Source organism: Apis laboriosa, unplaced genomic scaffold (genome assembly GCF_014066325.1).
Source record: "Apis laboriosa isolate Shangri-la unplaced genomic scaffold, ASM1406632v1 scaffold23_cov150, whole genome shotgun sequence".
Lineage (NCBI taxonomy): Eukaryota > Metazoa > Arthropoda > Insecta > Hymenoptera > Apidae > Apis > Apis laboriosa.
In genome coordinates, this window is record NW_025222452.1 from 1,215,761 (window position 1) to 1,359,939 (window position 144,179).

The window sequence follows — 144,179 nt, forward strand, 5'->3', positions numbered from 1 at the left end:
ACTAGCCACGAAAAGTTTCAATGTACAAGAGCTGTCAATTAAATGACAGCCGGCCAGGCCTCGTTAGCTCGCCTCCTCTCCATCCGAGAGACCGTAATCGTAATTGTGAATCATAAATTTTCGATAAAAAAAATATAATCCTTGAATTTCTCCTCCACGTGGTGGATATATATATATATATATATATATATGCAATTGCTCGGGAAAATATTTGTTTTCGAATCGAACAACAACGCTTGCTCGAACCTTCCTTCTTCTCGTGGACGTGGTAAATTCTTCGAAATTATTGTTGGTATCGTGTCCGTGCGAACGGATGATGAATGGACGGTGGTGGTTTCCGCCGTTAGATACTTGGAAGCCGAGTTACAAACGATCGTTTTCTATCCAGCCCACGCGACCAATCGACGAACGGAATCTTTACGAAAATAAATATCTGCTTTGTATTAATCGTTGTTGATATCTTTCACGGGGTTAATAATTATCATCCAATAGAATAATATTTCTTCTCGAAAAATTCTTCGTTATCCTTTGTTTTCACTCTCAACTGGGGCCAGTAATGCGTTACGACGACGTTCTGTGAAGCATTAGAAGATCGAAGTCAAAACGAGTAAAAGAGTCGATGGAAGTTTACTTGTTTACGAGCAATTTTACAACTGTATCTCTTTCGAAGATGTTATATCACTCGATACGATATATCGATCAAAAGTTTTTCTTAAAAATAAAAAATAATAAGATTTTATAAAAATACATATATTAAATATTTATTCGTGTGTATCAAATCGAAGTTGAAAAAGATTAAAAAGAAGAAAAAAGTACGGTTTTCGAAGATTGGAATTCTCATCGGATGATCCCTTTAAGCGATGAAAATATTTCTTGAAAATTTCCTACTCCATCGATCCGTCAAAAAACTGTCAAGTTTCTCTATTTTCTTGGAATAAAATAATATAAAGATATGTATTTAAATACAATTAAATATCTCTTTATTAACGATTTCAATGATGTTTTTCTTAAACTTTTCTCGAAAATATCAAAAAAAAAATATAAAAAAAAACATATGGATGATAGAATCTTTTCCAACCGACTGAAAGATTTTCACGAGTTCGAGTTTCTTTCCCCTTAATCCTTTCTCGCTTGAAACGAGTTCCAATGGATTTTGCACAAGTCGATTTCACGTTTCGAGAGAGAGAGAGAGAGAGAGAGAGAGAGAGAGAGAGAGAGAGAGAGAGAGAGAAAAGAAAGCTCGTCCGTGGAAATCGAGCCAGCAACGAGCGAATCTCTTTTTTCTCTCCCCTCCTCCCCCCCTCCCTCGTGGAACAGGAGCGAGCGAGAGCGTGAAACGAGACACGCACAAAGTTTGAAACGAGCGGTGTCTATTAATAGCGCCAGGGTTGATGAAATAAAAAGGCAGAAGCGTAGGTGGGCGTGAGAACGCGTGGTCGTTGGAAGGTCCTCCCCGATTATTGCGTTGGAAACAGACGACGAATTCGCGATCGAATGTTGCGCAATCACCACCACCACCATCATCGTAGGATGGATCTTCCATCGATGATTAACGACACCACACCGTGCAGCACCTCTTGGCTCGAGCCAAGGAGAGAGAGAGAGAGAGAGATATCTTCTCAAGTTTGTCGATCGAACCGTGGTCCGATTTACATAATCGTGCAAACTCGTGCCAACGAACGCGTGTGTCGCGAAGATTTATGGATTGTTTCGCGTAGTTTGATCCTCGCGAGAGGAGCGAGTTGGATTTCGTTGGATTTTGAATGGAAGAGAGGGAGAAGGAGAAGGAGAAGAAGAAGAAGAAAAAGAAAAAAAGTCTTCCTTTCTGCGATAACAACGAAAGAAATTCGATCTCTCGCGTCACGAGGGAAGCGAAGTTTGGGAGAAAAAAAACGTGCAAAAAAGAGAAAATGAAGCAAACGTTCGGCAACCGAGCCAACAACTCTTCTAATCTCTCGCGTTTTTGCCCGCGTATTCGGGAACCGACAATCTTATACCTCGCGTGTATATATAGTTACGAATAGAGTTGCCTCGATAATTTATCGTTTAGAACAATATTGTACAATAATTGAAAATAATTGTACCTAAAAAGTGGACGGATCGACTCCAATAACATATAAAGTAATTTTAATCCTCTGCTGCATGAATTTTTATGACGAATTAAAAAAAATTATATATGGTTAAAAATGAGCGTCATGAAATAAATAATAAAATTTTATTATTAGAAAATGTTATTTATTCCATTTTATGACTGTTCCTCTACAGGAACTTTATACATATGCATTATACATAAAATATTGACGGGTGCGTCGTATGTACGTATTTTGCACTTATGCGAAAGCACACATGAAATTTATTCTGCTTCCAGGGCTTCGAACAAAAGCTACGTGATTCCAAAACTCCGTTTCATTCGATAGATTATCTCGAAATCGATATTATCTCGCGTTACTTCAAATGCGTCAATCGAATAAACTTCGATCTGGAAACAATTCGGTAATTTTATCGATTATCGGGGAAAAAGAGGGGGCGAAGAAGGAGACGGTTTCGAGGAGTTAGTAGCACGCGAGATTTTATTCGATCTGGCAGAGGCGCGCGGGAAATTTGGCAACAGGCTCGGATATTTGCGCGCGAAACAAAAATCGCCCCGTGTGCACAATGTAGAGCGCGGCGCGTAGTAGTAGTAAATAATTTTCCAAAATCGCCCGCTCCGCACGTATATATATATATATATATATATATATATATATATATATATATATATCTCGTGAAAGAGATATAAATAAATATACGAACACGGCCCCGAGAACGTATTTCCGAGAACGTGGCCGTCTTAGACCGCGTGTAAAGGAATGCGTTCTAGAACGCATGAAAGGGCACGAGCATTTTATTACTTGTTCCATTATTGTTTCGAAATAATTCAAGCGCGAACGATCGCGATTAAAACGAGTCAACGACAGCATAGATTCGTTGGGGAGGAGTCGACATTCAATTGGGAAGAAAAGGACGAACAAGATTCGTACGGACACGCTCGAAGAGAAGAAAAGAGAGGGAAAACGAGAGAATATTTTTTCTGAAACGAAAATTAAGGAGGAGAGATTATTCGAAATTTCAAAGTTGCAAGAAATAGGAAAGAGAAAGAGAGAGAGAGATTGCGGTGAGACGATTAGTCACGCGTTTGGCAAAGGTGGTATCGCGGACGAGAGAAAAGGCGGTCAACGATTCGACGGAGGGCTACTTGGCACTGTGCGCCGCCCGTTTGGATCAACAGGAAGCGGCACAACCGTGGTGACGTATCCAGGGATTTCCTTCTCCTCTCCACGGATAAAACGATTCGCGCACGCTGAAACACCCGGAAGCCAGTCTTTACACGCGATCTAATTATACGGGGGAGGGGATTGCCCCGTGAAAATGGGTCAATTCGAGTCGTAATACGAGAGAATAGAAGGAGGAGAAGGAAGAGGAAGTCAAAGTTGAGAAGTAAAAAGATAATAAAATCCGATTGATCCGTTTAAATTTATTCTTGTCCAATCCGGTACAAAGCGTCTTTATCTTTTGTTTGTGCACTTACGACGCGTGGTTGGGAATGGTCACGTTCTACAATAGCGCCAACGACTTTCGAAATGGCAGCTTTTTCCCCTGAAAACACTTGCGCGTAGAAAATACGCCGATTCCAAGAATCTTGCTTTAGAAGTTTATTATGCTTTTCGCTAACGTTCCTCGTTCGCGCTCCGTTACGCGATGAATTTTATAACGCGTTCCCCGATTAAAACGATATCGCGCGAGATTTCGTGATGTATAAAAAAAAAAAAAAACGAGTCTCGATCTCGAGAGAGAAACAAGGAAAAGTCGAAAATATGTGTAAACGAAATCCAATCGCCGAGAACGAGTTTTTCTTTTTTTTAAATCGCGCGTAATAAAACGTTTCTTTTTTTTTTTATTTTTTTTTTTTTTTTCGTAGCGAAATTTTTGCGTCCCGAAAAAATTTTCGCCGCTCGACGATTTCGACGTCGGTTGCACAACGACGTTGAAGCGTTGTTGTTGTTGTTGGAGAAAGAGAGAAAAGAAAAAAGAGACGAGGAACGAATAAATTGCCGATTGCGCAACCTTTGTCGTTATCGCTGGATTTTACGCGTGAAAATTTATTCACAATGGTGTGCAATTAAACTTAACGATCGAAATTCCTGACCCGAACGAGCCGAAACGTTTCCTTTCGATCTTGTTGATCTCGCCACGAATCACTTTTCCATCTTTCGCGCGTAATTATTTCGATCGTAATTCGCCGATCGTAAATCAATCGCCGATCGGATTCGAATTCAATTGAATAAAATTGAAATTCTTTCTTTTTTTCCAATTAAAAAATGAGCTATTCTTGTCTATCTGGAATAATATCGAAAGCCGTATGGAGATAGAAATATTGAAGAAAGATTGCACAATCGCGACAATCGTGCAATCTTTTTCTCTATCGAAAACACGTCGCCGTTATTCTTTTAATAATCGAGTTTTGCGGTCGAAACGGACATCTTTTTTCTCCATCTTCTTCTCCTTTTTTCAACGATTCCAAAGAGAGACCGCTATTAATTATACCGGATACCATTCTCGAGATAATTGTTTTTTTCTCTCTCTTTTCTACAATTATACATATATGGTTTCGAGCGTTTTTTCAAACGAATACGTTATATCACTCGTTCTCCCCTCTCCTTTCCCTTATTCAAGTCCACGAGTCCGTAACACGAATAATAATTACATGAATAATAATTTCCAATTCTAACCTATATCGTCTCGCGTCGAGTTGTGCGACCGATTGTGTTTCATTGACACCGCCCACGTGCCCAACTCGTTCACAGAAAGCAGCTTTCACCTTATTTGTTCCAGGCGAAGAAAAAAAACACTTAAATAACAGTAACAATAATAATAATAATAATAATAACAAACACCGAGTCGATAATCGAGTTAACCAATTTTCAAATTTTAAATCTTCCACGATCCCTCCCTTATCGACGTAACTTCGAATCGTTCGATCGAAATGTATATATATATATATATTTCAATTCAGATCCAGAGTTGGTAAACGAAGTTGGAAAGTAGGAAAGCACGCGGTAAAGTTTACTCGCGACGACGGGTACGATCTCGCGGAGGTTTGGAGCGGAGCCAAAACACCACCGTGTGTTCCTCTCTACGTCCGCTGGACCAGTTTTCTTTATCCGGCTTTTGCACCGCAAACAGATTTCGAAACGACCGGTTCTCCTTCCACGAAAACGAAACGCCCGTTTTCGGCGGCGGCGGCGGCAGCGGCGACGACAAAAATAAAGCGGCACCCGCGATATCCTTGCGAACTTTACGATCCTGTAACGGACGCACGCACACGCGCACGCGCACATACTGTCCGCCATTTTCGATGAAGGTATATAACGTGGATTGGGCAGAGGGCCTCGAAGCGAAGCGTCTTCCTCGCGTTCTCGTCACACGTGACGAAAGAAAGAGAAGTAATTTTTACATCGGCTTGCGAAACTCGTCGCGAATTATCGTTTCGCAACGATAATCGACGTAAGTAATGTTGTTAAGATAAGAAAAGTAGCTCGCAATCGTTAATTAATTTCCCGAATCAAATATTTATTATTGTTACTATTATTATGTTACGAAATAGGATCAGGTGGAAAATAAAGGATCGTTTACAACGGAAGGAAAGAAAAAACAAAGAAAAGAAGCTGGAAAGCTGGTTACAATTTAGTGTATCTCTAATCCAAGTGTCATCTCTTATGTTCATATAACCTATTATTTACATAAGTCGTGGATAAAATAAACATCGATTCTTTTTTCTTCTTTTTTTTGCGCGTGCATTTACTGCAAACGTGCGAGATAAATTATCGCGCGTTTTCGTGATTCGATATTCCGTTTCTTAATCACAATTTTGCGGAAAAGTTTCTTTCAAGAAACTGAAGAAAACCATTTAGAAGCTTGTTTCGATTTGATTAGAAGAACGGAAGAAAGGAGTCCGAAGGAGGCTCCTCAACGACCGTGTTGAGATCCGGATTCTGGATTCTTCTTAACTAACACGTGTGCGCGACAACAATGCCCGCCACTTTCCGGTTCAACCTCTACGCGGATCTGTTACGTGATTCCCGCAACGCGTCGATCGGCTCGTTTCCTCGAATCGGAAAGTTCCGCTGTTCCGTGAAATTTTTAATCGAGAAATTGTTGGACGGGAAAGCGAGATGTCGAATTAAATTTCATCTCTCTTCTTCTTTTATCCCTGATCGTTTCGAGGAGATTCTCGAAGGTGAATGGATAAATTGTGGGCAAAATAAAACAATTACATCTCTCTGTTGAAAACCGTTAAATTCGTTGCGAAATAGCACAGGAGTTACGTAAGCAAAACCGGTGAATCTGCTTTTTACCAAGTGGAGAGAAAAGTGGGGGAAGATAGACTCGATATTTTGCAAGAGTTTTGTTTGAAGAAGGATGAGATTTTTTGTTTGGGATTCAAAATTGAGATTCTATTATATACATTTATATGTAATAATACAGAGGATATTGACGTATATTCGTAAGATTTCTTTTAAACGTTCATTAATTCTAAAATAAACACAAAATAAAAAAATCTGAATTAAAGTTTATTTATTAAATTATAAAGTAATTTATAAGTTCACGTTAAGTAAACGGAGACAACGATACGCCTTGCTTCTCTCTTCCAACGTAAATTTCAATCGTTTGTAACTTGGTAATCTTTACATTCGTTTCGAAATCTCAAATCTCTTCAAAATCAACTTTGGAAAAATTTTGGAAATTTTATGAAACTCGTATGAGAATCAAAAAGAAATTTTGAGAATTTTCAGAAAAGAAATATGACATTCGATCGATCTAATAACGATTTGATTCGGGATTATCGACATCGATAATAATATAGGTCGTTGAACCTGGAACCACGTCACGCCTCTGAAAGCCCGTTAGATATCTGGATGGTTGGCGAGAGAGACAGGCAGGAGCCATCGGCCAACCTTGATCGCGTATCTGCCATTCAGAGAAACGGTCTACTAGAATCGGCCGAGGTTCGATTCCGGATCGGTAGGCGGCACGTTTTCACCGGCCTTGAACATCAGACGTCCGTCAAACACGGAGAAAAGACGAATAGCCGGGCATAGGGGATCGGGCAAAGTCGAGAAAGGGAACTTGTATACGTAGCCAGGTCACGTTCTACCTTCGTGTACTCGCTGCTTTCCCGCCTATACGCCTATTCCTATGCGCCTTTCCGACCGAGAGAAGCGAGAAGAAACAGTGTCTCGACTTTGCGCCACGATCTCTTTCATCCTCGTTCAACAGAGATCAGTTCCACCGAGATTCGAACACTTTGAAGTGAAAGAATCCAAATCTTGGTTAACACCGACGATTACCGTAACGTATGAACATTTATTTTTACGCGGAAAAATAATTTTGTCTGTGGTGAAGCGAGAGGGAGGAGAATGAGAATATCCTGTAATTTATTTATAGACAATTCGAGCTGCATTAGACAGGAAAAAATATACCGACGATACGTTCTTTCTTATTTTTCAACGAAATTGGTTCTAATCGTAATCGAGTTTAGTTTCTCCTCGTTCGTTTACCATTTTTTTTTTAGGAACTTTAGATTCGTGAATTGGATAATTTTCGTTTCGTTCACAACGTTGTAGATAATGTGCGAGCTATTGACCTTGAAATCACCTCGACAAAATTTTCGTATTTCATCGTGGATGATAATACGTAGACTATTATTGATTTAACTAATGTATATATATATATATATATATATATATATATATATATATATTGTGAAATAACTCGAAATTCAAAAATAAGATAGCGAAAGAAAAATGTAATCGTACAAGCTTAGAAAATATTCCTACGTGCTATCGATTATCTTAATTCTTTTTCCATTTCTCGTATCCGTTCATCCGTATCGCTTGGTTTCAATACCGCGATCATTACCGTAATATCTCATTTCTACGCGCAATAATAATTAATTTTGTCCGATTCCAATAGAGCGGAAACGAAGAATACAACTTTATTCTCGATCGAGATTCTTCGAGATAGTATTCTAATGTAATTTATTTAGACAATTCGAGGTGCATTAGAGTGGAAAAAATAAAAATAAAAATAAAGTAACGACTGATACTAATGTAATATATATATATATCGAGTCTCCAGAGTTTAGTTTCTCTTCGTTCGTTTCACAACGTTGCAAATAACGTGGAGATTCAGCGAGACCTAACCTTGAAATCACTTCGAAAATTCAAAAATACAGAGAGAAGGATGGTAATTCGAACAAGCTTGAGAAACAAAATTTTCGTATTTCACAGATGACAATGTGCGTAGTTTATTAATGGTTTAACTGGATATATTACGAAATAACTCGGAATTCAAAAATAAGATGGAGAAAGAAAACATGTAATCGTTAATTCGTAGAAGGAAAATATTTGGAAAATATTCCTATACGTTATCGATTATCTCGACGTTAATTCTTTTTTTTATTTCTCGCATCCATTCATCCGTATCGCTTGGTTTCAATACCGCGATCGTTACCGTAATATCTCATTTCTACGCGTAATAATAATTAATTTTGCCCGATTCCGAACGAAGAGCGGAAACGAAGGAATAACATCGCGCGCGACAATCCCTCCCAATCTCGAGAAGACTTCTTCGAGGGACGAATGTGAATGTATGTGTATGTGTGTGCAAGAGAGAGAGAGAGAGAAAAGGAAAAGATAAAAAAAAAAAGAGAAAAAAGAAGAAAAAGAAGAGGCACGGCCACGTTTTCCACGTCGCGTATCCTTTGTTCTCCTGTTGTTGCGCGCACGGTGCATCGACGTGCAAACTGCGCAGCGAGCTAATCTCGGGGAAAAGATAAGAGAATCGTGGGAGCGCGAGGAGGACGGGTTGGGGGAGAGGGAGGGGAGGTGGAGGAGGGAGGGGGGAGGGCGGAGGAGGCGGAGCACGTGGCGCGCGATGGCTAGGTCAAACGCGCACAATGCCCGAATAAACCGAAACGCGACAGCCAGCGTGGAAAATACATCGGGTAATTCCGAACTGACAGACGTGCCACCGCGTGCACACGTGCTCCGACCAACACTGTTTTCCTCTCTCCTTCTCCTCCTCCTTCTCCTTCTCGTATCGTATTCCATCGTATTCCGCTTCGAGAGATCGAGGTTACGATTATGAATTTTCCACCTCTCTCTCTCTTTCTTTCTGTTTAAATTACGAAGAGAATCGAAAAGAAAATTTTCGAAGAAGAATTTATAATATTCGCACGGGTTGGAGATCGTTTTATTATTAATTGTTGAAAATTACTGGGGCGTGCACGTGCGCAATCGCGTTTCCGCGCGATTATGTTATTTGACACACGAGCGTTTTTAAAATCGCTTGCGGGAAGGAGATAAAGATGAAGGGACGGAAATCTTTTTTTTTTTTTTTTTCTTTTTTTTTACGGTTTCATGGGTGGTCTCTTCTCGCGTAATCTCTCGATCGGCGTAGTACGGATGCGCCGTACGAAACGAAGCTATATACACGGTTCAAGAAACTTGGCGCGCTATCGGTCGGAGACTTTCTAGGAAAGTGATGGCTTCCGTGTCGAACGAGCGCGACGGTATTCCGCGTTATCGTTCGAAAAGTGGCCATTTATCGTTCCGCCTTAAGGCGATAAGTCTCTTGCGTTTCCTTCGAAAAATTCTTACCTCTCTCTCTCTCTCTCTCTCTCTCTCGGTCGTCGATGTTTGAAAATTGTTTCCGCTTTTATTATTATTATTATTATTATTATTATTATTATTATTATTATTCGAGTAGAAAATAATTTCAAGGATCACTTGGAACATTAGAACAAGAAACGAGAATTGAAAAAGTAACCGAGTTAAAAATTTCGAAATAAAATTACTTTTAAATGATTATCTAATGCTCGAACAATATTTACTCGTAGCTCTATTATAACAGATACACGCTTTTCGTGTAACCTCGGCCTATCACAATTATCTCCAATTATTCATTATATCGTATCGAACGTGATAAAATTATCGAAGCAACTTATAACAAGTAAATTTTATTCGTAACTTCAATTTCACTAAATTTAAATTTTTGCCGAACGGAACGGAAGAGAAGGTGGGAAGGAGGGAACTTTATCGAAAAGTTAATTTATCTCCGTCTAAGAATATTAATTAAAGATAATTTCGGCTCGATCTGTGACGATCACACGTTGCGATCGAAGCGCAGTCTCGAGGCGAGTCGAATGTCGGGTGCGGAGACGGGAGAACGAGAGAGAGAGAGAGAGATGGTCGGATAAGAGAACGTGTGTATATACACACACCGTTCGAGGGTCGTTCGCAGCATTGTGCGCAGCGTGGAGGACTTTCCAGTTAAAACGTGCAAATAAACAGCGGGAGTGGCTCGAATTAAGCACGACTCCCGCAGCGGCCGTGAGGGAAAAGGGGAGCAAAAAAGATGGCGGGCAAAAAGGAGAAGCTCGAAAGGGAGGCGAGAGGGCAACAGGAGCAAGAGGAGCAACAAGAAGAAGGAGAGGGAGAAGGAGAACGGTGCCAGAACCCGGGCAGAAAGAGAAGACGGATGAGTGACACAAGGTGGTTGTGCGCTTACTTTTCTCTAGCGATGGCACCAACCAACAATCCTCCTCCTCATTCTACACACATATTACGCTACCGACAAACTATTAAAATTTTCAAATCTCGATTCGATATATAAATTTACGATCCCTTCCCTCCTCAACTCGAAAGAGAACCGATTCAATCGCGAGAAAACAAACGAATCGACTCGAATCGACTCCGCTTCCTCTCCCTTTTTCTTCTTCGAACGAGGGAGAATGGAATTTAAAATTTTGAAATTTTTGAGATGGAATATTTTTCGAATTTGAAAAATTTTTTTCGAAAAAAAATTTCCGAGCGTCGAGTAGGGATCGTGGCCATCGCTAACTCTCTGTCGGTGCATCCCCCAAGATAAAGTGAAAACAAAGCGGCGTGGGATAATATAACGAAGTGAGCGGAGAGGGCAGCAACACGAAAGAGAGGACAACGAACTTGCCCCGTAATACTTGCTGCGTATATAATCGGCCGATTCTGGGTTAAGCTTGACAGAAGTTGGTGCGCAGAATGTCACGTGCGTGTATTTATCGCGGGAGAAATTGCCAACTTGGTTCACGCTCGTTCAAACACCTTTCGATAAACGAATCATTCTTTTCGAGTTCATTCCTCGAAGGGTGGATTCTTTCTCCCCCTCCACCTTCGATCTTCTTGTCGCGTCCGATTTATTTCATTTTTATCTCTCGAAGAAGTTCTTGCCTTCGGCAAGAAGAATTCGTTATCGCGTTCGGAAATCGATCGAGAAATCATGTTTCTGGAAGATTAATTTTTCTTGGAATTGAATTCTTTTTTTTTTTTTTTAGGAGTGGTAAATTTTTTAAAGACACGATCAAATTTTGATCCATTTAATGTTAAAGAGAAAGTAGAGATAATTTTTATGAATTTAATGAACAAATGTATTCGCATCGTGTTGAAAGTCGATTGAAAAATCATATCTTTTCTAAAATTGAATTTTTTTTTTTAGGAATAGTAAATTTTTTAAAAACACGAAAATTTGGAAATTTTAATCGATTGAAAGGAAAAATAGAAATGATTCTTACGAATCTAATAAATAGATTCGCATCGTGTTAGAAGTCGATCGAGAAATCATATCTTTTCTAAAATTGAATTTTTTTTTAGGAATAGTAAATTTTTTAAAGAAATGATCAAATTTTGAAATTTTGATCCATTGAATGTTTAATTTTTACGAATTTAATAAACAAATGTATTCGCATCGTGTTGGAAGTCGATCGAGAAATGTCATGTCTTTTCTGGAATTGAATTTTTTTTTTAGTAAAATAATAAATTTTTTCAAGAAATGAGATAATTCTTACGAATCTAATAAACAAATTTGCATCATGTTGGAAATCGATCGAGAAATCATGTTTCTGGAATACATTGAATCTTTTTTTTCAGTAATAAATTTTTTAAAGAAACGATAAAATTTGCAAATTTCGATCGACCATTAAAGAGAAAGTTAAAGAGATAATTCTTACGAATCTAACAAACAAACTTCGTGTTTAAACTTGGAAGATTACGCTTATCTACCTTCGAGCAATCCCAAATTCCAGTCACAATTTCCAGAAAAAAATATTTATGATACCTAAGACCACCTTGACTTGTTCAAACAGAGACTAAAAGGAGAAAGCGAATCTTGACAATCGAACGATTACGAATTCCAAATTACGCCACAGAGAGACTCGAAATTCCTTCGCGCGTCAATCAACACGTAAGAGGCGTCGTCGGCCTCTCGCTCGTCTCTCGCACAAAAAGAAAAAAAAAAAATCGATGGGGATTTCCCCATCTGTTGACGCGAAACGAAACGGAACGTCGTTCATACCTCGTCTTTGAAGAGAAGAGAAGAAACAAAGGGTTGAAAGGTGTCACAAAACGAGAGTTGCCGCACGAAACACTAGAACGAGGAAGTGGTTCACACCGGGTGAATATATTCGGCGGTTTTGTATTTTATCTTGCATTCCTTGGCCAGCCGCAGGTCCAGAAGGGTTCGTGTGACCTTGCCTGGTTCCGTGAATAAAGCGGCACGCATTTTTCAGCTTCCATTTATTACCATCTACGAGCATCATAATGTTACGGCTATTTATTTAAACAATTCTGCATTAGAAAAAATACACTGGCTTCTTAATTTTCAACAAGATTCGTTCGTATATATATATATATATACAGGGTGTCTCTTTACAATTTTTTCTAAAAACTTGGAATTCGTAAACGAGAAACTGTATAATTTTCGTTTCAATATCGTAGATAATGTGGAGGTTCAACGATCTATATCAACGACCTTGAAACCACTTTGAATTGAAAAATACAAGAGAAACAAAATTTTCGTATTTCACGGTCTTATAGATGATAATGAGTAGTTTATTTGATATTACATATATTATGGAATAATTTAAAAAATATATATATATATAGGAGAAATATATATAGGAGGAAGAAAAATATAATGATAATTCGAAAAAGCTTATGGAAAATATTCCTATATCGATTAATTATTATTAATTATTAATTATTGTTAATTATTAGTTATATCGATAATTATATCAATTTTTTTTTTTTTTTGTATTTCTCGAATCCATGCGTGGAATTTAAATCTATCGACTCTAATTTTTTTTTTTTTTTTTTAACAAGTTTCGAATGTTTCAAAGCGTGAGATGTACAATGGAGGATAATAGGCTGTAATTATTTTAGAAATGACTTGGAAAAGAGGTACAAAGTCCCTTTCCATTCACTCGTGATCCTTTGTCCGTTTCTCCTTTAACGGCGTTTCGAGCAATTGACACCGTGTCCGACACGCGATAAATCGGGAAGAGGAAAAAAAAAAAAAAAAAAAAAACGTGCATTTCGTCCGTTTCTTTGTTTCCGTTTGCCAGTCGATATATCTAACCACGGCCTTCGAACTATTCCCTTATCGCGAGTCCACCGCTGGCTCCGCATAATCTGGATCTTTGTCAGCGATTCCAAACAAAGCGGTTCGAAATCTCTGTTTGCTCGACCGGCACGCAATTCCTTATCTAACGTAAACTTTGCCTTTCTTTGTTTCACGGGCAGGAACAGAGTGAGAAGGACAGAGAAAGAGAGAGAGAGAGAGAGAGAGAGAAAGAGAGAGGAGTTTCGGTTCCTCGCTTCCTTTTCAACGACGATGATTTCTTTTTGTTTGGAGGAAATTTGTATGGAGGTTTCCATATAAATTTTAATTAACGTAGATAAAATTTATCGTAGAAATTTTTAAATATATAGAAAAATATAATAACGCATCTGGCGTATTCGTTATTTCTGTTTTTTTCGAAGGATCGATAATCCTTTTAGCCAATTAGTCGAGCTATCTTTCGCGGAAAAATATATATATATATATATATATTTATATATATATAACGAGAACTTGTAACGAATTAGTATTTTGAAATTCATCGACGACCGCTATTCGTCCGGGTTAAATACGTCAGTGACGTTCTACGAAATCTATTGGCTCGTTAACCGGTCACGTGATAAATTGGTGCACTGCCAATCGGTGTATTGCTTCGAATCTGGCAAAATGCCATTTGTTTACCGAACGTTTGAACGACTCGATATCGGTTTTTGATTCAAAGTGGCCTGTGTCGCTTATGTCGCGATACCGTCTTCCTTTCTTTCGTTACTTTTTTTTTCTTTTTCTTTTCTGTCTGTCTTTCTTCCTTTCGCCTCATTTATTTTCTTTCTTTCTTTTTTTTTCTTTTTTTCGAAATCCTTTTTTCGATCCCGTCCATCAATTCTTTCGAGACTCATTCGTTTTCATTTCGGCGACACGGTCTCTCGCACTTTCACTTTTCGATTTGGTAAATTACACGTCTATAAATGGTAAAAGGAATTAGTTTTCAATTATTCATATTTATCTTGATTTACATTAACTCGAGAATCCATAGAATATTCATTACTTTTCTCAATATTATTTTGGGCAAGAATGAAATTTTACTTTTAAATATGTCGATTGGAATCTCGATTGTTTTGAAAAGTAACAATTTTCAACAATTACTTTCCTCGAACTGTACAGTCGTATAATCGAAATTCTTTTTTTTTTTTTAAACATCTTGATCCGTATTTCTTTTTATGATTATTAGTTTTTCTTTTTTTAAAACATCTCGCCGCAATAATAGAGAAGGATATAAACGAGATGAGACGCGATTCTTTTTTTTTTCAGACGCATTTTTTTTAGGGCAAGATAGTGATTCGTCACTATCGTTTTTTTATTCGAATCATATGGTCGGTATTGCGCGTATATCTCGGATGCATCGATGAGTATTTTGCAAGCCGCGGAATCCGTGACTCGATTTTCAAAAGAAATATGATCCTTGCCTGCGCGTCCTCGTTACGCGTGCACGTGAAGCGAATGAAACGCATCTCGAACTCTGAAAAGGAATTCCATCCGAATGGAGGCCGGCGTGGAATTAGCATAAGAAAATTGGAAGCCCACTTTCGTATCGTGTATTTCGGGGCACGATGGACGACGGATCGGCATACAAGGGGCGCGGATCCCATTATGCGCCTCCGTCGCCCATTTGCATTCGAATCGATCGTTTCGAAACGTGTCCAACGTTTTCCGGATGTCGCATTTTCATCGATAACAGGCCTCGTTACACCCCGTTTCTTTTCAACATCGAAATTGAAAAAAAAATCCTTCAAAGCATTCAATTCAGTTTTTTAATAAAGCTTCGAATCACCTGCAATTCCGCATCAATGGATGTTGTTTCTATTGTCTATCTTTTTTTTTTTTAAAAATGACGAGATTTTCCGATCGTTCATTCGAGTCAAATTCGATTTTAATGGCTTTGAGATTCATATTCAGATGGATATTGTTTCGATTGTCTGTTGTCTTTTTAGAAAAATTCGATTCTCGTAGCTTTGGAATTTTTGCTTCAATTCGATTGTCTTGGATTGCCTACTGTTTTTTTAAGTTTAAAAAAGATGCGATTTCTCGATAATTTTAATAGCTTTGAAATCCACGTGCACATTCGATAGATATTGTTTCGATCGTTTTCAATTGGCTATCGCTTTTTTAGGTTCAAAAGAGATGAGATTTTTCGATAATTCGAATCAAATTCAGCTTTGAAATTTTGCATCGATTCGATGGATATTGTTTTCGATTGCCTATTGTCTTTTTAAGTTTAAAAAAAGATGAGATTTTTCGATAATAATTCGAGCAGGAAAAATAAGGATTACAACGCGTGGAAATATAAGGCGGATGAACACGAAACTGTGTTTCTCGGAATCGAGACGAAACCCCCCCTCTCGCGTTTAACATCAGCATTTAAGGAAGCGACAATGACGGGAAACTATGCAAAAATTTTCGATTCTTCGATTCTCGGAAGCGATTCTCGAATATAATGCAATAAACGATATTTCACGATGGAGAGGAATAAATTATGCGAGGGGAGGAGGGAGGGAGAGGAAAGAGAAGATTGGAAGGAATCCGAAGCGTTGGACGAGGATAGAGATAGCGTGGTTAATAACATGCATGAAATAACGCAGCTGCGCTATCAAAGATGTCGTTTTGCTCGCCGCCATTACGCCACTAGGTCACTGGTACTGTACGTATTCCATTATTCCTGAGAGAGGAATTATGGTATTATTATCGCGAACTTACACACTGTAACACAACTGTGCCGCGCTTGAGTTTAACGACTAATCCCCAGCCTTTAACTAACAGCTTTCCACCGACGCTATGCCCGATTCAATGTAGATTTCCTTTGTGTCCCATAGCGAGAGATCTAACTATACCTCGTTCCAATCCAACGGATTTTATGTTTGTACTCGCGACTGACGTGAAACGATATACCTCTCCTTTTTCTCGTTTTTCTCGTTCCCCAACCTAACCTAACTTAACCTAATCTAACCTCGACCGACAGTCGACACAGTGTTCGCAATTTATCCTGGGTAAGTAATCGCGAGATTCGCCTGCTATTCGACACAATTTTTAACATTAATTTTTCTCGGTGAGAGGGAGCGGCGGACGTGTAACGCGCTGTAGACGCGCGTGCTCTTTGTTTACCCGCGCATTCCATTGCGCATGCACACACACACATACACAACGCACGCACACGGAGAAGAATCGTGGCGTGCATACATGCGTAGAGGCGTGCGTGCGAATGCATTAGCCGCGAGTTATCTACATCACAAAGCATCGCCGCTTAGTTGCCCTACTTATCCCATGCCTCGACGCTTAATAACTCTGGGGAGCGTCCAGATAACGCGTCACGCCTCACCACCACGTTTTCTTTTCTTCTTCTTCTTCTTCTTCCTCTTCTTTTTCTTTTCCCTCCATTTTTTCCTCAATTTTTTCTCTTTTTTTTTCACCGAAAACGTTCTCGAAAACGTTGCGATTGACCATCTATTTTCATCGCGAAACGAACTTGTTGTTACAATTTAAGATATCGGCCCGAAAGAAGAAACTTGAACTTTTATGATGCGTTATAGGTAAAGCAAAATTACTGTAAAAAAAACGTGCAATAGTGCATAAAGATATATATATATATATATACATATACCATGGATTTTATGATTAATTTTTCACCGTAGCAAGTGGCACGGTTTCACCGTTTCACAAGATAGAAGTGGACTAGCCTAATCCGCAGTTCCTTCCTGATTAAACCGCATCTCGAGCTCTGTATCGAATTGAAAGGTTTTTGCGTTGCTTCTCTCTCTCTCTCTCTCTCTCTCTCTCTCTCTCTCTCTCTCTCTCTCTCTCTCGTTAAAAAGAATTCTTTTATGGATATTATCGATGCATGCAAAACATCTCGAGACGAAACGAGACAGATCTAAACCGATGTAAAACGATCGACGGAAAGAGATATAGAGATTATTCGAATCTCGGATTTATTAATTTAGAAATTGCTCAATTAGTCTAATCGATCCATGCTTCGAATAATTAGTCTCAATTTATCAATCATTATATCGGCAACAATATTGTATATAGCGCAGAAATCCCATAATCGAAATCATCGTGCACATAGATAAGGATATTTTTCCACGACCTCGGCAAACGGTCGATTATTCATCTTCCTATCGCGTGGGAAAGGTTATCTTTCTATAATTCCAAACGACGTATGTACACACTTTCGTACATAAGGAGCGAAAAGTTGGATAGGGGGGGGGAAAGAGGAAACGAGGATCCGTAAAAAACGGAAATGCATTTTTTTTTTCCTATGCAATTATTTGTAAACGCTTGAAAACGCATTGCAACACATGCTAGAACTAATATATATATATATATATTTATATACATATGCACTCGTAAACACGTTTAAATGATCGTTCGACGAAGGAGGAAAGAATTTGCACGAGTTTTAACTATCTAATCTTGAGACACGATTAAGAAGGCAAATGTTAAAACCAGACCGATTTTCCAGTCACAGGTGCGGAATGTTTACGATGATTTTTGTGATCGTAAAAATATCGAAAAAAAGAAAAAGAAAAAAAGAAATTTCCTTCGCATAATTTTTGCGCATAAAAATATAAACAGCGTCGATGCTTATTTTAATTTCGTATTTTTAAACGGCAATATGGATGGATTAAATATGGATTATTTTTCCGTATATCAAGTATACAATAAATTTGCATATATTTAATACGTAGTAAAGACGAGGCATAGCAGTGAATCGAAGGAATAAACAAATATGCGTATAAAAGGTAATAGAGTCAATTTTCTCTGCAAATTGGTTTCTCTTATTATTAGCTCCTTCTCTTCCAACTTATATAATAAATCCATACTACTACATTGTACGTGCAAGCAAGGATCATTACTCTGCTTATCTCTGAAACAGGTTTTCTTCTATCCTCGAGCGCTTTTAATACATACTCCGTGTATCTTCGAAGAAGAAGAAGAAGAAGAAAAAGAAAAAGATATTTCATTTATTTCCACGCAAATATTTATAAAAGTAGATAGATATGTATCAATAATAAATAGATAGATATGTATCAAAAGTATCCTGTTTTTCAAAATTCAAAAAGTTCACTCGTCGATCAACGATCGAATCAGTTCTTTTCCTTCCCGTTCAACTTTTTCATTTTAATGAGAATCGAAAGAAAAAAAAAAAAAGAAAAGCAAAAAAAAAAAAAGAGAAAACGAGCAAACGAAACAAGAGAGGTACCGATAATCTGTTTTAGACGAATATAAATACATAAACGAGCATCGAGATCCAAGGATAAAGAGAGAGTGTATAACGATCAATGGATAAGGAGGCACGGGGAATTCGCGATAATAACGCTGGTTCGAGAATCGTATACGGGTATCTGCGCTCGTCCTCGCATTTTTCACCATCTTAGAGAAGTATGTTGCATCGGTTAAGGAGATCTAGACGCGCAACCTTGCGGGCCGAGAGCGACCTTCGTGTCGAATTATCCATTCGAAGCCGTTTGCCGCGTAATCGAACTCGATGCGGATTAATCGAAGGGGGATCGTATCGATCGATCGATCGGTCGAGGATAGAATCAGAATTCGATAGATGTTCCACTCATGTGCACAGATTCGTTTTAAATCGAGCGGATAATATCGATTACAAATAATACGTGCGTATATTTTGTTAAATCTGAAAAAGAATCGGAAAGACGTGGGAAAAATTACACGAATTAAAATTCGCGCGTGAAATAGAGAGGTTAGGTTAGGTTACGTTCACTTTTCACAAATATTTTGCTAGATCCGAAGAGATGTGGAAATATTTTTCCATTATTCTCTTTGGAAAAAAATGATACGAATTAATATTCACGCTTGATATAGAGAGGTTAGATTAGGTTATATTTTAGCTTTTCAAATATTTTAGATTTGAAAGAGAATCGGAGAGACGTGAAAATATTCCATTATTCTCTTTGGAAAAAATTACACGAATTAAAATTACACGCGTGATATAGAGAGGTTAGGTTAGGCTATGCTCACTTTTCATTCGCTTTGAAAGTTGCGATACTTATACAATCTCGAGGCTCGTTCGTCTCGAAAGATCGACGGAATGGAAAAATAATGGATATTAATCGAAGGAAATTCAGAGACTTGATTATTGTTTTTCTGCGACGGGCACCGTTCTCCAACAAGGTTATTTCTGCCTTCTCGTATTTCAACTCGAAACCGGACTCGTGCCACTAATGAATCGCTGTTCTTTCCCGCGCATTGCATAACCCTGTCTTTTTTTCTTTTTTTTTTTTTTTTATTTTTTTCTTTTACGTTTCATACGCTATCGATTCGCGATCACACGTGCACGCATCTCGCGTCATTTCGATTTATCGCACATAGGTATAACAACGGCAGAATTTTTTTATCTTCCTTTTGAATAGATGAAACCAGTCGTTAATATTTCCAATCTAATCGTCGATCTTCCTCGTTTTCATTCTTACTTATTACGATATTTCATTTCTTTTTTTCTTTTTTTTTTTAGAGGGAGGGGGAGGAGAATTTCTCGACCAATTTATCTTTTCATTATCTTTGGAATGTTTTATTATCGGCTCGGGAGAAGAAATCCGTGTTATTCCACGAGGGAACTATCGGTATAGCGATCGTGTAAATTGAACCATCGCTTTCAACTAGGAATGCGGGGAGAATTGGCTTGACCTACAGTGCACTACAGTTTCATATTTATCGCCAATGTTCACGGCAACGTACCATAAAAGAGCCCCGAGAAATGTGTGCTATTTAGCTCGTCGAATTAACGTTCGCTACGTGCTAAAAATGTGCACAATTTCTCTCGAAATAGGTAAGAAACCGAAGGAGAGATTTTATACGACGTATTTTTTTTTTCTTTATGCAATAATCATAATCATTTTCTTTCCCCTTGATTAACTTTTAAAGTTAAATAGAGAAATCGTATTGCTCGCGAATTCGACGCAAAAAAAAAAAAAAAAAAACTTACCTATGTATCGTTGTCGCGTGAGGTTAGGTTAGGTTAGCCTTACGAAGCACGAAGTCTTAGTAGAATCTTATCCGATAATTTTAAGGCTATTACACGTCTCGCCGTGCAAAGAATTCAAAATATTCTAGAAATTCTCCTACATCCTTTTGTTATTTCAACTTGGGAAGACTTAAAGAAACACCGAACAATCGTATCCAATAATTTTAAAACTATCGTATTTCACCCGGTCACGTTCCAAAACTCATTTGTTTCGGGTTGCAAGTCGATTTATATAGAACGAAATGAGAAATCGTGTCCAATCTTGCGTGCCTACGCGTGAAAGATAATCCAAGTGACACCAACTTTCGAGAATCTCTTCGATATCGAATCGATTCCCGTGTCTTAAATTTATCGACGGAACGCTAGACTCGTCGATAAACTGTACAAGTTGATATATTCGCGTATAATCCTGGTGTAACTATATACATGGTATATAACTATATCGCGGATTGGCAAGCATTCGTGGCTGAAGTGGCGGCCAATTTTGCATACGTTGGTCTTTTTCGATCGAAATACGTACGTATTCGAGCGGATGATACGAGCTCGAGGTTTCCTTCCTTCGCTAACTACTCTTTCCGTCCCGTGCGCACCTGTACACGATATTTCCATTGGAAAAAACAAAACCTCTTTCCTTCGTTGTTCGACTTATCTTCGACGCATTCCAGTGGAGCCAAGGTAAACGGAGAGGAAAAAAAAAAAAAAATAAAAAAAAAGAGAGAGAAAAAAGAAGGAAGAGGAATATCGTTCTTCTGCGAGCACGTATTCGAACAACGTAATCAATATTCTTCTGTTTCCTGCCTTCCCTCGTCTTCCATCGATCGAGATAAAAATCGTAGATGATATAGATCGTGATCCTGTCGTCTGAGAAATCGAATAAAACGAGAGAAAGAGAAAGAGAAAAAGGATTTTTATTTTTATTTTATTATCTCTACTTTATTTCTGCCTTGTACAACATTTTCAACTTTCCTCTCTTCCTTTCGTGGATAAAAAAACGAAATTCTTCTTCGAAGAATGGATGGACAAAAAAAAAAAGAAGAGGCCGTTTTTCCCTTGATTCCTCGCGATCGATACCAGAATCAATCGTGATCGATGAGTTAATTAGAGATCGATGATCAATTAGAGAACGGGGTCGAGCCAGTTACTTCGTGGAAATTATGCCCGCTGGCAAGCATCGCGATTTCATTTGCCTGCTGGCTGGTTAAATAAAAATGTGAGGACACCACGTCGTGACACCACGGCCTTTCTAATTCTACTCCCAATTTCGATTCTCTTCTCTTTCGTTCTCGATCTCTGAGAACGGTTTGTCGTACGTATTGTATTTTTTTTTTTTTTTTTTTTTTTTGGGAAAACTTCGAAATCTGTACTACGTTTCGAAACGTAGCTCGTTATTGTCGATATTTGCCGAATTATTCGAAGAGATTCGAGAAGATTAAGGAACAAGCCCCACTCGAGCCTCGACTCGAAGGCTTTTGAGAGAAGATTCATTGGACAGGCTCCGTAATATTTCATCACCGAAACCATCATCGTACGAAATGAACGACGCCGATTTTTTTCAATCTGACGTTTCGAAAAACTCTTTTAACTTTATGAATGATCGTTGTACGACGCTAAACAGGCTAAACCTGTGATGCAATTATAAATATATATATATATATCTTAAAAATCATTGTCGCATTAGCTCGATCCACGAAATATTTCTCTCGATTAAGTGGATAAAAATAAAAACGTATCAACTCGAGATTACCCGTATCGATATCGATTAATCGCAGGGAGTGTTTATTAAATTCGACTATTGACGGCGAAAAGATCAACACGTCAATAAGTCGATTGGAATCGATACGATGGATCGTGTTTCGCGAGATAACGTTCCGATAACATCGATAACTCTCCGATTATCCTGTTTTTTTTTCAACCGTACAATCACGTTGGCCAGTGCACGAGCCCCGAAAAATTCCTTCAAATTTTTCAATCGATTGTTGTTGTGAAATGTTCGTTGGGGAAACAAAACTCGATCGATTTTAAAAACGATTTTAAAACGATCTCGACGCGTCGAATCTTTCTCGAGTTTGTCCCACGTGTTTACTGCGCAGTGAAAAAACGTCGCGCGAAGGAAGGAAAAAAAACGAGGATAAAAACATTTTTACGCGCTTTATGGTTTGGGTTGGGTTGGGTTGGGTCGGGTCGGGTCGCCTCCCCACTTCTCCCCTCCCCCGATTAAACGCGAAATTTAACTTCAATCAAGAACCAACCATCAACGAAAGGCTGAAACGCAAGACCGATTGCCGTGAATTATTCATGAGCGACGGACGAGCCGCACGATCGTTTTTCATATTCTAAGCGTTTATTTACGAGCCGAGTTTATTCCACGAGGCGAATCGTTCGTCTGGGGCACGGAACCGAGACAATGTTGCGATTGATTCTTAATCGATAACGACGATCTCGGTCGTAAGGTCGTTTCGCCGGCATTATTAATGGCACGTGGCGATAAATCGGCGAGGAATATCGCGAAGAAGAAGAAGAAGAAGAAGAAGAAGAAGAAGAAGAAGAAGAAAAAGAAGAAGAAGAGGAAAAAAAGGAGAAAGAAAAAGAAAAAGAATAACGCGTTAGTTATAATTCATACACGTACGTTTCGTATATACGTTTTTCTCCGCGTCGTGTCGTGGAATATTGTTTAACACCGTTGTTATATCAACGAACGCTTTTACTCGGGTGAAAAGGAGGGAAATAGAGTGCGTTCAAGAGTAGAAACAATATTTGGTTTCTCGTCTACGATATATGTGCATCGCGTCGTTTACATTAAACTATCGAGTTATTTTTATACTCGAGGACGTGGAGCGCTCAACGCGAAACAAAGCCGGTTCGAATCTGGATAACGCAAGGTTTCGCGAAAGAAAAGCGATGGATAGAATGTAGGAAGGAGCAGCTGGTGGTGGTGTGGCCTTGATCGAGCGTCGCGAATCATCGAAAGAAAAATGGAAACCGAGTCGAGAACGATAAGATCTGGGAATCTCGCTCGATAATAAAAAAAACTCGAGAAAGTTATAGTTATTCAAAACGCTGTTTTTTTTTGTTTTTTTACGTTTATTTATTTACTAATTCCATGTTTCTGTGATCCAAATATCATCCGGATGGAAATTTTCTCTGGTATTATTATTAAATATTCGTTAGTTTTCGACTAGAGCGTGCATTCTTCCAAATCTATATATCTATATATCTCTTCGAATTCAATTACACCCAATTCCGCCCACGCAGCCTTCGCTTTCACGCAGCGCTCGTTTATCGCGAGCATCATAAACGCCCGTTTACGCCTGTTAAAACAACGAAATAGTTGATTTTCAACGCGTTGAAACGCGTGAGTGAAAGTTTTTCCACGATCCCTCCGTGATTATCTGTTCTCCGATCTTTGAGTTAATATTTTTATACCTCGTACTGAACGAGAATATATACACTCTATAGAAAAAAAAAAAGAAACATTATTATTATTATTATTATTATTATTATTATTATTATTATTATTATTATTATTATTAACCGATAAAATATATATAATATAATATAATATAGATTTTAAATTTTATTAGCAATTATCCAACTTACGCAACTTTTCCGTTATTTCGCGGAGGATTTACGTATACACGGCTTCCGGGAAACGAATGTTCGATTCGGTTAGACTGCAAAAATTCACCATCTTAATTCCTACCGAGAAACTTGCCCAATTGAGCCAATTAGCCAATTGCGATAATTAACGCGGCGCACCGATGGGACGCGAGTTGAAATTCCGGTTTCTTCTTCGCTTAAAATGCTTATACTACGATCGTATTCGGGATCGTAGTTCATTTTCGATTATACGATTATTGCGTGATCTTTTAAAAATTCGATTCTTTTTCTTTTTTTTTTTTTTTTTTCCTCTTGTTTCGTTTTCGATCAAAATACGAAAATTTTTTAACGGATATTAAATTATATAAAAAAGATATAAGATGTAGGAAAAGGAGGGAGAGAAAAAGAGAAAGAGAAAGAGAGAGAGAGAGAGAGAGAGAGAGAAAGACACGGTTTATGGGCGAAAAAAAAGAGACGCAAAGTTTATGTTTTAATATAGTGAAATTTTATTCTTTTCATCGTATTTCATTCAAAAATAAAATTATTCGTAAAAAAAGATTTCTTCGCTTTCTCGATCGGTAGACAATATATATATATGTATATATATAACATGTACATATGGGTCGCGATATATGTATAAATATATACATACACGCCAATATATTTATACATATATACGTATATATATATATATATAATTCTTTTATAATAATTATTACATATTACAATAGCAATATTTACTCTCGTTTATAGGGTTATATTTAACTCTATATATGCGATGCATTTTATCGCCGCGTCGTCATCATCACCGTACCACTATACTTATTAATTTATTTATTTATATGTCACGTATACATATGTATACGTATAACAATCGAAATGATTTTATACGTATACGTATGGACACTGATTTTTAACGGGGTTATTCTCGCTTACATACTAAATCACATTGTGGTTGTTTTCACCTTTTACTTTCATACGTTCCTTTGTGCCACCGATTTTCTCCGCTCGTCTATATATATATATATATATATTTATATAAAAAAAAAAAAAAAAAAAAANAAAAAAAAAAAAAAAAGGATCTGGCATTATATCTCAGCGCATATTACTTTATTATTCGTTTTATCAAATTTTTCTTCTTTTTCCCTTTATCCTTCTTCACAGTGGAAGATTTCATCGACCACTTGCTTGTTTTTGTGTTTCTTCTACTCTTTCGTACTCCTCGTAATTATCAAGTTAAAATAATAAAAAAAAAAAAAAAATGTTCAACAAAAAAAGAATATACAAGTTCGACAACGTTCCAAATTGTCTTGTATATCGCACAATATATATTTTAATTTATTAGTGTTATATAATCCGGATAGAAGTAGAACGAAAATTCTACCACGTCTATATATATATATATATATATGTATGTATATATATATATTGAAAAATAATTGAAATAACGAATACAAGACAACAAGAATACAAACAAGAATATTTGAAACATTTAATCATTGGTTAATCGATGTAGTTATTGTGTTCTTTTTTTTTTTATTCGTTTTTTCTTTATTATTTTGTGAAAAAGGCACGCTGTTAAGTGATGGCCGATTCGCCCTACTAGACAACTAATTTCTCTCTACTTTCTCGTAATTCTAGCAATGAAAGATCTCGTAAAAAAAAAAAAAAAAAAAAAAAAGGAAAAAAGTGGAAAATCATAGAAACGAATTCTCTTCGTTTCTATTTGTAAAACGTTTTCTACTCTTGATGAAGAAGATTACTTTTGATATAACAGAAAGAAGAAAACGTTTAGAATTTTTAGAACGAGGCTGACCATACCATATCTCTCGTGGAATAAATTAAAAAGAAGAAAAGAAGAAAAAAGAAAAAAAAAAAGATAGAACGAGGCTTTTAAAGCAAGAGAAAACAGAGCACGCTTATCTAATGTGTATTTAAAAAAAAAGAAAATAAATATACATATATGTTAAAAATTGTCAAGTTATGTGCCGAAAGTCAAAGGAGGGGAAGAAAATAGATCGAGAAAAATCGATTTTTAGCGCTTAAGCTTTTCTAAAATTTTTCTCGAAAAATTGAAAAAAAAAAAAAAAGATTGATCAAAGATTGATTTTTGCAAAGTGATTAGTGAAAGACTTACGTGAAATCGAAATTGCAAAAAAAAAAAAAAAAAAAAGAAAAAAGAAAAATAGATTCCTTCCCTTCATTTGAACCCATTCTTCCAATGGTACCCTATATATATATATGTATACATATATTATTATAATACGTGTATCTAAAAATATCGAATAAATTTCTGTTCTTCCATCGAATTGCAATCTCCCGACAACGAATCATTTCCAATTCGTTTATTTCCATTACACTACTTCAATTAAGCCTATCTTCTCGTAATTAAACGAGCTCGCAGCCACGGAGGATCCCAACACGTTTTTCGTCTTCATTGTCATTTCAATTCAAAAAAAAAAAAAAAAAAAAAAACGAGTGATAAAAACTATGGAGTGAGCAATCACGGAGAACGTGTTTCTATTATTTGATCGTAGAATAAATTAAGAGATTCCACCGTGAAAAAAATATATCCATATCATTTTTGAAAATTCAATTTCTTTTAAATATTATCAATTCGAATCTCACTTTTCGACCCCCTCCCTCCTAGTTTTGTGAAACAAAATATCGACAACAAAGAAAAATTTCAAAAAGTTAACAAAACACAAAATCATAATAGAATCAAAACGCTTGATTGCTCGATTATTGCTCCTAAAGAGTTGATCAAATCTGAAAATCTCAAGTCAAGTCGTCAATTTACGATTAATCGTAAAAGTGTTGTGACACTCCGGGAGAAAACTTTTTTTACAACAATTATGTTTGCGTAATGGCACAACGGTAACGCCATGCGATTCTGTTACCACTTGCTTTCTTCGATTGAAAAAAAAAAAAAAAGGAAAAAGAAAAAGAAAAGAAGAGAAAAATACAACTCGAGTATCGACGAGAAGATAATTTTTAAGATATGATAGAAAAAGAAAAGAATTTTTTTTCCCAAGCGTTTCTTCTAAATGCAAGTCCTCGTCAGCACGTGGTAACACAATCGAAACCTACGCACGTATTACATGTCTCTGTTGTTCTTGTTTTATGCGGATCTGCGAGTATCACGCAGCGTGCATAAGTTACGAGGGCATACTGGACAAGACTAGATGCACATATGACGAAACGACTGTTCCAGAGACATGAAAAAAAAAATGTCTTTGGAACCGTGGGGAATATATGCAGTATCCGGCTTAAAAGCTACAAAGAAAGAAAAAGAAAAGAAAAGAAAAGAAAAAAAAAAAAAAAAAAAAAAAAAAAAAAAAAAAAAAAAAAAAAACAAAAAAAAAGAAAAGAGGAAAAGATCGAGAGCCGTTTCACGGAGAGTCGTGTCGTGGGCAAGATTGCACCACGCACACGCAAAATCAAAGAAAAATTCGACAATTTTTCGATAGAAAGCAGGTATTCAAAATATATCGAAACGCGAGAAACGAGGACTTTTAAACGCGATTTCAATGCCAGCATTTCAACTATTTTCAAACGCTAACATTATTTTTTTACAGGTTTAAAAAACAATGATGGTTGTCCGTCGCAAAACATGGTTAAACGTCCGTTTCAAGATTGATTATAATCGTAAAAACGAAATTATCAAGAAGAATTTTATAAGCTCGCATTTATTTGAAAAAAAAAGAAAAGAAAAAAGAGAAACTCGAGAAATATTTTTACAGCACCTTTGAACGACGATATTTCGCCGATTCCTGTGAATACGCACCGTGAAACTTCGATTAACATTATTAGAAAGCACTCGTTTCTTAATTTTTTGGCTCTTCTGCCAAACGCATTCGACACATTCATTTCTCTTAAAATTTTCTTAACCTAATTATTATTCTTATTTTTTCAATTCTTACGCTTATTGTACGCGTATTGTATCTGTACAATAACAGATTTTTTTTTTTTTTTTTTTAATACATCTTGTGAGTACTTCGAATGAAATTCTTTCTTTTGATTATTATTTGAAGAAGAGAAAAACTAAAGAATTATTCTATGTCGAAGAATTAATAAATATTCAATTTGTGAATTTATTATTGTGAAACGATACGATGTATTTACGATTGCAAAAATTGCCATGAAATTCGTCTAAGCGAAAATCCTTCCTAGATTCTTGACATAAATCGAAAAAAAAACTTTTCAAAAAAAATTATTTCTTCGGAAGATTTCATAAATTCTTGCTTATTATATAATAATATATTATATTTGTATTTTTTATAAAATAGAAGAAAAAATTGATAGAAATAGACCTCAAATAATAGCAAAAAAAAAAATTTTTTAATAGAGAAAAAACTCTAAAAAGGATAACGTTAAAAAGAATAAAATACGATAATCAAGCATGAAAAAACAACAAATGAGAATCCAAAGATTCTTTGATCGATTATCAATTTAATTGATTTCTTCCTCTGACGAAAATATAATACAATTAAAAAATTTCTAAAAAAAACAGCTGGAAGATTTGAATCTCCCGCCAGTATTCGAGGTTCTCCAAAATGGCCGCGCTGCCAAGTCCCACCCACTCTCCTTTTACTCTATCCTTTTCCTGCCCTCTTTGTTCTTCACTTCACTTCTCGTAATATATACTCGACGCTATTTCTCTCTATCTCTCTTTTTCTTTCTCCTTCCTTTTCCACCACGGTTCCCACTTTCCCTACAGTCTTTCTATAATCGTCACGCAACGCGTTTCACGTATGCATAAAAAGCAGACACACACAAAGAAACACGCGAGTATACGGATGATTATCTTCTTGTTTTTTTTTAAAATAAAAAAAAAAGCGTCTCTTTATTTTACGTCATCCGGTACATCAAGGCACTCCCTTCTTCTTCTTCTTCTTCTTCTTCTTTTTCTTCTTCTTCTTCTTGTTCTCCTTCTTCTTCTTCTTCTTCTTCTTTTGCATCGTTAAGCACGATCATCACCGTGTCCTCTTTTTCCGAAAACAACAAAAAATCGAAAACGATGTAATCCAAACGACATCGATATTCCATGGTAAAAGCTCCTCGTTTCGGTAACAGAATACAATATGGTCGCATTTGTAAAAGCGACTATAGATACCAGACGAAACAATATACGTCGGAGAGTCCCGCCCGATGCCGTCGGCTCAGAACTGACCTGAAACTGCCATGATCTGACAACCAGAATGCACGTGGTCCATCACCTGCTCCTTTAACCGGCACACGTGCTCTTTCAATCTATGCACCACAGCGCTTAATTCGCTGTTCTCGCCCTTCAGCAATTTAACTTTATCTTCCAGCCTGGAAATACGTTCAAGCTTACGCCTGCGACATTTGGATGCCGCCACGCGATTCCTTTGACGTTTCCTTTCTAACTTGATCCTTTCCTGATTCTCCATATCGATGGGAGACATCGGAGGTGAACTCGATACACTTGGTACCGTTTGGGGTTCATCCTTAATCTGCATTACACCCTGACTCACTGATGATTCTGTACTTTGTACACTGTTCGGCGGCTCCAAAGTTGTATATGTAGCTCCATGAATACTGCCAGGTTCTTGTGAACTATCCGAATGGTGTAACTCGTTCAAAGCATCGACAAAACCTCGAGCGTACAATTCTTGCGCCTCGGTGACTGCTTTCGGGAATAAGATTTGCGTAGGCGTCACTAAATTCGTTACAAGACTATCTTGTTGGGCGATAATGAACTTCTCCAATTCTGGAGAACTCAATTTCAACATGTTCAAATCTGGTGAACTCAAAATTGGAGTAACATTATTTAATGCTGGTGGTATAGGTCCTAATCGCGGTTTTTTCGCTTCAGGTCCTTGTCTCTGACATTCGTTCAGATCTAGCGTAAGATTACGCTTCAATTGACCCATGTTGTTCTCGCGATTCACGGCGCCGTAGACGCTCGTGTCCTCGTAGAACGTTTGCTCCATTGTCGAACTTCGCACCATCGATGCCGCGGGACTCACTGCGTGACGATTGAAAGTTTACAGCTCTGAAAACGAGCCGTGCGCGACTGGGACACTATGTATCGCTAACTCCGTCGCTCAACACACGCGCACACACTCACCGCCACTGGAAAAGCGCGATCGGTCACGTTCGATGATCGATCGTCTCTTTATGTATCTGTACTCGTCTCTTATATTCACTATGCGTCCGCGTTTTCCACCTGAGCACTCTCGTATATCTAGTTTTTCTTTTTTGTCACTCTTCGTTACATAACCATGCGACGGCCGTGTTCAAGAAATTCATCGATGCTACTACAACTTTTTTTTTATCACACTTGCTTGCACGATTAGTCGTCACCAAATGTTGTTCAATTCGCACTCTGGATACGATTCATAAACCACCTATTATGTTTGTAGTAGTCGCCACATGTATTTTAATGGCGTAAGTCGAAATTGAGACGCAAAAGATGTGTATTTTGTTCACTGACTACGCGGTTCGCAAACGCGTCGCGTATAGATGCAAGTCGTGCCTGTCCGTTTTGATTTCAGAGGTCGACGGCGACACGAGGACCGATCTGGATCAACTGTCAACACAACAATGACTCACGACACGCAATCCGATGAACGTGATGTTCTGCGCGTGTGCACCTCTAGAACAGACTGCAATGTACACCGAATGCGGATGTCACTCGGCTGCACAGCACGATGTCTCGACAACTTGTGAACACCCAACTAAACGTACAGCCTTATATCCCGTGACTCATGTCCACTAAAAATAGCTCAGTCGTCACTGAAACGAATGGTGATTGGCTACAGCTAACGTCATCTGTCGTTTACTATTGGTCAGACAATCGGCGCTACTAGGAAATGGCCAACGCATGCGCAATTCGACATTGTTATTCTCGAGGAGGGAGAGTTTGAACGCCGGTACGCGCGTCAAAGACACAACTTTTACTCACTAAAAATTTGCTTTATTTTCGAGACTCGATAATACTATGCACCTTACGATGCATAAACAATGTAAAATGTTATTGAACGAGAAAAATATTGCAATTATAATTCCACGAAAGAAAATTTAATATGCATTTTAAATCTCTCAATGTTATGCTCGTCCATATATATTTTTTTTTAAGTTTCCTAACACTTCCACTCCTACGCGAGTGGGTGTTTTTCACATTCTCGTAGCGCACATTAGAGATCTGCTTGTTTTATATTTCACCTTTTCAAAAATGTTTAATCACTATTTACAAATTTAATGCCTCTTTATTTTTTAAATAATAAATATTTATATAAAACGAAAACGAGAAAGATTATAAAAAAAATTAGTAACTTTGCTGTTTTGTATTTTGATATAGTAACTACACGTAATTATATTTGCATGGATGAACGCTTTAATGCTAACCATCCATTGCATAAACTTATATCAAGCGAACTACAAGTCAATACACTAATTATGATTGTTTCACGCTATCTTGCATTTACCACATAATGCTTATAATTGAGCGAAATGTTCTGCAATCTTAATTAATAATAATTCATTGGAATACTACAATTCAAGATCAATGTTTTCTTAAGTATTCAACTATCGAATTTATTTTCTCGAAGAGGATCACAAATTAAATGATTGTATAATATATGTTATTGAATATATTTTATTCAATCTGAATAATAATTTATTCGTTGTTAGAAAATATTATTTTAACTTATCTGAGTAGATTTTCTTAATTATTTTAAAGTGATCACTTGTTTACAAAAATATGGAAAAAATTGTTTGAATGAATTCTTGAATAAAAAATTAAAAATTAACTAAAATACAAAAAATATTTAAATATAATTCGAAAAAAATATTAATAATTAATGGATTTATATATCTATTGTTTTTTTATTGTTATTTTATTTTGAAAAAAAAATTAAAATAATGTTACATTTAAGATATAAAACTATATTACATTTAAGATTTATCGTATGAAAATTTTAAGATAGCTATTTTTTTTTTTTTTTTAGCACTTTACACAATATTACAACTATATGAATTTGAAAATAGCTTTATAACAAATTATTATATAGGCGTCGAATTTAGATTTTAACACAAAAAGTTCCGCGTGCATACACCCACGCCTTGCAATTGCTACCAGGTAGCGGTTCAATTAAGTTTGTGGCAATTACGTCACTGTGAATTGTTGTAGCTCTTGATGTGGCAGAACTTTATTTATAACTATATTTATCATATCAACTATTAAACCAGATTTTAACTAGTCAAAATAATAATATAAAATTTTAAAAGAATATATTTTGAAAGAACAAAATTAAAAGATATTGTAAAACATAAACAAAGTAGAAAGAAAAGAATAATAATAAGTTAAAATTACTTTATAAAGATCTTATTAGGTTGATAAGCTACCAAATAAAATCACAAATCGGATATCTATTTAAATGAAACAATAGTAAACTTCTTTTATCTTGAAATAAAAACAAAAATAATTAATTTCCATTTGTATACCAGATTTTCTACAACTATATAGGCTAAGAGAAGTTAAATTCATTATATACGTAACACTTCTTGCTCCATATTTGTTCTAACTTTTTTATTTGTCCATCGATGTGACCTTTCTGAACTGTCAATAAATCGATTGTTTTTAAATTATATTAAAATTTAAATTGAAGAATTTTTCAATAACCTTAAAATTTGTATTTTCGATTTCAGTTGTAATACATATTTTAATCATCGATCCTTGACAATTTTATATCTTTATAAAGATAGATATATTATAAAATGTTGCCATGTAATATATTTAATATATTATATTTTATATTTATGTATCTATTATATATTTTTCAAGTTTAAGAAAAAAATTTATAAAAAGTCATATAATCTAAATCTTAAAAATTATTCTAATAAATAAATATTACTTAAAATTAAAAATGGTGTCATGTGATCTTTATGCAAAAAATTAAGGAAATTTCGATTTTACAATAATCATTATTCCACGATTGAACATTAAGAATAAAACAATATTTTCGTTGCTTGTTTTCGAAAGTAAATTAATGGAATAATTAAGAAATTCATATTTTTAAATATTTATTTACTCATTAAAACGTAATTAAGTATACAAAAAAGTACAATATACGAACAATACTACAAGAGGAAGTCAAAATCATCGAAGCTATGACTACGTCAAAGCAAGCCGATTTTATGTGAATAATTAACAATAGCTGTGTATAACAAAACTGTGCGCAACAATGGAAGCAAAATGGTTCGAAGTATTAATTTGTTTTACACTTATAAATGTTTAATAAAATCAATTTCTCTATTTTTTGGAAATTTTTTTTAATAATATTCATTATATGCATTAATAACTTATTTACATAAAAGGGAACGTCGATGTATTTTAAAAACACACTATTGTGTTTTATCAATCATTCCTCGAGTAAAAATGGAAAAATATCATAGCATAATTATTGATTCCTTCGTAATTTTCTGAAATAAAAAACAATTATTTAAAATAATGTAAAATATACAAAATTCTTCATGTTCAATCTCCAATGAAGATAAAATATATTACTCACTTTTTCAAACTAGGTTCATGAAAATTGATTGGAACACGTTTTCTTCTAGGACGACTATAAGAGCTATTGATACTCAAATTACTTTCTGAGTCACTTGAATTAGAGCGAGTAGGTACAGAATTTCTGCATATATAAGAATTTAAATTGTACATAAATATGTACGAAATATTCGAATTTAATATTATTGCAAATAATTCGTAAAATATTTATTATATAAAAAAATTAATTAAAAAAATGCAATATAGTATCTTTTCGTGTATTTTATTATACGTCAAGTTCTATATAATTAAAATTAAAATAAATTAATTATTTTTCCAATATAAATAATTAAAATTTTTTTAAAAGGAATATTAAATTACATTAATTAATTGCATTAAAAAATTGATTGTATTTAAGGAAATAAATATAACTTGTATATATTTATACATTTAGTCAGATTATATCATGTCAGATTAAATCAAAATTATTATATATATAAAATTTTTTTGTTTAATCATTTTTTTTTACAATAATATCTTTCGAATATTGTGTATATATTCATACTGATTTTAATATAATACTTACAAAGATTGACTGGAATTGAGAGACAATATTTCATTTGATTTAACATCAAATTCATCCAATTTTTGCAACACTACTTTAACAGCACTTGGATCTTTCACAAATTTATCTTTCTTTTTCTTTTGACAATTATTTTTCTTTAATAACGATGTCTCAACAAAATCATTACATTGTGTCTGAACTATTTTTACTTTTTTTTGCCTCGAAGATTTGGATTTTTTTTTTAATATAGTCAATTCTTTATCATCATAATCATTATTCGCAAGCAGTGGCAGTTTTACGGTAGACTGGTTAAACTCAGATTCATCTAAAGTATTGTGCGAAACCGATGGAATTGGATAAATCTGGGATATTTGTCGAAGAGTGGTTGTTATTTCTGGTTCTGGTTCAACTGTAATATTTGGTTTTAAAGTAGATTGTTCCAAAACTGGTAATTTTAAATCATTTATGTCGAAATTCATATTACATGGACGTTGCGTATAAATCAAGGTAAAATCATCTTCATCTTCACTTTCAAAATAACCTCTTCTTTGTGTCACAAAATTTTGTAAATTCATTGTAGATGCATTTTGAAATTTATATTCATCATCATTTGCATCTGTCAGTAGCGTTACATTACGAAAAGTATTATTTTCATTCTGTTGAGATATGTCAAATTCATTTTCATCATTCATTTGTTTACTGTTATTAGAGTTATACAGCTGACTTGAATGTGTAATTGACATAGACATAGTTTTTTCTTCATCGAATATATCGCTCGATTCTGTTAAACTTACAATATCTTCATTAGAAATATTTATATTATCAGTCTTATTATTTTTATTAGTCACAGAAGGCACGACTTGAGAATTGTTAAATAACCAACTTGGTCCTTCAAGAGGATCTTCCCAATTTGATGTACAGTTTTTTGTTTCATTAATTTTTTTTTTCTCTTTTAGATCTGTAATATCCAACTCATTATTGCTCTGTTCATCTTTGCTCTCGATTTTTTCATTATTATTTTGTTCGGACTCATTAGAAGAAGACATTTCTTGTATAATTTGTGTTTGAGAATCTTCAAGATTCATATCACAAATATGTTTTGATGTATTAGTTTCTCGATTATTTTGATTTTCTGTTAACTATATATATAACAATTAAAATATAAATTAATATAAAAATAAGTTTTAATCAAAAAAATAAATTTATTAATGACACAAACCATACGAATATTAATGGTATGAGAATTTTGCAATAATTTCGATACGTCATTAAGTTTTACTCTAGGACTTCCTATATGCTCAAAATTTTCAATACTATATCGAGAATTGCTATTTCTCGAACTGTTATTCCTCGAAGTACTATTTCTTGAACTGCTATTTCGCGAACTGCTGTTTCTCGAGTTGCTATTCCTTGACAATCTTGATTTTGATTTTGAGAGCTTTCCTGAAATACTTCCAGAATGTCTACTACTTCTTTCGCTTAATTTTCGTCCATTTTCATCTAAAAGTAAATAAAGTATTTGTTTTAATTTTAAAATCAATGTTTCTATATATTAATCAAAATCCATATTTTAATATTTTTTAATGTATTAAAAAAGCATACCATTATCTTCTGGTGAAGTAACAGTTAATCTTTCAGGCATTCTATATGTGCGACCATTTTTCTACAATATAATATAAAATTATTATAAAATATATTATAAAATATAAAATACAATATAAAATTCTTTTAATAATAAAAAATCATTTATTGTTTTTTAAATTTTATTAAATTTTAAAAAATACTTACACAATTACGTCTTTCAGAAACTCCATTAGGAGGAGACCTTAAACTGCTTCCTTCCTGATTTCTGGGTGGTGTTGTTACTTCTGGTATTATACTTAAGTTTGATGAATTATTAATATATTGCATATTTAGTCTACTTAAATTAATGGTAGGTTTTGTAATGGTGTAACCGCTCACCATAGGTTTCACCACTCCTCTAGTTGGAGATTTTGTTGACAGTCTTTTTATTGATTCTCTTTCTGCAATATACATAATTTTTTTTATTTATTTTAAAATCTAAATAATATAAAATATAATATATAATCTTACTTCCAGCAGAATTAAAAGACATTCTCATATTGGCAACAGAATCTGTAAATTCTTGACAAGATGAAATTGTATTTGTTAAATAGCTAGTCATTGTTACTAGCATTTTAAGCATTTCTTTAGCATTTTTTAGGACATTTGATATAATAGCCTGAAAAATATATTTTTATAAATTTAATTTTAACATATTTATAAAAATAAATATTTTTATGTTTAACATACTTAACTTACATCACGTTTAGTACAAGCTGAACCTAAATTTTGCACTTCAGCAATTAAAGCAACATTTTGAGAAAATAATAATTGACATTCATGCTTTTCTCTAGATAATGCTTTCGCTAATGAATTATTGTTCATTTTTAATTGTTTACATACTGTAACAATTAAATTTTGTTATATATCAAAGATATCATGATATCTATAAAGAATTTTCCAAAACTTACATGGTTTATAAGACCTAGTTTCACGATAATTAGTTAAAAAATGCCTTCTTTTACTTAACACTCTCTTCTGTGGTTTTTTAACTTTCCGATGTTTTAATATTTGAGGCATTTTCCATTTATAGTTTGGTCTTCTAAAATAAAAAAATACCAAAAAAATACTCTTAAAAAAGTAATAAGTGAAATTTCACATTATCTTACATATTTTTGACCATTTGTTATAATCAGACATATAATATTACTTCTTTTTTTAAATAAAGAAATAAAAACAAAAAATTATATTTTCTAATTATTTTAAATTAAATAAAATATTTAAGAAATAAGAATTTGAAATCAAAAATATTAAATTATATCTCAAATTATGGGTTATTAAACACACACAATATTTTATATACTAATTTATTTATTCCAATACAAGTAATAATATGAGACAAATTAAAAGATACGGGCAATAAATTTCTGAATTCTGAAATTGTATAAAACACAAAAGTTAGTGCTAAAATTAACGAAACCGCGTAATTTTGATACATACCTGTCTAAACAACAAAACTTTTCAAGTTTCCCTATTTATAAACACTTTATTAATAATATTATTTCTTTTTACAACTTTATTATAGTCATAAATTATTTAGCAATTTTTTAAAATAATATAATCACATCACAAATTTGATATCGAGAGAAGCAATATATTTCCGCCATTGTGAAAGTACGAATCTCACAACGGCGGGATTAACTCATTGATTAGAAGTAAAATATTATTTATTTATTTTTAAATTTTGTATAAAAATAAAATATGTATTACTATAAGGATTTATTTCAATTTTTTTTACATTTTTTTAACTAATTAATATTTAAATTTAATTCAATATATAAATAAGAAGTATTTTTACACCCATTTATAGAAATTCAACAACTTGTAAACATATTTTTTATTAAACATTGTTTTTTTAAAACAATGTATATAATAGAATGGATTTTAATTTACAAATGTATGAACTATCATCATGAAAAAATTGATTAATAGATTTTGAAGCGATAACTTGAAAATAATTTTGTTAATTAATAAATAATTTTTAATAATATTATAATTAATTGATCAATTTCTGCTAATTGAAATTAAATATTATAATCTTCATAAAATTTTTAATTATTAAAATTTTATCTACTAAATAGTATCTTAAATTATTAAATAAAATTTCATCCATCAATTCTATTTTAATCCATAAAAAAATTATCAATTTAAAAAATTAAAAACACATGATCTTTTTTTAATTTCTAATAATTTTAATTTCAAATTATATAAACTATAGTTAATGACAATTTATTATTCATATCTTTTATTATATTTTAAATATATCGAATGAACTATAGCGGAAAGTAATACTTGTGCTCTGTCCACGTCAGTATATAACTGTTGTAACGTAACCTCAAAATTTATAATCCGGTATTTGATCTTGCCAATGAGCAAGATATTTGCGTACATGTCAATTTTATACATTGTATAACATAAACAAGGTATTTTTAATAATCTTTAAAATTTATTATCATTTTTGTGATTTATAATATAATACAGTATAATTAAATGTAATAATATGTATATATCATTTTTCTTATATATTTTAAATATATAATTACATATATGTGCATCTATGTGTTGTAGAATATTGCAACATGAATTGGACATTGTGCCTTTTTATAATCGGATGTTTTTGTTGTAAATATTTATATGCTCAACAACAAAGAATTCCACCAGGTGTATCACCCCAACATTATCAACAAGTAAGTTTTTTTCTTCAAATAATCAAACATATGGTTACTATTATGTTGAAGCTTAATACAAACATTCTGTCATTTAATGTTCAAAAATATAATATCTTTAAATTGCATGAAAATATATTTTTTTATTTATTATTTCATTTATTAAATCAATTTATATTTTATTTATTTTAGCCTCAATTTCAACAAGTACATCAGGTACCACAACAAATTCCTCAACAACAGGTACATTCATATAATAATGAAAAAAAATTTAATAGTTTTTATTTTCTTTTAATTTCTTAATTATTAATTATTAATAAATATAATATATAATATTAAATATGATATATTTTTGAATCAACACTAAATTATTAATAAAATAATTATATATTAAATTTATAAAGTTCCAGCAAATGCCAGGACAGGTACCTATGCAACAAGTTCCTGTTCAACAAGTACCTGTACAACAACAGCACATTCCAACTCATCAGGTACCAATTCAACAAGAACATGGACAAGCAATACTCAATGCTGCTAATATAGTGCATGAAAAAGCGTATGTTACATATATTTAGAATCATTATTATTAATCACTTAAACTTTAGTAATTATTAAAAATTTTACAGTCATATTGCAGAACACATGGAAGTTCCAATAGATACTAGTAAAATGACAGAACAAGAACTACAGTTTCATTATTTTAAAATGCATGATGCAGATAATAACAATAAGTTAGATGGTTGTGAACTTATAAAGTCCTTAATACATTGGCATGGTATGTATTAATCAATTATTAATTATTAAATTATTAACTTTATGGAGAATATAATAAATACTTTATATGTAGAACAAGAGAAGAAAGAAGTAGGTGGAGTCAATACTGGACCAAAATTATTTAAGGATGAGGAATTGGTTACTTTAATAGATCCAATACTATCTTTGGACGATACAAATAATGATGGATATATTGATTATCCTGAATTTATACAAGCACAGAAAAATGCAGGAGCTACTGGTCGACAGTAATTGCATTCAATAATACAATGTTTAATATTATTAAATAATTTTTTTATTTCATTTTAAACAAACATACAGTCCCTCTTATAAACATTATCATAATTTTCACTTGTTGTCATTGCAGTATCAATAATGATACAATCTTCTATTTTTTTATATTATAATTGAAATTATTTCTATTCTGTTAATATTTTTCAATTGTACAATATTCATATCTAAGTAAATATTATTTTTTTTATATACAAATTGAACTATTAATTAAAATTACTATTCAGACATACTGAATATAATAAATAAAAATAATTTATAATTAATATATTATAAATTAAAAATAATTGATTTTTTAATAAAACAAGACTGTCTTTTTTACTGAAAAATGATTATTTTGTTTGATAAAAATTATATATTTTGAAAGATTAATTATTAATTTTAAAATTATAATGTAAAAGAATTTTAAGAATTATTTTCTTTAATAAATGCAAAATTTTTTCAATTTACTAGCTAGCTGATTATTTTAATATTATTGAAAATAATTATAATATAATAGGAAAAATGTTAGTAATTTAAGTTCTTTCATTTTTTTTTTTTAATATTATAATATTATTTTATACACATTATTGAATTTAGTTAAGGTAAATAATATTACAGTACTTAAAAATATGATTATTTGAAAATTTTAGACGCATATAGAATTATAATAATATAGTAATTTTTATATTTGCATTATATCTAATAATAGATTAATTGAATTTATGTGTATATATACATGTATTCCTTTTTAGAAATACAAGAAAATTCAAATGAGAACATTTTTATAGAGATAAAAAATTAAATTAAAATATAAAAAGCAACAAAATAACAATTTTTTTAGAATAGATAATTATTATAATCTTGAAAACATTGATTTTATTATTGAGAATAGTTATGTACCTTATGTATTATATGGCTGTAAAAGTTATGTATAAATATAATTTTGTTACAAGTTGTTAGTTCTGTTTTTTCAAATATATTATCTTAAATTTCCATAGACAAAATTTTATTATTAAATTCTTTAAAATTTTTTCATATTATGAAAGTATTTTATATCAGAAATTATTCTATTTGATAATTTTTAATTTTTTCTTGTATTGTCAATATTTTCAAAAAACAAAACTTATTATATAATCAATATCAAATTAGAATAAAGAACTTTGATGAATATAAGTTATTTGATTAAAAATTTATTTCATGAAATATTTTAATATTTTTCTTGTAAATATAACATAAATTTAACAAAATATATAGAAATTTTACAATTAATAAATTTTACATATTAATAAATTTAATACAATTATTTTTACATAAAATATATTGCACATCAAAAAAAGCAAAAAAGATTTCATAAGTATAAAGTACAAACAAATATTTTCAATTTGTTTAAAAATCAAAGTGTTAAAATAAAACGTGTTTTATTATATAATTATTTAAAACAATATAAAAATATCACTAAACTTCTTCGTCTAAAAAAATTCATACTCACTTAAAGATACATTCCATTTACTAAATAATCCGCATCATAGGCATATGGTCCATGTCGTCTTCCACGTCTTCGAACAACTCGCAATCGACAAGCAATTAACGTAGCTGTAATAGCTATTATTGTAAGTCCTAAAGCCAAAGATATAACTGCTCCCCTAGGTTTTAGAACTTCATTTTCATTTGCTTTTAAATATTCTGCTATTAAGGTATTTTTCCCATGTTCTTTAATATGATCTTTTATAACCATTATATTTTTATGTTCTAAAATATATATATGTAAATTAATTGTTTATAATAAAATTTTGAAGTAGAAATAATTAATCAAAAAACATACCTTTTGGCTCTTTTGGTTGAATATGATTAAATTTTGGCGTTTCATCTTTTAATGTATTTTGTTTATTATTTTGATTAATTTCTTTTTCATGTAGTACATGTTTATCTTCTTGTTGATAAATTTTGTTATTATCTTTATTTTTTGAAACATCTTTTTGTTCATGTGATGTCTAAGATCATAATATTTTATTTTATTTATTTATTTATGTATTATATTATTATGTATGATTTTATTACGATAAATTTTAAAATCATAAAATCAAAAAAATTTAAAATCATAATAATACATACATCACAAGGAGGTGTTGTTGTAATAATAACACTTTTTTCTATTTCAAATATTTGCTTCTGTTGCACACTTGATATTGAAGATGAAGATGGATAAACTTGATTATTTTGCCATCTGCCTCTATTCGAGGATGGAAAATGTGATATATATGGATGTTTTATATCTGAATAGATGCCACTAAATAATTTAAAATAATTAAAAAATTATTTAATTTAAAAAAATTAAATATAAATACTTAATATTTTTATAATTTCTTAATATCTTTTAATAATTATTAAAAGTTTTAATTAGATATTTATTTAAATATCTATTTTTTATTTAACTTTTTTTTAAGTTTTTACTTTTTATTTAAATATATATTATTCAATTAGGTATATATTAGATATATTACCTGTCTATTTCTTTTTCCCCTATTATACCCGATCCTTTATGATTAAATATATGCGATTGATCTTCTACAAATAAAATACTTTAATAATTCCATTTTATTCAATAAAATAATCATTACTTACGTTCATAAGGATTTGAATTTCCTTGTTCATGAAACGAATTATAAATGTCTTTGTTTTGATCATACATAGATTGATAATCCCATGCATATCCTGGTGCAGCAAAACCTTTATGTATTTGAGGTACTTCCATTCGTTGAACTGAATATAAAAGAGGCTGTTGTGGAATCATTCTATGAGATAAATTAGGCAATTTCCAATTAACTTCTGGAATGCGAGCATACATAGGAGGGAGGGATTTATGTTGATCAATCATTTGTTGATATTTTATTATATCAACAGGTAATAATGGTGAAGGTGATTGAGGTCCTTGAATTATAGAAGGCAAGATTGTTGGCTTTTCTGTGGGACATACTAGATCTGCTGCTTCATCAGATCCATCTGCACATTGTGGTATACCATCACATACATTATATACTGCTATACAATCTCCAGATGAACGACACTCATATTGATTCCTACTACAAACTAAAAAATATAATATATTTATTTTTTTGTCTTATAAAATTATAGATATAAAATTTTGATTTTTATGTACCTTGCTTAATAGGTAGAGATGTTGTCAATGATGATTTTGGTGTTAAAGTTGTAATTAATTTCATAGATGGTTCTGTGAAGAAATATTCTGGTGGTGCTGGATCTGATAATTTTCTACATATAAAAAATATTATTATTCTATTATTAAAATATTATAAACAACAAAATAATTATTGCCTACCTAAGAGATTGTAATTCATGTTCTTGTTCTTTTTCCAATTGTGAATTATAATTGCGTACTGCACTACTATAATTAGCATGATTGGTAAATTTACATTTAAAGTCATGTAATGGACCACATTGAAAAAGATAACAACTTCCTGATTTCTGTATAATATACATTTTAATTTATTATTAATAAAATGTAAATAATTTAATTATTAAAACAAAAGAATTTTTGTTATTTTTCTACTATATTAGATCTACTATAATATATACTATATATACTATATTATATCTACTATAAAACTACTCTTATACCTTTTCTTCAAAAATAAATACATCACAACTTTCAGTATCACAGCAAAACTTTAAACAGTCTTCTCTAGAATCAACGTCGTATTCTTTTAAAAATTTAGCACCCATATCTCGGGATTCCTGTGTTCGAATAATTTTATCTTCGTGAATTTTAAAACTGTCGAGGCACATTTGATAATTGTTTCTGAAATTAGTGCGTTTTTCATTTTTTTTTACTAACGTTTCACCAGATACACATAATAAAATTGTAAAAAAATGGAAAAACACTTGCAAAGCTTTGTAAAACATCATCTTCTTGTCATTTATAAGTAAGAAAAACGCGCATGCTTTTTGACTTTCCGTTTTGATCAATAACTTTATGTAACATTTAATTAAACTAGTCAAGAATTTATATATGCGATATATTAAAATTTTAAAATATATAATAAATTATTTAAAAATATCTAAAAAAAATATCAAATATATACGATATTATTTTAAATTATATTAATAATATTAATATATTTTTATGAATCCTTTGAAATCGCATATTACTAATTATTAAATGGTAAATTTTATTTTTATTTCAATTATTAATAAGAAAATAACATGTAGAAAAAATATGTAAATAAAATTGATCTATTAAATACCCATTATATAGTATTTTATATTATATTTTAGAATAATACATTTTCGTATTATGTATATAGATATATTAATTCAATGCAATTTTGAATTTGTTGTATATAAATATAATAACCTATGAAAAACAGAAATGTAGTAATGTAATTTTTAAAAATAATAAAATGTTATAATCGTATAATTTTATTATATAAATAAAAGCAGATAAACAAATAACGATTAAAAAAAAAGGATATTAAAGGATTAGAAAAAGACATATAATTTTTTTTATTTATTATTTCTTTAATATATCAACTAAAATTTTGCAATTGCATACACTTCTGTAGCCTAAGTACAATAACAGAAAATAATCTATTGATTCATACAATTTATTTTTATTAATTAAATTTCTTATTCTAATTATGGAATGGTTTTAGTTTTAGATATGTAACATTTTTCTTTCTTCTATTTTTTAAAATATCTATTAATCTATTTTTTATAATTTATTCGTAATAATTTCATATATATAATTTCATATAAATTAAACAATTTTTTAAATTTAAACAATTATAAAATTTTATTATTAATTTCTTTTTTATAATATTTATATATATATATATATATATATATATATATAATGTTTTTAAAATTTTTACATATATTATATATTGGATATAATGAAATTTAAAAAATGCTACAAATCTAAAACATTTTTATAGCTTATTTATAATGTATATCATACAATTATTTTATTATGTTAATCACACATTGTGTATAAAACTATAGCAGAACTGTATAAATAATTTATTTGATTTAGAATTGCACAGCTAATGACCATTTTAAAAATTAGTATTTTCTGATAGAATAATTAATTGTAAACTTTGTAAAAATATACAATTGCACTTATTTTTCTATACAGATCTGCCTTATCTAAGTAGTGCCATTATAGGTGATAATTGAAATGTTAAAAAATATAAAAAGATTATAAATCAAAAATAGATGGATGTATATATAATATTGACTTATGAAAATTTTTTTTATTGATTTATAAATGTTTGTTTGATTTATAAATAAATCCACCTCTATAATTAATTTGATTTACAAATTGATAACTTGCACATAAAAATTTTAAATCTTTAAACTAAATAATAATATTGCTATCAATGATAAAAGAATTTTTTTTCTTTTCACTTTTTCTTTTTTCTTTTTTTTTTCTTTTTTTTTAATATAAATTATTTTAACTGATAATATTTGAATCAGTGCAATCTTATAATAATTTACATTAATGGAAGTCAGCAATTTAATTTTTTTAAAAAATCAATGTTCAACTAAATAAAGCATATGTTTTAAATGTAATCATATTTAAAAATATCCTGGTTCTTTAATAGATACAACATTACTAAATTATTTGAATTTAGATGAAGAATCTGTAATATTTAAATCGCTAATGAAATTTAATATCATATGATAAATTGCTACATTTATGATTTTGATATATTTAAAATTTGTATAGATATCCACACAACTAAATATTCAGAATATTTAATGTTAATAAACTTAGTTTTTTTGTGAAACATGGCATAAAAATTAAACTGATATATTTTTTATCACATAATAATTTATACTTATAAAAATTTTTTAGACTTTGTTTTTCTTCATACAATGTACAAGTGATGCATGTTTATATTATGTTGAATATATGTATATAAGTAATATTATGCATATTTGAACTTCTGATGCATACAAATTTCTTAAAATTTAGGCACATAGAACACACAATGATATCATTAAAATATCTGCATAACAAAGCTTCAATCAAGAGAACATTTTTCTTAGTTTATATTATTATTATAGAGCTTATTTTAAATATATATAAATGATTTTAAAAGACACACTTACATAGATAAATTGTAAATAAAATTACAGTAAAAGTTGTAAAATAAATTTGAGATTTACATATTTATAGAAAAATTATTCGCAATATATTTATTATGCAATGGTATATAATTTAATGTTCTCATAATTGCAACATGTATTATGCATATATTATACAAGAATAATAGAAATATATATATATATATATAATTTTTTTCATTTAATCTTATATGATATACATAACACGATACGACAAATACTGTTAGGTGTATTTTAAGGCACTCGTGCAAATAAAATATGAAAAATTAAAACAAAGTTATAAGAAACAAAACATTAAGTGGAATAACAATTGATAGACTTATATATATATATATAAATATATTATATTTTCTTTTTATTTGGTTGCATTTAATGATAAAACTAGATCTTTCAATAAAGTGACTTTTACTGCATTTTTATTCTTTGGAATGTAAACCGCGAAAAAGTAAATTATAAAACAATTGTAGATATAGTCTGTTAACCCTGTATTAGTATAACATCTATTTTTTTTTGTAGCCTCTTAACAAGGAATATATTTATTCCATCTTTTTTTATAACCAGGAACTTGTTCTTTGCCACTCCCAATATGTATATATTAATAGAATAATAAGAAAAACATTTATAACATTTAAAAACAATTAAAAACTTTGTTATTTGTAAACAGTAACTTATTAGGCACATCTAATAATTTTAATCAACATAATTTTAATAAACATGTGACAGGGGAGTGAATAGATATATTATTTATAAGCTTTTTATTGAACTATGAGATGTTATTGCTTATACCAATTAACTTTAAATGCTTATATCATTATTATATCATTATTAACTTAATCTATATTATTAATCTATTCTTATTATAAAAATTTATACTTATTAAAAATAAATATAAATAAAATCAAGATTTGAAATTTATGAGAATTTATATATAGGATACTTTATTTTCAGAGAATATATATAATTTTTAATTTTAAAAATTAAATTATATTATGTTCATTCATTCATATTGTATAAATTTTTTGGCATTTTAACATTTCATAGTTCAATTTGTTTTATAACATACATATCATATAGAGATATTATTTTGACTACCCCTGTTTCAAATATATAATTTTATATAAATGTAACCATATATAATTTTAGGTTTACTATTTAACATTGCAAGAATACATACTTTTTAAAACAAGAATAATAAACATACATACATACATACATATATATATATATATATATATATATATATATACATATATATATAAATACATACACACACATATATATATATATATACACATATATTTATGCATTGTATATATAAGTCTTTTCACAATATAAATAAAAATTCATAACGAGCACATTTACTTATCATATTTTCATTTGTACAAATAAAAGACTGTGTAGTCTTCCAAAACTATAAATAATGTAACATATACATTTATTTTTTTTTTTTTTTTTTTTTTGCTAAAATCTTTGGCTAAATATCTAACTATTTAAAGTAATTTTCAAGTAACTTAACAATTAACATCAATCAACAAAGCTTTCTTTTTTTGCAAAGCTCACAGATGTTAATTTTATTGTTTTTATATATATATATATATTATATAATGATATAATATGATTGCCAAGAATAGTAATCATATTGAAAATATACAATTCCATTGAGATTAAAAGAGTCACAGAATTCATTTTGTTTATCATTATAGTACATTTTTCAAAGGTACTCACATCATTTGTTTCAGTATATATAATCACAGGAAATCATCTATGCAGCCAAAATAATTTATAGTAACTCATTATTATTATTCTTTTGTCTTATGATCCGGTTGCACATATTCGACACATTTTGCAACATCCTATAAAAAATAATCAATAAAATAAAATATTTTGAGTTTAAAATGTAAACATATTTTGAATTTAAAATATAAACAAATATATGAAATAAAATTATACCTGAACCGCAATTTGCAAAGGTGTTAATTCTCCTATAGAACAATCAGTGCGAATGATATTTGCTGGCAAAAGTCTTGGACATGGTTTGCCAGTAAAAAGAATAAAAAGCGCGTGTATACTTTTACGTTGTGTCAATTCCATATAACGATGTTGATATCCAGCTAAATGTCGGCGATGTCGTGAAGTTGTAGGAAACCATCTTTCGCACAAATTGCAATATCTTTTATGTTTTATTGTTGCCTGTAATAAGTCATTAAAATTAACTTCATCGTATAATTATATAAAAATTTATTTAATTAAGCAATTAAAAGTAATAAATATTTTTATACCTTTTCATGATAAGCTAATTGCGTTATAATATCAGCAATTGTCATTTCACAGTCTTTATAGGAATGTTTTTTATTTTCATCTATTTTTTCAATTTGACTTATCATTTTACTTTCCATTAACTTTACATCTCCTATCATTTGTTCTTCTTGATTCGTTATAACAGGTGGAGATCTGGAACTATCTCTATCTGAATTAGAATCAAAATTTAAAGAAAACTCTGGCACTAATAATGGCATATTATCCTCTTTTGTCTTTGTATCATTTGAATTATCATTTTCTTTTTGATATTCGCTGCTATTGTTTTTTTTCTGAGATTTTTCCTCCTGCAATTCTTTTGTGTTGTTATGTAATGGATCAGAATTATTCAGGGATGCCTTGTTGCTCACTGTTGTTTTATCAAATTTTTTAGAAGCTTTTAACGAAATCGTTGTCAATTCGGAAATATTATTCTCTTCGTGTGTGGAAGCTGTAGGGCAAACCAGAGAAAAACTTTCATCTTGTTTTGAACAACTTTCTTCAATTTCTTCCGTTTTCATTTTACGAGGAAATTTGTGCTCTTTCTTTTCTAAATTTTTAGATGTTCTATCCTTTTTTACTTCATCATGTTCTTTGTTAGTACATACTTTTTCAAATTTATCTAATGATTTTCCAAAATTGTTAAAACTGAAACTTAAACCTTGCTTCTTTTCAGCTACTGTTTTCAATCGCGATTTTCTTTCTTCTATATCTATGTTTTCCGGTCGAGTCAAACATTTCTTCAATGTTTCCTTAGCAGCTAATACTTCTTTAACCAATAAATCATTGCAATAAAAATAGTCATTTGATTCTTTTTCTGAATTATACGATTGTTGATTGTTATTTATTAAGATATGATCGTTTTGATCAAAAGTATCTTGCGAGAAATGTTGAAATTCATCGAAATATGATTCAGTCGGTTCTTGATTAATATATTTGTTTTTAGAATGCGATGCATAGTCAATTTTTGATGCAAATATATCAGAATACATATTATTGTTATCAATAAGCTCCAATTCTAATTCCAATTGAGTTGGGATTGCATTTGCCATGTTTATTTTACTAGTATTTTCAGATTCAGAATTCTTTGGTTCATCATCGCTACTATTTGGTGATGCTGGCAGAATTTCTATGGTAGTTTGACTTTCATCAGAAGAATCGATTTTAATTATTGAACTATCATTATCATTATTATCTAAACATGTGACAGAATCTAGAAATTTATCTTCTATAAGAGATGTACTTCCCTTGGTCCCAAATGATGAGTATTTCTTCTTCACAACCATCAGATCGTTGTTTTCGTTCGTTAAAATATTTCTAAAGGAATGTTTCGTGACAGTCTCTTTTATTTCATCCTCGCTCTCATCATTATAATTACAATACATTTGTTCATTTTGAGAAAATAATTTCTTCTTCTCCTTCTTCTTTAAATTTTTACTTTCATTATTATTTGATTTGAAAATATTATCATCCAAGTTATTATCATCTAAGTTATCATCGAATTCAGTAATTGATTTCGAATGTATTTTTATAAAACCAGAGTCTGATAATCTTCTCTGTTTGCACTTAGTAGGAGATAAATTGGATACTGAATTAGATCTAGATAATTTTATTTTATTATTGTCAATTGCAACCTCATTACTAATATCATTATCTTTATTATCCTTTACGTGAGTGGTCGTATCAATGATACTTTTCGATTGCTTCAAATCTTTCACCATATAATCCAAAACATTTAATCTTTGTAATTTTACTTTCGGTTGCCATTTTGAAGTTTCAGCGATTGAAGTCTTTTTACTTTTACTAATTTCGCATTTAAATTCTGTTCCGATCTGGGTTCTTTTTATTATAACCTTAGGAATTTTCTCGATAATGCATTGAGGAAACTTCTTCTTTAATTCATCGTTAATTGCCGTGTTCTTATTGGCAGTGTGTTTCGAATCTTCTTCCTTTGTTCTTTTGCTTTTTTTCAAGGAAATTTTAGAAATATTCGAATCTTTTCCTTTATTTCTTTCTGGTGAAAAATATTTATTTTCTTCTTGTTTTTTCAATTTTAGTTTTGGTATTCTTTCATTTTCCATATCGCTGGACATCGATTCGTGAAAATTTGTATCTTCTTCATCAGAAGAAGTTTCCGCTTCTCCTTCTGTCCCTGAACTATTCTCCATCTCAAACCTTTCACTCTCTTGCGTTTTAAGTTTCTTAATTCTCACCTTTGGAATAGTCTTCTTAGTAGCTTTTCGTTTTAAATATAATTTCAAATCTTTCGATGATATATCCTCCAATTTTATTCTCACCTTAGGTACTTTATTTTCGTAATTACTGTATTTTAAAGTATACGATTCAACATTTTTGTTATCCATATCCATATTTTTGTTTTGCTCTGGAATAAAAGATTGTGTTTTATCATATTTAGATTTTTCTAAAATTTCAACCGTTGGAGTCACTGATCGTGACCTATTTTTCATAATGATCACCTTTGGTATTTTTGGACGTAATTCAGATAATAATTTCGTATCGTATTTATTGTAACTTTCAGAAGAATCTGTATGATCTATTGAACACTCTAATTTCAAATTTGACGCGTCAGCTTTCTTTATAATCAGTTTGGGTATTGCCTCCACGTCTGTATTGCTATCCGACGAATTAATTAAATTTTTATTATTAACTTTTTCGTGAGGAATTTTCTCTTCTTTTGATTCATCTTCTTCAGTCTTATTTTTGCTAATTTCAACGTCCATACCTGGCGAGTTAGCACAATACGTATTGAAAATAAGCGTTTCTTTTCCTACTAATGAATCTTGATCGCAATTTATCTCGGAGACAGTTAGCAAATCATCTTGTTCGTTCTCGATCCTTAAACCATCATTTCCTATTGTTTCTTCGACTAAAGTTTCCTCTATATTTGACAGAATAACTTCTATTTCACCTTTATTTGATACAGTTTCAGTGATACATTTATCTTCAATGTCAATTTGATCTTCTGGAAAACCAACAAAATTTTGCTCTTCGGAAAAATTTTGTTCGTCATCTATTTGATCAGAATCTGCATTAATATTTTCATCGTATTCGATGGTTTCAACAGAAATGTATCGATCCGTTAAATCTGTCAACATTAATTGAGATTCGGATTCCTCTTGTTCCATTACAGAAACGGAAGTATCTTTCAACGAATTATCATCATTATTATAATTCAAAAGCTCAGCACCTTTTTCTTTTACCTCGTTCAAATCTTCTTCGTGCCCTTGATTTTCACTAGAAATTTCAACTTCCGTGATGAATTGCACACTTTCTTTTTCACATTCCAAGATATTTCCTTCACCGATATCTTTCTCACATTTTTCGACAATTTCATTAAACACGTCGCTTGGTTTTTCCGGATTCAAAAATTCTTGCGAAATTTGATCGAATCCGTTAGATTCTACTTGAAGCTCTGAAACTTCATTTGTCGCATCAATTACAGACTCTGATATATCAACTTGGCCAGTTTCTGAATTTTTGTTAATTTCTACACTATGCTCTATACTTTCAAAATTCTTTTCAGTTTCCGGAGGAGTTTGATCATCAAACACATTCGCATCAATTTCTTCTTCATGCTGTTCGATATCTGTTCCCTCCGAAACAACGTTTTTATCATTCTTTTCTTCTTCGAGATCGCTCAAACTAATTTCTGGCATATCTTTATTCATTGAGGATTTTTCTTCTTTCGAAGTTGAATCATCTACGCTCTCCTTCTCATCTACGCTCTCCTTCTCATTTACACCCTCCTTCTCTTCACTTTCATGAATAATTCCATTTTCCACTTCAATTTTATCGATAATTTTATTAGTGCATTCATTTTTCGAATTTTCATTTTCATTTATTCGAAGATTTCCTCCTTCTTGTTCTGGCTTTAAGTTATTCAATTCTGAATCATCTAAACATTTATCTACATTATTTTCCACATTTTGTTTTTTATTTTCATGATCCGACTCTACAGAAGTTGATGCAATATTCGATTGCATATGAGGATTGTTTGTATAATTGGTAATTTCGCAATCTTCATTACTTTTATCAAGGATATTAAATTCAACTGGTTGCGGGTCTCCTAAATCTAAATCTTTATCTTTATTCGATAAATTATCGGTACCATTATTCTCTTCATTTTTAGACTCCAAATCTAATTTCTCGATCCCAACCGATTCATCTTTCTTGGATGTAGTTACACATTTACTGCTCGTATTCTGATCTTTCTTACAATTACTCGCTTCGGCAATGCAATTTTTATTGCGATCCATAATCTGTTCATCGGAATCACTGCTGCTGTACATTTTATCCATTTTATAATGATCGGTCCAAACGGCATTATTGTTCCTAATGCTGTGAACGTAATCTTTGTACTTAACATGATTTTTACTGTAAAATTCATCCGAATTGTTTCTTTTCCTATCATAAAGGTACTTTGTATTCTTATATTCGTATTTCTTCCTTTCGCTAAGGCCGTGATGTCGCTTCCTCTTGTACAATTTACGAAACTTTGAAGAATTGTAATAATTGTTCCAATTATCCGTGTAATGAGATTTTGATTTCACGGAAGAGTAAGAGTCTCGTTTACGGGCCTCCATCATCAATTCGTGATAAGTGAATCTTCGATTAGGACTATAAGATATTTTTCCATCTTTGGTTGTGTATACAGGAACTGTGTGCAGATCTTCTAATTTATCTATACTCGAGAATATGGGATTTATGTATCCATTGCTACTTTGAAACATTTCTTCGAAAATGTCGTCCATCTTTGGCTTCTTCCATCTGCCTGCGCACACTTCATCCTTTTCCGATCCCTCGTCTGGCCTGTGATCACGATCTAAATCAATACCAGAATATTTTAAATTCTTTAAATCCAAATTGCCCAAATTACTTAACGAATTGCTTCTTAACTCAAAGTTGCTTTCCGGCAGTTTCGTAGAAGTCTTCGAGAGACACCCCATCTCCTTTTCCATTATCACACTCGAGACATCGATCGAACTCGTGGAACCATTCTTCTGCGCCTTCCCTATCCGATCATCATTCACCCGAATGGAATTATTATCTTCCCTATTCTCGTTCTCCACCTTATCCCTCCCCTTAATTTTATTATTTGCATCGATTATGGCAGTACTTGATATTGCGCTTTTTGATTTGATTACATCCATAGGATCGATTTCGTAATTAATACCCTGAATTGCCTCGGTTTTATCCTTGCAAGATACATCCTCGTTGCACAAGGATTTATTTATGAATCGATTATCCGACGTGTAATCGCAAGTTTCTTCGGGAACGGCAGAATTCATTTCCTCGTTTCCTTCCAACGAGCCTCTCCCCCCATCCTTTCTCACCGCCCTCAAATTTTTCTCACCTTCGCTTTTTTTCACCTGGCTCGATTCGATAGGATCTACCGAGGGATCATCGAATTTTTCACACGATGATCCCTGATCTCTGTCGGATAATTTCGCATCGCTCTCCTGATTCTCATTGGCGTGCGATCTACGTTCCAACGTGTTGGAAAAAGAAGGGGGATCGTGGATCTCGTACAGGCTACGATCGTCGTACAGCAATCGCTGCTCCTGCCCCTTCGCGTTTCTGTCCGTGCACGAAACGTTGATCTCAATTTGGATTCCCTCCAAAGAATCTTTCGCGTGTTCCTGATGATGGCCTGATGATTTATCGCCGAGAATTAATTTCTTACCGATATCGTTATCCTTAATCTTCAAGTTCACGTTCGCCACTTGAATACCAAAATCGGGGCCTTTTACTAAATTCTTCGGATGGCCCTTCTTCGCCTCCTCCTGCGTCACGAGATTCCCCGAATTTACTATAGAAGATATTGAATTTTCCAGACACGCTTTGCGTGGTATCCCTGGTATCTCGGTGCTCTGCCTCGAACATCTCGCTTTGTGACCACCTATTTTTAACCTCTTCTTCTCGTCATCCTGATACATCTTCTCTTTCGTTCTCCTATACTCTTTCAGTAAACGCATCTCCTCGGCGGTGTATCTGACATCCCCGTCCACCGTCGTTTTCAAATCTTTCTGCAACAATTTAGAAGTTTGAGATTGAATGCTCTCGTGGAACGTCGTTTTGCCGGATACGTGCTTTCTATTTTCCGTCTCTTCGGGAAGCTCTTTGGTATTCTTGGACTCCTTTAAACTCGTCATTCTGCCCGCGCTGCCGTGTGTTCTCTTATCGTTTAAGGCAACGTTATCCTTTATCACAGCAACGGAACAGTGTTTGCATTGAGAAGTCATATGGCACACGGAATGCTCTTCACCTTCGATCGAGCTCGAATCGTCTAACTTTCTCATAGTATCAGAGACTTTCGATTGTTTCGAATGAACGGTATCCCTTTTCTGGCCGACATTCTTATCCGAATATTTATCCGTACACTTGTCCTTCCAACCAGCCCCCTCTTTTATCCTTTTCTTAATGTTTAAATCATGCTCGCAGGATGTTGGACAGGAGGTGTTTGTTGACACATCCTTTATCCGTTTCCTTCTGTACAACTCTTTATCATTTTTCAATGCTTGCGACTCGTCGTCGGACGCCATCGTTCGGCTTAAATTTGCATTAGAATTGACGTTGTCGCCTGTGTCACGCTTTTGAATTCCACCTCTTATCGTCGTTTTCATCGATCTTCTTTTGTGTTTTCTCTCGTGCACGTAATCCTCAACCTCCGATTCATACTCGATGGATGTTAGAACATCGCACGTGTTCCTTATATCCTCCTCTTTTCCGTCCATCAGGCACGCTTTCTTTCTCGAACTGTTAACCTCAAAATTCTTCGTCTGTCTATTTCTCGTTACCTCGTTCGATTTTGTTTTAGAATTGTTCGAGAAATCAAAATCGCTTACCTCTTGTTCGTTCGAGGTATCGATCTCGTTGCTCTTATGATTATTATTATTATTATTATTATTATTATTATTATTATTATTATTATTATTATTATTTTCCTTTTGAAACTCGAGATCCAAAGTATCGAGAGATCTATTCTTCACTTTATCCTCGCTATTTAACTGTGTAAAACTGATTACTGGACTGTTTTGCATCACCTCTATGGGATTTGTGGATATTGATAAATCCTCTATGTTACGAGACGATGATTCTTCGGTGTCGGAGTGAATAGGGGTGTTCAATGTAGTAGATATCGGTGTGCATTCGGACGTTGGCAAATCTGGTAAACTAATATCGTCAGGATTATGGGATTCTTCGAAGCTGTGCTGTTTCTTCAATTCTATGTTATCACCAACGTCTAGATTCTCCTTTTCCGACGTTGATAACACCCTTAATTCGTGATTCGTATTTATTGTAGCCGTTTTCATAGTTTCGGATATGCTCGAGCTCTTTACACTTGTATTTTTATTAATATTATCCAAAGACGGAGTATAATCAGGAGTGGGCAGTATACGAGTTGTGTCGCTCTTGGCTTCCTGCTCTTCTGCACTTTCGCGTACTATCGCCTCTGTTTCGTCATCATTATTCGATTCCCTGAAAAATGGTATTGTCTTCTGTTTCTCCAATGTTTGTATAACCTGATCGTCAGGAGCCCCCAGGATGTTGCTTATTTCTAAATTGTCCACTATGTGAATCGTAGGTATGTCGTCGGGACCGTTGCTGATACAGTGTATAATGCTTCCAGGTTTTACAACGCCTTCTCCTATAGTTCTTTTGGAAGTTTTTACAATTTGAGAATTGTCAGACGCTGAATAGGATATCGTCAAACAATCTTGGGCTGTTATTACATTCGTTTCGCCTTCTTTGTTATTTTCAATGGTATCATTTGAACAGAAATTATTTTTCCTCGATATTTCTTCCGTATTTTGTGTTGTTTTCGATGAAAGATCAATATTTTCGTAACTTACCACAACGACCGGGGTTGTCTCACTTAGAACGGTGTCTGGCAAGTTAGTCGTTCCATCTTCATCGTCAGTTTCATCCCAATTAGCCAAGAATTGTCTGACGTCCAAATCCGGTTTATTGGCAAACTCTTTCGAAGTTTTTTGCTGCATCATTGTTTCGTTGCTAGTGTTAGTATTTAAAGTATTAAAGCTGTGACTCTCACTCGTTTGTACTTTTAATTGATTTTGATTGAAATCTTCGTGTATCGAGAATTGATTCTGCTTTTGAAATGTCTCTGTACAAGAAGAAGGAACATGCTCGCTTTGCTGGGGAATCATTAATTGCTCTGATTGCTGCGATTGTTGACATTTTTCGTTAACTATACCAATATCTTGAGTCTTATTTTGTTTATCAATGTCTTTTGATGTTTGTTCCATGATCGGTGCATGTTGCAACTTGGGAAAATTATCCGGTAGATAATTGGAATTTATCAACATACCATTCTGATCGAACTGCAAATTAATAGGAGGCATTGTGTTTATCGGTGTTGCTACACGTGGAGTTTGTTGAATTGGATTTTGATATCCAGATGATTGTTGTAATTTTAATACTTCTCTGTATCTGAGAATACATTCTTTATATTTGGGATGGGATTGATAGCCAGGTATCCTACTCAATTCTCTAAGATGATTTTCTATTGAAAATTTTTGCATTGCTATTTTATGTTGATATACTTGATGTTGTGGAGAAGAGTTGTGCATAAAGGTATTCTGCATTCTGTTTATCATTGCAGCATTATCAGTGGTTTCTTGACATTCGTGAGGCATTTCTGCAGAAATATTTCTTGGAAATTGCGTATTAAAATATGGATTTTGAGAGGATGATGCCATATTTGTATTTACATTTAAATTAGGCATCCCTTTGGGTAACATATTCCCATTCTGATATTGGAATTGTTTGTTATTGAACTTTTGTTGGGGAATGAAATTTTGTTCTTGATGTTTAAGTATTCCTGAATTCGGCATGTTCATATTATTCGTCCTTGTATGTTCTTTTATTGGATATGGATATTTTTGATGCTCTGTAGAATAATTGTAATTTTGCATGGAGTAATTGTGAAACATTCCTGAAGATGTTACATAATTTCTATGCATTAGATGATCCTTATGATATTTATAATCTGCAAAATTTCTTCTATGATCTATAGTGGGCGCATTAGGTAATACGGGACTCATTACTTCTTTACCTTCTAAATTGTCTTTTCTAAAATTACAATTATTTCCAAAATGTTTATTTTCAATCTGATAATTAGATGAATGTACATTATCTCTATATGATGTATTATTTTGATAGGATCCAAACTTCTCCCACTGCTGATAATTAATATTAGGATCTGAATTGCAACACAAACCTTTACAAGGGATAAACGAAGAAGAGGGGCCAGGTTTCCCAGGAGGTAGTGAATTAATATTAGTATTTCTTGGTCCCATATTTCCAGAGCTTGATCCAGTTCCTAGTGCCGGTCCATGTCTGGAACTAGGCCCAAACATAGAACTGGGACCAGTTCCAGTGCTAGGATTGGTTCCAAGTCCATTAGTTCTAGGTCCAGGGATAGACCCAGGCCCTGTTCTAGGTCCAGAAGGTGCATTTAAATTGCAGTTTGGTCCATTTAGATGACCTATAGGTCCATTGAAAGGCACCTGATTACTTCTGTATCCTATTTCATCATTTATAGTTCCAATTGTAGTGTTTCTAGGATCCACAGAAGCATTTATGTTATCTAACATAGGATTTCTTGTATTTGAAGAACCATAATGGCCAATGCAATTCTGCATTTGCACCATAGATGCAAGAGGGCTATTATTTGGAATATTTGAACCATTTGAGGCATTGTTAAAAGATTGAAAATTTCTTGAATTGTAATTTGCATCATTCTGATGCTTATTTAGGCCCTCTGAGTTAAGGCTAATTGGATTTAATGTAGGACTGACACCAGGAATGAATGTAAGGTGACCAGAATTTATATTTTGCGTAGAAGATGAAACTTCATTTGTTTGTGAGGTATTATATTGGTGCCAATCTGGCATATTCCCACCGTAGTTCATTGTACATTGTTTTACAACAAATTTTCTATATTTATCTCATTCCCTTTATTCACAAAAAATAATTGCAGTAGAAGCAGGAACAGAACCTGTAGAAAGAAAATTAATTTTGTTTTAACCTTTTTAATTTTATTTAATTTATTAATTTATCTATATAATTATATCAATTTATTTTAAGTTACTTTAAAAATTATGTATTTATTAGATTACAAGAAATCATAGTAATTAAAGAAGAAAATGCATTTTTAAAAATGATTAAATCATCAATATGTTAGGAGTATATGCCTTGATACAATGCTTCTTATTTATATATATTTTTAATCTATTTTATAAAATATTATTTATATTATAATATATAAATTAAACTTATATTTCTAAATCTTTTGAAATTAAAATTTCAATTATATTTGTTCCATTTTTAAATATGTTCACCAACATTTACTATCACATTTACTATTACTACTATATGCAAAGTTATTATGAATCTTATTTAATTTCAATTTTAAAAAATATGATTTCACATAATTCTAAAAAATTATAATTTTAAAATTGTTGATTTAATTACGAATTAATTAATGAATTATAATTCTAAAATTTTTCATCAATTCTTCTAATTATATACTATTCCATTCAGATTTAAATAACAGTTGCCAACAATGAATCTTATCGCGCAGTAAATCTTTTTTAAAAATCAATTTTTTTTTGTTTTACGCGAAATTAGAATTTTCGTGAAACGATTCGATCAAAGACACATGTTTTCTACACGACACATCTGTCATCATAAATGCACCTCAGCAAACGGACCTTGAAGGTACAAAGGTTGACAAAGTTCACATATTTTAAGCAAAAAGTTTCATTAATAGTTTGTTAACCATCTATAAGCAAAAATATATATAAATTCGAAATATTGAGATTGTAAAATGCAGAAATTTTCATTTTTTAATTTATTTATCAGATGTAAAAAAAACGAAAATGATAAAATCTTACCTGCACGTTAATGCAACTCACAATATACACGCCATATTGGACATGACTACTAGACAGACATCATGCGTCTTTTGGAGCCAGGAGCTTAGCTACGTTTACGTTTCATTTTAATCGTTACCGTTGGATCGTATCGATCACACTTTTTGTTCCTCGTAAGATAATTGAAATGCCCAAAGGTGTGTTTTCATATTACCAAAATATTTGACTATCATGAATTTTATATAAATTTATTATTCGTTTTCGAATTGAATTATTATTTTATATAACTTTGTATAATTGATACAAAAAATAATACAAATATTAAAATTACAAAATATAATAATGCAAAATATACAATAATAAAATTTTTGTTTTTACAAAAATTAATTATTTATTTAATAAAATAAAAGGAAATTAATTATTAAAAAAAAATTAATTTATTTAACATTAAAAATATTATAATATATATTTTTATGAAATATATCAGAATATTACCGTTATATTATTGAATTATCAAGAATTTTTTTGTAAACTCATAGTTATTATAAATATTCAATCTGATTGAAAAAGATAGATATTTTGCATCATAATTGATCAATACATTATTATGGCAAGTGTTTTTAAAAGTTTAAACCACGAATAGTTTTTCTATCATGTAAAAATATTTCTAAAAATATTTGTATTTTAAAGTTTTGTTGTTCATTTGTTTTATAATCATATTAAAAAGAATATGAATTATGAAAAAAATATGCTATTATTATATTAATTATTAAATATTATTGATATGAATAATATATAATATAAAATAATAATAACTATTCATTACATTTTACATTTTATACTATAATAAAAAAAATCTGGCAACAATGTCAGGTCGATATAAACATAACCTAGTCAATCATAACTCAATCTCTCACGATTTATAAAATATTTGTTTATTGTAATATGTTGTCTTCAAAATATAAGGGATGGAGTTTATAAGAATACAATTAGGTGAATAATTATTACATAATATAATATATAAATTTTAATTATGTAATATCTTAATAGAATAGTTAAATTTATTAAATATTTATATTTAATATTTTTTTATTTTTATATATAATACAATACTTAATAAATGTAAATTAAAACTTTTGACAAAATAAATATTTTGTTTTTTTTTTTAAATTTTTTATAAAAATATAATATTTAATATTATATAATCTTAAATATATAATCAAAATCTTAAATAATCTATGTTACTATAATACTATATATATATATATATTAAATAGAATTTTATAGTTTTTTTGTATTATTAAAAATAAATATATTAAAATTAATTAACAATATTACGCATTATAATATTATTATATTTCTAGTTCTAAGAAAATGATAAAATCAATATATATATCCTTAAGATGGAATAAAATTTACTATATTTTTTAAATATATATTACCTAAAAAAATTATAATATTATTTTTTAATTATATATAAATTAGTAAATTATAATAAATTAATATTTGTAATTTTAAAAACAATTTTATTTATATATTTCATTTCTATTTAATATTTACTTAACCTCTTTTGTTTAATATTAGAATTTCTTTTACACTTTTAGTTTTCTGCCTATTTTTAAAATTTGCATTTATGAGAAATTTAAACTTGTTTTATTTTTATATTTATTTAAAATCAATATAAATGTTTCAAATATAAGTATTACATCAAATTTTTCCAATATTTTATATACAATGTTATTTTAATTCCTGTTATTATATTATTCATTTACTATATTATTTATTTATTTAAATTATTATTTATATTATATTTAAATAAATTTTCTAGAAAAACATTTATCATAATGCTCTATACATTACACTAAAAAATAAGTAAAATACACATCTTACATTAAAATTCACATACTTAAAAAAAACGGCGTTGCCAAAGTAAACACTATGGTTCATATTTAATGTAAATATGTATATTTTATTATATTTCATACTTTCGAAGCAAAATATCTAAGTTGATTTAATAAAATTTATTAAAGTATATATATATATATATAAAATAATATATTTATTAATTCTTTAAGATAATAATATATATCAATATTTCAGATTAATTTCGCATAAATGAAAATTCATCTGATTAGAATTATGACAGTGGAAAAGTGTTAGTTGCTGCATGTTACCTACCCTGTATGTATGTATATACTTCAGTCCTTTATTATACACTATTCTCGGAAAGTTTTGTTTTCTTTCATAAATTCTTGACTGTAACAGAAAAGAAAACATTGTCATGCCGTTGCAAGTTCACGATGTTCAGGTAATTTTTTAGAATAACTTGCAATAATTGCTACAAATAGAAAATTTCATGCACATCAAAGTCATGACAAATTCAAATGTTCATTTTTGTGCATTTTTTTCTTATATTGTAATTATTATGTTGATCCAATCTTTGATCAATATCTTTCTTAAATCTTTTAATCTTTATATTTTTAATTTTCTTAACTTAGAATATTGCAATTTACAAATCTTTTTATTCAAATTATATTTTAAAATATTTTTTATTTATATTTTTTATATATAGCAAAATGTTGTGGAGCCTATGCAAGTTGATGCTCCTGCAGAAGATAATGATAATGCAGAAGAAGAACCATATATTGTGGAAAACCCAACATTGGTATATCTAATTTTCTATTGAATTTTTTATTTTTGATAGTTGTTAATAATTTTGTATAATTCTGATTTTATAATGTAAGTATATGTCAAAATATTTTATTTTGATTTTTTTCAGGATTTAGAAGTTTATGCTAATAGTTATACTGGTCTTGCTAAACTATATAGACTTATATATATAGCTGATCACTGTCCAATGTTAAGGATAGAAGCATTAAAAATGGCTATATCTTATGTGATGACAACATATAATGTTTCCTTATATGTCATACTACATAAAAAATTAGTTCAAGCTGTAGGTACACCTGGATTACCAGATGTTGCAGCACAATCAACATCTCAAGATATGTTAACCTTAGATCAAGCTTGGGTTGAATTTCGTTCTAAAAAGGCTGCTTTGAAACTAGAAAAATTTGATACTGATCTTAAAAATTATAGAAGTAATTCAATTAAAGAAAGTATTAGAAGAGGTCACGATGATTTAGGAGATCATTATTTAGATTGTGGGGATCTTGTTCATGCCTTAAAGTGTTATTCCAGAGCAAGGGATTACTGTACTAGTGGGAAGCATATTGTTAACATGTGCTTAAATGTTATTAAAGTTTCTGTTTATTTACAAAATTGGGCTCATGTATTAAGTTATGTAACAAAGGCAGAAAGTACACCAGACTTTTCTGATGTCCATGGCAAAGACAACAATCAATCTATAGTTACAAAATTAAAAGTTGCAGCTGGTCTAGCGGAACTAGCTACTAGAAAATATAAAATGGCTGCAAGACACTTTTTGCAGGCATCATTGGATCATTGTGATTGTCCTGAATTATTATCCCCTGGAAATGTTGCCTTATATGGAGGACTTTGTGCTTTAGCTACATTTGACAGACATGAATTACAAAAACAGGTTATCTTCAGCAGTTCCTTTAAGTTATTTCTAGAATTAGAACCACAATTAAGAGATATAATTTTTAAATTTTATGAATCAAAATATGCTTCTTGTTTAAAATTGTTGGACGAGATAAAGGATAACATACTTCTAGATATGTACATAGCACCACATGTTAATGTATTATATACACAAATTCGGAATAGAGCATTGATACAATATTTTAGTCCATACTTAAGTGCAGATATGAGACGTATGGCAACTGCTTTTAATAGGACTGTATCAGAATTGGAAGATGAGCTTATGCAATTAATTCTCGATGGCCAAATACAAGCTCGTATAGATTCACATAATAAAGTAAAGTTATCATTATCATCATTTAATATATTTATAAAAGAATAATTTTTAATTTAATTTATTGTATATGTTTAGATATTGTATGCCAAGGATGTCGATCAACGTAGCACAACTTTCGAGAAATCTATGAGTGTAGGAAAAGAATATCAAAGACGCACACGCATGTTAATCTTAAGGGCTGCAATGTTAAAACAACAGATTCAAGTTAAAGTAATTATATATATTATTTTTAGAATTTGATAAAATGAAAAATAAACAATATTAATATTATAAAAATTTGTTTTTATTTTTAATATTTTTATAGAGTCCACAGCGTGATAGTACTCAAGGGGGAGAGATGTCGGTTACCTGGAAACAATAGTTCAGTGGTAAGAAATTGAACTATGATTTATACTAATCTTTTAATTGATAATTATATTTATATAGATGACCTGATGTGGTTATTAAGATATGAAATAGTACTTTGATACCATATTGGGCAATGAATGTTTATGATGCTGATATTGAATTCAAATCTTCGATAAAAGTTACAAAATATGTATATAATGCATTATACTATAAGTAAAAGCTAGTATTTTCAAAAATGTGTTTATTATGAACAAACCTTTGATAAAATATAATGTATACTAAAAACTTTATTATCAATAAATACACGAATACCTTTTTTTAGGCATGAATATTTTCTTTTTCATGTTGTTCATTTTATCTAATAATCATAAATATCAAAAAATTAATAATAATAATAATAAACATACTTATTTTTACATATTAATTATTATATTAAAAATAGTTAATTATAAATATTATATAATTAATTAATTATAAATTAAATTAATAATAATAAATTAATTAATTACAAATTAATTAATTAATAATTAATTAATTATAAATTAATTAATAATTATAATTTAATAAGTTAATTATAAATATATATAATTATTAATAAATATATTAAAAAATAGTTAAAACATACGAAAAATATTTACTTTTTCAAAGAAATTTTATGTTTTTAATTTTACGGTTTTATAAATAAATATACTTAAAATTATTTAATATATAATTTATTCACAATATTGAAATATAAACTCTATATAAAAAAATACATAATTAAAAATAGTGAAATTCTATTAAAATTAATTAATAAAAAAATAAAATAATTATATTCTTTTATTAATTTTTTACAAAAAATAAATTTTATTTTAATTTAAATTCTTAATCATTATAAACATAAATTATTTTGGATTTTTTGTCCATGTGTGAAATTAATTAAATTAAAAAAAAAAAAGATATTAATTTTTTTACATTAGAAAAGCTTAATTATACAAATTATATATAATTTATGTTATATAGAGTTTGTAATTGATATATCGATAGAAATCCATTAATGATTTTCTTCTTGAATCTGAAAAAGTATTTTTATTATATTAATCAACTTTTAGAAAAAAAAAAAAAGGTAAAATTAATTATAATATATATATATATATATATGCAATTTTTTTGTCTTTATTGACTTTATTATAGTAAGATCATAAATGATAACATTTCTCAAATATGCATCCTATTATATAAAATTTCAATTTTTGATCTATTAAATTATTTTTATACATAATGAAATATGATTTTCAAATTCAAATTTTTTAGATTTATATATTTTTAAAAATAAATCATTAAATAAATAAAATTAAATTATACCTTTATTATAATTTTCAATTTAATTCAAATTATATTTTATACTTATAAAATTCAATTCTATAAATATAAATATCTGCTTATATTGTGTGTGCAATAATTTTTTGTGCAGTAGATTATAACAAATGAAATTATTACAAATTAATAAATGCATTAATTTATATACCTTTATGCCTAAATTTATATACCTTTAATATAATTAAAACACTGTATGTGGCAAGAATTCCCAAACCAAATGCTAAAAGATGTGGAAAATATTTAATTCCAGGTATGTCAGGCCGTTTTGCCATTAGAATTTGTAAGAAAGATAAATTTTTATCAGAATATGGTGGATAACGGCCTCTGCAAAAAATTATAATAAAAATTATTTTACATATTTACTTTTGTATTAAATTATATAAAATATAATTTTAAAAAATAATATTTACGATGCCAATGCTTCTTCTAGTTTATTAAAATATTTAATAAGACAACCTTTTTTGTGTACAAAGGTATCATAAGTATATTTTCCATGATAACATCCCATACCAGAATTGCCAACACCACCAAATGGTATACTGTCAACTAAAATATATATATATATTTATTTGTAAAATTTAGAATTATATCTAAATAAAATGCACTATATTAAAACAAAAGATAAAAAAGATATTTCATGTAAATTTCATGTAGTGTGGATATAGGAAATTATGTATGTTTCACTAGATTAAATTTAATTATTATATATATAATAAAATTATATATATAATTATTTAAATTATAAAATTTTTCAGAAAAAACAATTTTTTGTAAAATTTTTGTGATTTGCTAATTAAATTTCTAGTTAATATATGCTTTTGTTTAACTTTGCATAAACAAAATACAATTTATAATATGCAAAATAATGTATATTTCGATTTATATCTATAAACAGTAAGTATAATTTTGCTAGACAAAATTAAATGTTTTATTTTTCTTATCTTATGTTTTATAAAATAAGATTATGTAAATTAATCTTATTTTATGCTTTGCTATAACACAATTAAAATTTCAAAATATAATATATTAAGTGCACTTATACATCAATATATACAAAAATAATTAAGCTTAAACATATAAAGAATACAAGAATTTTGTTACTATACATATATTATATATATAGTAACAAAATTCTTGTTTAATATATATATATATAATAAGTTCTGATGATATAATTAAATTATTTTATCTAGTAATGACATTTTTAATATTGAAATGACATGTTAAAATTGTATAATTTATAATCATAAGAAGTAGAATTTTTAATTAGAAGAATTTTATTAACTAATTTTTAATTTTAATTTATTTCATTTATAATAATCATTTATTTCATTCAATAATAGTTTTCATCTATTTTTTTATTAAATTAGATTTAATATTCTAATTATTCTATAAATAATATAAAATATTCTAAATATTTTAAAGAATTTCAATTTTTTTTATATTGTATTCTCTGCATATTTTTTACTATATTTGACAGTACTGAATGATATTTAATTTTGCATCTTTATATATGTACATCATATGATATATATGTAATTATTTATTTCAATCGAAACATCTATAATTTCCCGTTTTATTAATTTTACAATCTTGCTAAATCACCAGGATCTAATACTATATACATATATTATTAATAAATTTTATCAATGTTAATAAGATAACACAAAAAATCCAATACCTGTTGCATGCATTATTACATCATTAACACAAGCATTACCACTACTTGTATTGTTGAGAAATATTGATATAGTATTTTCATCAGTGCTAAATATGTATAATGCTAATGGCTTCTCCCTGCATGAATATTAAGCAATTATTATTCAAAATAATATGCTAACTTAACATGAACAGGAGAATTAGCCTATTTGAATTACTGATATTACAAAAATGATCAATACAAAAATGATAAAGAATTATAAAAAATTATAAATAGCAAATTAATTGTTATAAGTTATAATAATCTTAAGTAATATTTTTATTTAAAAAAATTTTTATTTTCAGAACCAAATAAGAATAATTAAAAAAAATTAAAAATATTACATAACAATTATAAAGACTTTAAATAAAAACTATTAGAATATATTTGACATAATATGATAATTTAAAAATTTTCCTTATGCAAGCAAATTCGTGAATCTTATTTATAATCTAAATTTATATAAATAAAAAGAGAGAGAGAGAGATTTGTATTTTTATAAAGTTTTTTATCAAGTTGTATGTAATTATTTATGCATTGTAAATATTCTAGATTACTATAATTTTCACCCATCACCAACACATCAAAAAATTTAATAATATAATTAATATTAATAAATTTATAATATAAAATTTTTAATTTTCAATTAATGTACAATATAATAACAGTATATAAAATTTAAAAATGCAATAAAAAACCATCTTAAATTAGTTTCAAAAAAGTTAATAAAATTAATATTTTCCAAAAATTAGTTAAATTAAATAATTATTTAAAAGCTTTAAATAGGTAATATTACTTATTTGATAGTACCATACTTATAAAATAAAAAAATTTTCTAATAGCCACAACTCACCACAATATTGCATTATTGTATCATTTACTCCTACGCTTCCACTACGAGTTTGATTTATTATTAAATCCTGAACTCCCCTGTCCTTGGAAAATATATATATTACGAGTGGGGATTCACTAAACGTGAAAATAAATTGCTTGATGTTTAATATATTCTTGTTGTTTGTTATTTTTTAAATAAATGTAAAATTTTATCAATATTTGATATTATCAAAAATTGTTAACATACATACAACTTTTATAAATAATTTTATAATTAATTGAAGTTTATGGTTATAAAAATTTGTTTGCATTTTTATTAAAATATTTATGAAAAAATAAATACATAAAAGATTTACCGATTATTTATAAATTTAATTGCTTCATAAGCATTATTCACATTTATAATTGGTAATATTGGACCAAATATTTCATCTTGCATCACAGGATCCGTAGATTTGATATCAACAAGAATAGTTGGAGAGATATATTTTTCATTAGGATCACAGTCACCACCTATCACTATTCTACCATTATTTAAATACTTGATAAGACGCCTATATAAAAATATAATATATATTTCATTATAATTAATTTCATAATATAATATATAAAAAATAATTATAAAATATTTATAAAAAGCAGCAGCTAAAAATTTATCTTACTGATAATGATGTTCATTAATTATACGTGATAAATCTGGACTTTCTTTTGGATTATTACCATACCAATCTTTTAGAATTTCTCTTGCCTTTGTTACAAATTTATTTTGAATTTCTTCAGAACAAAGTATATAATCAGGTGCAATACATGTTTGTCCAGCATTAACACATTTGCCCCAAAGTACTCTTTTCACAGTTATGTCCATATCTACTGTATTATCTATATATACAGGGCTATAAATTGTTTCAGGATTGTAAATGTTTATATCACAAAATAAGAAAATAAAAAATAAAATATAGAAAATAAGATTAGTAGATTATTATACTTTTTACCTTTTACCACCAAGTTCTAATGTTATCGGCGTTAAAAATTTATTTGCTGCTTGATGAATGATTTTTCCAACACTAGATGAACCTGTATAAAATATATAATCGAATCTTTGCTTAAGTAATTCTGTTGTTTCAGAAATACCTCCTAATATTACATGAATACATTCCTAGAATATATATTAATATATATTATTATTTTATATAATATTATTATATAATATTATTTTAAAATATGAATGAAAAGATAAAATAATATTTTTTTTGTAATTATTTTAGAATGAATTTTTGTAAAATTTATTTGAAACACATACTTGATCTAAATATTTTGGAATAATATCTGCAATAAGTTTTGCTGTAGCAGAGGATATTTCTGATGGTTTAACAATAATACAATTTCCAGCAGCTAATGCACCTGCTAAAGGAGCCATAATTAATTGGAAAGGATAATTCCATGGTCCCATAATAAGAACCACACCATATGGATCTTTCTTAATTTCAACTCTGTCCATTATGTTAACTATATCTTTTGGAGGCTTAAAGATATAAACAATTAAATATTATATTCATCTATTTAAATTTATAAATATATTTATAAATATACAAATATATATATAATAGTATATAAAAATTAACAAAAAATTATAAAATATTAAAAATACTTTTTCATCAGCTGACCATTCCTTAAGAGACATGAGCAAATGTTTGATTTCTCCTTCAACAATATTTATTTCCATAATAACAGATTCAAATTTAGACTGAAAGAAAAATATATAAATCTGTAAATATAAAAATAAAGTAAATTTATATAATTATTATATATATAAACCTTGCGTAAATCAGAAGCAAGAGCAGATATAATTTCTTGTTTACATTCTTGTATCATAAGTAGTGTTTGTTTTAATTGTGTTTGTTTCCATTTTAATGATCTTGTTTTACCATTAATAAATACATTTCGTGTACGTTCAACAAGCTGTAAAGAAATTTTTTAAATACATAATAAAAAATATTAATTTTTTTGTATTATTTCAAAAATTTTAACATTAAGATTTTTATTTTCATTAACAATATGAAATAAAATAAAGAATCAATATACTTACACTTGCATAATCCATTATCATTTTTTCATTAGATTCTGCTAAAATAAAAAAATATAAATAATTATTATTATAATATTAAACTTATATATAACAATTATTATTAACAATTATAATTATAATTATAATTATATAATATATATTATAACAATTATTGTTTTGAAAGGTCAAAAATATTTTATTATTATTTATTATTTTTTTTTTCGTGTTACTATCATATTTTCCAATAAAAGATTATTTTATCAAAGTTATTTCATTTTTATGTAAATTTATGTAAATAATTATGTATATTTATGTAAATAATTATTTTAATTCTATATAGACTTCTAAACACATTAATTTCACTAATTTACACTATAATGATTGGATTAAAATTAAAATTCATATCGAGTTTAGGTTTGGAAGTTTCGATTAAATTAAATGCAATTGAATCAACGTTTAATTAATATTTCTAACTATCAATATCAACATTAATTATTATATTTATTATTTAAGATTTAATAAAAATTCAATTTGTTATAATTTTAAAAATAAAGAAGAAAGATCACATGTGATTAAAAAGATAATTTTAAAAGACAAGATTAATTACATATGAAGTTTTATCATAGCTTAGAATATGATTTCATTGACTATGGTTCCACTCGAACAACAGAATATTGTACTAAATGATATTTGTTCAATAAAACAAATTATTGAAAAACAAATTAATTACATGAGAGATGTAATTTAATTTATTAATTTTGCATTATTTTGTATCATGATTTATATTTATTTCTAAAAAAGCTATTTTGATTGAATTTTTTTATTTTAATTTAAAAGATTCTATTTTTTTTTTTTATAAAGAAAATTTATATCTAAAAGAATTGTAAATTGAATTCATTTAAATTTAAATTCTTATATGATTTTATTTATTTTCTTTATTGTAATATACATAACACATAATATACATAAGTTTTTTATTTAAATTTCAACCAATATTTCTAAAAAATTGATATTTTCAAATTGTATTTATTGAATATTATTAGAAAGTATAAAAATCATCTCAAAAAGAAATTTAATTAATAAATATTATGATTATAAGAAATAAAAGTAATATTTATTTACGATGATTATCAAATGATTGACTTGATTTCATATTATATTGTAAAGAATTAAAAATTTATTTATTATAACAATCAACAATATCTACATGCTTAATAACATAAAAATTTGAAATAGTAAAAGCAATTAACTATCTTAATAAAAGATAGTAACTATCTTAAAATAAAAAATACAAAAAGATGTTTGAAATTTTAAATTTAAATTATATTATTTCAAAAAGACATCTTTAAAAGTAAGAATAGTCATCATAATTAGATTATATATTTACAATATTTTCTGAAAGATAATAAAATAAGAAATGTATCTTTGAAGGATACATTTATTGTTATAAAATATTGTTATCTATAAAATATAATTTTCTGGTTTAGTGTTTTTGTAATATACTGTACATAAAACTGAATCGATAAAGAAGATTGTAGAAAAATATTTCTTTAGTTTCTTTGAAAGATGTCAGCACTATAACTATTTGAAAAAAAATTATAGCAAAACGATACTTTTTGTATGTAAGTCATTCCTAAGATTTTTTATGTATAAAATTGTTATGAAATGTTAATGAAAAAATATTTTGATTGGTTAATTATATGATATATTAATTATTACGACAAAATAATTAGATAAAATCAAACAGATAAAATCAAATTATATTTTTCCATTCCTATTTATGAATTAGTAACAAAATAATATTTATGTAACTATATAAATACTTAGTATGTATTTATACATAATTTAAAAGTAAAAAAAAAATGGAAATCAATCAATCACTTTAAAAATAATTAATTAACAAAATTTTTTCAAAACTGGTGCAATTAAATATGTATTATATGTTATAAACATATTCTGTGTGCAAATGGTGCGCATATTTTTTCGTAAAGTTCCTACCATCAATCTTATTGTAAATCTTTGTTGATGGTTCTACATTAATTTTTACGTAGTTCATATTGTTGTTTTGTCTTTTCTCGAAGATTTATCTCTGTTTTCTATCTTAGCAGAAAGGATAATAATTCTAAAAATTGTAAAGAGATATATAAAAAATTTTAATACATTAATTTTTTAAAATCCTCAGTATTTAATTGTTATTTTATTATTATTATTATCATTATCAGCATTTGAATTAAAAAAAAAATACGAAAATGATTTATTTATTTGTTGTGATTAAAAAAAACATTTTCACTATATTTTATAATTTTCACTAATGTAACGTAAATTTAGATATATAATTATTTTTTTAAATATATATTTTATGCTAATCAAAATAAAATTAAATAAATGATTTTATTTTTTGGAAAAAGGAAAAGATAAATAAATATAAAAAAAAAAAATAAAATAAAGATTCTATATTATTCAAAAACAGAACATATTTATGATTCATATGATTCATTGTTTTTTAGAAATATTTCTATTACATATTCATTTGAACATTATTTATATCTTTTTATATAATATAAAATAATTAAAAAATAATTAATAAAATAAATGATCAATTCTAATTTAAATCCATAAATCCATAAATCCATAAATATTTGTGATAGCTTTTCCATATATATAAAAATACAAGAATGATCTTTCAAAATTTACCTTTTACTTGTAATCGAATGATATACCTTATATACACGTACAAACACACACTTTATTTAAGAAAGTTATTTTATTTATATTCGTTAAATTTATTTATATTCGTCGTTTTTTGTCACTAAATGATTATTATATTGGTTGCATATGATAATTTATTCTGAGTACTTAGATATATTAACTTCTATTAACGCAATTGTACGGCATACTCATTTCAAACTTCTCTTCAACTGGTTTTTATATACACTGTAACGTTCCGCCTCCATGGTACGTTTGTTTGCGCCTGCGAACTCGGATGACAACGAGATAAGTAATTCTATTTATATCACTAAATTATATAATTTATTAAATATTTAATAGATTTTTAAATTTCAATTTTAAATGAAAAATTTAAGATTTTTTTATAAAATGTTGATTAGTTAGACAAAAATTAAAAAAAAAAATTTTTATTTTTTAAAAAAGTTTGAAATTTTTGGTAGAAATATATAAAATAAAATATATAAAATATAAAATCCGCAGATTTTTGAAATTTATTTAATAGAGAGAAAAGAATATAGAATCTTTTAGAATTTTTATAAAAAAAAATTTTTATTAGCAGAATGGAACTTGTAAAATTATTAAAATTTTATTCCATTAATTTTTTACTTACTATATTTTTGTATTTTAATTACTTATCATATTTTACTTTATGTTATGTTTTTATTCAATTTAGTTTAAACACTACAGTAAATCTATGTTTAAAAAATGTCGAATGTGAATTGATCTGAAAACTGATTATGTGATTCTAAATATTCAGATGAAAGTTTATATTTATCATTTATATATATTTTAAATGATTAAAATTTTTTAAACCATATTTCTACAACAAAGAAAAAATATTTCAGACAAAGAATATGTAATTTATGTATCTTGATAAAATTTATACTATATAATTTTTTTATTAAATCTTTTTTATTTATTATTTTTTTTATCATAAATCTTAGGGAAATATTTAAATTTCAATAGTTTCAAATTGCATATTTTAATTGCTTAAAAATAAATATTTTTCTGTTTTTTTATTCTTTTTCTATCTGAAATTTAAAAGACTATATAAATCATTTTATTAAAGTTTTATATTTTTTATATTTTATATTTTATTAAAATTATTATATTTCAAATAGTAATTAAATGATATTAAAAGTATGCAAATTAATTAACAATTTTATATAATTATTAAAATAACAGTTAAAATTTCTTTAAATTTTCAATATCATTTTTAAAATTTCAATTTCAGAATATGTATTTGAATTATAATACGTTGTAAAAATTACCAACATAAATAATTATATATTATAAAAGTCATGCGTTGTAAAATATTATATCAAAATTCTTGATAATATTGTACGTGCACTTATATGATATTAATGAAAAAAAAAAAAAAAAAAAAAAATGAAATATACAAAATAGCAATCTATATTCGTTTAGAAGAATTTATTATAGATTTCGAAATTTTTGAATACATACAAAAATGTATTTTAATGTTTTTTACAAAAATTTTTTTTTTCTTTTTATAATAATTTTGTTTGAAAAAAAAATTAAAAAATTTTTTCACTTCACATTATTTTTCTTTTTTGATCATTTAATTTTTAATTTTGTATTATTACAGGTGACAAGGATAGAAAATAAGTTATAAATAAAATAAATGGATAAATAAAACATAGTTAAATAAATACGTATATCGCTTAAAAATTACTTTAATAATAAAAATTAAAAATAATAAAATTACTTTAATTTAATTTTCACTATATATATTTGTTTGTTTTTCGATGTAAATCAACAAGTTATGTTAAAAGAGAAATCGAATACATTTCTTGTTGCATACTAAGTAAATTACTAGAGATTAGATAACGAAAATATAAAATATATATTTAAATTAAGAAATTGTTAAAAAATTATTTTTATCGACATATTTGTTTATTCATTCAATTTTCTTGATATTTTCGAATTATTATTATTAGCAAAGAAAAGATAGAAAAATATGAAAAAGAAATAAAAGAAGAAAAAAACAGAATTATCTTAAAATGCGATAAAATCACTTACCCATTGTGGGATCATCTAATTGCGATTCTATATCGATTTGACATTCTTCTGACTTCATGTTTTGTTCTTTCGGAGAGATTTGTTGTTCCTCTAAATCTCCCACTTCGATTTTCACTTCCGTCTGAAATCAAAATCGAAAAAAAATTAATATCTCAAACAAAAAGTTGTATGTAATGTTGGCCAATTTTTTTTTTATTTTTCGAAATATATAAATTCTCTTTTTCCTTATGTAATTATCATTGAAATGAAATTTAAACACATTGAATACTCTGCATTTATTTACAACGATAATTCTATAAATTCTTCAGTGCAAAAAAAATATTACATCAAATCACGAATTCATTTTATTTGTTTCATTTTATTTTATTTTGTATTTAAAAAATGAATAATTCGAAGGATAAATTTTATATATTGTACGTTTTCATTAAAAAAAATTTTTTTTTACAATTATAACTAATTTTCATACGATTGTACTTTTTTTCCATTTTCTTTCGTCCAAGCAAACTATAAAATTATCTTTTCCATTTATAAATATAATTTGATGATGAAATTATTATATAAGTAAAATGATAAAAAACAAAATTCAAAATATATATCGCAGGTAAATGAGTACTTACATAATAATTATGTTTTAGTATTAAGTTTGTCGTTTAACAAGAGAGTATTAGAAGGTGTTCAACGTTTTAAACCATAAATATCGGAGATCTAATCGGACGATGTTGCCTTTCACATAGCTATAGTACGACTGAATGTAATAGTATCCTTTTCTGATGTTACACCAGAATATAAAATGCTAATCATGCAAATATAAAGCAACGTATATATTGTATTTACGAATTAATATGCTCGAAAATAATATTTATTTCATATTTCTATATATATAAATATTTGATTTGTATAAAACATTCCTAATTTTTAATATTTCTTCTTTATCTTCTTTTGATTCATTGTTTAAAATTTTTTTTAGATAGATATCAATATGCTCTTCTAGTTGAGAAGTTAAAATTAAGAATATATTTAAAAATATTTTTTTTATTGATTTTTTTTTTTTTTTATAAAGAAGAAATAGAAAAAAAAACTTCTTTTTGAAAGATTTAACAAAAATTTATATTACGTATAATATGATATAATATTACATGATGATATAATATTGAATATAATGAATATTATATGAATATAAATTGAATAACTTCTTTTTTTTGAAAGAGTATAGAAATGCAGAATGTAGAATTATTCATTGGTGGTTAAACCAGTTTTGCCTTCTCGCCGATGAAAAGAATGTTGAAAAGTAAACAAGAAAATTTGCATATTATAGAAATAAAAGTAAAGGAAACGTAAACAATAAAGAAACGATATGAATAATATGAATAATAAAATTATTTTATCCAGGTAATAAATTTGTTAATATATCTAGATTTGAAATTATTATTATTATGTATTACTATTATGTATTATTACTGTATATTATATCATAAATTATATTTATAATTATTAACGTTATTTTGTTTATAGTTAAAAAAAATCTAATTGTGTTAATAAAAAATCTAATAAATAATTACTTTCAAATAAAATGAAATCGTGGATTCATCCAATTATAGTAAATAATAAACAGATGTTGTAAAAGTTTAAACATCGGAATACAATAATATTCAAACCTACGAACATGTCGAAAGGAAGAAATTTCAATAAGGTTTGCATATTCAACTGAATAGACTTTCAATCAAATAATACAAATAAATATAGAAGGAATAAGATTATTCTTTTGTTTATCAAAATTTTACGATATTTATACAATTTCAATTTGTTCCTCGAATTTTATCATTTTGTTAAGAATATATATAATAGTAAAACTTTTTTGCTTTATTTTGAAAATAATGTTGAAAGTAATGTTTTCAGCACCTTTTAAATAAACAAAATCATTATTTCATGAATCATATCAAAATATTATAAGTTAGTTCTTCGAATCTACAATAAAATATATACTCATCATTTTTTTATCTTTGTTAAACGTTTAATGATATTGAATAATGATATTTGTACTCACCATTTTTTATTTTTTTTATCTTATATTCTATCTCAAATATTTAATAATATTAAATAATGATATTTGAGTTATTCGTAAATCTTTTTAACAGATAAAGCACTGTAAACAATATGAAATGGCTGTTGAATTCAAACTGAATTGATAAAAATTTAACGCATGATAATTCCCACAATAATATATGCATCAAGTAAAAAAAATCGAGGTCGTTTTTATTTGAATAGAAAATACCGGCAGCCATATTTGATTGAATAATGTTCTTATATGGATAAATAATGAGCTATACTTTTTTTCTTTAAGTTATATAATATTATCAATCATTTTTTCTTTATAAAATCTAAAAATAAGAATTTTTTAATTACATGATATAATAAATAAAAAAACTTATTATTTACAAGATATTATTGCAATATCTTAAAATTGATAATATATAAAATAAAATGCATCTTTGACTTAAATGCAATTGAGAGAATACTAAGATATTGCATGTATCATGTTGCATTTAATCATACTTATTCAGTTTTTGATTTTTTAATAATATGAAGTAAATTATATAAATATATATTTTCGTATTTTTATTGATATTAATATTGATTTTCAATTATGAGAATCATTATAAAAAAAGATAATTCATGTCCAAACGAAGTCATGCAAATTAATAATTTTTTTTATAAATTAATCCTATCAATATTTATATATTGAATTATTTCTCATAAGAATTATCACTATTTGTATTTACATTTTATAAATATACATTTAAAAATTTATTATATTTGTAAATGTAAATGTAAATGTAAATTACTTAAGATAAATCTTAAATAGTTTGACATAATTTATTTTATAATAGTTTCTAATGCAATTATTATCAAACGGAACGAAAGTTTCCTTTAAATGGTTTTGTTACACTTTCCTTCTCAACTTTTTCCTTCTCACATTGTTTGTGAAATAGGTTCTCCATTAACTTTCTTCGAACTTTCTCTATAGATTCAGATGTATCCGGTTTTCTGCTCGTGTAAACTTAATATATGCGTTAATATATTATAATGTATGCGTAATCGAGAAAATGCGCAATTCCAAATGAATAATTATGTAACATACATATTAAAAAGAATTATTCTTTAAGAAAATATTAAATTAACGAATAAATTTTTTCGTTTTTACGTAAAAAATATAATTTCTAATACCTATAAATCTAGTAATTTATTTTTCTACTTATTTCTTGTGAATTTTCCATTTTTTTTCTCTCTCTCTTTTTTTTTATTAAATATATAATTTTACATGAATCATATTTCCATGAAATGTACTACAAAGTTTACCACGTCAGAAAAATAAAAGTTTAATCAGCTGATTGAATTATATTTTACATGATAGAAGTTCGTAATAGATGGTTGAAGGTTCCATGAAAAAATGCTCGAATGATAGTGTAAAATGCTGTTGTTCCAAAGTGTAATGTATAATTTTCTTATGTGCTCAGGAACTCAGGATCACCCATTTATCAGTGTCGATAATGTATCTGCATAAATATAATTTTTAATGACATTGGTCAAGGTCATGTCTTATTAATTAATTAACGAGAAAGGAATATTCGAATTTTGAGACAAACAGAATTATTTTCTTCGATCAATCTATTAATGATTTGTACTAATAATTTAAGGTTATATAATAATTTAAGTTAATAATTATGTAGATCATTCTAATCAATCACTTTTCGAGTTCAATGTCTTTATATTTCGTTCAAATTGAGATATAATGCATAATACAAATTTAGAAATGATAATGTTATTTATATGAAATTAAGATAAGATTATTATTTTGATAAGCTGATAAATGATGATAAGTGTATAGCCATTCTAGTAATTGAGATAACATCAAAACTTATTCTATATCTATTTAATTAGAAAAAAACTTCAAGAAATATGATTTTTTTAAAATTATGATTTCAAACCAAAAATTAAAAAATAAAATTTCTTTATTCTTATTATAATTTTGAATAATAAAAAAAATAATTTTCCAATCTGAAAAAAAATATATCTAAAAAGAGCATTTCTTTTCATTTTTCCTTATAAAAATGAAAAAAAATTAATTAAATATGAATATAATTTCAAATATAAAAATTCAAATGTACGATCTTTTTCACGAAATTTTTTCTTTCAATTTTCACAAAAATTGAGAAAAATTGCAAAATTCAAGAATTTGTAATTTTTAAACAAATTATGATTTTATTCCTCTCTCTCTCTCTCTAATTTCACATGAAATAGTGCGATTTAAACACTAAATTTAAAATTCAAAGCATCGAGTTTAAAAAGTGATTAATTTGGCATGACTTTTATTATATATCCTCAGAAAATTTACTGCTTAGCAATAGGCACGAGTTTTACGACCTCGGGGCCCCGAGCACGATCTATTAAAATACGATCCTATAGTTACTACATGTATATAATCATGCCCATACAATGAATGGCATTGAATGAATTGAATGAATGAATTTCTTTGATGATTAATTTAAAAAAGAAAAGAAAAAGAGAATAAAATTAATAATTTCTGTTTTTTTTTTAAATAAAAATTGTATTATATTTATTACAGTACCTTATTACAATACCTATACATATGTACATTGGTCAATAAGTAAATCTTATTATCATATGGTATCGGAATTTTTAGTATATTTTCTAGGTAAACAGATCTTTTTCTTTTATTTCCTGTGGCAATCGTTGGCCATTATTTAATCTCAGTATACCATTTACCGAGTCTTTGGAGAGCTCGTTTCCATTCAGCGACTATCGGTCGATATCGTTCTCTGTTTTCATTGTTTGGTATAAATATTGCTTCTACTTTTCGTAACTTGAATATATTTTCCTTGCTCTTCCAAACGCCTAAAAAGCGGATCGAAAAAATTTTATAAAAATTACGTTTATTTTTATTACTTTTTTTTAGCCGTAAGCTAATATTTCATTTCCTTCGATAATTATGATAAAGTGGAAATTTTTTAAAGCTTAACGTTTCAATTGTTATTATAATTTTCGTATGAATTATAAATGAAATGTTGTATTATTGGTATTATCTTCAATCGGTATTGTTGGGTCATAAACAATATTACGAACAGTTTGAATAAAACTAGAAATACATAACAATAATATTGTTAAGTTTTATCTATCGTCTTGGAAATTTACATACCGCATTGTAAACCAGTGAGAAATATTATTCCTAAAATAGATATTTCCGTGCTTGATGCCCGTTCCACTTCTAGACCTGTCAGATCGGCTAGCAGTTGTAATATAAAATCATTTTTAGATACTCCGCCATCAACTCTACAATAATTATAATATTTATGTATTTAATATTAATAAAATTGTATTTAAATGTTTAATATTTAATCAAATTCAAAGGTATGTAACATAAATATTTTTAAATATGCAATGTAATGATATATAGAATATTCAGAATGATTTTTTATATTTTCCTGCTTTTTTTGATGAGAAAACGTTTTAAATAGAATTGATAATTATACAAACATAATTATACAAGCAAATTATAATAAATATTTTCTCATGAAATAGAGAGAGAAACGAATACAATATTTTATATGTAATCAAGAAATTCTTCAAACTTCTTTTTTAACGAATTCATTACTAACCGTATTCTCTTATAAATGAAGGAAGTTTCTGAACATAATGTCTCATAAAGTAGTAACATTCCAAAAACGATACTTTCTAACAACGCTCGAACCAGATGATTCTTTCTTGTGGTAGGTTTTAGACCTATGAAACCTGCCGCTGCTCTGTAATCATTTATCGGCGCCTGTGACGAAGAATTTCTCCTCTTATTGAACTGTTTTTATCGAATGAACGACTTAAATAAATTATAGAAAATTATAAAAATGAAATATTGAACGTACGTGTAATCCACTGAATGCAGGAACGAAATACACTCCATCAGAGTCGTTCACCGAGTTCGCGATATTTGCTGTTTCTGCTACTTGGTCGATTAGACCTGAAACAAACTGCATCTTTAAAATTCTAGCGTTTCGTTGACCAGTTTATTTGAAATTATACTATTTGATTAAAAAATTTTTCTTTTTTGGTAAATAAACGATATTAATTTTCTTTTTTTTTTTAAGAAAAAATCGAGAAAACATTAAAATTAATTATGAAAAAAATAGAATTAAATAAAAATATAATTTATTATAGGAATTGTTGATATTGCGAAACTATAGTAAAAAAATTTTCATCAAGAAATTACTTATTTCTTTGGCCCATTCAATGATACCTCCAGTTTCGTTCCATGCACCTTCCGCCATGTATACTAATTCATCTCCTGTTTGCCATGCGATCAGAGGATAAAGTCCTGTTAAAAAAAAGAAATTAAAAATCAGAAATGGATTTTTTTTTCGCGTAAATAGTATTTATCCTTTCATTTTCTTCAATTTATTTCTAATTCTCTTGTTCTAATTCTCTTCTTCGAGATATTATTAAAAAAAAAAAAAATTACCTGCGACAGAAGCGTGCGGGATATTACCCGTGTTCACGTTCAAAAACGTGCCAGTTCCCATGGTGATTTTCAAATCTCCCGGTTGCATACACATCGAGCCGAACAGCGATGCCGATTGATCTGTCGTCTACTTCAAATAACACGATTAATTTCAAAAATTAACTTAAAATTCGTACAAATAATTTGTATTCGTCGAAGACAAGAATTCTCCTTTCAATTTGTTTAAATTTTTTAATAATATTATACAACTTACTGAACATAATATCGGAATTTCGACCCCGAATAAATCTTTTGGAGTACTGCCAAAATTTCCACTGGTCTCCACCACTTGGGGAAAGATATTGTGCGGCAATTTAAGCAAATTTATCATAGAGCTTGACCAACATTTGATAAAAGGATCAAAAATTCCAGTCGCTGATGCACTCGAAATGTCTGTCACGTGTTTTCCTATACAAAAAAATATACAGGATGTTAATATTATATTCATAAGATTTCTGAAAGATTCTAAAAATCAAAACAAACGGGAAAGAGGTCGATGTGCAAAAATGTCGATTAAGGCTTATTTATCAAGTTATAAGTTAATTGATAAATAAAGTTTGGATTGGACGAAGTGAGATACAAGATAGAGTGTTCTGTTTTTGTTACACTGCACTATTTCCATCTTTCTTCATTTAATATAAATTTTAATTAACAAATAAATTAACAAACTTTAATTAACAAACTTAACAAATAAGTGTCGATATTTTTGAATATCAACTTTTATATCTTCAGATTCTTATATTCTTCGAAAATATCCATAAATATATTAATAACCCGATAATTTATTATTTTTAAGATTTTTTTGGAAATAAAAATAAATTAAAGTAAATTACTGTTTTTATTCTGTAATAAAATTGGAAAGTTGAATGAAAAATTGACAGGGTGTAAAATAAATATATATTATTAAAATATAATAAGAAAATGAATACCAGTGAATTTATATAAAAGCCAAGAATCAATTCCACCGAAAAGGACATTTCCATCGTTCATCGCCTCTTGCAAACCAGGCACGTGTTGCAGTACCCACACTAACCTTAGTGACATCTAAGTAGTGTCGTAAAACAAATGATGAAAAAAAAAAAAAAAAGAAAAAATAAACATAACGATTAAATTAAAATTTTTCAAATGTTCTGTATCATTATCATAGAGAATTAACTTAATACACATAAATAAATAGAATTAAAAATCGATAGGAAATGAAAATAGAATAATAAATAAAATATTTAAAAGACATTAATATTTTGAAGATTTTCATTTCATTTTCTATCTTTTGATTTGAAACCAACTGGTCTAATTGAATTAAATGGATTATTAGATATTGTAATAATGATATAACAAGAGAGAGAACCTGTGTGTTCATGAATTTAAAAACGCTCATTCCAAGGAATCGTTTGTTCCTGGAGAAAGTGTATAAGATCTTCGACCCCATTTTCAATATTCTCATTATTATCGACGAGTTCCATTCTTTGACCAAATTGTCGGCACGTAGATCTTTCCATGTAATAAAACTGAAACATTTGATAAAAATCATCGTATCATTAATACAGAACGATAGAAATAAACTCGATTCTACACTCACTTGTGATAATGCCTTCCATCTTTCGAATTCCACGTTGTGAAACTGCCTCGTTGTGTCGAAATTCCCATACCAACTATCGATTCCAAGCTCACTTTTGATTCTACAATAATAAAAATATTTCTCATCCTCTCGAAACGAGAATTTTTCTACGTTTTTATAAATGATCATTCAAACTCACCTGTTAGAGTATTTTTTATTACATTTATTATAGTTGTCCACAACGCATCTGGATCTATTTCCACATAATTCGGTTTTGGATACAAAAGCTGGATCTAAACAAAAAGAGAAAAAGAGGATAAATAATTTTCCTCGAATTAATTAAAAAATCAAGAAAAATATATACAAAATTATAGTTAGATTATCAATAATCTTTTTAGAAAATTATTTAAATCTTTTTATGTTTTGATGCTTTAAAGAAATGCTTTAAAAATTGTCGTAAAATATATTCAAAGATTTTTAATACTACTAAATTTTTATAATCGTTAAATACATGAAATAAAACAATGAATAATGAATAAAAAATCAGTTGCATTAAATCTGTTGCATGTTGTAAATATATTTTTTTCTAATGATAATGAAGCTATTCCTGATCCCTTCTATTTATCTATTTTTTTATTAAAGTCTTTCTTCTTCTGCCTCTTCTTTTTTTTTCTCTATTATTATCTCTATTATTATTTTCCTCCAGTGTACACTCCTCTTTATGCAGATTTATTTTTTTAAGCAACTGCATAGAAGCACAATGGGGTTAATAAACAACACGACGATCGGTCAATTCACTCAATTGTCGTTGATATGGATTAAATCATCTCGATCTATGTGTAACAAAAAGACGGATGTGCAGAGAGTGTAACTGTTGGAACCGGTTTGTACATGTTGGAAGATAATTTTACAGCGAATAAAAGAAGAACATAAACATTTGTTGATCAAAAAAATATAATTCAGAAAAAAAATTTTTTTCCCGTAATCATAGCGCAGAATAATAGCGAGAATGAAAAAACTGTCATCCATTATTATTATATGATAAATTATCATATTTTTATTTTTTTTTTATAATTACATATAAGATTATTCTAATTATCGTTCGAGCATCATTATTTTTTTGCTAATTTATACAATTATATAATAGTATCTACGTAAGAAGAAACATTTTAATTCATTTAATGATTAATTTATGACTGAATTCGTATTATTATTATTTTCATTTTTCTCGCATTAATTATATATTAATTAAAAGATTAAGAAAATATTGAAATACTGAAAAAAAAATCAATAATTAATTAAAGCAATAATTTATCGGTTTTATAATATTTTTTGAATTTATAATTTTTCTAATAAATTATGTAAATTTATTGGATAATATTTTTTTTTATTAATGAGAAACAGAATTCATTAAAATCTAATTTAATTAATTTAAATCTATCAATATATAATTTTACTATAAAGATTTGATGTTTTTTTTATAAGTATGCATATATATTATCTCGAGTCTTAAGGTCATTATATAAATATTCAACATACGGATGTAACACATTCTTTTATATTTCAATATCTTTTTCATATCTATCGATTTCATATCTAGGAAAAACTAAAACAATGATTCTATAAGTTTATTGAAAATTATTCATATATTCCAATGTAAAAACTTATAAATTATAGATCGAATTATATTTTCAAATCATCTTTTTTATATTTTTATATGTAGTTGTTATATCACAACCATTATTTTCATATTTATATGTGAAATAATATTATTTTTTCACACGCACGATGATTTTGAATTTTCTCATTCTTTACTGAATGAAAAAATATAGAATAATTATTTCAAATATATAAACATATGTTTGAAATAATTCTTATTTTTAAAAAAGGAAAACAGATGTTACATAGTGTATAAATGTTTTAAAACATTTATTATTATTCGACATATAAACGTATTCTATTCTCTTTATTTCAAAGTCGTTTCATTTAATATTTTGTACACACACACAAACACACACACACATATATATATATAAAATATATACATGATAGTTATTTACGAAAGTTTTCATAAACCATAAAAAGACCATTAATGTTAAAATATTATAGTAATATAATGCTATATAATAATAATTTTGCAAAGATATTCAATTGCATTTATTTTAACAAATATATTTTTACAACGTGCACGAAGATTTTTATGATTGACAGCAGAATATAAATTATAAATTTTTTTTTCTTTTCTTCTAAAAAATATTTCTAAAAATCCACAATAACGGTAAATCTAACCTTTTCCGTTGAAGAAGCAATTGTGTTTCCTTCTTCATCGAGTATATGAAATCGTACGTTGGTGGTACCGACGTCGAGCGCCCCGATGTATCTCATATTTCTTTGACAACAATTTAAATTTACCTTTCATTCGAATCGTCAAAGATTATTTCAATGCACGTGGCCCAGAAAAGAGAATAGGCCGCAATACAGAGCGTGTTCGTATGAAGATACGCGACATACTGACGCTTATCGCATGTGGATTACGTGTTTAAAAGAAGAACATAGTACTACGCATGCTCAAAAGCCACTTTATCGGTATTACGTTCGCGTAGGCGAAGGCTTACGTTAGAGATGGGATCAAGTATATTGCAAATAGGTTCAAATCTTGATTGAAAGGTTTCTAATTCCTTACGAGTATTTCGAAAAAAGTAATACTTTTTATTTAACTGTGAAAATGTGAACGAAATAAGTTCAAATACTTTCTATTATAAATAAGGGAAGATCGATCAAAGTTAGTATCTGACAATGAATATAAAAGACCGATCTCAATTATATATATATATATATATATATATCTTTATCGTTCATCAACGATTAATTTATTTATTTATTTTTATCTTTTTTCTTTTTTTATTTATTCTTTTCTTGACTTTAAGTTTCCTGATTCCTGCTCCACGAAAAAGAGAAATTTTCGAGAGATTTCTCGTAGAGAAAATTCCTCGATAATTGCCAATTGTCTATCTGAAAATAAGTGAAAAGCATTGAACCTGGGGGGCGTCTCGCCTATCTCTAGCTTCGAATTTCATGGGGCGTCTGATAATCGTTCTGTTACGAACGAGAAATCGTTCAGTCGACTGGTGGCTGTTGGCTCATTTCAATGAAAATGAGAATAATAACAGCTCTTGGATTTCTTCTTTTTTGGCAGGATTCGGGTAAAGTGTCATCAAGTATCATTATCGTTTCCCTTTCTCCTTAAGACACGGAAATTCGTTAGCAATAAAGTTGTAATAACAGTGTTCCTTGGATTTCGAGAAAGTAGAATTGCGGTTGTAATTCGGCACATCGAATAACGACGAGAAACTAATTAAGAATAAAAAGATAAGAAATTTATTATTTCAGATTTATTATTCAATTCTTATAGAAAAAATCATAATAGTTAATGATACCTAAGAATAGAATTAAGAAATTTCACAAATTTCTAAATTTTATTTCCATCCTATTAATTTTGACTCTAGCTAAAACCTATTGTTTGAATAGATAGGTAATCATTGTTGCTTCTTTCAATCTATCGTGACGAATCAATTTTAATTCTCGATTTTCTTTTGTTTCTTAATCTTTTTTTTCTCACTAAATTTCACTAAAAATTTAATTAGAATTTTAATAATACAATTCTATTACTTTAATCCCTTCCTTTTTTATTTCATCAATTTTCTATATTATCATATTTGATAACGATTAGAAGAATTATCATCCGGATCAATAATGAAAAATTTGATTTCAATTCAGCACAATATATTTTGTCAGCAACCTTAGCTGAAAACGACAATGAACTCGAATACTATGCGTTAAATTGCAAGGATTATGACCATCCAACTACCTTGTTGAAATTGAGGAGATATCTTTTCTGCGATTACGATCCTAATGTTCGACCGATTTCGTCCCATCAAATCGCCAACAACGTGACCATGCAACTACTTCCAAAACTGATGGAATTCGTAAGCCAATGAAATTTATAGAGAAAATAAATTCTTCAAGATTCTAATTTATCACATTCACTGATTATTTATGTCCTGTTTAGGATGATTGGACCAGCGTGATGGAGTTGCACAGTTGGATGACCCTCGTGAGTTATTTTCCGAAACAATTTTACTTTTTTTGTAATCGAAGAATTCGAACGTTCATTCTTTTTTTTTTTTTTTTTTTTTTCTAGATATGGACCGATTCTCATCTTTCCTGGAAGCCTAGCGATTTCGATGGGATCAATTATATTTACGTGAGGAGCGACGATATTTGGGTTCCCGACATTTCCGTTTACAATTCGTGAGCATCAAAATAATCTTTCTTTCTTTTTTTTTCTTTTAATTTTTTTCAAGGTTTCGAATATTCGATGATTAAAAAAAAAAAAATAAATATATATATATATATATTGCCCCTATCGAATAAGAGGCGACATGACGTTCGATCAAACTGGTATACCATCTACTACGTGCCTGGTGTTCAGTTCGGGTTCGGTAAGCTGCGTACCATCGGTGAAACACGTTGCCAAATGCGCGACAGATTTTTCCTCGTGGCCGTACGACACTCATCGATGCCGGATTAATTTTGGCTCGTGGGTCCATTCAGGGGAGGAAGTGAACATTTTTCTCGACAAAAAGGGGGTAAATTAGAAATTGAATTACGACTACGACCATCAAAGGTTGGATTGTAACGACTTATTACCTTTTCTACCTTCTGATATCACTTTTTTAGTTCCACATGGACGGGTATACGAATAATTCCAAATGGGATTTCAAAGTTATAAAAGCGACCAAAGTGTTGAAGATGTACGCTTGTTGCCCGAACGACACTTATCCGATGATCGTTTACGAATTCTCCATAAGCCGACATTACGGCATATTGCACGCCACCTACGTCATACCTGCCGTAACAATGATGTTGCTCACGTTGACGGTACTATGGCTGGACTCGAGATCAACGGAGAGAATGATCGCAGCGAGCGTGAATTTGATCTGTCATATACTTTGCATGTCCGATTTGCATTGGCAATTACCTCACAATAGCACCAATCCTCCCAATATACGTAAGTATTTCCAAAATGCGAATTGCAAATGAATTAATGTAACTCAGATATGATATATATAATATATATATGTATACGATATTTATGATGATGAAATTTCTTGTGTATATAAAATCAAATTAAATTAATCTTTACATCATGTAAATATAGTTGTTAGCACGTTATTATTTTATTATAAATATATAAATACATAGTATGAAAATATAATTCTTTAAGTCAAGTAGGAAAGCGTATATGTATATACATATTTTTTTACAAAAAGTTTATTTCTTCCAGTGCTCTACTATAGAGATTCGCTTGCCTTGTCCGTATTCGCTTTAATTTTAACCGCTCTGCTTCGGAAAATGCAAGAAATGAACATCGAGGTGCCATATTGGATTTCTATAATAACTTCGTTCGTCTTGAACAACAGAGCCGGACGTTTCCTTATTCTTACCGAGAACGATACCAAATTATCCAATCAGGGAATACTTGGCGAAGAGACTGAAAACAATTCAGAGGTTTCGAAATCTCGGACTAAGGAATCGGCGTGGAGACATTTCGCGGCCATAATCGAATGGCTCTCCTTCTTCATCGTGATTTTCACTTACATCATCATTCTGATCACTCTTGTACCATCGACGTGAAGAATCGAATCCCCCTACGTTCTTCATCAGTAATCGATTGTAGATTCTCATTCTCAGAATAAATAATAATTTATAACGATGTTTTTTTTTTCAATATTGTATTGATAATAGTTTCATTTGTTATCCTTTCTCATATCTCTCATATCTTTCGAATAATATTTTTTAAATTTAATTTTTTTTTTTGTAAAACTTCAAATAAATTGGAATTTTAAATGATATTTGTTCGATATCTTATTAATCTTAGATAATTTACAAGTAAATAATTAAGAGTAATAATCAAATAAATTCTGACATGTAAAAATATAAAATCTTTGAGTTTTGATGATAAGAATATATTTACATCATCTTATTCTATGGATAATTTTATTTCAAAAATAATTATTAATGAATATTGGTAATAAGATCGATATTATCTTTAGGAATCTTTATTTTCCTTTATTTTTACAATTTTACGCTAATTTTCTAATTGGGCAAAGATCGTTTCGATCGATAGCCCATTTATTTTTTTATTCCAGTTGGTAGTGAACCAATTCGAAAATACCACATCTGATAAAAATCCGATAAACGAACGAAAGGGGGCGGTCTTCGATGTCCATGGTTTAACATTTCACTGGGCGTGTTCACTACCCTTCTCGATTCATCTCGATCTACTACTAGTCATTGCCGATCTGTCATTTCGTTTTCTTCTCTCTGTTAAACATGAAGAATATATTCCCCGTTTTATTCGTGATCATTAATGTTTTATTACATGGACAAGTGATCTGTTATATTTGCAAAGACATCACAAGCACTTCTGCACTTCATAGATTGAAACAATATCTATTCTGCGATTATGACAGGGAGATTATTCCCGAAGAAAAGAATGGCACTAAAATTGATTTTGGATTAAGCATTCAACATTATAACGTTGTAAGTATTTTTTTTTTTTTGCAAAGTATAAATAAATCGAAAATCGTCAATTTCTTTCTACTTTATTCCGTTCCATGCTCTTCAGGATGAATATTCGCACAGCGTCAATTTCCACGTTCTGCTAAAATTGGTGAGTGAAATAATAATAATAATGATAATCGGTCAAGACATCCGATTTCAATTTTTATAATTTTCTAAATTCAATTGAGATTGAAATTTTTCATATATTTGATATAAACGATAGATGTGGAAACAGAATCACTTCACGTGGAAATCATCCGAATTCGATTCTATCAATTCTATTCGCGTAAAGAGTTACGAAATCTGGGTCCCCGATATCGTGATGCACAGCGTGTAAGTTGCTAGCAATTGAAATGGATATGACGTAAATCGTTATCATATCCGATCAATTTTTTCTTTTTTTTTTTTTTCTTCTTTCATAACACAATTTCTTCTTCGTAACACAAATTACATATGATTAACATAATCGTTCGATATTATGAAATTTTGCTCGCACGTGTTTCACATCTGTTTACGAAATTTAATTAATTAATCTTATATAGGAAGATTCATGTATTATTAATATCTCGTAGATTATCACATTATATACGAGTTGTTACAAGCTTTCTTTAGCTCAAATTCTTTATTTGTTCGTTGTTCACAATTTTCAATTTTTTTAGAACAAGTGTCGGTGTCGATCTTGAGATGCCTTCGGTCGAATGCATAGTGTTCAATTCTGGCACTATATTGTGCGTACCGTTCACTACTTATACACCTGTCTGCGAATTTGATCACAGTTGGTGGCCTTACGATATATTGAACTGCACTATACATATTGCCTCGTGGTCTCACGGAAGCAACGAGATTAAATTAAACTCTTTGGATACTGAGGAACGAGTGTGTATAAAATTTTAATGTTTGTAATTGAATCATGTTAATTTTAATAACAATAATTTAACAGAGTTTTGAAAGATAGAAGTTGAGTTTTTAAAGATTGAAAAGTCGATAAAATTATTGATGCAAATTATTTCCCTAGATTTTAGATGATATGTATAATAATAACACGGAATGGGAGATAGTGCATATGTCTCACACCGAACGTACAATAGATTCCAAATTTGGTTTAGGTTTTACCACTGATTTATTATCCTATAATATTCTACTAAGAAGACATTACTCCATGAACAGTACGACGTATGTGACTTTGACTATAGGTGTGTAAAATATGTAAAAAAAAAAAAAAAAAATACATATATTATGATAAGTGGATAGAGTAAAAAAAAAAAGATTATTTCACATTTAAATTACAGTATTAATGACTATGACATTGATGACATTATGGTTAGAACCAAGTTCCACGGAGCGTATGATTATAGCAAATCTGAATTTTATTCTGCATCTATTTTGCTTGTTAGATGTGCAATGGAGGATTCCTTTCAATGGAATTCAAATACCAAACTTGAGTAATGCTTTAATTTTTACGATTATTATTAATTAAATTCGAATTAATATGAAAATATTTTGAAACTTTGCGTTATCTTGAATTATTATTATTAAATATTATTTTCTTTTTTTTTTAGTGTTGTTTTATGAAAAATCTCTTGCCCTAGCCGCATTCTCGCTTATATTGACAAGCATCTTGCGATACCTACAAGAATTACACGCTGACGCTCCAACATGGATATCCTCCATCACTGAATCGGTTTTAAAAAGCAAAGTAGGACAAGTGTTTTTAATTACTATTCTGGATTCAAAAGTATCGGCAAGAATTGAAATGAACGAGGATGATAACACGAGTTTGGTATCTCTGGATAGGAAACAGTATACATGGAGATACACGTCCATTTTAATCGGATGGAGTGCTTTCTTAAGTATTTCATTCGCTTATATAATTATGCTAATTATTTTTATACCAAGAAACAAATATGAAAGTTTTAAAAGTTAATTTATGAAATTTAACTTATGTATCTTTCTTAATTTAGAAAATTTATATTAGAAAAAAAAAAAAGGAGAAGGAAAAATTAAATATTCATCAAATAATTTAATCATGAATTTGTGTATGATGTATAAAAAGATATTGGGTGTATTGGGTGTTTTAAAAAAAAATTTTGATTCTTCTTTTTTTTTTTTTTCTTATAAATACATTTATTTTGGAAAAACATGTCGTATTTAATTGAATACGTCAATCGGATCTATTTTTGCATTTGTTAACAGTGCGATCAAGTTATCTTATTATTATCTTTGTTACATGAGTTATAACAATAAAAAAAGAACGATATGATATACATCGATAATTCTGCGTGAAACTTATTTTAGATGAAACTTCATATATGATTTACGATGCGGCATGAAATGTGCGAGTAATTTTAGCAAACAATAGAGTTTTTAAACTTGTAAAAATTGTAATTGCTAATAAATGCTAAATGCAAGAATAAAAAAAAACGTGATACTCTTTTGCTTATCAGAATTTACTCGGTGTTTCGTCAACAACTTCTTACATTATGTACATGATACGATTTAACATTCACGTGAATTACATATGCTACATACACGATGAAATATACATATTGAAAAAAATGAAAGAACAGCTAACTGGAAGAGTGAAAAAAATTCTAAATTCGCTTTAGACTTACATTTATCTTCTCTAAAGTATTGTAATTAGAATAATTGAAAGAACGATTTATACGCGATAAATACGTTGAAAATTGTAGAAAAATCGAAATGGTTGAAGAAATTATGCGAATACTAAAATGCCTATACAAAGTTACGATCAAGAGACAAGATGGAATGATGTAAATTTCATTGTGATTGATATAATAGATAATCTTTTAGAACCCTTGGAAGTGGAAGTGAATCAACTGCATTTCTTTTAGTATACTGTAGTATAGCATCACGACAGGCACTTTGTAGGGTAGATACTGCTGAAACATATAATTATTAGCAAAAAAAAAAAAAAAACAAAAAACAAAATATTTAGAAAAATATTGTACTTGTAAGAAGGAAAAATAACATACCACCATATAGTTGAACTATCCTAACTTGTTTTGTGGTACCATATACATCTACTACAGCACGTAAAGGTCCTGCTTTGTATGGTATGTCTTTTTCACATACACCTTGGTCTTCACCATTAATTATGAAATGCATTTCTGCCTTGTCAGAACCAGCTTGTGGCACATACATAATTCCAATACGACTACCAGCATCTGTGGGTAATATATATTGAGAAGAATCAATTGTGTTTGGTCTAAGAGCATTAAATGGAATAACTCCACGAGAAGTTTGCACATTTACTCCATCTGTGATCAATTTTTTTTCTTCAGATGGAATTTCACCTTAAAGAGAATACATATAAGTTAATTAATAATGTTTAAAAATAATAAAAAGTTAATTAATAATGTTTAAAACTGTAAAATAAAGTAAAATTATCATAAATTCTTTAAATATAAAACTTAATTAACAATGCTTAAAACCGTGTACAACTAAGATTACCATAGATCCTTTGAGCATAACTATCAAAACCATCCCATAATCCATATAGGCTTTTTGTAATAGCAAATATCCATGTATTTCCAAGTTTAGCGAGATTAGGCATAGCAAATTCTGGTAGACTATTATTCACAGACGCAGGATCTATCAGAGTCAGTCCCAATCTCATATGTCCACTCCATCCTCTTTCAGTCTTTTCAATTTCTACCAAGAATATTTCACCTGGTTGTAATGGTTTTTCACTAAAAGCCAGAGAGTTTGCAAAACTGGCAGTGCGATACGCCACTGTGTTATCTTCGCGTAGCATAATATTTTCCCCGTGAGTAGGGTGAAATCTGGTTACTATTTTTCTAGATTTCTCAGTCATCGTACTATATTATAATTAGCTAAAAAGTTGATTCGGAGCACCGGTACTATGAGTTTTCGAGGATATTGCACTTTGATTTTACGAGAAACCTCATTGAGAAAAGAAAAAGAATAATTTAAGGCGCTCCGATATTTCGCAGAAGAGAAATATGATCGATTTAAATGATACATTGGAATGCTTTCGATAATTCACATGATTGTCCGAGGAATCTAGCGGCTGAAAAGTGAGGTTAGACGTCCATTCTTCCAATACATTATTAAACTATTTTTTGATAGTTTATGTTTCAACACTATCGTTATATATATTAATTAAAATTCGTTGCCATAACTAATGATTCGTTGTCGAAATTTTATACTGAAATTGATTTCCAAGAGAAAATAAAGACAGACACAAGACTGGCGACAAACTGACGGATAGGATAACTACTATGAGAACCGAAACAGAAACAGCTGATTGGATATATGTATGACAGTAATGTATATAGGTAAATAATAATTAAAATACTTTGTTATCAAACAATATAATTATCTATTTCAAATTGAATTGTAATAAGAGAGAAAAAAAGATATATGTATAAATATATGAATTGAATAATCAAATATGAATTATATTTGAAAAACATGATTTTAAATTCAATGTAAAAGAATCAGATTGTTACAATTTTTTCTAAAATATTAAAAATATTATTTAAATAAATATATAATAAATAATAAATAATATTAATAATAATAAATATTAATAATAATAATATTAATAATAATAATAATAAATAATAAATAAAATATATAAAATATTATTTATTTAATGTAAAAAATAATTTTTTAATTAAACTATAATTTTAAAAAGTAACATTGGTCAATTTATACGTCACATTGCAAGGTAAATAAATTTTGACTATATTCGAAATAATTGATAATTTTAGAAGGAAATTAATTAAAACATTTTTATTTAAAATTTTATAAAAGATTTATTTCTAAAATTTATATGAAATTTGAAAACTTTGCGATAATATAAATAAAACATATAAAAAATGAATAAGAAACTATTTATTTTAAATTATACATTTTATATATTTAAATTTATGTAAATCGATATTGAATATCGATTGAACAATTTATGAAAAAGAAAGTTATTAAATTATTATGCAAATAAAAAATTCTCTTTATCTTTTAATTTCATAATATATAAAATAAAATATAAAAAAAATACAAAAATATATAAAATAATATATAAAATTATATATATATTTAATTTTAAATATATTGCAATCAATAGATCGAAAATCGATTCGTAACAGTGAAAGTGTCGACATCTTGCTAGTAATGTAGTAAAGATATAAGTATAATTCGAGGTTCAAAATTGATATCGTGTTAATATAGAAAAAAAGAACACGTATATTATGTAGATCGTTTATTATTTAAAATAAAATGTATATGATAAATTATTCAAACTCATTAAAACAATGGAAAAAAAGAAACAGGAAATATTTTCTTGAAATATTTAGTTCTCAAGTAATTTACAATTATCGAATGTACGAATTATTTCCAAAACATTTCTTCCAACATTTTTTGATCAATTATATAGATATCATAGATTATAAATCAATACAGTGTAAAATATTTCTACAAACAACATAAACAATTTATATTTCTCGTTTATATTGTTGTAAAAATAGGAATATAAAATATAATTCGATCAAGTGCTAATGAATGTTATGTTGATAAAAATTATTGTCTATTTTTATCTGAACTTCAATCGAAAATTCATAAAATAAGAAAAAGGTATTATAATCTGCTGATTTTTAACTTATATTAGTCTGAAAAAATAAATTCGTTAATTAAAAGTAAAAGCCATCATAAATATTTTTTCTGTATCATAGTATATCTTTATTGTCTTTAGTTCATTGGAAGAATATTCTGATACATATCAGATATTTGAAATAAGATTATTTATTTGGACGTTTCGAAACATTCAAATGACGGAAAATTCAAATCTTGATTGACATTTTTGTGAAGATGAAATTTTTGAAATATCTATGATTCTTTTAAATATTAATTGCTTTTTTTTTCATTTTTATTTATTAAATAAATTCATCTTAATCCTTTTCTCCTAATTCTGATTAATTTATTATATTCATTAGATATATTTATGCTAATCTAATTTTTTTTTAGCATTTGTGAATTTTTACCAATTCCAAATGAATTAAAAGAAAATTTTTATTTTCTTTTAAGATGAATATTTATTTATATGCAAGTTTTAACATTTGTGATTTCAAATATTTTTTATTAATTAGATGCAAAATATATTGATATGTTACATATACTGAAAATTGAATATTCCAAATTGAAAACAAGATCACATAAAAAATATAGAAGAACCGAGAATTTTAATTTAGGATTTTAAACAATCCTATTTGGCAGGAATTTATATATGCACTCAAGATGATGTTAATTAGAAAATGTTAATTAATACTATGAAAATTCCGTTTTGATGAAACATATATTCTATTTTTCAAAATTCACAAAAGTTATCTCTATCTTTGCAATTTTGATATATATATATATATACATATATTTTTGCTCAGAATATATTTTAGCATAAAGAATAAGAATAAAGAGAATACGAAATAAAGTTTGGAAAGTTTTCTGCTATATACTTTGTATAATTACAATTTTTTCGTCGACTTTAAGGCAAATTTCGAGGTAATTGACAAAATATGATATTGACACGAATTTCTTATTCGGCAATATTCAAAATTTAATTAATTTATGAAGCAAATAATTTAATAAAAATAGAAAAATCAATCTCGATTAAGATTAAGAGATATTAAATAGCATAATATATATAAGATTTATCTTTCTAAATAAAGGATTGAAAAAGATTAAAAAGCACATTGATACAGGAAACAGAAAACATTCCCGATTTTTTTTTTATCTATTAAAGATTCTGTTTCATTGACTAATGGATTTTATGCACAGGACACGGAGAATCACAGTTCCGGTTGCTTCAAAATACGCTAAATCATTGAAGATCACATAAGATATAAAGATATAAACTTATTTTTGTAGAGTTTTTGATTTTTATTATTTTAGTAGTTAACGAGAAACAATTCAATAATTTTTAAATAAAAATAAATAATTTGAAAAATAAATGAAAAATTTATGAAGTATATTAAAAAAGTAAGTGAATAAATAATATTATGATAATCAGTTTTCTTAAAATTTTGAGAAAGATCTATTTAATATATTAATATAATATCAAATCATACGTGATCTTCATATTTCAACAAAATTTTACGAAAATAGAATATACAAATTAGGAATTCGTAATATCACAAATTCTTCTATCATGGATATGTAAGAACGAGTATTACATAAACGAAAGAACATTGGAAAATAATTAAATATATTATCCTTTTCCGTTCAATCATTCAGAATCTAAATTGTCTAAGCGCATAGCACCTACGTGTAAGTACATTACAAAAAAAATAATGAAATATATCCTATCATAAGTATAAACTAAATCATGTAAAATTACCCTGAATATAAATACTTGGACATTTCTCACTTAAATCCTTGTTATTTCGTAAAAGAATAAATTTTGTAATGTTAAAGATTTTTTTAATGTTCTTTTCTATTAATAAAAAAAAAAAAAAAGAAAAAAAAATAAAAAAGAAGAGAATAATAACGAAAATACTAGAACAAATTATACATATATTTTAAAATCCATGCACACACATACATTGCTAAAAAAAAATGGAAGAATTAAAACACACACACACACACAAAAAAAAACGTCTACAAATATCAGATGTGTAAATAAATTTGAAAATGTTATTTTCAAAAAATTAATTAAATAAAATTAAACTTGATCATCGCAAATGATCAAATAATTTCCTCTATTCATTTAAGTTAAATTATATTTCTTTGAAATTAATATATAAATATAATATATAAATTAAATTTTTATTAATTTACACATCTGATATAATTTAAGAGGTAACAGACTTATAGAAAATTGTTTCTAGACTGCAAATTGATTCTTCTAATTAAAAATGAATTAAATTAGCCATAAGATATGCTATTTGTAAGAAAATAGTCGATTCACCGTGATCTCGAGACCTCTCCTTTTTTTTTTTTTTTTTTTTTTTTTTTTTTTTTTTTTTTTTTGTTATAATTATATCACGCGTTCCATTTCTGTTCAATCAATCATCGTACCATATATCTTCCCAAAAATAAATATCCTATCTAATGCCGCAATAATCTTATGGTAATGGCGTTTGAATTGCAGATTCTGCGACTGTTCGGGAATTCCTTTCATCATTATTGTTATTCTCCTTTTCTTCATTTTCCATTTCAGTTTTTCGAGCCACAGCATAATTATTCAGATATTCTACTACTTGCATATGTCCAAATGTTTCTGCTTCATCGATCGGCCTCTTTCCCCACCTGAAATATTTTAGAAAATAGTGTATCAAATAAGTATATCATTTTTTATTACATATATATATATATATATATATATATATATATATATTTTTTTTCAAATAAGAAATTTCTTGATTTCTGCCGGATGTAAGGATAATAAGAAACAGAATTTACCTGTCCTTAGGATCGTAAGGAACTGCACACTGCTCGATAAGAAATTCAACACAATCTAAATGTCCTTCACTGGCAGCTAAATGCAAAGCTGTCCTACCATCGTAATCCGACAATGTCATATCCATACCGCTCAATCGATGCCTGAGAATTGAATTAACAATGAGATAAATCTGAATAATTCTCTTTAAATTAATAATATTGAAAATATTGAGAATATTGCAACGTAGATAGATAGAAAATAAATTATTTTCAGAATACCTTCTCATCGCTGTAACATCGCCACTGGCCGCGCTGAACAAAAGATTAACGATCGACAGTCCTTTAGTCTCGTATTTGTGCCTTCTCGGATCCTTTTTATTAGTCGCATGCTTCAAGTTGTCGTACCTGTGATCATAGTAGGTGCTACACTAATCGGGACGGGATGGAAAACGACGGGAAACCAATGAACACAGACGATGTAAAGAAGAGAGTAATAGGCAGAATGTATTTGTTCAGGTATGGTATATATTCGTGCAGGTGTTGTGTTTGTAGCAGGAATTGTGAGAAAAGCAAAGGAGGGAGAATAAACAGTTTGATTAATGTGAGTTATTATTGTTTTCGTGATTCAAAGTTAGCACTTTGCAGCAACGATAATTAAAAAAAAATGTATAATTATATATATATATAAATATCTAAGTGGACATCTATCAATCATACAATCGTTTGGATTTTTGCTAAATTCTGTGTGATTGCAACTAATAACGTTTTATTTTTTTTTCTTTTTTATAAAAACTAATTGTTTCTTTTGTGATCATAGTTAGTGCGCATAACCTAACTAATTGTAAGTGTCAGCTGCATCTATGCAAGCACGCTAAACGAATGTAAATAGCATTTGTACCTATGAAAATTAAACTCGGAGACGAGTTCCTCGCAAAACTGGACACCTCTGCAGGAATTTCCGAGGGGATCCAATGGTGGTGACCATGTGCAAATGCCCATCACGTTTGGTATCACTACCAGAAGACTTCCCGACACTCCTGACTTCGCTGGGATACCAACCTATATATTCGAATTTTTGTTCGATATTAATCAATGTAAATCGGAAAGTATTACAAAAAGCAATGTATACCACGGATAATTATTGTGAATTTTAAATCAAATTAAAATATTTATTCGTAGAATATCACCTTGAATGCAAATTGGCCGCTATAATCGTACATTCCACAGCTATGCATCAAACTCAAAACATCTCGAACGCTGTCAGGTTTTAGAACTTTTTCTTCGGTTATGGGACAAATGCCGCCGTTAGCCAAAGTGGCTGCCATTACTGCCATCGTGTCGCAATTAGCCTCCATGGAGCAGCACTATCCAATAAAAATACATATATTCATTTATCATTTAATATTATATATTTTTACGTAAAATAAAAAAAGAAGAAGAGAGAGAGAGAGAAAGGAAACGAAGGAAAAAAAATTTTACCTGAAAATAGAAATCCATGATTTCTCTCAAATTTGATTTATCGGGATAACAATTGTACTCCCTCATGTAGAATCCAAGCGCGTAATTTCTGTCAGCCGCTTCTCGTTCCGATAAAAATACAGCGTTGTTGAAGCCCATGTTCTCCCCACCTGCTAGCCTCTTGAAATAATTCATCGTGAAGTCGAATTTTTCGGCTAAAGTCATTTCAGGCTTGATCAGAGACTTTAAGAGAGAACAGACTAGGATTGCGCCAGCGTTGATCATGGGATTATGGGGTTTCTCTGTAAAGAACCACGAACGTATAAAAATAACAGGACAAAACATAACGTAAAAGCATATAGCAGAGGAAAGAGAATTAAAAAGAATAAGAAATTTGTCAACACTGAAATTGAAATTGAAATGGAAATTAAAGATATAAATACTACGCGTTCGAAAAATAATCTAAAACATACTGTTGTAATCCAACACCAGCTCGTTGAAGTTGCGTCCGGACGGTTCCTGGCCGACATACTGATGAACTACTTCCTGTCCCAGCCTGTCCAGAGCGATCGCGTAAGTCAGAGGCTTGCTGCAACTTTGCAAGGTAAAAGGAATCGAGGTGTCACCGATGCTGAATCTCTGCCCATCGATCGTGCAAACGGAAACGCCCCAGTAATCCGGATTCATCCTTGCCAGCTGTGGTATATAAGAGGCGACCTTGCCCTCCGAGTTCGACTTGCATTTCCAATAGAAGTCCTCTATGTGCTTTGTGAAACCCGACCAATCGGGTATAATGAATTGGTGTCTGAACGCCCGTGAGATCAGCACTATGTTCGGATTTATAATTCTGTAACATGATTAAAAGAAAAATTATTCTATTCGTTTTATATTAAAGAAGATTTAAAAATCTTTCGTTTTCAATTTTTTATATCAAGATATAATTTTATATTATCTTGAAAAATTTGTGCGATATTTTTTTTAAAATTATCAATTCTTAAGGAAGTCGACTTACCTTCTAAATTGATCTCTGTTCAATTTTTGCGTCTCGTGAGATACACCTTCGTGACCCCCAGTCTTCAAATGTTCCTTCCTCAAGTTATCCGTGAATTCTTGGAGTCTTGGATCGTCGTTTCGCAAACCGGTAGTCCTCAGAGCCTGGAAACGTGTAAAAATAAGGAACGTTAATTAAATTTAGCAGATGAAACTGATAGTCTCGAAGGGGGACTAACACTACTCACAGCCAAAAATTTGCCCACCGCTAGAAGACCGGTATCTTCGTTTTTAAACATATCAAAGAGGACATCTTCCGCATTCGTCGCCTGATCTTGATCTCTAGTACTAGAAATAGAAATATAAATTGGACGATTTATTATACACGTTATTTGTGTAATTTAATCAGATTTCTCAATTGATGAAACGAGAAATTCTTAAGATAGAAATATAAAATGCAATATATTAGAAGGATGAATATCGTTGATGAATGACATTGTTTATTTTTCCAATTATATCATTGTTTACACTATATATAATAGAATTGCACTACTTATATCTCTATTTATATTCATTCTAAGTGTTGTGGCATGCAATTTGCATCTCATAAAATAACAAAATTGATCCCGTTTACGTTTATTTTTAGTTTTATCACTACCATATGTGAAACACATAATTCACTAACATGCAATTATAAGTAATAAAATACATAACAAATCTGGAATCATGCCAATATTCCCATTAACGAGATCCATAAAGCGCAAAAACACGTTCTTGCATTTAAATTTCCTCAAAAAAAAAAAAAAGAATATCTAAAAATAATTAATTAAATTTAATTGAAATTTTATTCAAAAGTCATCTGATTAACGACGTGCATTTGGTGTTAATCGAATGACGTACTTACTTCTAACTCGTCGTTAGATCAATAATACCGTTCATACAAAAACAGAGTTAAGGATGATACAACAAAGTTAGAATTTAAATTATATATTAAAACTATCATTTATAGTTTACATTTAAAGAAAATATTGTCATATGATGTAAGAATTTTTTAAGGATTTGGATATAAGGTTTCTCTAAGGAAACTGTTAACCTTTCACAATTTCAATCCTATTTTAAAATATATAAAACGTAGAATCTATATGAATCTAATATTGGACAGCAATGATATTGTGATATTTTGTAACCACAAAAATTATCCTATTACTTTTACTCATACTCAATATTATATTATATTATATATGCAAATAATATTATCACCAAGAAGCTTATTAAGATTCTATGCTTACTTAAGTGTTTAAAAAAAAAAAAAAAAAAAAAAAGTATCTATTGTCACTTTGTGAAAAAGAAAGAAAGAAAAATCTAGCAACAATTTTAGGAGAAAAGAGATAATTACTGAATTGCCGACAACAACATAATCACACTGTACTCACTACATGTAATGGCTGTCATGAATGAAGCTGTACTCGCTGTAAAAACAGAAACAAGAAGAGAGTTATAAGTTAGACAGACGATCAAGGATATCTTTACCTAAGAAAACGCGCCAATATCTGTTTTGAATTTTCGCTATTCTTCTCCAACCAGATCGAGTACACGATTTTCGTTCTAAGCGAATAATATTGAGAATCGTTCAAATAATTCATCGGCACTATCTCCGAATCATCGTACGCTTGATCCACCTTCACGCAAGGCACAACCATGTTTCGAATTTTTTTTCGAGACTTCGATTCCGACAACTTGCAATTTGCCAATTTTTTTTTTTTTTCAATCGAAGAATTATTTTAATTTAAAACTATTATATATCAAGCAATTTATAAATTTTATTTATAAATTTTTAGATAAGATTAAAAGTATCGTTGTTTATGTTAAAAATTGTTAAAAATTGTTTCGCGAATAAATTCTCACGATCTTGATATATCGGATATTTTTTCACTTGTTCTCTATTACAACTTGCTCAACTAGTACGTGTGAATACAAGACACAAGAAGGAAACGCTTCTTTTATACCTAGGCTAGGAAAAATCAACAACGACCCCACTCGAACACGAGAAAACTCGGTCCAAAAATATCAAATCCGTACGGGATAACGGGCGGAAATTGGAAACGTAATTTCGCATTACGAAACGTTTAAATAAACGATGGGACAAATAAGTTGGGTAAATTGGTTGATCAAGCAAACAACGAGTTCATAATCTTTTTTTCCTGCCTTCTTTTCATTTTTCATATTTTGACGTTGACTGATATTTCGATAAAATATTATTACGAAATATAAGGAGGGGGAAGGAGGGGAAGAATTTGAACTCGGGGAAAAAATAATCCGAAGATGTTCAAGGAGTTATTCTCGATCACGAAGGGATTTACGATTCAATCATAATTATTAGATTTTTATTATTGTGTAATAATAATAAATGCGAGACGAACGTATGATTAATCCAGAGTAAACGTAACACGTGCTAATATATCTCGAGTATCTGGCGAACAGTTGATTGGACAGTGAGTTAGAGCCATTAAAAAACTCGAGGAGGTTGGTGATAAAAGTTTCTTAATTTAACTTAACAAACAATATATTGCACAATATCGTCGTAAGGTAAAGAACTCCTGCAAAGGAACGTTTAAGATTTTTCGTATTTTTCTTCGAGGTTAGGTTCGTCGCTCGAAGGATATTCGATTCGAATGAGAAAAAAAACAAAAGAAAATCGATCGATTTCTATCGTTCTACTCATTTTACAACACGATACGAGGACAAGAAGTGAATTTTATAATTCTTTATAATTCGATTCTTACCGGAAATACCATTTACGAAAATTAGAACACTCCACGAACGATTCACTGAGATCGAAGCTGTCCATCGTCCTCCTTCTTCGAACGAGAGACCGAGCACTGATCGTTCATCGATTCCTCCTCTTAAATCAAGAAGCTTTTCTCCCAAACCAATTGTTTCTGTTTCTTCCAAACGCAACGCCTCTCCACCGAAGAAGGATCAGGATCACTCTCTCGAAACTCGAGGTGCAATGTTGCGTATAGAGGGCGAATTTGTATTTAAGTCGGCATCGATAAATTATTCAATAAATTATTGCACATCCGTGGGGTCGGATGTCTCGAAGGATATCGACGGTTCTCAATCGATTATTTCGTATCTCGTTCGTTTCTATCAAAGGAGAAGTCGAAAAGGGGAAAAGAAAAACAAAAAGATGGAAAAATATGGAAAAAGCGATCCGATTTCGAAGTAAAGCGAAAATTTGAACGGAGATCGACAGAGAGAGAGAGAGAGAGAGAGAGAGAGAGAGAGAGAGAGAGAGAGAGAGAGGAGGGATTGATCGATTGATTCTTCTCTTCTTCCCCCCTTTGCGAGAGGATTCTAATTAACAATTCCACGAACAAAAACCGATTGTTGAGAACCGTCGATATCGATTACTTTGAATTTATTGGCTCTCCATTGTGCCCCATTTAACGATATCTATTTCTTTATTGTTAGAAACGATCGCCTTTTTTTCTCCCTCCCCCCTCCCTCATTTAAACGAAACGAAATTAATAAACATCCGCCAAGATTATTGTACACCCATTATTGGCCGCGGTTCAACCGCTCTGACTCTCGTTCTCTCGCTCGCTCAATTATGCAATCGAACGTTTGCGGCTAATATCCGTCTCTCCGCGCGTACAGAGTGGCCGCATCCCCTCCGTATCCCGATCGATCGCCACGAATCCAATAATTGTACGTAACGGCGAGAATAATTTAAAAAGATCTCTTTTTAAATTAATAAATTGCAAGTTAAAGGGGAGAGTGAATTTAAAAAATTAAAAATCTTTTTTCCAAGTTTGGTTAGAGGATATTGAAATAACATAATTATTATTATTATTTAAAATTATTATTTATCGAATTACAACGTTCCCTTATGTGAAAATTATCCAATGTACAATTGGATTAAATTCTCTCGATCACGAGGAGATGTTGATCGGTCGTGCAACGAGGGCATAGAGGATCTCGGATTTTCTAGGCGAACTTACGCCTCACGGCGAGAATAATTTAAAAATATTGATCTTTTCGATTTCGCAACAAAATTACTTAAATTTGTTCCAAATTGTAAATTGAAGAGAAGGGAGAGGACAAAATTGAATTTAAAAAATTAAAAATCTTAAAAATTATCCAATGTACAACTGGATTAAATTCTCTCGATCACGGAAAGATGGTGGTCGTCGTGCAACGAGGGCATAGAGGGCATCTCGAATTTTCTAAGCAAACTTGGATTTTACGCGTCACGGCGAGAATAATTTAAAAATATCGATCTTTTCATGCCACGATTTTTTCATAAACAAATTGTTTAAGCTTGTTCCAAATTGAAAGTTGAAGGGGAGAGGGGGAAGGAATTTAAAAAATTAAAAATCTTTTTTTCAAGTTAGAGGATATCGAAATAACATAATTATTATTATTATTATAATTTAAAAGTCGAATTACAATGTTTCTTTATCTAAAAATTATCCAATATACAACTGGATTAAATTCTCTCGATCACAGGAAGATGGTGATCGTCGTGCAACGAGGGCATAGAGGGCATCTCGAATTTTCTAAGCAAACTTGGATTTTACGCGTCACGGTGAGAATAATTTAAAAATGTCGATCTTTTCGTGTCACGATTTTTTCGTTTCGTAAACAAATTGTTTAAATTCGCAACAAGAGCATAGGCAATCTCAAATTTTCTCAAGGAACTTACGGTGAGAATAATTTAAAAATATCGATTTTTTCGTGCCACGATTTTAAATTGTTTAAAATTGTTTCAAATTGCAAGTTGAAGAGGAGAAAGAATTGAATTTAAAAAATTAAAAATCTTGAAATCTTTTTTTCAAGTCGCAGAGAATATTGAAATAACATTATTATTATTTAAAAGTCGAATTACAATATTCCTTTATCTAAAAATTATCCACAACTGGATTAAATTCTCTCGATCACGGGAAGATGTTGATCGTGCAACATAGGAGATCTCGAATTTTCTCGGCGAACTTACGCGTCACGGCGAGAATAATTTAAAAATATTGATCTTTTCGTGTCGCGAACAAATTGTTTCAAATTGCAAGAGGAGAAAGAATTGAATTTAAAAAATTAAAAATCTTGAAATCTTTTTTTCAAATTGCAGAGAATTATAATATAATATATATATATTAATATTGAATATAATACATAATATAATATAATATTAAATAATAATAATTCAATATAATATATATATATTAATATTGAAATAACACGAATTACAACGTTCCCTTATCTAAAAATTATCCGATGTACAATTGGATTAAATTCTCTCGATCTCGAGAAGCAAGATGTTGATCGGTCGTGCGACAAGGGGATCTCGAATTTTCTCGAATGCGAACTCGATCTTACGCGTCGCAATTTTCCTCTCGCGGTCGAGAGGTATGCGAAATTCGAGAGTCGTAATTGCCGATCACCGTAATGGGACACCCCCCCTCGTGGATCGTGTTGCTGTTGGGTTCGTATAATAAAGAAACGAGTAGAGTACGCGTCGCGGCTCCTTCGAATATCGAAAACATGTAATTCGTTCGTTTCAAAGAAACGTGTTGAAGAATACGATTCTCAATACGAATCCGTACGATGAATCGAATCTCGACGTAGGATCTCGTATGGAGGAGGATTCATAGCTCGTCGAATTTCTCTTTTTTTTTTTTTTTTTTCTCTCTCACGAAAAAGATGAAAATTGTTATACGAAAATGAAAATGGAATTAATTACCGCGTTTGGGCTCGTTCTAATTCTAAGGCACTTCCGAAACCAGCGTCCAAGTATTTTAAGGTTCCCAGCTTCTTCGACGCTGGTACAGCGGCTCGTCTCTGAAAATAAAAGAAACTAATCAGAGAGGGAACTCGTGTTTTTTTCGCGTTAATGTAATATCAGCCATCCACATAATTTTTGCCTAGATTTATAGTTTTTTTTTTTGTCTTATGAATAATGTCGATCGATGCTTTATCCTAGTTCGAAAAAAAGAAAGGAAGGAAAGCAAGGAAGAAAGAAAGGAAGGAAAGCAAGGAAGAAAGAAAGGAAGGAAAGAAAGGAAGAAAGGAAGAAAGAAAGAAAGAAAGAAAGAAAGGAAGAAAGAAAGAAAGGAAGAAAGAAAGAAAGAAAGAAAGGAAGGAGAAAGAAAGAAAGAAAGAAATAAAGAAAGAAAAAAGAAAGAAAAAAGAAAGAAAGAAAGAAAGAAAGGAATACGAAATAATATAGTTCCCTTTTCCTTTTCAAATTTAAGTTTTCAGAGCTTCCTGATGAATTTCTTTCCTCGCCCTCAAAGATCGAAGGGAAGAAAAAGGTTTGGAATCTATCTGAATCTATCCTCCAAACCGCGTAAAAAGGGGGTCGAGATAAAGAGACAAAGAGGGATATAGTTCCGCTTTCTAATAAACCGGTCCAACGATCGATGAACGAATTTCGGGTCGGTAAAAACATGGCGAGGGGTGAGAAAACGCCGGTTGCCAGGCAATTCCGTATTGATCCTTTGATGAATCAACTACTCTAAGCCGAAACCCACCACGTGTGGGTCGAAACGTCTCAAACGGATCAAAATCTTAACGAATCGGAACGAGAAGAATGCGAACGAGTTAGTTGAATCGCTAAAGAGATTTGATATATTATATTTCTTTCATAACGAAATATTCTCATTCGATTTCTCCTTCGTTCAACGCGTAACGCAACGTTGCGCTTTAATAGGTTAGAATTCGAATATTTTTATCACTGATCACGCGAGATGACAGAATTTCAAACGAAAAATTATAATAAAATTTTCTCACCAATTTTTCCCGTTCGATCAATCTATAAATCTGTTTCTGTTTTCTCAACGTGACAATGTTCTTCAACTTCGAAAGGTAAATACAATTGCGTCGATTATTATACGAATAAATAATATCGGAATAAATTCATCATTGAACGTTGAAATCCGTAATTTATGCGGAACACTAATAAATCGTTCGATTCGTCGATACAAATAGCACGTCCAAGTATTTTTGTCGCTGAAATGGGCCATTGTCGCTACCCACGTGGACATCGAGTTAACACGTCCACTCTTAACGTGATCGATACCTTTTCCTTGAACTGCCTTTAATATTCATGTGCATGAGAATAATATTTTCTTCTTTTTCCTTTTCGTTTCATCAAAAATTCGATATCTCAAGAAAATATGATATTACACAATTACGTTCAAAGGTGTTTCGATTTATTCAACACCGATATATTTCTTTCATAATTTGGAAGAAGGAAAAATTTATAGAAAAATTCTTATTTCCACTCTTTCATTTAGACGTCATCTCTGCCTCTCGATTGATCAATCAGCCACGATTCTTCCTCTTTCGAGAGAAGAAACGCCAAAGAGAATCCAACGTCTAATCAACAAATCCTCTGATCCCCGAAGACTCTGCCGCAACGTGTTTCTTTTACTCTGAAATCCCAAATCTAACGAGGTTACGAATCCTTCTCCTAGAAAGAAACTCGAAATTCTCGAAAATTTCAAAAAAAAAAAAGTTCCCCTTCCACTTCTGTAGGAATAAATATCCAACAACAAGGAAACGAAAAGAACGACGAAATTGTCCGAAAATTCTATCTCAAAATCACTTGGAAGTGTCCAATCCTCTAAACCGAGTCTGTCCAATCGATAAAGTCGGAAAGAACTATAACGTCGACGAAAGATCCGCGACGAAAGAGAGAGAGAGAAAGAGAAAGAGATAGAGAGACAGCGTGGAGAGATCGCTCTGTTCCACGCACCTTATTGCTCGTGTGCAGCTTTCTTAATCCGTTCGAGCCAGCCTTGACGATCTTCAGCATCCTTATACCCCTGACGATCGCCTCGCGATTCATTCGGTTTTGAGACGGGATCTGTTTCGACCCCGAGATCTTGCCTCGAATTCGATTTGATTGAATTAAGGATTAGGAAAGTGAGCGGAGGATAAATGAGCGAGTGGATAGACTCGAGTGGCGCGAGGGGGGAGCGAAGGAGGATTGTTCACTTGTTATTTCGGCGCACAGGCACAAGCGACGAGTAGCGGCGACGCGAGAGACCCTCGACGTCCCGGCAATAACTAACGAGGTACTGAGACGAGAAAGGGTCGGTTCGTCCGGCGGCAGGGAAAGAAGCCGGCGAATAGGGCACATGCGCGACTTCGAGCCGGCATTGAAATTCACCAGACGGCGAACCACTTGCCTGTGGAGGAACTGTTGTTGCATCGAGTTTATAGATTTTTTTTTTTTTAAAGAGTCGACGGATCTTTTTGCGTAAAAGTTGATTTTTGCGAAGACATTTTTTTCCATTTGTTCAATTGTGAGTTTTATAAGATGAAGGATTCTTCGCGTGGAAGCTGATTTTTGCGAAGAAGTTTTTCCATTTTTTCTCGTTCATTCGTGATTCGAAGTTGCGTTTGAAATTTTGTTGTTTCGTGGGTTTTATAGAACAAAGAATGGATTCTGTAGAAGCTGATTTTTGTAAAGAAGTTTTTTTCTATTATTTCTCGTTCATTTGTGATTCGAAGTTTGAAATTTTCTAGTTTGAAATTTTGTGGTTTCATTTTTGTGAAGAGATGTCCATTTTTTCCTCGTTCATTTGTGATTCGAAGATGCGTTTAAAATTTTATGGTTTCATTTTTGTGAAGAGATTTCCATTTTTTCCTCGTTTATTTGTGATTCGAAGTTACGTTTGAAATTTTGTGGCTTCATTTTTGTGTTTCATGAGTTTTATAGGATTCTTGAATGAAAGCTGATTTTTATGAAGAGATTTCCATTTTTTCTCGTTCATTTGTGATTCGAAAGTGCTTTTAAAATTTTGTGACTTCATTTTTGTGAAGATATTTCATTTTTTCTCGTTCAATTGTGATTGGAAGTTGCATTTGAAGTTTTGTTGTTTCATGAATTTTATAGGATAGATTCTAGAATGAAAGCTGATTTTTGTGAAGAGATTTCCATTTTTGATTCGAAGTTGTATTTAAAATTTTCTGATTTCGTGAGTTTTATAGGAAAAAGGATAAATTTTTTGTATGGAAGCTGATTTTTGTGAAAAGGTTTCCATTTTTTCTCGTTCATTTGTAATTCGAAATAGCGTTTAAAATTTTGTGGCTTCAGGTTTCATAAGTTTTATAGAAGCATAGATTCTGTAATAATAGTATGAAAACTGATTTTAAAGAGGTTTCCATTTTTCCTGATTAATTTGTTGATTCGATGTTGGGAGATGTCATTTAAAATTTGTTTCATTTTCTTTATTGGTTCAGTTTATGGATTTTACAGGAAAATCGAGGGATAGATCCTTCGTTTGTGAAGAGTTTCTATTTTTTTTGAAAATCTTTGATAATCACTGATTCATTGCGATTCGAACTTTTTACACTTATTTTATTACATTTTAAATTTTTTTGGAAATTTTCATTGTTTTGAAAATCTTTAATCACTTCATTCGTGATTCGAAGTCGTAGACATTTAGAATATTTTTCGTGAGTACTTGTAAGAGATCTTGTAAGGGAGTCGAAGGATGGGCCCTTTGCATGGGAAGTTAATTTTTGATTGAAAATCTTTGATAAGCACCGATTCATTTGTGATTCAGAATTCGATGTAAGATATTATTTAGAATTTTTAATCAAGAAAATTAAGAACAATTTGTCACTCGTGATTAAGAGAAAATTATACTAAAATAAAAACAATTTGAAAGAATCGTTCGAGTTTAATCGTAGATTTTAATGAATATACTTTGAAACTAAGAGTAAATCAGCACTTGTACTAGAAAAAGCGATTAGAGATTTAAATTTTTTTCTTTACTTTTCGCTTGATAACGTTCTTTATCACTTTAATTGAAATCAATATCTATTTTAATACCCATAAAAATGTATCTTTTTTCATTACTGGCAACTGTTCCTTGTTTAATCTAGATAAAACTCGAAAGCTTTCCAGAGCCTTTATTCTATCATTCCTCCACTTATCCTCTTCTGAAAAATAGTTTTGATGGAGATAACACGAAACAAATCAACCATTGGCGAAGAAAATAAAATTTCTGAACCATTGAATCTGAATTATTTTTCGTTTATTGTCTTGCAATTATTGCTTCGTGTTTACAATTGTACAAATGGTCGCAAAGTAGTAAAACATTACAAACGATGATAAATCGTGTATAATCCTGAGCGTGAATAATCAAAAACAATATAAGTACAAGCTGGTGGTGGTATTGAGTCTTACCGGTGTCTTCGTAATTAATTGAACTGCTAGCTGCCTTTAAATAACGATATACTTATACGATATACATTTCGCTTAATAAACAGAGTATACAATTATACAATTGTAATAATACTGTGCAAAGGAAGAAGAAAATTTCGAATTTTAAACTTCGAAATAGAAAAATCGTATAAACTTAATTGGACTTAATTAGACTTTTCGTAGGCGAAAATTAAATCTTGATCTTTTTAAAAAGATAAAACACAATGATTTCAACACGATAACAATTCTTGCTATATTTTATATTTTCCATTGCACGGTATCGCGATTATATAGATCTAGAGATTCGTGTAAAATTCTACAAAAATATTCGTATCTGAAATATAACATCGTCTCGATCGTTAAAAATTAATTCGAATCAAGAGACGATCGAATCGTATAATAACAGAACTGCTTGGACAAACTTAACCTTAAAATTCTTTTCTAGAAAGAAAAAAAAAATATATATATATATATAATCAAAATACCCTGTTCATCGAACTTATTCGTTTGAATAAACCTTACATAATAGTTGTAATAACCTTAAATAACCTTAGGAGACTACGTGTGTGATCGATGAACCGATATTTGGAGATTCTCGAATAATAAAGTATTAAGTACTTAAAGAAAGATCAGTAAGTCGATCGCCCTAATTAATTAATTAATTAATTAATCAATCAATTAAACCTAGATTGTACGACAGTCGGCGAAAAGAGTTGAGGCAGTTTTACAACACTCATTACAAAAAAAAAAAAAAAAGTTATTACGAGTATTACATTAACTTACACATCGATGTTTAATACTTTGGTTTCCATTTCACACGTCCCATTATCATCGACGCGGTACATTTTGATTTTCCACGTGAAAAAATATCTCTTATTGCACTTGTCATGCTCAGAGCGTTTAAACAACATTTACGAATTTGTCCAGCGACCAAAAGTCTGTATATCGATTTTTTTTTTTTTTTTTTTTTTTTTTTATTATGAAATTGGTCACGGAAAAATTCCAATTGTTTCTTTCATAACAACTTCCTCTCCATTCTCCTACGGAAGACTATTTATAAAAGATTATAACGAATACAAAATGGCGTACGCCATTTGAAATTTCATTTCTCAAAAAATACAGGCTTAGAAAAGAATTACAATTCTGTGTCTGTGTTTCTTCTAAAATATTGTATAATAACGTTCCATTTTTAAAAAATGGCTCGTTAGAAAAGTATATAAATAAGTATATGCTCGTGTGATCGTATGATGAATATTTACAGATATATTTATCCTTCTGGAAAAATAGTTAATCGATTGATAGATACGATTAAAAATTATTATCGTATTAGAAAAAAAGAAGTTTCTAAAAGTGTATCGTACAACTTCGTTCTATATATTTGTAAAATATTTGTAAAGCGCGAGTTCTTTTCCTTGTGTATATAAAACGTATATAATTTTTCCCTTATCGAATATATTTCGAAATACAGGAGAGAAACTTTTACTTTTTAAACATTTATCGGAAAAAAAATTGACGTCCTGAGATAAAAAAGGCGAAGCTTAAAAAACGCTTAGCGTAATAACTCGTCCCTCCGATAGTTAATAAAATACCAGAGAGAGAGAGAGAGAGAGAGAGAGAGAGAGAGAGAGAGAGAGAGAGAGAGAGAGAGAGAGAGAGAGAGAGAGAGAGAGAGAGAGAGAGAGAGAGAGAGAGAGAGAGAGAGAGAGAGAGAGAGATCTTTCGCAAAGAATTAATACAAGATGCAGAAAATTGCATCGTGTTACGTGTCGAGTAAAGCTTCGAAGAAGTATACTTCCCTATACTTCCCTATACTTAACAATTACACACAGTACAAGAATATAATAACCATTATTAAAGTCATCAAAAAAAAAAAAAAAAAAAAAAAAAAGTAGAGACTTAATTTTACACGTTCGAATTGGACGTTTAATATTTAGCCCCTCCTCCTCGTGTTTCAAAAAATTAAAACGAAAGAACCGAATCTAACTGAATAACATTCTATTCGATTGATCGAATCCATCCTCTCCCTCATATCACGGTGTCCTGATAAGCGGGAGGCCCGCTGAGCACGAACTGTCTCTGGCTCTGCCTGACTATATCGGTCCTGTTCGGAACCTGGGGGGTGGCCCTTACCCCGTGATAATTGCTGTAACTCGACCTCGCGCTCGCCGGCCGATTGTTGTAAATGTCATCCAAATCCTCCCCGTTCAAGCTCTGGGTGCTCGTCTGCTGGAAGGTGGGGTTGCTCTGGCCCTGCCACTGCATCGGGCTCAACTCGCTCGGCTGCCAATTGTCGGTCAGGTTTCTGGTCGAGCTGTTCGCGTCCCAATTGGGATAAGTCTGGCCCGCGGCCGTGTAATCGTTGCCGCTCCCGTTCGAGTAATTGTTCGACGAATCCTGTTGGCTCGAAGGGTGCTGGTGGTGGTGGTGGTGGTGAGAATGAGAATGATGAGGATGAGGATGATGATTATTGTTCCACAGCGCGGGGGAGGAGACGGCCATGTTGACAGCTTCCGGCTGCCAGTTCGAGTTCCTGTCCCTGTCCCAACTCATCGAGATACGGTCGTAGTTGAGAGTGCCCTGGGACAACGAGTTCACGTTCTGATTAGTGAGATTGCTGGCGGTCGTGTTCGCGTACAGGCTCTCCTGGTGGTCCATTATCCTGTTCACGGGATTCTTCCTGCGCGACTGCCTCACCGAGCTCCTTCTGCTCGACCTCCTCGTCCCGTCGCGCGAGATCACGGACCTCCTCTTCACTCTTCGAGGCGTCATCGGCTTTGGGGACACGCTGTCGTCGTGGATCGCCGGTTCCGGCTGCGAGTACTCGATGCTGTACAACGGCCTCGGCTGCTTCTTCTTCCGTTTAGCTTGGGCTGCGTTCGAGACAAAAAACGAAGGCCCAGTTAGCACAGGATTTTAACGGAAGGGGGGGGGATGTAAGATCGAGTTTGTGCTTGGACATCGGATCGTCAAGTGATTCGTTCGTTCGGTTGGAGCGTGAAAATTGGGATAAAAATACATTTTTAAAAAATACATTTTTATTCGTGTTTCGTCCGAATTTGTAATTTAGATTATTCTTTTTATACGATCCTCTTTGATGTTTCATTCGCGTGTTTGTCCAAGCACAAACCGTAAAGATGAGATTGGACGCTTTTTTGAGTCGAGTGGTGTAAACTGTTAAAAGATAGTGTTATTTAATATTAATATAAATCCTCAGTTGTACAAGAGAAAATCGATCGAAGCGATCGAATTCTTACATGCATGGGTAAGAACGAAATTTTCCGAATTTTGATGAATATTAATTTTTTTTTTTTTTTAATTCCTAACAACGATTTTTTATCCTCGATAATTTGATCAACCATATACCTCTCGACGAAATTTACCGTTTAACGTTTAATTCGATTCGAATTAAGAGAAGAAGTATTAATCGAGGGACAAAAAACACTGAAAATAATAATAATAATAATAATAATAATAATAATAATAATAATAATAAAAGTAGTTCCCCGAAAAATTCCATGAAAGAATACCAGGAGGAGAATTAGTTACAGAGAGAAGGAATGAAAGAAAAGAGTGGGGGTTAATAAATAAAAAAGCAAGCAAGTAGTAGGCATTGCACGTTTATTGTCGCCAATGAACTGCACCAAATAAGGTAAATTATATATGATACAGTAAAATAAATTATAAAATTAAAATCTACGGCCTTAACAAAAGTACAGTGAAAAAAAAAAAAAAACGACACTACTGTACAAGCTTCGACAAAGGGAAGAAAAAAAAAAAAAAAAAAAATAAAGGAAATCTTCGATCGTCTAGCACTACACACACATACACACACACATTGTCGATAACCTTATCTGAAGTGACTCGTTAACATTATAAATATTCGATTTGAAATATTATTATTGTATAATATATATATATATATATATATATATATATATTCGACTAATAAAATTTATCTATATACGATGAAAAAACTCTCTATCACACTTATAAAATAAATTACGTAAATATGTACATTTAATGAGCAATTTATACGTCTGATTAATAATTGAATCGAATCTAACGTATGCGACATATATATAAACATAATTTTGGGAATAAGAATATATACTATATGTATAGATTCGTTGTAGAAGAAAATTTTCTTAACGAAAATTACACTTATTAAATAAAGATGCATTAAACGCACAAAATCAAACAAGCTCTTCTTTCCAAGTCCAATCAGATATGATGAGAAAAATTCATTATTACATGGGTATGCAAGTGTGTTGTTCTATTATATAATCGCTATATATACCTGGATGTTTAACGTTATAAAAATTAACTATTCAGGAACGATTCATTGCGACAAAACGTATATAATTCTTTTTCCGTACAATTCTGAGAACACATACGATCGTCTATAATTATTGTCTATTATCGGATCGCATTAAATATTCATCGATCGATCATTGTGCGCAAAGCGCGATCTATAACATTAATAAGTCGATCAAATCATTTATAAACAGATAATAAATTGATATTTTGTTTTTTTTTTTTTTTTTTTTTTTTTTGTTTGTTTTACTCGATCATGTTTTATATTCGTTTTATTACGCCTAAAAGAATGTAAAGCGACGAATAAGCGGAATTTTTTTTCCCCTCTTTCCTGCTGGAACTTTTTTCGCTTCAACGCGATCTTTGAATAGCTCGTAAAATTTCTTTTACTCATCACTTTCGTAATTGGACTTTTTATCTTCGAACGAATCTTGAACTATCAAATTATCAAAATATTCTAAAATATATTTTAATTTTAATAAAGATTGTCCGTAAAAGATCCTTTCTTCTTCTTCTTCTTCTTTTTTTTTTTTTTTTTGTCACTTCAGAATTCACTTCATCACTTCGATGTTAAACATCCTTCGTTAATCGATCCATGGAATGTCAGAAGTATATTTCGTATACGCGATATCTTACAAATTTTCAATTCCATATTCTCATAAATATGCAAAAAAGAAAAAAAAAAAACGTACGCGATCGTCGAAAAGAAATGGAGAAAATATAAAATAAAAACTTCGAACTTAGGAAAAAAAAAAAAAAGAAAAAAACAAGTACTAGCATGCATTTACCAAACACTCAGACACATTCGTTGAAATGAAGAAATGTTTCGCAGCACCTTACATATAAAGTATCGTAAACAAAGTTCTTCATCGTGTCGCGAATACTACAAGCTAATTTCAATGCAGTCTAAAGATTTCTATCGAAAGATGCTATTTCTTATAAGCCAGGCTACCGCGCATCATTAAAGAAATTCTTAATAAGTACCATTCGTGTAACGAGAGAGAGAGAGAGAGAAAAAAAATAGATATATTGAAAAAGAAAAAGAACAACTCTACTATTGTATTCGTGAAAATTTTACATGACATAAATCGTATCATCCATTCATGCTATATATATTTTACTTTTAAAATGCAATATTTCGTCATGTCAATATCAAAAAACTCTTCCATCGAACACAACTTTTCAAAAGTTACACGATTAACGATATATATATATATATAAAAAAAGCTCGAATAAAACAAATTTCAAATAACACGATTCATATATAATATTCTATATACGTATCACAGTGCATGTATCGATATAAAAATGCATTGTTACGAATACGATAAAAATCGTATATCTATGAAATATCTATGAGCAAATGTAAAGTTAAAAAATAAAAAAAAAAGAAAAAAAAAAGAATTAATATGAACACGAACAAAGCAAATGCTACTGAACACACATTATATATATATATATATATTTCACGTTAGAGGAAAACGTGATCGAAATATATTAAAAAAGAGAAATAGTAAAAATTATTACGCGTTACTGTGATGTTAAAAACTGATTTAAAAAAAATATTCTCTTTAGACTAAACGAGAAGAAATCAATCAAATCGGAGAAAGCACCCTAAACTAACTACTCTCTAATCGTTCTATCTATTTGGCAAGGATAGGAATTCTATGTTACATCTTCGAATTCGCTAAAGAAAGAAAAAAAAAAAAATAGACATAACCTCAGTCCATATGTTCTTCTAATCGATTTGAGGCCGACATAATACGCGTCCTACTTCGCAATAGTGATGAAAAGAAAAAAAATCTTTTCTCGATACATTTTAAAAAGAAATCGTCACAAATTAAAAATTTTGCGAAAAATAATATCGTACGAACGTGTAATATGTAGAAAAATTATGACATATAATTAAGATAGTTACTTAGGTTTAAAATATATTAATTAAGTATATATTAATTTTCTAAAAATATTTTTAAAACGAGTCGAACCTCGAATCAATTGATATATATAAAAAAAAATAATAAAATAAAATAAAATAATAACTACGATATTTCTCTGATTCCTAACAATCTAAAAATTACTGGCATATAAAGATAAAGGTCTACTGTCTCTTTTAGACCTATTCTGTTTCTCTTGGTCATTCACATTCTGTTGATTTTCAATTGCCAATCTCGGATCAGAATAAAACGACCTCATCGGCTGTTCGCGAACATGATCGATAAAGACTCTAGGCTTGTTGGAGGCTTTATTTTGCTTTGCAGCGGCAGGTCGAGACTTGACACACGGTGATGCAACGGGACTATACTTGGACGAGTGCGGATAATACAATTTGTTTTTTTGATATTTTAATTTAGCGGCACTGTCCAACGAATCGTACTCGTCATAAGGGGACACAGGCCTTTGCAAATGATCCAACGGATTCGAATAGTCGTTCGAGTAATCAACGTACTTCAAGTCGCGATTGGACAGATTGGTTCGATCAGTTTTGATCGTGTCGTTTCTGAAGCTACATTTACTTCGTCCAGAGCTGTTAAACGTTTTATCGTTATGTTTTGGGAAGCTGGTATCGTGACAAACGGATTGATGAGAGCTAGCTGTGCCTGCGGGGTAATTTTGAGCGGAATTTTTGTGAGGGTGGGCAGGTGATGGAAGAGCCGAGTAGCTAACGTACATAGGATGCAACGGCGTGTGGCCTGCCAACCCAAAGTCATCACCTCCCACAAAGTCAACTGAAATATGACGTAGAATCGATTGCATTAGATCGGATTTTATTGTGTCTGTGGCATGAGCTTAGTAATTCTTTTTGAATAGAATTAACTTAGGTGGTATACTTGATACTTAAGTTTCATTTCGACATGGCCAATGTTATAATTTTTTATATCTATTTTGCAACATGCTGTATCAATGAATTCAGAAATGGAACCGCGTAATATCCAAGCTCGATAGAAGTTATTTTACAATACATTCGCAAAAGAATCGATGAATAACGAGAATAATAAATAGGTGCGCATGAAAGAAACTATTTTACTTCGTGCTTTAAAAAAAGGAGCAAATGCGTGCAACCATGAATCAGGCAAAGCACTTACCAAAGTGGAGGATCAAATCCACCAATGAAATCAACTGTAACCGACAACCCTTTTTTCAAGCAATAATAAATCTTAAACTTACTTAATTAAATAAAAAAAAAAAAAAAGAAAAAGATACCCAGGATAATTTATCATAACTTTTTTCCATAGAGAAATGTATTGTTTTGATATGATTTTTATGATAAAAAGATTTATCATTGCACGTTTTTCTTTTTTTTTGATTTTATAAAAATGAAGAATAAAATTTAGAATATTGTTCCTAGATCTCATTTACCGATACTAGAATAAAATTTACCACAGAATGATATTATGAGATAAAATTCAAAATAAAATTCTCATTCTGCAAACTAATTCTTATACTAATTTGACTTATACTAATTGATAATTAATAAAGAAAAAAAAAAAAAAAAAAAAGATCTATGGGTTTTATACTTACAGCTATCATCTTCCTCCAAAAAAACTTTACTTAGATAAATACCACCAACTATTGCAATAAACTGGAATAAAAGAAAAGTATTATTTTAAATGTGTTTATAATTAATACATGATAAATTATGATATGGTAAATTGTAAAAATTGATAACTTACACCTAAGATGCATTGAGTAGATGCGTGTAAAATTTCAACTATTTCATAATCTAGTACACAATCTGTTACATTTGTAGGTCGGGCAGGTCGAAATAATTCTGGTTCAGTAACATCATAAATAGCTTTGCAACCTGGTCCATTGACATGCCACCAAGAAAAACTACCAGTACCAAGATTTAAAATATCACTATTCTGAAAGATTAATTACATATAATATAATTAAAAATTGATTCAAATTATAAAAAAAGGAAAAAAATTATATAAAAAATTAATACTTACTTTATCCAATACACCTACATTAAGATAGAAACATATCATAAATATATTCCATCCCAACCACAGTGTATTCCATATACAGTACTGAAATAAGTTTAATATAAAGATAATTATCCTTTTATTATTAATTATTTATTACAAGATATTAAAATAAAATTGCACTTACAGATATAATATATTTTGGTCTATATTGAAAAGCTCCAAAAAATCCTAAGATTACAAATATAATGTTAAAGAAATTGACCAGTATCGGGGCCCACATAAAGCCCAGAAAGTCGAAGACCTGACGTTCTACTGTAGTGATCTACAAACAGAAATTAACAATTCTATTTAAATTTAATAAATCATTAAAATAACTAAAAATATCTTAATATTAATCTCTTTAATTTCTGTCAACTCTATTTTGCCTGTGTTCTTAATCTATATCAATTACTCTGTGTTCTAAATACCCAATTAATCTGATGCTCCAAATATGAATGTTTATGAACTATTTCACTACTTCGCTTGCTTTTAAGTAAAAAATTTATTTTAAATAATGATCCATTATTTCGATTATTCAAATTTTCAATTTATTAAAGCCAAATTAATAAAAATGATTACTCAATAACATTGAATCTACAAATTTTATTAATGTATTGTGTTTGCATCTATTGCATTTCATTCCTTATCTATTGAATTTTTTAATTTGCAAAAAACATCTTCGTAATGCAATGTAGAATTCTATCGACGCCAATCGACAAGAAAGCGCTTAGAAAGTAAATAGTAAAAGTGGTGTTAAATGGATTGCCCAGTTTCTATTCGAGGATCTCTATTTTACAGAGATAAACCACGCGACCCATGGATCGATAAAGCGATGCGATAATCGAGTAAATATAATTGTTTCATCGAGGTCCGATATCGTCGATAAAATCGTTCAAATCGTACGGTTCGTTTACGCGTAACAAACCGTAATGCAATATATTTTAATTCTTAAAAAATATTTAATAATTAAAATCTTTCCAGCAACCAAATCTTTTCGTGAGAATATCAAGCTATGAGTCAGCGCAAGAAAAATGAGAATTGAGCGTGTCACAGGATGATGACAATTTCCTTTATCGGGAAATAAAACATTTTTCTTTCGATGACACTCACGAGTTGTAAGATGCATATTGTCAATAGGAAATGCCTTCGATTACAAATTCCCATGTCATTTGGCCAGACGGATTTTTAGCGTGCGAGGCCACGGTTTCTTTGGTCACTTGATACGAACGATCTCGTTGCGCGTTAACTGCATCACTGTGGCATGTTCTAATGCGCCGCCATATTCCCACGATACTTGTTCCGTCCCTTTCTCACGACCGACTGGTGCAAGTGACATGCACCATACTGCACAGTGCTGCTCGCAGTAACGGTGACAAAGACGATAATGATGTAGCGGCAATTTCAAATTCAAAAGAAAAATTTAATTATTCTTTTCAAGGTGGATGTTAATTGTCAATATCAAATATTAAAATCTTGTTTAATGACTTATAACATGAATATTTTACGAAAAGTAATAGATAACTTTTATACAAATCTAACAAGATTTGTTTTATTTTAACAAAATTAGAAATATAGATTTTTATTGTTTTTTTATTTTACTGAAAGTAAAATAAAAAAAAGTAGTAATTTCAATAATAATTTTGCAAAAAAATTCATTATAAATTAAATGATTAAATTATTTAGTTTATAGTTCAATTTCATATCTATTCGAAATATGTTTATCTATATATTATAATAAACTCATATATTATTTGTATATTTTTATATTATCTTCAAAGCTATAAATATTTCTTATAATATAGACAAAATTTAGAAATTTGCATTCGTATTCGCTCTGCTTGTATCGAACTGTCGAGTAAATATCCCCTCTCCAATTCGATAGTCGATATCAAAACAAAATCGCAATCCGCGTGTTATTCCACTGACGAAAGTCGCAGGTATAAGACGTATATTGTATAATCTATTTTATGCGTAGTACGTATTATTTTTATATTTATTTTATATATTATTTTTATATATTATTCTTATACTATTGTTTAATTAATAATTTTATTCAATAAGTTTTTCATTACCATAACATTACCATAATTGATAATTCTTTAGCAATTAACTTATTTTTTTTTCTTTTTTTTTTTCACTCATCTATTTGATTGTTAGAATGATAGATAGTTTACATTATTGACTTTTAAAGAACAATTTTTAAGTTTGATTATTAATTTTATTTAATGTAATCGATTTTAATATTATTTTAAACATTTATTTTAAAGTTTTATTTATTTATTTTCTTTTTTCATGCAGATTATGCGGTGTATGTATATTTGCTGATTGCTACTATAACTTTGAAGGCAGGAAAAATTCTAATAAATTAAATCAATAGATTATATTTTAATGATGTCTCAAATTGTATCTCTAGATAAGATATTTTTCTTTTTAATTAAATTTAATATTAGGTTAGATCATTTTTAATTAAGGTAAGGTAAGATTAATTATATATATAAATATATAATAGAAAAATATCGATCAATATTGTTAAAAAACAATGTTAATTTATATATTTATAACAATGTTAATTTAATTTAATAATAATAATAAAAATAAATTATAGATGAATAGTGAAATTTCTGTACATTCGGTTTTATTATTAAGAATTAATTGATATCTTTTTCTTCTTTTTTTCCTTTGATTTGGTCATCTCCTGCAATATGCATATGTTATATATATTATATGTGTGTTTGTATGTATGTAAAAGTGTCGTAATATTATCTTATTTACCTATAAAACTTAATAATACTGGTAAGAATATCAAACCATGCGCAGCACCGAAAATTACAATACTTAGATACATTCGGAAAAAGAATACTTCAAAAATTTGAGTTTTAGCAAACGCCAGTATCACGATTCCTATAATTTTAGTCAAAGTAATTCCGGAGAATACCTATAACGAAAAAAAAAAAAAAGAATATTATTAATTCGAAGATTGAGATTGACAAATATTAAATACTACGCAAATTATTGTACATACCGAACTTCCTATACGATTAAGCGATTCAGATGCACGTTCAATTTTAGTTTCCTTCTTTGATTTTAAATACGAATGTATAATGTGACTGCAAAATTCCACAGATATACCAACAGACTATAAGTGTAAAATTGAAATTTTAATCGAATTTAATTCTTTATTTTTTTTATGTAATTCATTATTAGCAAATAAGCGCTATATAAATATATATATGTATTCTTGTGTTACCATACCACGACTAAATTGACAAGAGAAACTGCATTTAATTCTATATGCCACCAATACATAAGTCCGCCAATGTTTATGATGATCATGCATACTGTCAATAGTACCGTTATAGCCGAAAATAAGGAAAATGTTAGAATCAATGTCACTACGAAAATGACACAAAGGGAGTAACCCAATGAAATTAATGTTTCTCTCCATATCGTAAGATATTGTTCGTAAAACACGTAAAATACACTGTAATAAAAAAATACCATAATTTTCATTACATTACAATATATGCAATGGATAAAGTAGAAGAAATCCAAAAAAAAATCGAATTTTACAAAATTGAAGAATAAATATTTCAAAATGTATGAAAGTATAATAATAAAATATGAACAAACCTATATGGAAATACAGTTACATCCTCGTGTGCCAAATTATTTATCATAGTTGTAATATTATTCGCAATCATTCTGGCAAATCTTAGAGCTTCGTACCAATCCGATGATTTTTTTAACGGGGTATGATATCCCATGAAATAACTGTCTCTGACATCTATTAATCCGTTTTTATCCGTCTTATAATTCAACGCCTGCGAGTTTGTATAAATAATGATTTCAAAAATGTCGATGAGAGAACAAAAGGAATTAGATAGATACGTATGTGTAATTCCATTGTGAAACAGTTCTAAAATATTAAAAGATAAAAATCTTACATCAAAATATGCCGCTCGACCAGCTTTTGCACATCTTTCATCCGGGATATCTTGAAGAAAATAAGGCAGATATTTTCGAAAATCATACGCGGTCGGCCGATTGTAATTTGTAATATTGATTTTACAACTTTTGCATTCTTCGACTACGATAAAATATAATATAATAAATAAATTTTGAAAATTAAAATGTTATGAAATATGTGGGAATTGGCGATAATTACATTGCGAGTGTGGACAAAATGATTCGTTTGCTTTAAAATATTTGCAGCAATCGGAAATCTGCGACCAATCTATGTAATCGTCCAACCAAGATGAAGCTGCTTTCGATAAATACGATCTACGATTGGATAATTTGATTAGCAATGGAATCGAATGAACAATGTTAAAAATTAATTCGTATAAAATATTATACAAACACTGCAGGTTGCTTAGATGCCGAATAAATTTGAGTATAGAGAGAATTGCTGTTGCATCCTTGACCACCACAAATTATATTTTGTACCATAGGATTGCTATAATTCAATCCAGGCGTTACTATAAAATAAACAGGTGGACCCATCGATAGAAGATCATCCATAAACTGGAAAAAGAAATCGATCGATCTTTTATCACGTCATTGCCATTATTGTTATAGAATATCTCTTCGTAAGTATTTGTAAATTATATGCACATACGAATACAAGTAGAACATTACCTCGAAGTATTTCAAAACGTAAGAATCTTCGGGCATCGAAAGTTTTTGCTCCAATCCTACACCAATTTGCGGCACTATTACAATATGCATTATCAGAGAAATGAAGAATATTACCAATACGATTATTCTGACCGGTGTTTTCATAAGAAATGGCGTGTAATAGCGTTCAAAAATCGTATGGACAACATTGAATTTTTGCTCGATTATAAAATTATCCTTTTTCGTTTTCAAGCAACAAAGCACATCGAAATATCTTTTCTGAAATATGAAGTGAATTTCGTTAAAAAATTTGAAAATTTTTTTTTCTTTTTTTTTAGAATAAATACATGCCGAAATCTTACCTCGAATCTTCGCTCGTGGAGCGACAAAAGGCAGACAAAAGCTGTTATTTGCAATAGAAAATTGATCAAGATCGATACCGATGCATAGAGTGCAAAAGTATTTACAGCGGGCATTGTCGATAATGTTCCTAAAAATAAGAATTATAGTAGATATTCGATATATATGAACAATGAATTAAACAATCGAATTATGATTATGAAAATCAAACTATAAATACTGACCAATCAAAAAACACAAACACTCGGATATACTGGTGAGTAACATCGACGGACCAACTTCTCCCAAGATTCTTCCAACATGTTCGTGTATGGATTCGTCGTCGCATTTTATATTTCTGTCGTACGTGTGAATCAAAATAAAAATATTGTCTACGCCCACAGCCAATACCAAAAATGGAATTACCTGTAATACGTATTATACATACGTATTACACAGAATTTATACAGAAAAAATTATTTTACATTCGATATTTTTCGATACTCACTTCGATGGTGAGGAGTGTCGTTGGCACTCCTACGTAACCAAATATACCAAGAGAGCAGGCAACCGACGCTATTACAATGACAACACCTCCCACGCTCAACATTATTTTGCTGTTTGCCTGAAATCGATTATGAGAAATTCGATTCAACTCGAGAAATACATTTTGAATCAAAAGAAACTTACGAAATATTCTTTCACGGAACATTTTATCTCGCTCAGAGCAAAGGACACATATACGAACATTATCACATAACTGATCATCACTGTTATTGCCTCTGCTCTCGATGATCGTTCCAACTCATCTTCGATTGATCTCTCCGTCGTATATGCGACATCCATAAACTTTGGCCTCTCTTTGGCGTCCCATTTTTTCATAAAATCAATGAACCTAGAGAAAAGTTTATAGATTGAATCGCAATTCATTCAATTTTTCAATTTATGGAATATTATCAATACTATATATTTTGGATCCTTTGGTACTTATTGTAGTAGTTGATGTCATTATCTTAAGTTTGGAAGAATTTCAAATAAATCAAGCAGTAATATTATTATCAAATCTTGATCACGTGTAATAAAGTAAAGAAAAATTATTATTTAAATCTTTTTTTCGGATATCTTCGATTTGAAAAGTTCACAATATTTATTCCTCCAATATAATATTCAATTTATCTTGACATCAGTTACAATTTTAAAATGATGAAAAATATATACTTTTTATTGAATTGAATATTGAATAACTTTCTCTTTTAAATTTTAAAACACCCTATATATTTACCTCTGTTCCCATTTGAGAGCCGATTGGAGGACGGTTTCGTCCAGCGAGTTTTTCACCAGAAATGACAAGATTATACCTGTCGATTTGATGTAATCTTCTGGCGCGTAATTAAATTCACCTTCGCGTAGGAATCCTCCATAAGCAAGCGCAGGAAAAACTGGACCTTTGTACGGCGCCATACACTCGTTATTATACTCATTCCTTGAAGAAAGAAGAATGGTGAGTAGTATACGTCAAGAATTTTCTTCTCGCTAGTGATTTTTCACTCGTAACACAAAATAATTAAAAATATTGGGTTGTTCGGAAAGTAATTTCGTTTTTTCACACGAGTGTCGCTAGTCGAACGTTTATCCAGCCAACTTCATTCTAAACCGTGTTATAATTATTATATATTTCGACAGTTGGCATTTCATGGTTTATTTATAAGAAAAATTCATTTGATTTTGTGCAATTGTGTTTTTCGTGTGTGATAACAAAATGCAAGAATTCGACCATTCATGATCACGTGAAACGACATGGTGTTTTATTGTCATGAAAAAAAAACGAAATTATTTTTCGAACAGTTCGGAATATTTTCGAGCGAATGGATCGAGGCTAAGAAAATTTTGACACTTATTCATACGTACGTTTATACTTGGTTCACACTTACTGGGCACATTTGTACAAATGATTCAGATAATTGATCTCATACTCGCTCGAGTTGTCCACTCTGTTGAACGATTTGAGATCGTTTTGAAAATAACCCCATACGCTTTGCACCGTGCACAGATTCAAAGTGACAGGTCCTGTGAAATTGTTTTGTACGGGAGCATAGCAAATCCGTTCCAAACCTTCCCCTTCTTCTTGCCCGAGCTAAAAATTGTTCCATCTAGATTTCCTATCTGTCGAAAGAGACACGTGGATGATACGTTGTTACGTATGTATACATATTATATTTACTTGCAATATTTTATGTTGTAGATCGTATACAGCGAGCAAAAATTCTTTGTTGAAGATTGGACCAAATTCGAGACGACCAGTTGTTGTATCGTGATATATCTAGGCGAGTGATGAAATGATATGAGTAATGATATAAAAAAGAGAGAGAGAGAGAGAGAGAAAGATTTTACCTTATTAAGACCCACAGATTTGATATAAACCTGCTCAGTTCTGTAGAAAGGTTGGAAATGAGAATCAAAGTAATTTTTCTCGATCCTTGCTCTGCTGGTGGGTGCTGCCCAAATCTCTATAGGATTGCTCGTTATCGAGAGGTATTTTATTCCGAAACTTAATCTCACTATTATGTATACGAATACTAATAAAAATATTATTGGATATTTTGCGAATACTGTAAGAAAACGTATAAAACACTTATATTTATACATCGTAAGATGAGTGCGAAAAGGAAAGTAAGAAAAAATAAGAGGAAGAGATATTTCGTAAAAAAAAAAAAAAAAAAAAAAAAACGTTAAATTTGATCAATGTTATGTCATCGAAGAAACATACGTACTTTTGCCCCAAGCGGTGAAAAATATTTGAAATATCTTGCCCGATGAAAGCAAATCACAATGGAAACCTCTTATCTTTATGATATACACGATTATAAATATCAAGATGAGTGCAACGATTGCGATTGCTGTTACGATTCCATAACCGTTCAATCCGAAAAGAAGAAAACCGTCATTTTGTTTTTGTATCGTAACGACCGGACAAGATGTTGGACAATCGACACAGCTACACGGGGATGAATCCTGTCGAATCAATTGAAAGTCTCGAATGTTAGTTGATAAAAATGCTCTATATAGAATATCTATGAAAGATATTCGAAGAAATTTGATTTTTTTTTTTTTTAGAAATTAGATACGATTAGAGAGGGACAAGAATTTGAAATATTTTGACATATGTATAAAATATTAGTTTATTTTAACTTACCTCGTACATTTCGTTGCACTTTTTCACCGATGAATTCCATAATTTCATCGATTCGTTTTTCGATACTTCCGTGATGAAAAGCATTCGAAAGCTCACGAATATATTCTGATCCGGATCACCTTGATACTCGTACCATCTACAAATAATTTTTCACCGAGTCTTCGCTCGATAAATACCGCTTCGCTTCGTGCGATTCGTAATTTTTTTTTTTTTTTTTTTTTTTGCTTACAATTTTGGCGTGCACGTGCTAGCATCGTAAATTCCACAAGCCAGATCCATAGCTAATTTCCCACTCTGAGGCATGACCACGTTCTTACAAGAATCGTAAGTTTTGTTCATGTACTCCTCTTCAACGTAAACCTAAAAAAAAAAAGGAAGACAATATGTAGTACAATTGTAAAGAAATGCAAGCAAAGTGAAATAAGAATATCGCTCACTTCGATTTCCTCCACGTATTCTTTCTTTTCTGATTCCCTCGTATAATTGTTACCTGTTTTCGTTACACGGAGAAACTTGCTTTGCTCGGGGCTACACACCAAATCGCACAGCAATTTGTATACGTTTTTCAAACAAGTTGGACACCTGCCAAATATACTTTCGGCCATGTTCAAATTCTCGATCAACGTTTTAACATTGTCAGCGTCGCAACACAATTCCGGTGAGTCTAAAACGTAAGGAAGGGAATAAAAATGAAATTAGGAGGAGAGAAACGAGGGGTTGATTAGAGATTTGAGAAAAGATACCTTTGCCTTCGAAATAATAGGGGCATTTTTCACGGAGATTCGAATTCGATTGGAAATCGATCGATTTCGGAGGATCGTTCGATGCACACGTGCGACTCACTCCAAAGTTCGTTACACCGCAATTTCCTCTCCATACACAGTGATAGGCGTCTGTTTGGCATCGCGCCAATTGTAACGCGTAACATAACAACAACGAGGATAAAATAAAGTGTAATTCGCGTCGATTCATAATTTCAATATTCACAATTTCAAACGTGAAAGAAATCAATTTTTAAACTTTCAAAATTTCAGATCTAGACGGGATACATTTTCGATTTTTGTTTTTCTTCTTTCTTTTCACACGCGCGAGTTAATGTTACGTATGTACGTTATTAAATATCGGATTTTAATTCGACGAAAGATTTTGTGACGAATTGTTCGGCCAATCGGTCGTCGATAAACGATTCGTTTTGAACGGAGAAAGAATCGATCCGGAATAATTCCAAGATAATACCGAGTTTTCGATTTTATTCGAACGATACGGCACTTATCGTCGAGCATCTTATCGTTCGATTGACTGGTGTGACACGTAGAAGATGGTCTACCATTGTAATTGAATCGAGAATTTTAGTAGGGGAATGTAATCGAAATAGGATTTATCGAGAAAAGAATGAATTTATGACAGATTAATATAGTCAGAAAATTGATAACGATCGCTTCGCACACCTGCGTCTTATCGACATCTCATTCCGATATGATTACGACGTAAATTACGTACATCGTGTTATCAATATCTATCATTATTGTACGCCGATATTATCGAATTGTTCTCTGTACACACGTATGCATTTTTCCATCTATTTGCATGCCATTGCGAGAAACGAAATGTTCGAAAATCGAGATCGACGTGTCATCTAATGATTCCAGGAGATATTTCGCTAGAATTAAGGAAAGGAAGAGAAATAAATTGATCAACGGAATAAAACAACATTGGTACCGAATAATCATATTTTAATGACTCAATGATTGTACAAATGGATCATCCTTGAACATTTCCGCATAACCGAGGAACGATAACAATAAATACAAGGAATTACCGTAATTATAATGTTCAATTACTAATGTATAATTACACAATAGATGGAAACGTAAACAACATGGTTTACACTGCGCGTTCGCGTATTTTTTTTTCTTTTTTTTTTTATTATACGTACTTACAAGGTTTTTCCCTTTTTTTTTTTTTATTTCTTATCTTTTTTATTCTTTTTTTTTTTTCCTTCCCCTTTCTCTACTCATCGTCCAAGATTCATCGCACATAAGAGTCGCGTGTAAAGACGTATTTACGTGACACAATGAAAGGAAAAAAAAGAAGATGGAAAGACTTCAGTTACATAGTTTATCTGTAATCGTTATCCTATCCTTGTTTCATCTTTTACGAACAGCCCACCCTGTTCCATTTTGCTTTTTTTTTTCGTATTCGCATTTTTTTTCTTTTTTTCTTTTTTTTTTACTCCCGCTTATATTATACAATAATAATCCTATCGATCGTTTAAAATGTTCGGATTCACATCCATTCGAACGGTTTGTGTCCGTGTGTATACTTTTCCGCCATTTCTGTCTTCCTCTCTACACGCATGCACTCACGCATACTCCCTCTCTCTCTCTCTCCTTTCTCTTTCTCTCTCTCGCTTTCTCTCTTTCTCTTTTCTCCCTCACTCATTTCTTTCACGTACAATCACACGTATACTTCTCTCTCTTTCTCTCTCTCTCTCTCTTTTTCGCTCGCTTTCGCTCGTTCGCTCACTCCCTCTTCTTATCCTTCTCACTTTTCTCTTCCCACCTTTCATTCCTCCCTTTCCAATATAACAGTATCGAAGTTGTCGTCGTCATAATTCAAGTACATTATGTTCAACGGTATCGATAAAGTTTTTTATTTCAATAAAATTTGTGGATAATGTCAATAATATTGTATAATAGATGATAATTATTCGACGATTTCACTGCGATTCGGGGCGAAAAATATGAAACTCGTTACTAGGCCAACTATGTTTTACCAAGATACGTCTCCACCTACGTTTCGTCCATTATTCGCCATTTTTCTCGTTTCATCCGCGTGTTCATTCTGGCCGCGTTTTATCTTAATCTTCAGGAACTTTGCGCGTTTTCTCGAAACCTATATCCCCCCTCGGGCCTAAGATTCTCTCTGTTTATTATATATTCTCCTCCTTTTCCTCCTGCGCCGATTCTCCATTTTTTTTTTCAATTTATCCTTATTAAATAACGATACTTATTATTGTTCATTAAAACGCTTGTGATTAACGATAATCATTACGCTTATTCCCTCGCCCTAATTCCCTCTTTCTCCTTTTTCCTTCTCTCTTCTTCTTCTTTTTCTTCTTCTTCTTCTTCTTTGATTTGAAACGAAAAAAGAAAAAGAAACGAATAGCAAATCTAAGCTTCGCAATTGATTGTCAAAATTTAATACGAAACGTTTACAATTTTCTTTCTTTTCTTTTTTTTTTCGTCAAATCATCATTCGATCATCGAGATAAAACGTTTCGTTCTCGTTATTGGATTTCGATCTCGATCTCTGAAAAAATCGTGGATAATTCTCGTACGTAAGATCGTAAGCCGATTTTACATTTTCATCTCGCGATTTTTATTATCAGGGGAAAGAGAATCTTATCTATAGCGTAGAGCGTGTAGAATGAGTAGGATCTGTCACGCTGCGGATCGAGAAAAAAGGGAAATGCCAAACTTTTTATTCGGAGACGCATCTCGGCAAAATAATTTATACAATAAAATTTGTGTCTGTGTTCCTGTTTTTGCGTGTAATGTAGTGTTTTGTGTATGTGTGTGTGTGTATTGGTATCAGTATTAGTAGTATTAGTAGTAGTAGTAATAGTAGTAGACAATGCAATAACTCGAGCAACGGAAAATCTTCTGTAGATTTTTTTCTTTTTTTTTTTTTTTTTTTAAATCCGCACGCATGACATCTAGTAGTAATCGATAAGTAGGTATTTTGTTATTTTTCTTCTCTGTCGTGAAATATATTAATCGATAACATTACGTACGTATTGTGTGTATATGCGCACGTGTGCGATATTATGCGATTGCTAATGTAAGTGTGTGCATATGTTGTTTAATGTGCGCACGTATATATGTATATATGGATGTCGAATGAGAAAAAGAGCACACACTTGATGATAATTGAGCATTGAGTGTTTAGAATTTTATTAGCGCACCTGTGTGATCAAACTTTTTTTCTCTTTTTTAGATAGGAAAAAAAAAATATATATATATATATGTCGATGTATATATCGATCGATTTTCGGTTTCGACCTGTCTCTCCTCTCCTTTTTTTTTTATGCTTTCTTTCTACTTATCTTGTTTGATCTCTCGTTCTTTTTTTTTTTTTCGAAATAGATCTAGGAAGAAGAATAAATGAATGATATAAATAAATTTGAAGTCGAGTCAATCATCGAGATTTTAGTAGTATCTATTTTTATATACGAATATAAAATACGAAAAATAAATATTAAAATAATCCCGTTGCGCTTATCAATTAACGCTTTAACAATTAACGTTCTAATTAAGAAATTATACACAGGTGTTTATACACACACAGGTGTTTCGATAAAAATATTAATGGATTCCTTTTCTTTTTTTTTTTTTTTTTTTTTTTTCAAAGATAAGATAACTAGTAAATACAAACATGTGCGAAGATGACTTTGCAATAGAGACGAGTTCAATCGAAGTTCAATCTTTCCCGTTGGACACGGTCGTCACGCGTACCGTCATCGAATGGGATCGTGACCGAATCGATCAAAATTAGATCAGAATTAATGCGCTCTTTTCTCATTCTTTCATTGTTTAAAAAATGAATGTCGCGCAAAGCACATAATAATCTCGATACACTCGATCGTGTTCCGTTTTCCTTCTATGTATTATACATATTCGATTCGTTCGGTTGAAATATATACATACATATTTTATTGGATAAATCGAAAAAAAAATTTTCCCGGAATTCTAAATCGGTAATGTCGAACGTGGAAGGTGTAATGTTATATATATGAAAAAATATATTGGAAGACATTCGGTAAAAAATGCGATCCGTTTCGACGATAAAAATAAATTGTGTTTATATTCGATACTCGATAGGATAAATTGTCTTTACACTTTGCATTTTGTGCTTCTTATTTTCTCCACAGAAGGTACGAACGATTATAGATAACGTTTACGAAAAAAAAAGAAAGGAAAAAAAAGAAAAAAAAAAAAGAAAAAACGAGGAGGAATAGAGTGTAAATAGTGAAAACGAAAAGAAATAATATTAAACTTTACGCTTCATTGTTCGTTTCAACGATCAAACAAGTGATTAAACTTAGATAGAGTAGTTTGTAACATAAAATCCTCTTGTTCGACACAATCGATTTACATCGTCAACGCGTAATCCTCGATGAAGTGTTTCGAAGAAAATAAATAATATAATTTTTTTTTTCTCCCTATGCATCCGTATATGCGTGCCATTCATATAAATAATATATGTGTACGTAATAATTTTTATATATAGGATGATTCCAAGTGATGTTCAAAAATTTATGGATACATTATTCGTCTTCTTTTTTTGAAAATTTTATCGCGTTTCTATCTCGGAATTGGAATCGGTGTATTCTCTTCATTCATTCGAGGAAGAACGAGAAAGTAAAGGAAAAGTGTAAGCGTACACGATGTGCACCACGTGCACTTATATATATATATATATATATCCTTAGATTTATGAACAACCATTTACTCTCATCCTGTATATATTGTATATATATATATATATATATATATATATATATGTATAATATATACCATATATATATACACACACCCACGGGCGCACATACGTTCACGCACGCACATACGTATATATGTAGATATACATGTAGATATAGATATACTTTCTGTTTTCTAATTTACAAGTATTAATCACTCGATATCGTGTTAACTTATTATTAGTACTCATTTAACATTGCGTTTATACGTCGAATATCGTTAATTTTTGTGATATATATTTATATATATATAATATAATATATATATATATATCATCGATGTTACGACGGTATTCCACACGGACGTTTTCTTTCTTTTCACGTTAATTAACGTTTCTCTTCTCTTCTCTTTTCCTTTTTCTCATTTTAGATAGATCTTAAAAGCTTAAACGCGCGTATATATATCACCATAATTGATTCTTTTTAAGATCAATAAAGATACCGGTTGAGCGGTAGGTAGGTAGGTATATTTACTCGCTCTTCGCTCGTTTCGCTCGCTTCATTTAACAACGAACATATTATATATTTATATAAGGTCGTCGACCAAAGAGACCTTTCCTTTGCAAAGCCCCGCAAACCTCGTCACCCTTCCCCTCCCCCCATCCCCTCCCTTAATATTTTTAGCCTCGAATATCCTTATCACCAGTTGTATTATAATTCATTGATTAACGTTAAAAATAAAATTTCCTATTACGAAAAGAATACTCGAGTCCAAAAAATAAGATTAAAACTCAGCGTTTTGTATTTGTGTGTGTGTGTGTGTGTGTGTGTGTGTGTGTGTGTGTGTGTGTGTGTGTGTGTGTGGATGTGTGTGTGGATGTGTGTGTGGATGTGACAAACATGTGGAAAACCGCCTTTCCTCATATACGATACATATATGTACATATGTATACACATATGCATGTATACGAATTGTATCTATACTCTGTACGTGCCATCGTTTTCAAAGTTACTTATTCGAAGTAAAATACGTGGTAAAGACACGTACGCACAAACGCGTGCATACGCGCATACACACGCGACATACATATGTACACACAATAGTTGTACGTTTTTTTTTTATTTTTCTTTTCTTTGTTGAAATCCATATATGTATATATATATATACGACTTATCTCGTTAAATTCATTTTTTTTTTTCTTCTTTTTACTTGATCGCTAAATTTACTCGTCGTTACGTCGTCGTTCGTTTTCTTTTTTTTCTTTTCTTTTTTTACAGACATATATATTATGTCTCAAATTAGTCGACCATAACGATGATGCGTATCGTCTCAACAACGAATACAAAGAGATGAGGAAAACAACGATGAAATATGATATAATAACAGTAATAACTACGGTAACGATATTATTATAATAATAGTATATAATACAGAAATAATAATAATGATAATGATGATAATGATAATAATGGCGATATAATGATAATTTAATCATTTAAATAATTAGAATAAAAAATAATGATAATCTTAAATAGAGATAATAATAATTAAATAATAATAATAATAATAACAACAAAAATAACGATTAAAAAAGAATCTTGATGATTGATATAATATACGATAACATGAATACTGTATGCGCAACGATAATCATAGTAACGACAACGACGACGATAATAATAATAATAATAATAATAATAAATAATAAATAATAATAATAATGACAATATTGATCGCATCAATATTACATTATATACAGAGTTTTATTATTACGTGGTGTCGCATTGCCGTCCACGCAGAAAAGAAAACATCGTGAAATAATTACAATCGAGACGAGAGTCGAGGTATAAACGAAAATCGCTTCGTACGTGCTTGTACGGATGGCATGCAATAAGTTGTAAACAGCAGGAGCAGCAATAATCGCAGAAGTAGTAATAGCAGCAGCAGCGATAGTAGTAGCGATAGTAGCAGTAGTTATAGTAGTAACCGTAGTAATTGTGTAGTGGTTGAAGTCGAAGATGTTAGTATAGTTGTGGTTGTAATAACGGGATGCGGCAACAGCGTTGGTAGTGGCGATAATGATCGATGTGTGTGATAATATCAATAGATAAAATCTCGCAAATTTCGTTAAATTCGTTTTACTCCCTAGCACGTGTGCACATTTTCCCGTCGATAAATCTCGAAATAGATAAAAAAGGAATTTTGTATTTAGAAGATAGAATTGTTCGAAATGAAAAATTATTCTTTCAGTGATATTTTTAATAAATATTACGTTCAAGATTTATTACATAGGCAGATTTATGGACAAGAATGTGCACCACGCCTATATTATGGCAATTTATCACTGTAACCGATGATTCGATTTTTCGATCGATACATATAATATCGATAAAACGCGACAATAAACTGATCGATGCGTCTATCCAATAGCGGATGAAAGATTAAGATATAGCCGGCGTAAGAACGTAAAGTACTTTGAAATTGTCATCACTCGCGCATAATAAAGTCATGCGTGTATCGAAAACATTCTTCGGTCGTTCGATCGATTGCGAGGGAAGTGTGTTTGTTTCCCGCACAAGTTCTAAAAGCAAAGTTCTCTCCCTTCTTTAAGATTCTCTCCTGTCAAACAATTGAATATCGTTCGTTGTACAGAGGAGTAGCACCAACGACATTTTTTTTTATTGTTATTATTAATTTTTTTTTTATATATATATATATATTTATACATATATATCAACGCGTAGCGCGTTTGGAAGACGAAAAAACGAGAAGGAGATGTGGTGCGGAAGTTGGTGTGTTAGTGTGTTGGGAAACGCGTACAGGGGCGAGAATAGTTCCTTTTTTTCTTTTTTTTTTTTTTTTTTTTTTTTTGTCTTTTTAACTATTCCGCGTGGGCGGCAAGCGAGCGCTAAGTTAAGTCTTTACAATTTTTTTTTTACGCGATAATCGAATAGTTATTTACTTTGTTGCACGGTATTTTCTCTTTTTTTTTTTTTTTCTTTTTTTTTTCCCCCTCTTTTTTAAACTTAACCTTGATGGTTTGTCAATCAGTTAACATCTATTTTTTTTTCTCTTTTTTTTTTCTCTTTCCTTTCTTTTAATTTAAACGTGGTTATTACAGTTAGATTGTTGAGCACAATTATTGATTTCTATGAGAGACTTTCGGGAGGCGCTATGAGACGAGCTTATATCCCCAAACTCGCTCGCCGACTTACCCTTACGTGGCAACGTCGTGGACTCACCTAACGAGGGTAATTCCCGCGGTTTCCAAATCGGCGAACCTTCAATCAATAACATGTATACATATATATATATATATAGTTACGCGATAGATAGAATGGAAGAATAATAACGCGATTAATTCTTCAATAATTACTATTTTTCTTAAGTGAAAAAAAAAATTATTACTGGTAATAAAGAATAGATAAATATAGAATTGAAAAAGTTATTTTTTTACATATTCTTACCAAGTTCCTTGACCGTGATCGGTTGATAATTTTCCGGTTGATGAGAAGATTGGATCAATCTCGCTTGACTACCCGTACTTCCTGCTGAAATTGTCGAAGTGGTGCTCAAAGTCAAATGATTCGGCGTACGGCCCAAATTCGCCTTCTTCTCACCTAAAAAAGCTTGCGAGTCTTCCTCACCCTCCGATTTCGTCCCCGAGTCCATCTCGACCTTTATCTCCCCTGTGCACGTTTAACGCGTCGACTTTTATATATTCCGTGAAAATCGGTTAAGAGTGAAGAGGTAAACGAGATACGAGATTTGCCTCGTCATGAGAAAAAACGATCTTACCGGATGTGTCGCTTATGGTCTTGCTCCGGGAGCGAAATGTCGTTTGCTGTTGGTTAATGGCCGAGGCCCCTGCCTCCTCGTTGTCCTTATCCTCGGAGCTCTCGTGCTCCACAGCCTGTTTCGATTGGCTGTATTTTCGCTTCACGTTGTGCGACGTTGTCAACAATTGCTGTTTCTTCTTGGACAACGTGGCCGCCCCACTACCACCGTTGCCACCGTTTTGCCCCACCTGGCTCGTTCCAGCCGACTGTTTCTCGAATTTCTCCACATGGCCGGTCGACATTCGTGGGGAAATGCTGATCGGTGGTTGGCTAAGATTTTGTTTCGTCGACGGTATGCTCATGTTCCGGACCGATTCTCGAATAATTTGACGTATCGTCCTCAAAAACGCGTTCCTGAATTCCGTTGTGCTGGACAAATAAAATAATATCGACGATTATATAGACGATTATATAGGATATATATGTATATATATCCTTTTGCATTCGAGATGTGATCACTCGGGCATCATTTGGATCGATAACTCAACGACGACAATATTTATTTATTTGTTCGATCTTTTTAGAATATCGTGAATAAATTCCTAACCTCTTTAACGTATAAGAATGATACGTATGCGAATTGATACGTAAAATATTATATATATAATATATAAAAGTTTTATACGTTAACTTCTGTGTGAAATCATTTCGTATTTGTAAGAAATTCACCGAAAATGAGAAAAATTGTCTCGAGTTATTGATTCGACCGAATGCAAAGGAATATATATATATGTATATACTATATATGATACTTTGCGAATGAGAGAAACGTGTTTCGATTTCATGTGCCAATGTGTAATTACTACTACGTGCAACGAAAAGCGGGTATCATATTTTTATATACGTAGAGCGTGAAAATGTACCTGTGTCGCGACAAATTAAGATTTGTCGGATTGATGCGGTTGATGTTCGGGGCAACAATGCGTTTTTTTTTTTTTTTTTTTTTTTTAGAATTTTAAAGGAGGGAATAAATATAAATGTTTTAGACGATACCTGTTGGAAAGCACATATACTTTCTCCGATCTTCTCTGTAATTGACTTCTTAAATGGATCAATTCCCACAAGAAATGAGACTCCATGTCTTTGGCGGAGCTGGCTCTAACTTGCACTTCCGTTACAGGAATCAACACTTGATAACGTATTATCTCCACTTCGCTGGAGTTCGCTTTTGTCGATACTCCCTGATCAAAAACGTATCACGTTTATATCACATTTGTTACGTTACGTCTGTTCTCGAATGAGAATAAACGAATTTTATTTACCATAAGTTTCTTCTTCTGTCTCAATCTTTCCTTGCACAGGAATACGACGGCAGATTTGAAAACGAAACACATCGCGTGCAGTTCCAGACCTTTCTTGATTTTACCAAGAAAGTCGGAAATATTGAGCCACTCGACACCTCCATAATACAAAAGATCTCCTGGGCTTAAATCGATCGGCTGAAATAAGAAAATAATTCGATGTAAAAATTAAAGAATTGTCTTACTATTCACTGTGGAAAGAAGTCTCGTGGATCTGATTGGTCGAATGTGAGAGGAACCGCCTATTTTCACACGTATTTTTATTTCTAGCGTGGTATATGTCACGTATATTAATTCGATTGTGACAGAGAAAGAAAATAAAACGATGATCTGTATTCAAACTTCGATACATTGGCGTAGACATAAAATTCAGAGTATTCTAATTCTAAATATCGATATAATATAAAAATTTTTTTATTTTTAATATGTAGGCTAATTTTGGTTCATAACGATATAGTTTAATTTATTAATGTAATTTCGTATTTGTATATATACAAATAAGTTAGATATACCATAGATATATTAATATTATATTGAAATAATTAATAGGCTTTCAGTAACAATGTATCAATAGGCGATCCTACAAAAAATTCCTCTTCCCTCTTCCCTCTACGAGACTTCTTATCACTAATGAATTATATATGGATTCATCTTTTAGATTATTTAATATATTTCTATAAATTATTCTTAAAATTATCGTAATTAATATTCTTATACTTATAATTAAATCTTCTTTTATATAAATTACATTTATTATTAAATAATTTTTTAATACTAATATTATTGAAAAAAATATACAATTACGATTAAATTAATTGTAGAAAAATAATTTATTTTTCTAATTATAAAATATTCAATAATTAAATTTTTTAAATAAAATCCTATCAAAAATAGAAATCCACACAATTATCCTTTTTAATGGATAAATATAAAATATTTCTTATATTTCTAATCTTCTATTTATATAATGTATATACCTGCTACACTTATATAAATATTAATGATTTAAATATTATATGAATAAATAAACATAAAAATATTAATTCATTAAATCCTAAAGCTACTATTCTTACTAAAATCCTAATTGACTTAATATAGAATAAACAACATTTTTTTATATCTTCAATTTGTCACTAATCCAGCAAACAATATTATTAATCTAGAAATTAACAAAATCACAATTTAATAAATCAACATAACGAATTAATAAATAAATTCCAGCTATAAAATTGAAGAACGAACTAGAGATGAAACCGGTTATTCACCTGCTTGCAAGATTTTTGATGTTGCCTGAACAAGTGATCGAAGATAGCTCCATATTCTTCGTGAATTCTTTGCATCTCGTTTATGTGCTCTGCTACTTTTTCCATACCTTTCAAAGCCTCTGCAATCCACGATAAATATACACATATATATATACATATATACGAATAAAAGAAGAGATAATTTTCTTTGCTTCTTAACACTACATTATATATAAATTTACCGATCAAATGTTGGTGTTCTTCGCTCCTTTCGTCGGTGAGATTTCGAAGTTGTTGCAAGAGCAAAGGATATTTCAATATTCGTTGAATAGGTTTAATCAAGTACGATTCTAATGTCGACGAGTGTTGCTGCCTTGGATTTCGCGCTTGCAGGAACTCTTGTAAAGCTTGATTTCCTTCATCTGTAACGGATACGATGATCTTTTCTCTTTTTTTTTAATCAATTCGCAAATAGGCAACCCGTCGAAAGGATTAGAATTTCTCTTACTTACTTGGATGTAAAACCTTTTGCGCCTTTGAGTGGCTAGCACAAAACGAACTGTACAACTTGAAATGATTTACGTAATACAAGAAGGCACTTCCAATGGAAAACAGGACACCCTTTTTTTTCAAAATGACAAAAAGATATAATAGATTTTTTTTCAGAAATTTTATGGATTTATATAGCAAAAAATATATAATAAAGCGTACCTTAAATTGACTAGGATGATCGAAATTATTGAAATCAGCTTCCATCTCGATCGCGTGATCAAGATTTTGTAGAAATTGCCGTTGAAACGTAACAATCTCTTGTATGTTCCCGAACAATGCGTTTATCTCTGCATTCGATAGGAAGGTTTCGCGTTTAAGGGGCTCTAAGTAGTTCTCCAACAAATTATTTAAATTCTGAAAGAATTAATTTCGTGTAATTCGAGTTTTTTAACAAGCGCGAGTTTTTTAACAAAATTTTCTCACCTTCACGTAAGTACGTTCAGTCTCAATTAATTCTAGAATAACTTTCTTCAGTTTCTCAGCGTCGCTCAGCTGCCTGCTCGGCGTCAAAGCTTGGGAATGAGAACTAACAACGCTTCCGGTTGGGCTCGACTTTCGCGTTTCACCAGGCGATCGACAGATCCCCGTCACTTGTTCCGCCGTTTTTAACAAATTCTCTATCTCGAACGAATTCGTCCGAGACGTTTGTTTGCCATTCTCCATGTGAGATGTCGTCGTGCACTCCTGCATGATACTTTCTTTGCCTGTGTATTACGTATTATATATTATATATATATATATTTTTTCCTTCGATAAATAATATAATATGAAAGATTCAGAAGCCAATATAAATATATATCTTCGATATTAAAATTCCATTATTCAATTTGGCGACTCGATCGAAAGAATTATAAATGAAACTTATATTTTGAATAACAATACATTAAATTAATGGACAAATGATAAATATTGCTCACTCCATCCAGCAGCCAATTAGATTTAGAAATCAATATCTTATATTAAAATTCCATATAATTAATAACTTAACGATTTATCGATCGAAAGAATTATACTTATTTTTTATACTTATTTTTTATACTTATTATTTACTTATATGTTTAGAAAACTCCTCACGAGTCTTCCATATTATAATAATACTACTACGATTAACTAAATTATAACGATAGATAAACAAATGGTAAATATCATTCCATCCAGGAGCCAATTAGATTTAGAAATCAATATCTTATATTAAAATTCCATATAATTAACAATTTAACGATTTATCGATAAGAAAGAATTATACGTTATTTATTTATACGTTCAAAGAACGTAACTTCTCACGAGCCTTCCATATTATAATAATACCACTACGATTAACTAAATTATAACGATAAATGGATATTGCTTACTCCATCCAGGAGCCGGAACGATTAACCCAGAGATCATTTCTTCGCTTATAACAGGCGGGTCGGAGGGTGGCGGTGGGCAAACCAAACTCTCGATTATGTCGTCGGTCACTCTCATTATCCCCGTGAGATCCGGGGGCTCGGTCCTCGAGGATCTCATCATCATGCACAAACCGACCTCCTCTTGCAACACGCTTTCCAGGTACATCATGTCCAGGTCGCTCACTATCGCGCCGTTGATCACCATGATTTCGTCACCTTTAATGATACCTGAGAAGCAAATAAGCAAAGATGGAAAATATCCTTGACCGAAAATTGGAACGAAGATGGATGCTTTCGAGTAATGTTCACTTAAAATGGAAAGTAAATAGGAAAGGAAAAAGAATAATATTCTGTTCACGAGAATAATTTATAACCTAGAGGGGAAAGGGAAGCGAAGAACTTAGTTTTTATCGATAGTATCTATAACTTACATATATATATATATATACATATATATTGCACGAAGTGCAGTTATGTATGCTTCGTTTGAAGGATGTGTCTATTGCAAGTTTGCTTGTTCAATAATAAGGGAGTGACAGTATAAGAGGGAGGGGAGGGGAGAAAAAAAAATCAATATTTTTCAATGTCATTCCCCACAAGATATCCTGTAGATGCAGACAAAAAAAAAAAAAATCTGATTAAGGACGCTCGACTTTGTGTTTCCACGTGTATCTCACCTTCATTCTTAATTTAGATCAAAGAGGGACGGAAAGAAGGATCTTGGGCTCTATCGACTCGGCCTTCTATTTATACATACACGTCGAGCCAGTTTTATAGAGAGGGATGGAATGGTGCGTGCAATCGATCGACGAATCGCCCGAAAGGTTTATCCCAACGATATAAATACAATTACCATTCTGCATTGCTACGCTCTTATCCTCGACCCTGCTGACGTAACAGCACAGCTCGTCCTGTCGATCGGAATTCTCGATCAACTCCGCCTCCACCGAAAATCCCCACATTTGTTCAAGAGTGTTCCTTTGCAACTCCACTTGATACAGGATCTTCGCGCATACCTCGACCACTTCGTGCGTGTGCAACTGAAATTATAATTATATATTTAACAGTTTAAAGACTGTTGTTGTTCAACAAGTTGCTTAAAGTTCGTGTAACTTCGATTGGATTTGAATATATTCGAGTGACAAAGGATTTTAGATACACGTTGAAACGTGTATCGGACTCGAATAATGGAATTATATGCAAATGGCTTCGACTTTGTGCAAAGCACGAAAGTTTTATTAATTCGTCGACACAGTGGTTCGAATAATAATAGGAGGACAAAATTATTTTTTTTCTGGTTTTGAGTATATATGGAGATTTAATTTTTAGAAAATAATACTACTTTTTATAATTTATTGTTTTATTAAAAATTTATGTAGCATAAAAATGCGTGAGTAAATATATAAAAAAAAAATTAACATTGCGTTTAATTTAGTATTAGAATAAAAAATATGTATAAATATACAGATATAGAAATATTTGTGATCCTAAAATTATCCGATAGATAGATGGGTCAGATATGGATATTTAAACAGTAATAATTTAACAATAAAAATGATAAAATTGAAAATTATTAAATGAAAAAGGCACTACAAGAAGATATATTGCATATCGATTACTCAAACATTGAAAGGAATAAAAAAATTACCAATTAAAGTTAGGAATTATTAATAATGTTATATATATATATATATATATTATAATATAAGATAAATTTCATAAATATCAATGGCTAGATTAAAGAATTTGCTAAGTAGCCGTAAACATTAAAATTAATTTTAATATAGTTTTGCGAATTAAATATGACAAAAAAAAAAAGTAAAGAGCTTTTATTTTTCACATATTTCGACTCTTATCGCGTGGAACAATGTGAAATATGTAAAAAATCATTGATGAGTCATTACATTACATGAATTTCTAATATAATAATATAAACTAGTTATTTAACTTTAATTTATAAAAAACTTATTGATCATTATAATTTATAATGATTTTAATTGATTGAAATTGAAATTTAAAGATGCCTTAAAAAATTATTGAAATATGACCGATCAATTATTGATTAATTCTCTATCTATATACGCGTATTTTTATAAACGTTTAAAAATTTATAAGATTTTAATATATAAATGTAATTGCTGTACATTGCATCGAAACAATTATTTTTTATACATTTAAAAATTAATTTTGTCCAGTTAATATACATTATTCGAATCACTATGGTGTCGCTTGTATGATGCACCTGTCACGATGTTTCCACGTGTGTATACATCGCGACAATATGTTTCGATATCCGTAAACCGTTTAGAAGCAATCACAGAAGGAAAAAATAAAATAACTTTTGAAAATGACAGAATTTCGAATTTTTGCCGTGATGTGTTTTCTATGTCTTTTCTCTTGACTAGTTTAACAATTTAACAGCATACATTATATAAAATACTCACTATAATGTTAATATACATTATTTGAACCACTGTGGTGTCGCTTGTATCGATGCACCTGTCACGATGTTTCCACGTGTGTATATTGCGACAATATATTTCGATATCCGTAAACCGTTTAAAAAGCAATTACAGAAGGAAGGAAATGAAATCCCAACTTTCGAAAATTACAATTCCAAATTTTTATCGTGATGTGTCTTCTATATAAATATATATTATATAAAATACTCACGTATGTTTCTATCAAGTCGGTTCTATGTGGTACGAAATAATTATGATCTTCCATGTCGCGGCGTTTTTTCACGCGAACGAAATGTTCCATTGGATTAAGATTCTTTCTGTTGCAAGCGCTTGCGAGGAATTCTTCCACTGTCATAGCATCGCGCACAAATACGGATACCAGCTGTAAATAAAATATATAAGCATAATGATAAATAGGAGAAATAACGAAATGTATAGAGGAAATGAGTCTATCGATAAAACAAAATAAGCTAAAATTTATCCTTTTTTTTCGATAACGTATTTTGATCATAAATTAATTAGAAAAATAGCTTCGAATAATTCCATCAATAATACTCTTCATTACAACAGGCAATCGTCGCTACTGTGCATTGCTAGCACAAATTGGCACTCAAATATACTCGATTCGACTATACTATATTTATGTTCGTGTATAGAAGAATAAAATCGTACTTCTTCCAACTTACCATAGACGGGTAAAATTTAATAGTTGAAGTTACGAATAAACTTACCTCGATAATTTATTCTTCGAAACATAAAAATAATCGCGAATAACTGCCAAACGGTCGAGGTTATACGAAATAATGGATAAATTATAATGACTACGAATAAATATTAATTAATTATTTAAACTATAACTTCATTCTTAAAAATTTTTAACTTTTTTTAGTTACTTTCTTCCTAACCTCTTTATCTTCTCTCATGTAAAAGAAACCCAAAGAGAAAAACAGAAAAAAAAAAGATGAAAAATATTCGCACGAGAGAGATAAAATTTGTCGTGTAACAAATAGGAAATTGAAAACTTTTGAACAATTATCTTACCTGATTTTCTGGCACGAAAACCTTCACCGTCTTCTCATCATCTCTGGACGAAATTTGAAGGGATCTCCTGCTCGATCCGCTGTTGGATCTCGACAACAATGGCGGCCTTCTCTTGGTAGCCCCTCGTCCCGCCAACAGATTGTTCAATAGGGAAGGGCTCCGCGCGCATATGAAAGCGTGAAACGACGACACGGTGAAAACCCCTAATTTGTTCAACGTCTGCTTCGTGGCGCGGGACACGTGCGTCAATAAACTCTGGGGAGAGAATAATCAAGATTGGAAATTATCGAGGTGATGATTCTCGATATTATCGGGGCTACCCCCTACTAATTTAGCGGAAACTGAACGACTCGTTCAAGTTTTACAAGAATCTATTTACGGTTTACAATGATCGATACCAGCCTTCCCATTTCCTGTATAACGGCTATATAATGCGTGCGTTAAATTGTGCATTGTTAACGCGCGACAAATTTTTTTTTTTTCTTTTTTTATCGAACCACATTTCGCGACATTAACTCGATACTCAATGCTCACCTCTTTCGAGGTTTTTGCGTAGGAAAGGGCACGAATGTGGAATACTTGTTTTATTTTTTAGAGGGATTAAGTGAAAAAAAATTAGGGGAATTTTATGTTGGGTAAAAATAAATGTTATGGATTGTGCAGAATTTTTTACTTTTTTTAAATAAATATCGGATTAGTAATGTTTAAATTCGGATATTTAAATTACTAATAGAATTTT

The 144,179-nt window shown here is 30.1% G+C and overlaps 14 protein-coding genes and 1 long non-coding RNA gene across 50 annotated transcripts in view; 4 read left to right on the forward strand and 11 right to left on the reverse strand.

Annotated features, from left to right (window-relative positions):
- Positions 1–4,358: 4,358 nt before the first annotated feature.
- Positions 4,359–5,685, forward strand: LOC122713341. Its single transcript, XR_006346481.1, has 2 exons — positions 4,359–5,544; positions 5,645–5,685. It is a non-coding gene; the product is annotated as an uncharacterized LOC122713341 (long non-coding RNA).
- Positions 5,686–27,034: 21,349 nt separating this feature from the next.
- Positions 27,035–31,002, reverse strand: LOC122713516 (transcription factor AP-1). The gene has a single exon (XM_043934071.1). It carries the CDS (start codon positions 30,082–30,084, stop codon positions 29,272–29,274), a length of 813 nt encoding a protein of 270 aa, XP_043790006.1. The 5' UTR covers positions 30,085–31,002; the 3' UTR covers positions 27,035–29,271.
- Positions 31,003–33,143: 2,141 nt separating this feature from the next.
- On the reverse strand, positions 33,144–37,553 carry LOC122713283 (probable serine/threonine-protein kinase DDB_G0282963). Of its 4 annotated transcripts, none has more exons than XM_043933614.1 (10): positions 37,255–37,553; positions 36,726–36,853; positions 36,514–36,656; positions 36,286–36,433; positions 35,980–36,215; positions 35,794–35,854; positions 35,411–35,691; positions 34,213–35,330; positions 33,649–33,771; positions 33,144–33,559 (listed from the first exon to the last, which is right to left on the reverse strand). In XM_043933614.1, the coding sequence occupies exons 2-10, from the start codon at positions 36,832–36,834 to the stop codon at positions 33,538–33,540; spliced, it is 2,241 nt and encodes a 746-aa protein (XP_043789549.1). In that variant the 5' UTR covers positions 36,835–36,853; positions 37,255–37,553; the 3' UTR covers positions 33,144–33,537. The 4 variants fall into 4 exon arrangements, with proteins under 4 accessions (XP_043789549.1, XP_043789551.1, XP_043789550.1 ...); XM_043933616.1 differs by having other exon boundaries at positions 33,649–33,711; positions 36,726–36,856; XM_043933615.1 differs by having other exon boundaries at positions 33,649–33,741; positions 36,726–36,856.
- A 552-nt stretch (positions 37,554–38,105) lies between these two features.
- On the forward strand, positions 38,106–39,541 carry LOC122713336 (multiple coagulation factor deficiency protein 2 homolog). Its single transcript, XM_043933690.1, has 6 exons — positions 38,106–38,237; positions 38,383–38,501; positions 38,673–38,723; positions 38,885–39,036; positions 39,107–39,255; positions 39,328–39,541. Exons 2-6 carry the CDS (start codon positions 38,394–38,396, stop codon positions 39,504–39,506), a joined length of 639 nt encoding a protein of 212 aa, XP_043789625.1. The 5' UTR covers positions 38,106–38,237; positions 38,383–38,393; the 3' UTR covers positions 39,507–39,541.
- A 1,347-nt stretch (positions 39,542–40,888) lies between these two features.
- On the reverse strand, positions 40,889–43,476 carry LOC122713328. The gene is made up of 8 exons (XM_043933678.1): positions 43,164–43,476; positions 42,865–43,010; positions 42,685–42,797; positions 42,150–42,614; positions 42,029–42,092; positions 41,640–41,814; positions 41,350–41,518; positions 40,889–41,276 (listed from the first exon to the last, which is right to left on the reverse strand). The coding sequence occupies exons 1-8, from the start codon at positions 43,449–43,451 to the stop codon at positions 41,017–41,019; spliced, it is 1,680 nt and encodes a 559-aa protein (XP_043789613.1). The 5' UTR covers positions 43,452–43,476; the 3' UTR covers positions 40,889–41,016.
- A 3,296-nt stretch (positions 43,477–46,772) lies between these two features.
- On the reverse strand, positions 46,773–58,997 carry LOC122713450 (MATH and LRR domain-containing protein PFE0570w-like). The gene is made up of 4 exons (XM_043933901.1): positions 58,910–58,997; positions 47,954–58,011; positions 47,625–47,864; positions 46,773–47,527 (listed from the first exon to the last, which is right to left on the reverse strand). Exons 2-4 carry the CDS (start codon positions 57,923–57,925, stop codon positions 47,474–47,476), a joined length of 10,266 nt encoding a protein of 3,421 aa, XP_043789836.1. The 5' UTR covers positions 57,926–58,011; positions 58,910–58,997; the 3' UTR covers positions 46,773–47,473.
- Positions 58,998–59,756: 759 nt separating this feature from the next.
- Positions 59,757–63,373, forward strand: LOC122713453 (COP9 signalosome complex subunit 1-like). Its single transcript, XM_043933914.1, is given in 8 exon segments — positions 59,757–59,881; positions 60,989–61,069; positions 61,154–61,196; positions 61,461–61,553; positions 61,668–62,789; positions 62,865–62,999; positions 63,094–63,134; positions 63,136–63,373. Coding segments are annotated over 7 exon segments (1,482 nt in total). The 5' UTR covers positions 59,757–59,881; positions 60,989–61,055; the 3' UTR covers positions 63,170–63,373.
- Positions 63,055–76,038, reverse strand: LOC122713451 (aldehyde dehydrogenase family 3 member B1). 12 transcript variants are annotated; one of them, XM_043933905.1, is made up of 13 exons: positions 75,906–76,038; positions 73,862–73,982; positions 69,116–69,153; positions 68,845–68,988; positions 68,678–68,773; positions 68,330–68,551; positions 68,022–68,185; positions 67,692–67,922; positions 67,386–67,583; positions 67,049–67,164; positions 64,907–65,042; positions 64,667–64,820; positions 63,055–63,137 (listed from the first exon to the last, which is right to left on the reverse strand). In XM_043933905.1, the coding sequence occupies exons 1-13, from the start codon at positions 75,906–75,908 to the stop codon at positions 63,114–63,116; spliced, it is 1,647 nt and encodes a 548-aa protein (XP_043789840.1). In that variant the 5' UTR covers positions 75,909–76,038; the 3' UTR covers positions 63,055–63,113. The 12 variants fall into 12 exon arrangements, 11 of the variants coding, with proteins under 11 accessions (XP_043789840.1, XP_043789841.1, XP_043789838.1 ...); XM_043933906.1 differs by lacking the exon at positions 63,055–63,137 and adding an exon at positions 64,132–64,191; XM_043933903.1 differs by lacking the exons at positions 63,055–63,137; positions 67,049–67,164 and adding an exon at positions 66,178–66,293 and having other exon boundaries at positions 64,532–64,820.
- Positions 76,039–78,447: 2,409 nt separating this feature from the next.
- Positions 78,448–84,511, reverse strand: LOC122713243 (putative glycerol kinase 5). The gene is made up of 12 exons (XM_043933497.1): positions 84,277–84,511; positions 82,187–82,280; positions 82,009–82,108; positions 81,778–81,937; positions 81,359–81,473; positions 80,644–80,837; positions 80,391–80,517; positions 80,142–80,246; positions 79,798–79,892; positions 79,537–79,700; positions 79,077–79,210; positions 78,448–78,775 (listed from the first exon to the last, which is right to left on the reverse strand). The coding sequence occupies exons 1-12, from the start codon at positions 84,370–84,372 to the stop codon at positions 78,621–78,623; spliced, it is 1,539 nt and encodes a 512-aa protein (XP_043789432.1). The 5' UTR covers positions 84,373–84,511; the 3' UTR covers positions 78,448–78,620.
- A 595-nt stretch (positions 84,512–85,106) lies between these two features.
- LOC122713422 lies at positions 85,107–90,599 on the forward strand. The gene is given in 15 exon segments (XM_043933855.1): positions 85,107–85,190; positions 85,765–85,973; positions 86,057–86,101; positions 86,189–86,298; positions 86,423–86,636; positions 86,728–87,058; positions 87,335–87,680; positions 88,178–88,310; positions 88,312–88,593; positions 88,679–88,723; positions 88,838–88,947; positions 89,274–89,490; positions 89,630–89,807; positions 89,904–90,056; positions 90,174–90,599. Coding segments are annotated over 15 exon segments (2,793 nt in total). The 5' UTR covers positions 85,107–85,135; the 3' UTR covers positions 90,539–90,599.
- A 149-nt stretch (positions 90,600–90,748) lies between these two features.
- Positions 90,749–92,849, reverse strand: LOC122713312 (neuralized-like protein 2). Its single transcript, XM_043933658.1, has 3 exons — positions 92,086–92,849; positions 91,608–91,928; positions 90,749–91,511 (listed from the first exon to the last, which is right to left on the reverse strand). The coding sequence occupies exons 1-3, from the start codon at positions 92,447–92,449 to the stop codon at positions 91,393–91,395; spliced, it is 804 nt and encodes a 267-aa protein (XP_043789593.1). The 5' UTR covers positions 92,450–92,849; the 3' UTR covers positions 90,749–91,392.
- Positions 92,850–96,619: 3,770 nt separating this feature from the next.
- On the reverse strand, positions 96,620–107,519 carry LOC122713512 (glutaminase kidney isoform, mitochondrial). Of its 7 annotated transcripts, none has more exons than XM_043934061.1 (12): positions 107,234–107,519; positions 105,218–105,315; positions 100,911–100,946; positions 99,726–99,825; positions 99,500–99,642; positions 98,961–99,334; positions 98,509–98,789; positions 98,217–98,393; positions 97,928–98,088; positions 97,309–97,434; positions 97,051–97,191; positions 96,620–96,897 (listed from the first exon to the last, which is right to left on the reverse strand). In XM_043934061.1, the coding sequence occupies exons 1-12, from the start codon at positions 107,324–107,326 to the stop codon at positions 96,714–96,716; spliced, it is 1,914 nt and encodes a 637-aa protein (XP_043789996.1). In that variant the 5' UTR covers positions 107,327–107,519; the 3' UTR covers positions 96,620–96,713. The 7 variants fall into 7 exon arrangements, with proteins under 7 accessions (XP_043789996.1, XP_043789995.1, XP_043790000.1 ...); XM_043934060.1 differs by having other exon boundaries at positions 97,309–97,452; XM_043934065.1 differs by lacking the exons at positions 105,218–105,315; positions 107,234–107,519 and adding an exon at positions 102,261–102,422 and having other exon boundaries at positions 97,309–97,452.
- Positions 107,520–110,645: 3,126 nt separating this feature from the next.
- LOC122713304 (sodium/potassium-transporting ATPase subunit beta-1-interacting protein) lies at positions 110,646–119,269 on the reverse strand. 2 transcript variants are annotated; one of them, XM_043933639.1, is made up of 6 exons: positions 119,089–119,269; positions 118,124–118,261; positions 117,961–118,041; positions 117,682–117,873; positions 117,530–117,590; positions 110,646–112,566 (listed from the first exon to the last, which is right to left on the reverse strand). In XM_043933639.1, exons 1-6 carry the CDS (start codon positions 119,140–119,142, stop codon positions 111,722–111,724), a joined length of 1,371 nt encoding a protein of 456 aa, XP_043789574.1. In that variant the 5' UTR covers positions 119,143–119,269; the 3' UTR covers positions 110,646–111,721. The 2 variants fall into 2 exon arrangements, with proteins under 2 accessions (XP_043789574.1, XP_043789575.1); XM_043933640.1 differs by lacking the exon at positions 110,646–112,566 and adding an exon at positions 114,113–116,736.
- Positions 119,270–120,502: 1,233 nt separating this feature from the next.
- LOC122713187 (NPC intracellular cholesterol transporter 1 homolog 1b-like) lies at positions 120,503–127,378 on the reverse strand. Its single transcript, XM_043933400.1, has 22 exons — positions 126,871–127,378; positions 126,565–126,791; positions 126,357–126,487; positions 126,128–126,263; positions 125,706–125,946; positions 125,326–125,543; positions 125,156–125,254; positions 124,866–125,068; positions 124,217–124,417; positions 123,625–123,829; positions 123,443–123,559; positions 123,180–123,360; positions 122,958–123,085; positions 122,617–122,874; positions 122,339–122,502; positions 122,144–122,259; positions 121,923–122,065; positions 121,609–121,799; positions 121,231–121,459; positions 121,001–121,114; positions 120,751–120,913; positions 120,503–120,673 (listed from the first exon to the last, which is right to left on the reverse strand). The coding sequence occupies exons 1-22, from the start codon at positions 127,097–127,099 to the stop codon at positions 120,627–120,629; spliced, it is 3,741 nt and encodes a 1,246-aa protein (XP_043789335.1). The 5' UTR covers positions 127,100–127,378; the 3' UTR covers positions 120,503–120,626.
- A 5,729-nt stretch (positions 127,379–133,107) lies between these two features.
- Positions 133,108–144,179, reverse strand: part of LOC122713409 — a 30,669-nt gene continuing 19,597 nt past the window's right edge. For 10 of the 15 annotated variants that reach the window (XM_043933833.1, XM_043933835.1, XM_043933840.1 and 7 more), the window contains 14 exons: positions 143,441–143,695; positions 142,611–142,781; positions 140,791–140,977; positions 139,899–140,165; positions 138,970–139,250; positions 138,706–138,900; positions 138,507–138,615; positions 138,237–138,416; positions 138,016–138,134; positions 136,712–136,888; positions 136,443–136,630; positions 135,409–135,818; positions 135,078–135,299; positions 133,108–134,891 (listed from right to left, as the gene is read on the reverse strand). In XM_043933833.1, the coding sequence (XP_043789768.1) occupies positions 134,713–134,891; positions 135,078–135,299; positions 135,409–135,818; positions 136,443–136,630; positions 136,712–136,888; positions 138,016–138,134; positions 138,237–138,416; positions 138,507–138,615; positions 138,706–138,900; positions 138,970–139,250; positions 139,899–140,165; positions 140,791–140,977; positions 142,611–142,781; positions 143,441–143,695 (2,940 nt within the window). In that variant the 3' untranslated portion in view covers positions 133,108–134,712. Of the gene's footprint in view, positions 134,892–135,077; positions 135,322–135,408; positions 135,819–136,442; positions 136,631–136,711; positions 136,889–138,015; positions 138,135–138,236; positions 138,417–138,506; positions 138,616–138,705; positions 138,901–138,969; positions 139,251–139,898; positions 140,166–140,790; positions 140,978–142,610; positions 142,782–143,440; positions 143,696–144,179 lie in introns of those variants that run through there. The other 5 variants (XM_043933837.1, XM_043933836.1, XR_006346487.1 and 2 more) reach the window with 5 other exon arrangements.

Coding starts and splice junctions, on each gene's coding strand:
- LOC122713516 (XM_043934071.1), bottom strand. CDS start 30,084: ATGGTGCGAAGTTCGACAATGGAGCAAACGTTCTACGAGGACACGAGC.
- LOC122713450 (XM_043933901.1), bottom strand. CDS start 57,925: ATGAACTACGGTGGGAATATGCCAGATTGGCACCAATATAATACCTCA. Junction 47,865..47,953: donor AATTAGCTTATCATGAAAAG/GTATAAAAATAT, acceptor GACTTATTACAG/GCAACAATAAAACATAAAAG. Junction 47,528..47,624: donor CTTTGCAAATTGCGGTTCAG/GTATAATTTTAT, acceptor TATTTTTTATAG/GATGTTGCAAAATGTGTCGA.
- LOC122713336 (XM_043933690.1), top strand. CDS start 38,394: ATGAATTGGACATTGTGCCTTTTTATAATCGGATGTTTTTGTTGTAAA. Junction 38,502..38,672: donor CACCCCAACATTATCAACAA/GTAAGTTTTTTT, acceptor TATTTATTTTAG/CCTCAATTTCAACAAGTACA. Junction 39,037..39,106: donor AATATAGTGCATGAAAAAGC/GTATGTTACATA, acceptor AAAATTTTACAG/TCATATTGCAGAACACATGG.
- LOC122713512 (XM_043934060.1), bottom strand. CDS start 107,326: ATGAATCGCGAGGCGATCGTCAGGGGTATAAGGATGCTGAAGATCGTC. Junction 99,335..99,499: donor AACAGAGATCAATTTAGAAG/GTAAGTCGACTT, acceptor ATCATGTTACAG/AATTATAAATCCGAACATAG. Junction 98,089..98,216: donor GCGGCCAATTTGCATTCAAG/GTGATATTCTAC, acceptor TCGAATATATAG/GTTGGTATCCCAGCGAAGTC.
- LOC122713328 (XM_043933678.1), bottom strand. CDS start 43,451: ATGATGTTTTACAAAGCTTTGCAAGTGTTTTTCCATTTTTTTACAATT. Junction 41,815..42,028: donor GGGGAAAAAGAAATAGACAG/GTAATATATCTA, acceptor TAAATTATTTAG/TGGCATCTATTCAGATATAA. Junction 41,519..41,639: donor CAACAACACCTCCTTGTGAT/GTATGTATTATT, acceptor TTATGATCTTAG/ACATCACATGAACAAAAAGA.
- LOC122713283 (XM_043933614.1), bottom strand. CDS start 36,834: ATGCCTCAAATATTAAAACATCGGAAAGTTAAAAAACCACAGAAGAGA. Junction 36,216..36,285: donor GTCTTTTAATTCTGCTGGAA/GTAAGATTATAT, acceptor TGTATATTGCAG/AAAGAGAATCAATAAAAAGA. Junction 33,772..34,212: donor CTCAATTCCAGTCAATCTTT/GTAAGTATTATA, acceptor TTATATATGCAG/AAATTCTGTACCTACTCGCT.
- LOC122713312 (XM_043933658.1), bottom strand. CDS start 92,449: ATGACTGAGAAATCTAGAAAAATAGTAACCAGATTTCACCCTACTCAC. Junction 91,929..92,085: donor TTATGCTCAAAGGATCTATG/GTAATCTTAGTT, acceptor ATTCTCTTTAAG/GTGAAATTCCATCTGAAGAA. Junction 91,512..91,607: donor GATAGTTCAACTATATGGTG/GTATGTTATTTT, acceptor ATGTTTCAGCAG/TATCTACCCTACAAAGTGCC.
- LOC122713304 (XM_043933639.1), bottom strand. CDS start 119,142: ATGGGAATTTGTAATCGAAGGCATTTCCTATTGACAATATGCATCTTA. Junction 118,262..119,088: donor CAATATGCATCTTACAACTC/GTGAGTGTCATC, acceptor TTCTGTTTGTAG/ATCACTACAGTAGAACGTCA. Junction 117,591..117,681: donor CTACTCAATGCATCTTAGGT/GTAAGTTATCAA, acceptor CTTTTATTCCAG/TTTATTGCAATAGTTGGTGG.
- LOC122713187 (XM_043933400.1), bottom strand. CDS start 127,099: ATGAATCGACGCGAATTACACTTTATTTTATCCTCGTTGTTGTTATGT. Junction 123,830..124,216: donor GCTCTCAAATGGGAACAGAG/GTAAATATATAG, acceptor ACTTTTCTCTAG/GTTCATTGATTTTATGAAAA. Junction 122,503..122,616: donor ACGTTTTGAAATACTTCGAG/GTAATGTTCTAC, acceptor TTCTTTTTCCAG/TTTATGGATGATCTTCTATC.
- LOC122713243 (XM_043933497.1), bottom strand. CDS start 84,372: ATGAGATACATCGGGGCGCTCGACGTCGGTACCACCAACGTACGATTT. Junction 82,109..82,186: donor AATAAAAAATACTCTAACAG/GTGAGTTTGAAT, acceptor TTATTATTGTAG/AATCAAAAGTGAGCTTGGAA. Junction 78,776..79,076: donor TCTCACTGGTTTACAATGCG/GTATGTAAATTT, acceptor TCCGCTTTTTAG/GCGTTTGGAAGAGCAAGGAA.
- LOC122713451 (XM_043933903.1), bottom strand. Junction 66,294..67,385: donor ATTAAATTTATAAATAATCG/GTAAATCTTTTA, acceptor ATATTCATGCAG/GGAGAAGCCATTAGCATTAT. Junction 64,821..64,906: donor CTAGAAGAAGCATTGGCATC/GTAAATATTATT, acceptor AATTTTTTGCAG/AGGCCGTTATCCACCATATT.